The 144179-nt window shown below is 39.4% G+C and overlaps 1 protein-coding gene across 2 annotated transcripts; it reads left to right on the top strand.

Annotated features, from left to right (window-relative positions):
- Nucleotides 1–40130: 40130 nt before the first annotated feature.
- On the top strand, nt 40131–129812 carry TOX3 (TOX high mobility group box family member 3). Of its 2 annotated transcripts, none has more exons than XM_065416861.1 (7): nt 40131–40232; nt 101919–101984; nt 105944–106195; nt 120859–121128; nt 122987–123214; nt 125040–125120; nt 129075–129812. In XM_065416861.1, exons 1-7 carry the CDS (start codon nt 40131–40133, stop codon nt 129810–129812), a joined length of 1737 nt encoding a protein of 578 aa, XP_065272933.1. The 2 variants fall into 2 exon arrangements, with proteins under 2 accessions (XP_065272933.1, XP_065272932.1); XM_065416860.1 differs by having other exon boundaries at nt 105941–106195.
- Nucleotides 129813–144179: the final 14367 nt, after the last annotated feature.

Below are 144179 nucleotides of genomic sequence, written 5' to 3'. Positions count from 1 at the left end.
ATGCTGTCCTTGGTAGAAAATGTCATTTCCTCAGTTTTTCTCTAATCCTACTGTACCTTTCTGGTACAGAGGAAATACTGAAGAGAAATGTTGGTGCGTGTTGATTTTATTGACTCAGGGCTCCTTCCATGTGAGCAGTCCAGCCTCATTTTCTTGACGTACACAGAACCCTGTCTACATGTGGATGAGTGTGACTTCTTTTGGAACACTCAGATGTAAACTGAACTGAGTACCAAAACAAATATGAGAACCATTACCCTGGCTTGGCATTGTTATGGAAATACTGTTAATGGGATGGCCTTATCTAGTCTTTGGGTTCCTAATACAGAGCTCAGTTCTGTGCTCATACTCAGATTGAGTATTTGCTCACATAAATCATCCCATTGAGTAAGTATTAATCAATGTAAGTAATAGTTGCAGAATTAGGCCCAGAGACAGCCCCAAGGAACACTTCAGCACTTGTATAGTGAGAAGATGCAAAAAATGAAAAACTGCACACAACCAGCAGAAAATAGGGTTTGAAAATCTTATGAGAGATTGTTTTTTACTTCAAGATTTCCAATTCTTCCAGTGTTTCAGGAAGTGCAAAAAAACCCATCCCCAAATAAGTAAAGTTTGAACTTCAAAAAAGATTTGTTCTGAAAGGTAGTTTGGGTTGGTTCTTAAGTTATCTAAACTGTGTGGCCTACACAGTGCAATGCAGAAATCCAGTACGGAAAAGAGTTTTCCTTATTCTGAGTGAATTAACAAACCAATACCTGTTTGGACTTCATTAGCTAGCTGTTTAGTCTGTAACAGTTGCAAGTAAATCTTATGCTATTCTGGTGTGTCCATGTGATATATTTCTGCTTGATTGATCTGGCCTTGTCCTTTAAATTGATGTTCTCAGAGCTATGGTACAATTAAAAGGAGTTTATGAATGATGCTAAAACCAGAAGCATCTGAATTGAAAACAGAAATGCTCAATGTTACATAGCAATCAACGGTTCACTTATGGGAATTATGCTTAGCTAACTGCAGTAGGTCAGGTGATGTAATTCACAGATGATCTGGCTGGTGAAGGGAGTCAGTGCAGCTTCCCTTAGGCCGTTATGGAGATGTCTGTGCAGATATCTCTCCCAGAAATACCATACGCTCAAGAGATGCTGTCAAGTCCCAGAGGTACCACCCATTTTAGAGGAGGAAGAAGAGAGCAGATGACCTGCGGCAATGCCATATATTAGAACAATCTGTGTAAACTATACTGCAAAGAAATTAGCAAATTGGAGCAGAATGAAGTGTGAATTGTAGCACAGTGAAACTGACTGAACAAGTACTTAACCTTCCTAGTTCAGTCCCGTCAACACTGCTCCAGTGAGCTACATTTTACTCTGCTTTGCCAGCTCTGTCCTCTTCAGTTTGTCCAAGATTACTTTTCTGTCATTTCAATTTAATCCATCTTCCTTCACTACATTTTTCTCTAGTTCAGTATAATTAATGTTTTCTCACCCTCCATTTTCATGTCATGCCAATAGCTTTCTCTGGAATACTTCTCCTTTCTCCAGTTTGGCTCATATTTCCGCTATGTAACGTTTCAGTTTCAACCCTTTCCTCCCCTTTTTTCTCTGTTTAAACTTATTAAGTAGTATTATTTATTTATTATTTCTACCTTTTTAATGCACTGCACTCATTGGTATAATACAACTTTCAGCCAAGGCTCTCAAAGCACCTTACAAATGTTCATTAATTATGCCTCACAACAAGCCTATAAAAGATATAATTATTATCTCCTTTTTAATAGATTGGTGAACAGAGGTAGAGAGAGAGAGAGAGTTTAGATAAATTGCCCTATATTACATAGCAATCAGTGGCAGGGCTAGACTGGAACCCAGAGTCCTAAGACCCATTTCCACACTGTGACTGCTAAGAAATTCAGCCAAGTTGCATTGCTGAAAGCTTGGAGTATCATCAAGAATATACACCATCTGTTGGGGAATCAGTGCATTAACCCAGAATCCCTCATGTTCTAGTTTGGAGCATAAGATCTATTATTGAGTAGGTTTTCAAACTCAGGTCTTCCCTTTTTTCTTTCCTACGGAAACAAGCCAAGAAATCTGAAGTTCTAAGCTTATGATAGAAATCTTTCTGTTCTTTTAGGGTTATAAGCTCTCCTTGACTAGTGTTATAAGTTTAAAATTGCCCATTGCTATAAATTATATATAAACTACAGCACTGTATCTACAAAGGAAATCCATTATCAAAATGTCATGGTTTGACAGATTGCTCACAGCATCAAAAAATCCAAGTAAGGCTAAATTTGTGACCAGTGTTATGACCCATGATAAGTACTGATTATTTTGCTACCCTTACTCAGGCTGAATAGTACCACACTCACTATACGGTCACATTAAAATCTTTCAGGCCACTTGTGCAATAAAATACTATCCAAGTGAGTGAGGATAGTGGATTGAGGCCTTTTGTTATTACTGACGGAGAGCTAGATTGTGCCATTTGCACACAGTCCAGAGTCAGGGGCAGAGCAGAACTGAATTGCTCCCAGTGGAGCATGCCTTCGTCGGTTGCACTATACTGCCCCCTTGCCAATCCCATGCACTAGTCCCAATCTTTGGGCTGGGTCAAGTCTATGGCTCCATCTACTTTCCACCAATCCCTGACTCCTTTAGGTTAAATTGTGTCCTGGGAGGTGTAGGGAGGAAGAAGCTGACCCTGGACTCTTCTGAGTGCTGAACCAGAAAACATGGCTGGCCCTTACACAGAGTGCCCAAGGTACGGGGAGAAGGTTACTTGTCTCTGCCCCCGCCCCCCCCCCCACCCTCCCCCAGCCCTGTGCACCTTAATGAAGTTCAGGAACAGTCTGGCCCTGAGAAAATCAAAGGCATCTGCCACACTGTGTGTAGTAAATGCAAATCCCATTCTAATGCTCTAGTAGAGAAAACAGTGGAACTATAAGAGAATGCTACATTATTTTGCATCTTATCTCATCCTACTAAATTTTGATGAGAAATGGGCACTCTCTCCGGCACCTGTGAAAATCCCCGCATAGGTGCCTAGTCTTCTGAACTTCTCATCCATCACCCTGTGTTAAACACTCAGTACAAAAGAGGAAGAAAGGGTTCCTTGCTGTTAGGGTGCTCAAAACCTGACCACTAGCAGATAAGTTCAGCTTATTGTTCACTACATAGGGCATAATGAACAATTAAAGGTGAGGAGAGTGTAATTCGAGTAGCACTCAAACAATCATCAACATCTTAAAGAAGTATGGCATAGGAATCTGGTGAGAATAGATGGGTATCCATCTTTTTCATACCAATTATCTCCATAACTTTTAAAAGAAAATATTAATGACACTGATGACAACACTCATGAGGTGTTGATTACAGCAGAGTGGTCAGAGAGACCGACTAAGAGGAAAGCAAAGCTAAAATATCCTACAGGAGTAAAGGTCACAAAGAAAGGCAAGACTTATGGATGAAATGCTCAGCAGAGGTAGTGATTTGGGAATGAAGGAGGGAAATAACACAGTGCACCATTACCAAGTGGTCTGTTAGATGAAGTTTTTCTTCCTCCTGAATCAAAAGGACAGCAGCAGTACAAGCAGCTCCTGGGTGTCACTAAAGGAAGGGACAATAGTCACAAAATTAACTGCACCAAAAAGCCACAGCAATATCAACAATGCAATAGCATGAGCTAGTAGCAGACAGCAGTAGTGCAGTAAGAGGCGAAAGGGAAGAACATCGGTGAGAATAGGGGGAGGCAGAGTCAAGGTTAGGATCTCAATAGATGATCATATACCTTCCATACATTTTGTCATTATTCACTGAATATTCCTCTTTTCAAGCTATAGCAAAACTTCTTGCATCCTGTCTTGTTTCCATAAATTGGTCAGCAAGCAATAAACAAAATATGAATATTAACCAAGAGCATTAATATTACTGCTGTAATACAGTGTTGATCCTAAATAAAAATGAATTAAAGATCCATCCACAAAATAAAGAACTGAGTTGCTCTAATCAAGGAATACTAATCATGGGAGTAGATCCCCTGTTGGGCATCTGATTAAAAAATAGGCTTTTGAAAACAAATGGTCTCTGCAATTAAAAACCCTCCCATAAAATACCTCATTACCTCACCTCACCTCTTCAGTCATTGGCAATAAGGTTAGTCTTTTAAAAGCCTGTGTCTGAAATAGTAGCCTACAGTTTTATGCCTGCAACTTGAAGGGACAAATACTTGAGAGTTCAGTTGATGTATATAATGTATATATCCCAGTAACTGATTTTCTTGTATCTTTTCATACAATGACATCAACAATTCCCCCAAATAATTGTGTGTAAAACTGGGAGGGGAGTCAGTGCACTGACTGAAAGACAATGGAATGCCATATTATGGTTGGTTAGTGCTGACAGCATGCTGGGTAACATATAAGGAATCATGGTCATTTCCCCAAGTTGTCTCCAATCTATTTCAGATATAGCCAGAACAGATCTCACACACAGAAATAAACTTTCAGTTGGTCCTCAACATGCCCTTCATATGTGGCTGCCCAAGTGCACATATGTGCCTCAACTTTGTAGGTGCAAACACCTGCTAAAAATTCACTCACATACCTGTGTTCTAGAACAGTTTAATGCCCTGAGTTAATAAGAGTTAGTATTTGTACCCAGGAACACAGTTTTACAGGTACAAATGGTAACATATGCATGCCCAGGCCATTTAAAGGCTGCAGCTGGTTGTAGCATGTGTATGTATTTCAACTTGGCAAAGTACAGAGACAAGAATGCACATGGAATTTTGTATGCACACAAGTGGAAGCTGAGAACTGAAATTCCTGCCCTTTAAGTATATGAGGTGCTGATATGAGAATGAAGAATTCAGGGGCTCTTCCACAGGGCCTTACAAAAATGATCATGGAAAGACATTTGTTTTTGAGGAAGCTTTAAATGTGTGACTTAAATGGTTTGCTCTCCAAATAAAGAGCATTTATTCCAAGTTCAGGAGGAGGTGGTGGTGTGGTGCAGACAGAGTGAGAGATTGCAAGGAAGGTGACTTTGGAGAATGGCAGGAGCAAGAGGAAAAGAAGAGAAAAATTAGAGCAGAGATGTAGGCAGGAATGGAACTGTGCAGCTCCTTTAAAGTGAGATCAGGAAACTTGAACCTGATAAGAAAGGCAAGGTGAAGAGTTTTGAAGAGAGGAGTGGCAAATGACAAGTCAAAATGAAAAGTGAAACAGAACTTTAGCAGCAGCAGCAGCAGCATTTAGTAACAAACCTACTCGCTAATTACTGGGCATGGGGTTACCCACATCCAACCAGTACAATTTTCCATAATTCCTCCAGCACAGGAAGGGAAGTACAACCTGAGATCAGCGGGATCAGGCTCGGGAAGGATCTAGGGGCTGCAGAAGCTGCAGAGTGGAGACAGGAGCTAGGGAGCTGGGACTGAAAGGCTGAGTGCCAGCAGGTAAGGGGCCAGCAGTAGCCATAGCATGCGGATACTTGGGAGTGGCCTGCAAACAGCAGCAATGTGTGGAGAGGCCCAAATGTGACCCCTGGTGACAAACTAAAGAACAAAATGTTAGCGGATCTGTATGATCCGAGAACGAATGGATATAAACTGGCCGTGGGGAAGTTTAGGCTTGAGATTAGACGAAGGTTTCTAACCGTCAGAGGGGTGAAATTTTGGAACAGCCTTCCGAGGGAAACGGTGGGGGCGAAAGACCTCTCTGGCTTCAAGATTAGGCTTGATAAGTTTATGGAGGGAATGGTTTGATGGGATAACGTGATTTTAGTCAATTAGGCATTAACGTGCCATCGCGGGTAAAATGAGGGTCCGGCTGTAGAATCTTGCCTGTATGCTCGGGGTTCTGCTGATCGCCATATTTGGGGTCGGGAAGGAATTTTCCTCCAGGGTAGATTGGCAAAGGCCCTGGAGGTTTTTCGCCTTCCTCCGCAGCATAGGGCAGGGGTCGCAGGCTGGAAGATTCTGTTGTGGGTGGGTCAGCTTTTGTGGCCTGCATCATGCGGGAGGTCAGACTAGATGACCATATTGGTCCCTTCTGACCTTAAAGTCTATGAGTCTATGAGTCTATGATGGGTAGCCTGGAGAGCTAGCCTCAGGATCCCCACCTGTCATAGCCCTGGAGTGCACTGCCCCTAGGGGTTGGGATGGGAACTGTTGTGTTAATCTTTTAGTTGCAACTGTTAAGGTAACTGTGCCTAGGTAACTGTTAAGCAACTGTGCGTTACTTGAAGTATGGGAAGTTTTTGTGGGAAGTGTTACAGTAGCTCCTGAACAGGCTAATGCTTGGAGCACCTTGGAGCACTCTTGCCTCCGAGCATGTTACTAAATATTTAGTCAGCTGGTGTATTACACCACTCACAGTGACACTTCGGAGTGAGGTCAGTTACAGTCTCTTACATAGACACAGTGGGTTTGCAGGATATCTCAATGGTGAGTTTTAGGCTTTGGCAACTGAATGACAGCGCTGAAATATACAGAGTGTCTATTTTGTGGAGAAAAAACTCATCCATATAAAATTGTGCTCATTACTAAGGCAAATAAATTCCTGTCTGGCAAGCAAAGGGCCATCTTAGCAGCTGCTCAGAATTCTAAATCAATTACTAGAGAAAAACAATGTCTGTATATAGTAATTATTTCTTTAGTGAAGTTATAGGAGGCTTTCAGATATAGGGTCAACTTCTCCACTCACATCAGTTTTACACCAGAATAACTCCATTGTCCTCAGAGGAATTACTCCTTATTTACCCTGCTACAAGTTAGGAGTGAATTAGGCTCTCAGCATGCTATGAAGCACAGCATAATATGTGGCACATTTTTATTTTTAAATATTTATATTCAACATGTTCTTATGTGATCAATGTCCCTTTAAATACTTTTACATTAAATTAGGTATTTTACTGCATTTCTTTGTCTCATGTTTGTCAACTTTACAGTCTCTTTACTACTGTCAAAAACATTTCTATGCTATAAATAAGAGCAGGGATTTTAAAGGCACACTAATTAAAACACATGTTTTTCATCACAAGCTGATCACAATGTCTTCACTTCTTCCCTTCTAAAATGATATGTTTTCTTCTTTATTATTTAGAATCTGGGCCATTCCATTAATGCAGAACATAAGTAGATGCACATCTGAGACACAAAAGGAGAATGAAGAAAAATGATGCAGGCATGTAAATTTATTCTACTCATTGATACAAGTGGCAATTTTAAAGAAAGAGTAGACCTTAAATGTACTGTAGTTACATCCACTATAGAGATTCCATAGAATACAGTGAGACAAAACATGTTGTTAGGCAGATACTGGACAATGAATAAGAAAAATAAACTAGGCCTTTGCTGCTACACTGATATGAGCAGGGATGAATAGAATTGTGGAAGGAATCAGAATTTAGGCTATGGCTACACTACAGAGCTTACAGATGCACGGATGCAACTGTAGCGCTGACGTTCTAAGTCAATGGGAGAGTACTCTCCTGTCAACTTAACTACTCCAGCACCCATGAGCGGCGGTAGCTATGTTGGCGGGAGAAGCTCTCCCGCTGACGTAGCACTGTCCACACTGGTGCTTAGGTTGGTGTAACTTATGTCGCTCAGGCTTATTCATACCCCTGAGCAACATATCCTTAGTCATAAGGATGCCCTGAGTTACATATCCTGTTGTGTACATAACCTTAGTTGTACTCCCTGAGGCCTGAGCGTGTGAGGTGCTGAGAGGCCTATCTCCCACTAAAGCAAAGTATTGAGAATTCCAAAGCCAATGTAGTCGTATCGAATACTATGGCAAGGTAAAGGTAAGTGTTGATGTGCACACACTAGGCCAAATTCAGTGGAGCTGTGCCAATTTACACTAGTGGGGATTTTTGCCCATTGTGTATATGTGCCCCCATATCTGCACATAAAGAAACTATACATTATGAATCTCTGATCTAATACACTGCGAGTGAAGTTGTAATGGCTGTGTCTACACTGAAATTAGACACCTGCAGCTGGCCCGTGCCAAATGACTTGGGCTCGTGGGGCTTGGACTAAGGGGCTCTTTGATTGTAATGTAGATGTTCAGGCTTGGACTGCAGCCTGAGCTCTGGGACCCTCCCACCTCACAGTGTGCTAGAGCCCCAGACTCCAGCTTAAGCCCAAATATCTACACACAATTAAACAGCCCCTTAGCCTGAGCCCTGTGAGCCCAAACCAGCTGCAGGTTTTCAATTGTAGTGTAGACATACCCAATCCGTAAGTTGTGTGTGCAATATGATAAGATGCGTTCACTGCAAGTAAAATGAGTACATTTATAAGGCAAAATTGAAATGAATAGGACCATAAGAGGAGTGTTTTAGGCAAGGATAGCTGAGGCTGATTTACATATATTCAGAGCTTTCAAGTATATTGGATTTTGCAGGATGTTATGCATTTTGACTGAACCAAGTTGCCTTTTCCACTATATCAGGCTAGATAGATAGATAGATTCCAAATGCCACGTAGCCTAGAGGAGGCAGGAGATCATGAGCTCTAGCTTCACCTCTAGTGACTACTGTTTATATTTCATGACTGAGCATACCTCATGTTCTCTCCTAGAAGTCAATAGAGTTTAATTCCCCCATTTTATAAATGTTAATTGAGGGGTAGTAGAAGGTCATTTCCAGTAAAGCTTGGATATTTTGTTTGGTCTAATAAACAATGGTTACAGACTCCCTACATGGGGCCAGAAGTAGAACTCAGGATTCCTGATCTCTAACATTCTCCTGCTGTCTAGCAAATAGTTGCGAAACCTACGGGTGAAGTATGTGTCAGTTTCTCCTCTAGGTGTTGGTTCATGGAGAGGATAAATGTCACTGCTTGAGCTCAAGTGGTACCCAGTAACTAGTTCTAGGCTGGAGATTTGAAAGTCCAGGAGATCTGAAGCTGACAACCCAGGTAGAGTTCTTATGGTGGCATGTGGTGGAGTTTTTTGTTTTTTAAATGGTTTTATTTAATTCACACAGTGAGAATACATCGTTAAAACAGGCTTTATAGTTAAAAAACAGGATAATGTGTCAGTCCTGGCGAAAGGCACAACAAAACACACATGTGCCACTTGTTGTTTGTTTGTCGCACATTCTGATTATTTGTTTCACACAATGGCAGGTTGAGAGATTTGTCAAGGCAAAATGTTATTTATACAGTGTGATACAATAGCTGGGATTTTGTCAGAACAAGGTAATGCTTGGTATGTAGTTGTGTTAGCACAATATTAGTATTGAGATGATATAAAAGCAATAATGGAGGAATAAGTGTGAAATAAAGGATTGAATGCAAGAAATGTGCAAAGACTAGACTGATTCATTAAGAGTAAAGAGTTCCATTTCCTGCTAAAAGAATTCTCAGCAGCAGATTGGGAAACCAGAAATATATTTCTACAAGGCAGAAGTTTACTGTTATGTGTGAAAGGGAAAGAGATAGTGAACGTTTATGATTCTCACCTCCTCTAGGATTTCTAGAGAATCTGTTAATAACTATATCAAAGCTATTATTTCTTCTAGGATCTTATAAATGAACATTAGGGCCCACACAATATTCAAGGAAAACAAACTTAGAGTGGAAAGTCTGACTTCCCTTTCACAAACTATTTTGTAAAGACTTTTTGTTCCAAATTTTCAAAGGAGCCTTAAGACAGCCTCCATTTGTGTACACACTAGCACCTGGGCATGCAAGGAGATCAGTTTTATACATATATGTCTGATCACCTGTACACACAGGTATTTGTGGGTACATAAATGGAGACCAGTTTTTGAAAATATGTTTTGTTTTTCAAACGTTGATAATTGTAAATGTTTTAACTTTCTGTTGTGCTGTAAGGTGGTGGTTGGTTCAACAATTTTGCCGTTGTAGTTAGATAATATTACCACAGTATTCATGGTGCAATATTACCTGGACTTCCCTTTATTTAGTATAGAAAAATCCTATGAATATTAAATAGTATATTATTTTATTACCTTAGGCAACTGAATAGATTTTAAAGAAGTGCTGTATCTCAATTGACCTTCTAAATTCGACATTTCCCCCCCCCCTTTTGCACCTAATAGTAATTTCTCCAGTTTAGGCATAAAGTTGTTGTCTTGCCTTTTTTGTGACATGTTGTTGTTCTTAATGTTGTTGCTTCTTGCCAGGTTGGAAGAAAACCTGTATTTTGCCACCATGTTCTTTTTCTTCTTCTTTTGGTCTGGCTTGTCTGAAAACATGGGATCAACCTTTATTGTCTGCAGTAACCTAAGCATTGGTGTGCGCCATTAAATGTACACACCCGAATGTAAGATATCAATAGAAAACAAAACCAACAATGTGAAGATAGGTAATAACTCATACCATATTGTGGGTGCCATTAAAATAATAGTTTACCATGCTATAGTATTTCATCAATTTTTTTTAAAATTCCTTTTTAAATTTAAGAATGACATTTTTTTTTCATAAGAATAATGAAACAAACAAAACAATGTGCTTAAAAACTTGCAATGAGGATCCTAAAAAGCACACTTGAGAGAGATGCATTTTGTTGTTATACCCATTCAGTTTATGAAGATTAGAAAGAGATAGCTGTGTCAAGTCCTCTTAAAAATAATATGCTTCCATCCTACGTCTTAATATAACACTATCTTACACAGCAGATGTTCTGGGAGTGCTCTTTCCCTTATGCTATGACAGAAGCATACCAATGCTCATAAAGAGGTTTACCTTTTAGAACTGACAAGTGTTAAGAAAAAAAAAGTGATAATAGGTTTCTAATCTACATCATATAGATATGTGGGAAAGGGCTCAAAAAGGGAGGGGAAAAATCAGAGGCACTAAATAAAATCTATATAAATAGTAACAGTGAAGTCATACAATATCTTTTAGCAAAATAAGCCCCACTGAAAAACAGGCCATGAGCAGCAAGAGCCTGCTATTTCTTATGGGATGTGGTGATAAAGAAATTACATACTTATTTGAGAGGAACATAAATAAAGATTAATAGGTTAATGAGTTATTTTCCTTTCATTACTACACTATTGTACTTTATTATAATTGCTTTGCACTCATTTAATTAAATTTGAACTAGGGCCAGCACAAGATAATTTGTTTTCCCTGTACTAAACAATGAGTATGCAGATTGGAAGTACTGAAGCAGTAATCAGCCCTCTGTTTGCAACACTTTTCTACTCTGAGTAGACATTATAATTGATAATTTGATTGTTGCAGCACTCCGTGCAATATATTTTAAAGCAACATTAACATAATGGAAATTATGTTGTGTGCCTAATCTGAGCTTTTCACTGTGCAAGTATATGAATCCCCTCTGCAATGAATTAGGGCGCTATTCACACAACCTTTACGTGCCTCGCTTTGGTGTATAGCTATCTGGGCCTGGGCTTTACGAAACATCTCTGTAATCAAGTAACATGGCCTTAACTGCACACCTCCAGAGGACAAGTCACAAACTTTTTTTAAAAAAAGGGGGGGGGAATGGTTGAGTTTTGAAGATTAATAGACATATTAGTACTTAGACAAATATTAATGGAAGATGTGTCCTAATCCCCTAGACTGCTTTGAAACTCTCAACTTATCTTCTGAGCTTTAGAGAATATTTTGCCCCTACTATAGCCATACAGGAAAAAAGGAACTCTTATCCCAGTCATCACAGCAGGAAATTATTAGGGACTGAGTTATAAGCACTGTTGCTTCAATCTTATTTCTTTAGATTGCTAAATGTAATTGAATGATTCATCAAACAGTCACAGAGCTATTTATGTGTGTTCTGTTGACATGACTAGCAATAATGGCTCCTCCCTTCATCCCCGCTACTTTCTGTTTCGACCGGTACTTGTTGTAGAACTAGGACCCAGAATGTACTGACTGAAGTTAGGTCCTGCGATACTGGGGCCCAATTCTGAGTGCTGGTGCCCAATTTTCAGTAAATTCACCTCCCTCAGTGCCTCTCAGGATTGGGCCCTTGGAATGAAGTGGAACAGCAGTGTGAAATGTGATTGGTTTTAAAACTCAGCAAACATTTAACTTTATTTACCGACAAAGGCTGGGTTGGTTTGCTTGTGCAGGTGTTTGAGTCACCTCACTTAATATTTGCCTTTCTATGTTTATGCCCTGAGGTGTCTTTTGCACAGAAAGAAACTGAGGTAGGTTGTGTGTTTGCAACATAAATCCAATCTGTTTGAGAAGAAAGTTCTAAAGAAAAGTATTCTAATCATTTTAAGGGCTAATCTTGGAATCCTCATGTGTGTAGTCCCACTGTGGACTAATCAGATGAGTAAGAGATTGCAGAATCAGGCCCTTGGTGTTTAGAGGACTGTACCTCTAAATTATTTAGTTTGCTATAGGTAGCCTTGACTATATAGAGAAGCGAAGTGGCTGTCTATTGCAAGAAGCCCCAAAGAAAAATGCATTTTTGTAATAAAATCACAGGAGATTTATATATTAGATTGTACTGCTTTAGGTTTAATATTCAGTGCATATGCAACTAGGCAGACCTCATATGTGAGCTTCTTTTTGTCTTTTGATGTTTTTTTGGTGAGAGATTTACTAACTATGACTGACTGACCTTATATCATGTTTTATTGTCACTCTACCCTCACATCTTTTTTCTTGCTATTAAGACTTTTCACCTTAGTGCACGAGCCAACAGAGAGAGACATGCTGTTAGCTTTGAAATCTTAAGGAAGTGGAACTCTTTGGATATATTGGGAAGCTACAGTTAGTAGTGACTGTATTTTAGGCTGCCACTGAGATACTACTGAGGGAGGCCTGAAAGAGGGTTGGGAAAGGCAGGGAGAGTTGGAGTATGTTACACACCTTTAAAGAGCTGATATAAAGTGTTCTCTCTGGTTCCCCACACCACTGGGGAACTCCTAAAGGCATTGCTCCTTTTGGAGGCAGAATGCATCCCATTTTTTCCACTTGGGCTCCTCACTGCCCTTACTACAGGCTGTGGTAGGGGTGCCAACTTTCTAATAGTACAAAACCGAACACCCCTGCCCTGCCCCTTCTCTGGGGCCCTGCACCCCACTCGCTCGAGCCCCCCTCCCTCCGTCGCTCGCTCTTCCCGACCCTCACTCACCTTCACTGGGCTGGGGCAAGGGGTTGGGGTGTGTGAGGGGGGTGAGGGCTCCGGCTGGGGGTGCGACATCTGGGGTGGTGCCAGGGATGAGGGGTTCAGGGTACAGGAGAGGGTTCCAGTCTGGAGCAAGAGGTTGGGGTGCGGAGGGATGAGGACTGGGGATGAGGAGTTTGGGGTGCAGGAGGAGGTTCTGGGCTGGAGCCGAGGGGTTCGGAGTGCGGGAGGGGGTTCAGTGTGCAGCGTCCCGGCGGCACTTACCATGGCTCTCAAGGAGGCTCTGCACACTGCCCTCGTGCCCAGAAGCGCCGCCCCCGCAGCTCCCATTGGTTGTGGTTCCCGGCCAATGGGAGCTGCGGAGCCGGCGTTGGAGGTGGGGGCAGCCTTAGCCCCGGGCCCCCGCTGTGCCGTTGACCGGAACCCCAAGTGTCCCTTTTCGATCGGGCATTCCAGTTGAAAACCGGACACCTGGCAACCCTAGGCTGTGGCTAAATTGCCTTTTTTGGCCATCCTTTTTGGCCTGCCATAGTTCTCAGTCCACAAATATTTGCTACACGCCTTCTGCTACAAATACCATATAATGAACTTGAATCTCCACTGTCCAGCATGTTGCGTTGTTATTCATGCCAGTGCAAAGTAGGTGTAAAATGCTACTAAATCAGAATGGGAATGATTTACACCCATTTTTGTACTCACTTTGCACTGGGTGAAGGGCAGCAAAAATTCTGGCTCACTATGTTTTCTGATGGTTCAAGTGTGCACATTCCAAATGCAAGGTTACAAGCATATCCATTAGTTTATATTGTAAGGGTTTTGCAGGAATATGCAAATATTCTAAACTAGGTGTGATCGTTGCATTCTCTTTGTGTGATCCTTGCATGCCCTGAGCCATTCATGTGAGACCATTTCATTTTCACAGGTATGGGTCCTCAGGATCCAGTTACAGTACCAGAAATGCAGAAGCAGACTGAATGCCAATAAACATGATGGGGTAGAGGCAGGTGGAGCCATTACATGGTTCACTTTTTAATAATCCCCACATACTCCTAATTCTGGCACTCTTCTGCAAGTTAGGCAGGATGTAGGGAGCTTTTGGAGGAGCCGGGGCATGCTCCATGGACATGGGGGCTCCCTGTGTGCCTCTACCCACTGGAGATTTAGGGCAGAGCAGGCGCAGGTCTGTGGGTCTCTTGCGGTGCAATTTCACCAGCCGTTCCCCACATGGAAGGGTGGGGTGGAGTACATATGGAGAAGAGGCAACTTCAGCCTGGATGCTGGCATATCAGCTTTGAATAGCTCTGCTACAGCTCTTGGGTCTAGAGGAGGAAATGCCTTCTCGCCCAGCCTCTGAGGAGATCCCCAGGACATTACCTGGCTGTTTGGGAGAGGAGTTGGAGCCTAATGGGCAGTAGAATAATCAGAACCCACTACACAGGGAAGTCTTTGTTTTTTTTCTGGTTCATGAGGCCATTTCACGTATGACCTGAGGTTTAGCTCTGACTTAGGGGTTTGCGTGACCCCAAAAGGCTTTCTGCAAAATTGTGCAGACCCTCCTGGGTTTCAATAAAAGCAATGAAACTCACCTATCTCCGCACTCGTGCAGGCTTCAGAACCCCAATTCCTCTTCAATGGAAGTAGAGCTCAAACCCTGCCCCATCCTTGATTTTTAAGGGTCGACAGTGGGCCCACTCCCTCCCTGTAAATGAGATTTTTTTTTAAACTCCATCTACAGTCTTTGGGTCTGGAAAGATAAGCTCCTCACCCACCTCTACAAGATTGTGCTGATTCCATCTGGCACCTGTCCAGGGCCAATTTATCATGATGTGAGTCTCAGATGTCTCAAAATAAATCATACAAGAGCCACTGGGTGCCCCTTCCCCAGATAATAGCACAACGTAAGAAGAACACCAGAGCCTCTGAAGTCGGGAAGACTGTAGGCATGCTAGACCCAGTGAAAATCGCTGTTAGGCCCAACCTACAACTTGCTGAATCTTAGCAAAAGTCACAACTGATCATGGTGAGTTTCACTTTTGTAATAAAACTTGGTAGGTTTCAGCTGCTTTTGAGTTTCATGCAGCGGTACTGTGTGTTGGTGAGGTGCCATGGCATTCATGATAGCCCAGCCAACTCACCCACTGAGTAACTGTGGGTTTTTACTTCCCACTATTTTGAACTTTGCCATGTTATGCTGTACCTTTGGAGGAATGAATTTGTCTGTCTTTAGTAAAAAGTGAATCATAAATGCTCTCTCTTCATACAAAGCCACTGCTATCAGCCCACAAGGCAAACCCAGGCAGTTTTCTGTTTTCCATTTACCATATTTTCAATTGATTGGCTAGTGATGTATATGCTTTTCAGGCTCTTTATTCCCTCTCTTTCAGATTGGGAATCTCACTGCCTGAAATACTGGGGATAACATTATAGATTTTTTTTTTCTTTCACACAGAGATCTTTAAACACAAGGCATACCTGAGTTGCTACTCCATCTAGCTTTAATTCAGTCTGGGTGTATAGCACAAATCACTTACTGAACACTATCATATTGTTTCTTTACACAGTATAAAAGGATGGAACTTAAAAGGGAACAATCCTTGGCCTAGTTCTGAGCCACAAAGATAACAGGAATGGAGATGTAGGCATGGGAGAACATCTTAATATTAGGGGCAATAAAGCAGGTTAATTTTCATCTTATTTGTGTTTTAATTATAAACTAAATTATCAAGCTGTTTGGAAGGGATGGATATCATTGAATGGAAAAGGATGAGAAGGGGAAAAAATGTTTGTAGGTTGACAGTTATGCCTGCCATCCAGCACGGATATTTAATTTGAATAACTAAAAGAAGATTGGAGACAACTGAAGTGAAAATATCAACCAATAGTAAGATAGTGATGGGACAGGAGAGAAGAGGACCAGAAAGATTACAGAACAAAGTGTGTGTGTGTGGTGGGGGGGGAGGGATGTGAAGAGGGAGGATGACAAAATGGGAGGATTGCATAATGGGCTATGATAAATAAGACATTTTCCAAGTAAAAAGGAACAAGAGATCACTGGAAGAGGCAGTGGAGCTTCAGACATAGCAAAGGTAACCTATTGACAGAAGAGGCATGTATTTCTAAACTATTAAACAAACACTTGGACTCAGTTCTCACAAAGAAGGTTGGGGTAATAGAAGACCAAAAGAGACACAGATGGAACATGGAAACAGAATAGGGAATTAGTACATACTCCAGGGAAACTGAAAAAGTTCAAGACTTCAGAAGAGACATCCTGGCATGCTAAGAGAAATGATCAGCTGCAGAAGGAGACAGATTATTAGTGTTGGAAATGCTGGGCATGGCATGGGAAATAGTGACTGGTTATAAATACTTGATGGACTGAAGTGCAGTCAAGAGCTTTTAACTCCAGCCTCTCATTAATCCATGGAAAATACTCCACATTGTGATGGTTCATGGCTGACAGAACAGACCCCAATTTTTGTACCTGGCAGCCTTCAAGGTCCTTCTGCTCCATCTGCTCACTTCTGCTCTATCCCAGAAAGCAAGCTCCCAAAAGGGGGCAGAGGTGGTTGCGGAGGAGGTGAGTCCACAGCCCCACTGCCTGAATACCCCACTGAGCAGGGATGGTACGCAGGGCGGAAATAGAGCACATTACTCCCCCAAGGCAAATTTCAGAAGTTGCGACCTGTGATATTGGCTTCAACATTAGAGAAGCCATTGTGAACCTTAATCAGAAAGAGAATAGAGAAACCTCACGAAAGTCCTGCTTGGAACCAGAAGGAATGTAAGATATACATTTAAAATGCCACAATGGGCAATGGAGGATAGCAGAGGATACAAATGTGCACTTCTTAATGAAATAAATTCAAACAATTCTGAGATGTGAATACAAAGGCATCAAATAGTATGCTATCAGTGAGCGATTACATTATTTTGGCAGTGCATGAGAGACTGGTAACCAAAATTGCAGACTAATTATAAAAAAGATATCCTACAAACAGAGAGAGTGCAACAGAATGCAGCCAGACTGATATGGAGACAGAGGATCTTATTTATTTATGAAGGTTAGAGAAACTAGGTCTGTATTCTTTAGAAAAGAGGAAATTAAGAGGTCATCTCACCAGGTTAGAGATAATTCTGAAGGGACTAGAGAGGATAAATGCTACAAGGATGATTGAGCTACTCTCATATACAAGAACAAAGAATCATGAACGTTGGAGAATTGTCCAACAAAAATATTTAGTCAGAATATCTTTACAGACTGAGGAAACAGGCCAATGTCTGAAATATACTACCAAAGGCATCAATAGGAACAACAAATCTAAACAGTATTTAAAAGATAGTGGATTTAAGATTTTTTTGAAAGTGTGATTGAAGTGGAATATTTGCACATGCAAATAAGTCAATTAAATCCATGCACAAATTAAGCACATCATTGTTCATACAGTCTTGGGTTTTTTCAGTTTTTTGTTTTTGTTTTGCATATCAGGCCTTAACTACTATATCTGAAGGGGAAAATATATTATGGAACAGAAATGCTAACTCAGAGAGTGGACATAGATCTAGACAGGCTTCTTGTAATTCAGCCATCATAAAATTTCTTATATTTTACCCTAACTACCTATATAACATTTTTCCTGAGAGACTCCTTGTACTGTGCAGTCCAAAATAATAATACATTGTACATAGAGAGAGAGAGTGTAAGGAAAATCTTCAGAAAAATGTTTGTGTGTTATTTAACCTGTCTGAATGAGTGCTCATCTTATGTATTGTGTATGCCGCTGATACGAGGGGATTCTGTGATGTCTGGGTCATAAAGGTTTTGGTTTAAAAAAACTGACTGTACAGTCATGCAGATGATAAACACTTGTACAAAATAAAATGTTGTATATTCAAAGGAACATACTTATTTTGACTCAACAGAAAAGACTGAAAGTGTTTTAATGGATGGGTTTCATCAAGGCATGCCTGCCTGAGACCTTCAACAGGAATTGCTCTGAATACTTACCCATCTTTCTCTCCTGTAGAATAGCTCTTAGTGAAAAAGAAGTAGCTAAAATAGTTGGAACAAAAAAGAGAGTGACACATTTCATTCCAGGACAGAAGGCAAATAAACTCCTTGTCCTAGCCACTAGAATTGGAAGGGTTCCCTTTTTAGGTACCATAATCTAAGACTACTCTATTTGAAGCTATAATGTGGGATTATTCAGAAGCTGAGATTAATTAGGAATGTGGCATCCTGCTTGCTAATATCAGCCTTTCCAGTGAGAGCCTATACCACCACTACTTCAGGCCAAGTCCCACTGTGCACTTCCTGGCAGAATTCTCGGCACTACGTGTGACTTTTAAAGCCCTAAATTAGTTGGATCCAGGTTACCTGCAAGACTACTTCTCTCCATGTACCATACTCCTGCAACTAGAATCGATGGAGGTATTCAAGCTGGAGTGCCCTCAATACAGAAAGGAGAGAGCTATCAGCAGAGGCCTTCGTGGTCTGCCAGAACCCAGATCACTTATTTCTCAGGCTTTTGAGGAGGGGACAAGATGGAGGCTGGGTGGGGTTATTTGTTAATGCAGCAAAACCAAGTTATAGAGTGGGAGTGAATTATGAATGTACAAATGATCAGCAGTGGATTAAGCAGTTCAGAGCAAGTACTGATTACTGTGTGTTTGAAATATTGGAAGGGACACCCAAAGCTATGGATAGGTGCTTCTAGTATCTATGATTTATAAACTGAAATAAATTTGTCGCCTTAAAAAACAACAACCCATAGACCTAAAACCATATCAGGAACGTTCCTTGACGAGGATCTGCTTCAATATATTCACTCAAATGACATGGTCTCCTTCCCTCCTGATCCTTCCAAAACAATGAGGATCCCATATTGGTTCAAATCCAGGGACCCAGAGCCCACCTGAATAGCAAGCTGTACACTGGATATCTGTGAAGGAGACGGGGTGAGGATTTCTCCCTCCAATTTGTGGATCAGTGCTACAGACACTCTGCAGAGTCCATTTTAGGCTAATGGCTGAGTTAGTTCTAATGCTATCGCACCACAGAAGAAAAGGAATGGATCTTTTGCCATGGTCCCATCTGTCCCCATGTAGTTGTCTGCACTGCATAGTGATACCCATCCCTGGTGTGAGCCCTCTTTGCTCAACAAATCCACATTGGTTTCTCTGTCAAACGGACCACCACAGCTCCATTGTGTGTAGAATACAAGTGAATTTTCTATAACAATTGCTAATACTCAGAAAGAATAAATAATTGTCATAGAAGCCTTATCTCAGAGCCTGCAGAGAACAAGAGAGCATTACAAGCCAGAGTATAATATAAAGGATTTTTTTTATCTATAAAGTAGAATAGAGCTTGATTTTTGTAAAGCACCTTTCACGCTCAAGGAATGGCAAAACACTTTATGAAGCAGTGAGTTACAGTTGTGGCTGTTCAGTACAGAGCAGTGACTGGTTTAGTGGTTCAATGCAAAGTCATTATGTGCTCAGCAATAGCTCACGCGCAGCCTTGGCCATTAGAAGATGTCTTACTGAGATAGGGAATGTTAGCCAGGACACCAGCATTATCCTCTATTCTTTTCAAAACGTCTCATGGGATTCTTTCTGTTCCCATGGGATAGGAATCGGAGTTGGAAAGAAGGGAACTTTGGTTTCATTTCTCACCAAGGACAGCAATTCGGACAGCACTGTTCCCTTTTAATGGTGCATTGTAAAGTCAATAGTTGATATGGGTGTGGAACTTTTAAGCTCAGAACTGAGAGAGTTACTCAGCCAGAGGGTCACTGTATGCCTGTGAAATATCTGGCTATGTAACAACATGCTTCTTCCTGTTCTAGCATGAGGAACCGGACTTTTTTGAATATTTAAATTAAATACAACCAGACCACTAAATTTTTATCTATGCAGCAAGGCTGGATTTTCACAGGAGCCTAGGGGAGTTAGGCCTCTGACTCCTATTGAATTTGAATTGGACTTGTGTATCTAATTCTCTTAGGCTCCATTAAAAATCCCTACTTCAAATTCACACAGAATGAATTCTGAATTCATAAACTTGACAATTTGTAATAGCACCCAGTTAGCTATACTCACCCAGTAAAGTAACAGAAACTATACCAGGTGACAGTTTGTTTGGACACATCAAACAACCCTGCACAACACAGATTTTGAATTTAACAATGTACAACTTGTGAATAGATCCAAAAATTATTCAAAATAAATTATTTGTTTCAGACTCTGATTCAGCAAAGCAGCTCAAATTCAGCTTAATCTTTTACTGTAAAATGCATCTTCAAGTTTTTCTTTGTTAAAGTATCTGAACGTTTTTAGCCTAGGAACAAGTCATTACTCAGCTCTGTATTCTCAAGGGGCGAAAGTCACTTCTCACATAAAGCCATTTCCCCCCTCTCTTTGTGAGTATGAAGAATGAGTGGGAGGGGTGGATGGGCAGAGAGCCCCCACCCCCACTACTCCAACAGCTGCAGACTCTGCATGCTACTTGTGTGGTTCAGTAAGAGCACTAGATCCATGTTAATAAGGGTCCCCCCTTTTCTATCTCTTGTATGCTGACCTATTTGAGGTTTAGGCAGGGGCTCTCTCACTGGCACTCCTCCTTAGCTTCTCCACCAACACTTCATCCATATTCCACCCACAATACCACTAACCTTAAGTTAGTATGGAGAGACATAGGGTTCCCATATTTCCCAACAGGAAAAATGGGACACAGTGCGAGACTGGCCCAAGCTGCTGGCCCGACCCCCTCCCCCAGAGCTAGCCTGAGTAGCTCGCCCAAGCCCTGGCTGCCCCCTGCGCACGGCTGGGGCTGTCTGAACCCTGCCTGACCACCACACATGGCTTAGGTCACTGCTCACCCGATCTCTGCCTGCCTCCCCCAAGCCCTGTCTCCCCCCTGCGTGGGGCTGGCATCGCTGCTTGCCCCCTCCCCACGTTTCTCCGCACCGCACCCCACTTTTTTGACAAAAGTGGGCATTTGTCCTGTTTTCTCTTGCCAACTGATCAAGTCGGCAAGAACAAATGGGACAAATACACACTTTTGCCAAAAAAGTCGGGATGGCTGGGACAGGGCTTAAAAAAGGGACTGTCCCGGCCAAAATGGGACATATGGTCACCCTAGAGAGACGTAACCCTGATCCTGCAAGTTACTCCACACAGGGCGGACACCTTCTCCCCACTAAAGTCAATGGGGTGCTGTGGACACAGGGGTCTACTCAAGCAAAATAATTTGGAGAACTAAGGCCTTAATACGTGTGGAGGGCCCTGCAATAACCCACATCAGCAGGGTGAAAAAAAAAGTGAAAGTTTTAGAGAACGCTTTGCCAAGCAATACCTTTGGCAGGAGTTACTTGCAGTAAAAGACATCAAAATATTTTAGTCTTTCATTTTCTATAATTATTCTGAATTGCTTCACTAATAACAGCCTTGTTTTGGAGAGTCACAAGTTAAGAACTAGAACGGGCCTTGTAATTACATAATGTTCTTTTTGTGAGAACTGCCATAAAAAAAAGACTGCAATCTCATTACATAAAGAGATTCTAACACCTTGCCCTCCCTTACTACTGGACACCCCGTTCCGGATCATCGTGCACATTGGAAGTCACTTAAATTCATAAAAATAATCCAATAAAATGTAACATTTAAATGTCAGAGAATAGGCCTTGTAAAAAGAAGGAATTTCTAGTTGTCAAATCGATGTACAAGATAACACAAAAAATACTAATGAAAAAGAAAGAAGCCATTGTCACTGTTAGTAGTAGGGGTATATTGCATGTCGTATGATGATTTGATACTTGTGAAGCAAACAACTTACACAAAAATATGTTTTCTTTACCAAGTTGTGTATTTAACAACTTCCTTCTTGACCAGTTCATTGAGTACTGAAGGATATATTCCACAGATCTTAGTACCTGGAATTGCATATTTATTTTTTCAATGGGAAAAACTATAATAGCTTTAGCAGAGAACACATACACATAATTTACCTGTACACTTTAAACAAGAAAATATCACCATTTTCATCACAGCTCACTTGACTTTGTTTGAACATGCTTTTTAATGAAAATGTCCCAATCTACCTTGTGAAACATTTAATATTTAGAATATATTCCTTTAAGATCCATCAGAAGAGGCAAAGCTGCAAAACAATGCCTGGTGCTGGAGCATTGTGAGTCTAGTACAAAGGAATGAGGTGATTCTTTCTTTCAGGTCAGAAGGTCAGGCTTCACTGCATTAATTTTGCTGAGTCCCTTTGTTATAAATAACAAACAAGGTCATTTATTTTCACTTCCTTGTTTCTAATTGCATGCATCTCCTTTGGAGTATGAACTCAGTAAACAGGTGGCTGAAATGCTGGGGGAAAAGCTTGAAGCTGTTCCAGAAAAGAGGGCACGTCCCACACTGGTAAAGTGGTTTGATGAGTTAGAGATTTAGTCATAGCAGGATGTGCACCTGCTTGAAAGCAAACACACTTCTGTTTGGCACAGGCAGGTTCATGTAAATTAAGAGAGATTATTTCATTCTGAATGCTGTGTTGATATTTGATCAAATTTAACATTTCAAATATAATCACAGTGTGTATTAATGAAACAAGTTCTTTTCAGCTGATTCTGATTTCCCCCCTCCCCCCCCCCCTCCCCCGCCCTTCGATGGGTATTACAAATGAATGCTATTTTTCCACTGGCTGGGTCTACAAAAACGAATATTTCTCAAGAGGAGAACTTTATCAGAGAATCATTTTGATGGTAAGTAACTGCATGCACAAAAAAAAATGTAATAACAAAAAGCTTGGACTTGTGACTGAAAGGCATAAACGAGTCTTATTGATATATTTTTACTCTGAAATTAACTGCCAACAAATTGAAGGGCACTTGCTGAAAATGAAAATGTCTGGTTTATCTGTTTTGAGCCAGATGTTCAGCTATCCTATGCTCAGTCTCTAAATGGGCTCATGTGCAACTTTTGCATGTGCAGTTACTGCATTTGCATATGAAAATGCAGTAAATGTTTAAATTAGAAGCTGCTTTTTGCAGATATAGGGTCCTTGCCTATATGTAAGGTACAGAGCATTTCTTGAGACATACTGTGGGCTGTCAACTCCCATTGATTTTAGAGGCAGTTGGTGGCATTCAGAACTGGGTCCCAGATTGTACTCTCAGTGGATGCAAAAAGGGCCCTCTTTCCAAGGATATCCCAGTTTCCACTAGGAATGAGAGCATCACCTCCCTGTCCCTGGGCTCTGTGGTGAAGCCCTCTGCAAGCTTAGGAAACTGTGTGTGGGAAGAGGGCAGGCTGAGGTAGGAAGAGAGGCTGGGGAAAGAGAAAGGAAGATAATATGTTTTACAAATCAACCTAGACAGGATAAACAAACACTTTTTTTGTTTTAGTCACTTCATTTTAAAAGGCAATAAATAATCTTACAGCAGCCTAAATAATTGTTGATTATTTAGGCTGCTATAAGAATCAATGTCACTGCAATCGTCTTTTATTGTAGAGCATTGTATTTAGCAGTGAACTTGGAAGATGTTTCAAAACATACGTAATTGGTATGGTTTTGCCCTTGGCTGTATTGTTCAGTGTTACATATGCATGGTAATGGTAAAAACAGAGTGTGGCACTTGATTGAATGTGAGTTTCCAGGGTCTGAGAGCAGTGGGTGAAACCTGCCTTCAGCACCAGAGTGTGGAAGACCCAGCCTCCTGAAGCAGCAGAAAAAAATCAGTGTCACTCTGTCTGGAGTGGCTCACAACTGTCAAAAGGCAGGGCAGAAACCCCAAACCAGTTGTATGTTGTATAATTAGATTTCACCAACCCAGTAACCAGTGTGAACACCTAAAGCACTGTAACAGTCATACCATGGAGTCACAGACAGTCCCCTTGGACATTCCAGTCTATCTTGCTACCTAGCAAGTTGGACTATGTGATAGATGGTCACTAAACACTAAAAATCACATTCCATAAAGTCTAAATACATTGTTACAGCTCTAATATCTATTTTGATAATGCTAACACACATTAACACAGGTGAGCCAGACTGGTTTCCAGCTATACATTTGTAAGTTACTCCTGGGGGAAGTTAGGACCAAAAAATAAAAAATTCTGTGCACAATATTTTAAAATTCTGCATATTTTGTCAAAATAACACAATATAATCATGCTAGTTACAATTATTTTGGTAATACACCTCTACCCCGATATAACAGTGTCCTCAGGAGCCAAAAAAATCTTATCGCGTTATAGATGAAACCTCGTTATATCGAACTTGCTTTGATCCACCAGAGTGCGCAGCCCCGCTCCCCTCCCCTGGAGCGCTGGTTTACCGCGTTATATCCGAATTTGTGTTATATCGGTTCGCATTATATCGGGGTGGAGGTGTATATACCTGTCAGCAAGTATGTCTGTAACAATACAGACAACAAAAAAGATTCAAGAAATGTCACTAAGCTGGGGCTCCCGCTGTCAGCCCCACCATGTGCGGGGCTAACAGCCCAGACACCCAGAGCCAGCCATGTACAGGGCTGAAATTTGTGATTTCCACCAAAAGGAAACATTTTGGTGGAAATCAAAAATTCTGCGGGAAAAAATAGAATTCTGCAGGGAGCATTAATTCTGTGCAAATTATGCACTGTGCAGTGGTGCAGAATTCCCCCAGGAGTAGTAAGTGTTCAGTGAGCCTGGGGACCTTGGCATGAGCTGGCATCTGTTTCCAGCATCACAGTCAGAATTAGAGTTAATAAATTTACTCTGTAAAAAAACAGGCCTCATCCTTGAAGGTATAACAATGTGTTTAAAAGATGATATTGGAGTGCTGTGTGGGTCCCTAGATTGCGTTTTTAGGAAATGGGGCCCCAAGTCAGAAAAGCACTTAAGCACATGCTTAAATCACTCTCTATTAAAAGACCCCTAAGCTCATGCTTAACTTTAAACATTTTTCAAATTAGGTCTTATTATCTCTTATTTATATTGTGGTAGCATCTAAAGCGCCAGTCATGGACCAGAACCCAATTGTGCTAGGCACTATACAAACACAAAACAAAACGATGGTATATAAAATAAAACAACACATTCTTACAGCATTTCTGTATTACATGAGTCAGTGTGCTATTTTCCATTATATAAAGTTAATCTTTGCTGAAGCACACTTCCTTGTTATATTCCACAAACACAGTTGTAAGTCCTATTTTCTTTTTTTTTTCTTTTTCCAAGGAGGGATGAATAATGTATGTCTTCTGTATTTCTTGCTATCTTAGAGAGTCCTTTTCACTGGAAATTTTCACAAGCAACATCTCATTTAATTCTCAAAAAAAAAAAAAAGTGTTTCAGATTTGCAGATGAATATATCTTATCTGAAAATTCAATAAAAAGAAACCGGATATCTTGCTATTTGCTTTTGCATACCTTGTTGACTTTTTAATTTGATGCACTAATAACTCCATTATGCTATGTCCCAAACTCTATTGTAGCAAGTACTTACAGAATAAAGTGTTTTCTTTGTCTAATTCCCAGCTAATAAGAACCATGCTACTACTAATAAATGAGTTATTAAAGATTTATAATCTCAGAAGGCTACGTCATTAATTAGGAGACCTAAAACGATAACTAATGAGTCCTTAAGAAGATCACTTCCAATTATTGACTAGATTTTATTCCAGTCCTGCCCCAATAAAATTGTGCTTATGGGCAGTCTCACCAGATATGAATAAATCTTATATTTCCACATCTTCTTGACCATTGGTCACTGGTTGTTTTATAATTTTTTAAACCTGTGTTGGAGCAAGGTACCATTAATACAACAGCTTAATAAAACATTATTCCTTTAGAATAGTACTGTGAAGGTGTGCATAGACCCCATATGGACCAGGAAGGTGACAGAGAGGGCTAGTCACATCCCTCCTGGCATGTCAATCTTGTATGAAAGGGAGGAAGCTACAGTAAGCAGGGGAGGGTGTGGAGCAGGATTGCCCTAAACAGTAGACTGCAGCGGTGACTCCTGAAGCTGTGGAGGGAACTCTTAGCCAGGAGACCTTCACCCCAACCCTGATGAGAGTGCAGCAAATTCCCAGGATAAGACAGAAAGGCTGAGCCTGACTCAGAGGCCTAACCAGAGTGATTTTCCCAAGTCCCCCTATGGTGGTGCTTGATTGTTGGCAGCATTGTACACTTGCCACCCCGCTCCTGGGGCCACAGGGTGGGAGTATCCTCGAATACATTAGAATTTGTGACTTTCATTTTGATTCCCCATCCAGAGAGACTTAAAAAGGCTCACAAAGAGCCCCACCCCTTGCAAATAGTAAGAAAGTGGGGCCTGTTTTGAGACCACCCAGTATAGATATTTGGGCATGGTCAGGTCTCCCACCCTCTGAGGGAGGAATCACTGAAGACCCCATTGTAGGTACATATGGCAGATGATCATTCCTTAATGAGTATTTCTCTAAGATTTTTTCCACTATCTCTTCCTCTATCCCCTTTATATCTTTTGCTCAATCGTTTGTCTGTTTGTGAGATGGTACAATTCTAAACCAGTTCCTGTATACCTAGTGATTAGCTAGTGAACTTTCTCTTAAAATTCTGTTTACTAGTTTTATGACAAATATAGTATCAGAGCTATAAATGTTGGTAGAAGGGTAGTCTTGCAGCTCCAAAATGGTATTTAATTTCTTGGAAATTCATTAGAATGTCTCCACGATACAACTGACTTAAAGGTGGGTTTACCAAACTAGTTTCTTAGGATGAGTAAGTGTGGAGCATGATCAAACCATGTGATGTGTCTTTCAATTAATTGCATGAAAATGTATAATGGAAAGTGTAGATGAGTATATTTAGTGCAGGCAGGAGAAAAAAAGGGTAAACTTTGTAATTCAGATGTAAAGTTCACCAGCTGTCTCTAAGACTTTATAAGTGAATTTAAGTAAAATAATTCTTTCAATAATCAACGTTTGGTTCTAGAGTACAATTAAAGTACCTGCCAATGACAAGTGCGCCTTCTTAAACTTGTGTAGAATATTAAAGAAGTTCAAGAAGAATTTGGACTGACCTTGATTAGGAACATATATGTTCCTCTTGATAAACACATTTCTCATTTAATTTCCTTTAAAAAGTAGATATCTTTTAAAATACATCTGTCTCCCTTTTCTTTCAATGATTTATATAGATTATATTCCATACCTGGGCATACATAAATAAATAGCACACCCACGCCCCTTATTTTTAACTGATGCTGAAGAAAAACATGCATGACAAAACCAACTGACTCTAAAAGAAGCATCTTGTCCCACTTTAAAATGTGCCTCTTTCAAGAAGGGGCTACATTTGGGCTACATTTCCTTAATTTCAGTTAAAGCCTTTACAACATTATTGAGACCCTTAACATTAATCCAAGTAACCATAATCAAATTAGCCATTCCAGTAATTTGTTTTCTTGAATAAGTTAATTTTCACATTAGTTTCTAATTTTTGTTGTTGTTTTGTTTTCAGCTCTAAGCTCAGTCCTGTTTCCACTGTGGTCCTTATCCCACAAAAACTATATGCTGGTATGGCAGAGTGCTGTATATAAAACAGTATGTAGACAATAGCAACAGGATATTCACTCTGGCAAAAAGTAATTTTATACTTTATTACATTATAGACAGGTTAATTTTGAAGGTGTATGAAACAGAGTTTTAAAGAATTAGGAACCTTTTTACTATAAGATACCAGTACCAGTACTGTCTGTACTCCAAAGACAGTAAATAACTTGAAATAATAATTTTCTGCCCTAACACGGTTAGAAATGTCAGATGTGAGTTGAGATGATGAAATAATTCAGACAAATAAAAACAAACGTGATCCTTCCACACAAAAATTAAAATAAATATTTTAGAAGTTTGAAAACAATCAATAGTTTCATGTTTTGTTTTTTTTCCAGTTTCACAAACGTCTGCACTTCCTGATTTTTGGCAAGGACCATAAGAAATGGGATTTCCACTAACCCCATACATCACTTTTGCCTCTGAAGCGATTGCAGTATCACAATATTGTGTATTTTAAGTAAAGTGTTATAATAATAACAACACTGGGCTCTTGTATGACCTTTTTCATTCATAGATTTCAACTGGATTGTAAGTATCATTAGTCCCAATTTACAGATGTGGTAAAGTGAGGTTAAGTGACTTGTTCAAGATCAAACTGTAGACTAGCAACAAACCCATGATTAGAACCCACCTGTTCTGGCTCCTTGGCCACTCTGCCTCCATAATAAAATACCATGTTTACTGCAGCAACCCTGGGCGGTGAATGTTGAGTGTTTAATGGTGCCCACTGTACCTGGGACAATTGTGTTGAGCAGAAGCATAGATATCAATGAATATCTGATTTAAATTCATGTTAATGGTAAAAGTGGTCTCTTATCAGACTCATTGTTTAGGAAGGAGGGAGGCTACTTCCTGTCATCAGTTTCATTTAGAAGTGCCAGCTGACCCTAAGATCTGATGAGAAAGTGACGTGGCCATGATTAAGATAAACTGTGATGAATTAAAATGCTGTTAATCATATCAACTCAAAAGTCAGCACTATAACTGTTATTTCATAGGATGAATCAAAATATTATTGATTCTCAGCTGTTGTTCTGGTAAGATTGCCATCTGGCTGGTTTTTAACCGGTCTGGCTGGGGAAGAAGTGCCAGGTTTTTTTTGCCCTTCTCCTGCTCCCCCACCCTGAGAGTGAAAGGGGAATAAATGCTCAGCAGAGACTTCCCATGGGCTTATCCTTTTCAGAGCTGAGTCTCCCTTGGAGGACTGGGCTGCCTTTCCCTCCTTCCCAGCATGCTCCATGATCAGTCAGATTCTGTAGCCTCCGCCTCAGTAAGAGGAATGGGGGTGGGGAGTTGATTGTGGGGCCACCTTCCCTGCTGGCTACTTGTGTATTTGACAGGGGACCAGAGCCACCTTCATCCCTGGTTGGACACGGGCTGGACTCAGAGTGCAGCAAGGCCTTGAACCACCCCAAGCTTCCCCCACCTGCACAGCCATCTGCATGAGGAGGGCAGAAAGGGGTCAGGCTGGTGGTGATAGGACACCTAAGAGTGGAAGAAGAGTGTCAGGCTGGTGGTGGAGGGGAGGCCAGTAGCCAGTTTTTCTGCGTCTTGGAGGTGGCAACCTTATGTTCTTGGTAAGTAGATTATAGGTCTGATCCAAAGCCCATTGCAATCAACAGGAAGGAGTCTTTCCACTGACTTCAGTGGACTTAGGCCCTAAGTAGGTTAGTTAGTAGCTCATCTTGCTGCTGTCCTTCTCTTGCCCTTTTTTACGTCTCATACTCCCTGTTCCTCTCTTGTTGCTCTGTGAATGGTTTGATGGTTGATGGGACTGTGGTACCCTCCCTTGAAGGACAACATCAGAGCTTGATCACTCACCCGAATCGCCATCTTCTTCCAAGAAGGATGGAGAATCAGAGGTAAGTCAGTCTAACAGTAGCGTCTCTAACAGCCCAAAACAATGGATAACACCACCTGTCATGTGATGGGGGATATCAATCTTTTGTAACTCTGTCCCATATCATGAGAGTGAGGCAAAGAAATAATCTCTTAACAACACTCCTGTGTGTCACACCCTTATTACAGTCAAAACATCTCTCTCTGACGTATTTCTTCTTCCCTTCCTCTTCACTTTCCTCATCCTCTTTTCCCCGCCCTAATTTTTCCTCTCTTTTTTCTCTCCCCTCTCCCAGTGTGGTGATTGTAACATCAGACAGAAATCACCAGTAGAATGGTTCACTCAAGTTGCTGTATTTGCACGGTACTGTATTGAAGTTCTGATTACCGAGGTTGTAAACATGTAAATGTTAGACAGATGGCATGGTCTACTCTATTGGATTGTGCATAGGATAGAACTAGGAACTCTTGAGGTATACTATAATCCTGGCTCCACTATTAACTCATTGTGGCCTTGGTTAAGTCACCTTAACCTCTCTGTGTCGCAATTTCTTTGACTGAAAAAGAAGGATAATGCGTGCATCCCACAGTATTGTATCCATTTTACAAAAGGAGAAACTGAGGTGCAGAGTTAAATGACTTGTAGAAAGTCTCACAGAGAATAATAAAAAGTTCTCCGGATACAACCTATGAACAGTCCTGATTTTCTGTGCTCTGCTCTGACACTAGACACTAGACACACTGCTTCCCCACGTCTACTACTTCATGGAAAACATACTTGCCAGGGATGTAACAAAACCAACTGGACTTGGAACATGAGGGTTTACAGATTTAAGTTGAAGATACTGTTTTTTAGGTGGGAGTGAATTTATATATGCATATTTTTGTAATATGTCTATTACTGATTCATTTAAATACATTTTCTGTGCTTGCCATAGACCAGGAGTCTGAGTGTTCTTTGTGGCTAATTGATCTGTGATGAGGATGATTCGGAAAAAAGTTTAGCTGAGGATGGAACAGAGTCATATTTTATGTGATACCTCCAGACTTAGTAATTGTTGGCACTACTAGACGTAGATTAGACTACCAACAAAAGGGTACATTTTAAAAAGTTTCTTCAAATTCAAGGCTGCCTGGTACAAAGAAAATCCTTGGCGAGAGTATTCCATTTATTGCAGAAAGATGCTTGCTTTATTACACCATGAAAAGAATAGAACACACACTTAAAATGACCAATACTTCATAAATACAACGGCTCTGAAAGAAAAAAAATAGTAGAATGCTAAAGCCATGGTTCTGTTAGAGGATATGAAAGTGAATAACCAAAGTGAAATTTACTGGGCCCCCTTAAATATATAAAATGATAGAAACGCTCTGGACCACATTATGTCCTTAGATAAACCAATGAGATCAATATGGCTTGGCTGTGTATGTGGCCATTAAAAGTGTAGCAGGAATTATTTGATTTATCTCATAAAGTGAATGAACTTGAAGAGATGTTGAGAAAATAAACCCCTTACATACCTGTTTTATTTTCAAAATTGTTAAATTCTCTATGGAACAATATCTCTATGGAACAATATCATACAAAACGTAATGCTTGTTCTAAAAGAAAGGTAATAAGCATGCATCCTAGTTTCCATTCCTTTCACCTTAAAATGATCCTTTGCTCTCACTTGATCAATTGCAACTGTCACTAGAAATTCATATCTACATCCTGTGACTAACTAGAGATGGTCGAAAACTGGAATTTTTATTCTGTGCAAAAAGCCATATTTTCTAAATTTCCCGTGAAACAAAACATTGTTTTCTTTCAGGTTAATTGAAATGTTTTATTTCAATAAAATCAAAATATTTTGTTACAATATTTTTAAAAAGTGAAAATTGCATTATAATTTATAAATAAAATTTAGTTGAAACAGACCTGTTCCATTGGAAAACTTTCGGTCAACTCTAGCGAAAAACAATTAGACTCCTGGGGACAAATCATGCTCACCTTAGTTATGCAAGTCCCATTGTATTCAGTGGAAATATGCCTATACATTGACTTAATAAAAACTGTATAAAAACAGAATAAGGCACTCAGGAGTTGCTCTCAGATTTCTGATAGTCTCTCAGAAAAACTGCTTGTCATAAATAATGTGTGGAGTCACAGCTAAGAAGTGCCTTTTCCTACCTTGCATAAATGTCTTCCAGGAGCATAGCCTCCAAGTGAATAGACAGATTTTGGTGCTTGCACTTGTTAAGCCTCATACAAAATTCTTCTCTCCTCTAGAAATTGGGTTGCCATCCCTGTCTACCTATCATTTTTCTGTCAATATTGTTTGTGGATGAGATCTCCAATAAAATTTTACATTCTGAAGGGCTATATGAATTCTGGAATAGACTCTGCACTTCTGCTATTTTTTTCATTTTGCAAATGACTTATTTGTCTCATGAGTGTAAATATTTTTGCTACATGGTAAATATTTTTGCATGAGTGCACTGTATACACACCATACACATTTCAACCATTTTTTGCTTCCAGCATCAAGTATATAAAGCCGTGAGCAAGCGACCAGGGAGCTTTGTGAACAGGGGCCACTAACAGGGAGTTTCGAGAGGGAGTTTGGAAGGGAGGCGTGATATACTTGCCATTCTTTAAAACCTTTAAACTAAACTATAATCACAACTTCTTGATTTAAACAAAAACTCTATCAGTAACCTAGGTAGCTGTAGGAGAGAATGCAGGCAGAAGCCCAGCAGCAGAGTGGGGGCTATCCCGTTTATTGCACTCAGTGTAGCATGTATGATTACCTGCCCTGTAGGTGGGTGGCGTATATGTGTATTCGGTGCAAGGAGCTCCTGGCCCTAGGAGACCGCGTACGGACTTTGGAGGCCAGGGTGGCGGAACTGGAGGAGCTAAGGGAGGCAGAGGTATGTTGATGAGGCTTTCTGAGACACTGTAGATTTGTCCCACCTCCGGTCAGACAGCCCCTGCGCTGTTAAGGAGAATGAAAGGCTCAGGGAAGGAGAGCAGTCAATGGGAGCAGAGGGAAACCTTCCAATAGTTGGGACCCTCCTTCCAGATGATGATGGGGTATCCTCTCGCACTGAGGTTACCTCTCTAGGGGAGGGAACTCCAGTCATTAGGAAAAGGCAGGTGTTAGTAATGGGAGATTCGATCTGTTGAGATAAATTAGAAACCTAGATAGCTGATTTGTGATGACCGGGAGAACCGTACGGTGACTTGCCTGCCTGGTGCGAAGGTTGCGGATCTCTCGAGCCATCTAGATAGACTTATGTGTAGTGCTGGGGAGGAGCCGGTGGTCGTGGTACATGTAGGTACCAATGACATAGGGAAGGGTAGGAGAGACGTCCTGAAGGCCAAATTTAGGCTGCTAGGAAAGAGACTGAAATCCAGGACCTCTATGGTGGCATTCTCTGAAATGCTCCCAGTTCCACGCGCAGGGCCAGGTAGGCAGGCAGAGCTTCAGAGTCTCAATGCGTGGATGAGACGGTGGTGTAGAGAGGAAGGTTTAGATTTATTAGGAACTGGGGAAACTTTTGGGATAGGGGGAACCTGTACAGGAAGGATGGGCTCCACCTAAACCAGAGTGGAACCAGACTGCTGGCACTTAACGTTAAAAAGGTTGCAGAGCAGTTTTTAAACTAAGAGATGGGGGAAAGCCGATCGCTGCAGCGGAGCACGTGGATCGGACAGAGACTTCTCTTAGAGGAGAGTCGATCGATAGAGATTCTCTAGGTTTTAGTCAGGAGCAGAGGATGGAAGAGGATAATGTAAGGGCCAGATCAGATGAGAAACATTCACATAAAAAAGAATCTCATATCAGAAAAGGGCAGACAAATAAACAGTGACAAGTTTTTTAAGTGCTTGTACACAAATGCTAGAAGTCTAAATAATAAGATGGGTGAACTAGAGTGCCTGGTGATAAAGGAGGATATTGATATAATAGGCATCACAGAAACCTGGTGGAGTGGGGACAATCAACGGGACACAATCATTCCAGGGTACAAAATATATTGGAAGGACAGAACAGGTCGTGCGGGGGGGTGGGGGGGGTGCGGAGTGGCACTATATGTGAAAGAAAATGTAGAATCAAAGGAAGTAAAAATCTTAAATGAATCCACATGTTCCATAGGATCTCTATGGATAGTAATTCCATGCTCTAATAAGAATATAACAGTAGGGTTGTATTATCGACCACCTGACCAGGACAATGATAGTGATGATGAAATGCTAAGGGAGATTAGAGGCTATCAAAATAAAGAACTCAATAATAGTGGGGTATTTCAATTATCCCCATATTGACTGGGTAAATGTCACCTCAGGACGAAATGCAGAGACAAAATTTCTCGATACTTTAAATGACTGCTTCTTGGAGCAGCTGGTACAGGAACCCACAAGGGGAGAGGCAATTCTCGATTTAGTCCTGAGTGGACCGCAGGAGCTGGTCCAAGAGGTAATTATAACAGGACCGCTTGGAAATAGCGACCATAATATAACAACATTTAACATTCCTGTGGTGGGAAGAACACCTCAACAGCCCAACACTGTGGCATTTAATTTCAGAAAGGGGAACTATGCAAAAATGAGGAGATTAGTTAAACAGAAATTAAAAGGTACGGTGACTAGAGTGAAATCCCTGCAAGCTACATGGACACTTTTCAAAGACACCATAATAGAGGCCGAACTTAAATGTATACCCCAAATTAAAAAACACAGTAAAAGAACTAAAAAAGAGCCACCGTGGCTTAACCATGTAAAAGAAGCAGTGAGAGATAAAAAGTCAGCTTTTAAAAAGTGGAAGTCAAATCCTAGTGAGGTAAATAGAAAGCATAAACAGTGCCAAATTAAGTGTACAAATGTAATAAGAAAAGCCAAAAAGGAGTTGAAGAACAGCTAGCCAAAAACTCAAAAGGTAATAACAAAATGTTTAAGTACATCAGAAGCAGGAAGCCTGCTAAACAACCAGTGGGGCCCCTGGACGATCGAGATACAAAAGGAGCACTTAAAGATGATAAAGTCATTGCGGAGAAACTAAACGAATTCTTTGCTTCAGTCTTCACGGCTGAGGATGTTAGGGAGATTCCCAAACCTGAGCCGTCCTTTGTAGGTGACAAATATGAGGAATTGTCACACATTGAAGTGTCACTAGAGGAGATTTTGGAATTGATAAACTTAACAGTAACAAGTCACTGGGACCAGATGGTATTCACCCAAGAGTTCTGAAAGAACTCAAATGTGAAATTGCGGAACTGTTAACTATGGTTTGTAACCTGTCCTTTAAATCAGCTTCTGTACCCAATGACTGGAAGATAGCTAATGTAACGCCAATATTTAAAAAGGGCTCTAGAGGTGATCCCGGCAATTACAGACAAGTAAGTCTAACGTCAGTACCGGGCAAATTATAGTAAAGAATAAAATTGTCAGATACGTAGAACATAAATTGTTGGGCAAAAGTCAACATGGTTTCTGTAAAGGGAAATCATGTCTTACTAATCTATTAGAGTTCTTTGAAGGGGTCAACAAACATGTGGATAAGGGGGATCCAGTGGACATAGATTTCCAGAAAGCCTTTGACAAGGTCCCTCACCAAAGGCTCTTACGTAAATTAAGTTGTCATGGGATAAGAGGGAAGATCCTTTCATGGATTGAGAACTGGTTAAAAGACAGGGAACAAAGGGTAGGAATAAATGGTAAATTTTCAGAATGGAGAAGGGTAACTAGTGGTGTTTCCCAAAGGTCAGTCCTAGGACCAATCCTATTAAACTTATTCGTAAATGATCTGGAGAAAGGGGTAAACAGTGAGGTGGCAAAGTTTGCAGATGATACTAAACTGCTCAAGATAGTTAAGACCAAAGCAGACCGTGAAGAACTTCAAAAAGATCTCACAAAACTAAGTGATTGGGCAACAAAATTGCAAATGAAATTTAATGTGGATAAATGTAAAGTAATGCACATTGGAAAAAATAACCCCAACTATACATACAATATGATGGGGGCTAATTTAGCTACAACTAATCAGGAAAGAGATCTTGGAGTCATCGTGGATAGTTCTCTGAAGACGTCCACGCAGTGTGCAGCGGCAGTCAAAAAAGCAAACCGAATGTTAGGAATCATTAAAAAGGGGACAGAGAATAAGACGGAGAATATCTTATTGCCCTTATATAAATCCATGGTACGCTCACATCTTGAATACTGCATACAGATGTGGTCTCCGCATCTCAAAAAAGATATACTGTATTGGCATTAGAAAAGGTTCAGAGAAGGGCAACTAAAATGATTAGGGGATTGGAACGGGTCCCATATGAGGAGAGATTAAAGGGGCTAGGAGTTTTCAACTTGGAAAAGAGGAGAATAAGGGGGGATATGATAGAGGTATATAAAATCATGAGTGGTGTGGAGAAAGTGAATAAGGAAAAGTTATTTACTTGTTCCCATAATATAAGAACTAGGGGCCACCAAATGAAATTAATGGGCAGCAGGTTTAAAACAAATAAAAGGAAGTTCTTCTTCACACAGCACACAGTCAACATGTAGAACTCCTTGCCTGAGGAGGTTGTGAAGGCTAGGACTATAACAGGGTTTAAAAGAGAACTAGATAAATTCACGGAGGTTAAGTCCATTAATGGCTATTAGCCAGGATGGGTAAGGAATGGTGTCCCTAGCCTCTGTTTGTCAGTGGGTGGAGATGGATGGCAGGAGAGAGATCACTTGATCATTACCTATTAGGTTCACTCCCTCTGGGATACTTGGCATTGGTCACTGTCGGTAGACAGGGTACTGGGCTGGATGGACCTTTGGTCTGACCCAGTATGGCCAGTCTTATGTTCTTATGTTACACTGTTAATTTTGATTCTTTGGAGGTTTGAAGTAGGTAGACACTGACTGAACCTGAAGCTGATTACAGTATTTTTTTTTATATTATATATTTTTTGCCTCATGCCATGCCTCTCTGCAATCAGCGTACAATAAGGTGCAGGGATCTCTGCACTGGAGTCTTTCAACTGGGAAGTTGCAGTGGCTCAAGGCAACCATTACCTCCCCTCTCCTGGGATGTGTGCAGTCAACATGTTGATGGCTCTGGCTGAGGAGAGTCTATGGAAAGTTTGTTGGGGTGACGTGCTGATTCCCACGGCATCCCAGATGGAGCTTAAAGGTTTTCCTCTTACGTGGACTCTATGAGAAGGAATCATGGGTGCTGTCATTTGGATTTCCCTGTGCTAGCAGGAGTGAATCGAGCCAGAGGATGTAACAAATATTAAAATGGTAAGAGCACGATTGCGACAATATCCCCTTTTTAAAATCCCGTGTGTCTTTCAGGTGTCTGCAAAAATTAATTTAGGACACATCATGATTGGTGCTGGTCATGTCATTTACAGTTTACAGCCCAATCTGCCTATACAATGCAAAATGGATCATCTTCTTACACACACACACGTGCACACACACATGTACATACATATATATATATAAGACCTGCCGACATTTGGTTATGAAATGATATAATGGGGAGGATTGTCAGTTTGGACTGTGCAAGGGACTTTAATTGGTGGACTAGGGTTCTGGTTGTACGGGTATCTCTTATAATTGTGCCGTTCAGGACTCAGCCACATAGATGTCTCTCCCTCATTTCCTCAGACCCATGAAAGTGCAAGAAAATTGTACATATCTAAATTTTCTTGTAAGTTAGGAGAGTTAGACACTAGCCTGTTGGACCCTAAAGTCTGCAGCTGCCTCTTTCTGTGGAGCCTTTCAAAATGAACATCTTTTAAAAATAATCTAGGCACTTCTTTGTATAACATATATTTTGTGCTGAAATCCTTTGCTTATTTTTTTTAAATGATATTAAAAGCCTTATGAACACAATACCATTTCAAGAACTGCAACGTGTATAGGAATATTCTCTCTTCTCAAGAGGATGAGGACCTTTGGACACAGATCTGGCCAGTTTCTACTGGTGGTGGGTTTTTAAGGATTTGCAGTTGGGTGCTAGGGTGGACCTACGCTCAAAGATAGGCTGCCTTGGCTTCCTAACTGCTGGAAGTTAGGAGAGGAGGGGCAGCCTTCTTTTGGATCCACAGACCCATCTTTTCTCTGTCCTGGCTCCTTCACAGTCTGGGGTCACAAGCACCCTTTATTTTTCTGTCATCTGGTTTTATGAAGGGTAAAATGAGCAGATGTACAAGACATGTCCCCTCCTACAACAACTGTACAGAAATATGAATGCTACCATACAGGGTCTTGTTTAAAAGTTCTGTGGCTAACATTTTTGGGATACAAAAGCCTCCATAGATCTCTATTGTGACATCAGATCCAATAATGTGGTGACTATGGTTGAGTAAACATATTTGGATTACTGTTCTCCCTTTCACATTGGCTTCCAAAGAATTTGAGAGAGAGAGAGAGAGAGAGAGCTAGCTAGCTTTTGTGGGCAGGCTATTATGTTTTAAAGCCTTAGTGTGATATTATGCTAGAAGAATCTTTTTCTTTCTTCTACTTCCAGGTTCAGCTAGCAAGATATCACTATGAATCAATAAAGTACATTACAAAACAAGCTGCAATTTAAAAAAATGCAGTGGTGGAAGTTACTCACCTACAATCTTTCAAGAAAATAGGACAGGAATTGAAAGGTCCGGTTACATCCAGTTATTGGAATACCTTTTGAATACAAAAGAAGACCAAAAATAAATAAGAAGGAAAGAAAGTTTGTCAAATGAAAACAAACTAAAGGAAATAGTATGGAAAATTATTAGAATTTTTTCAAGTGAATAATGGCCTTGTGTCTCTAGATACAAGATATGGAAAGTGTTGAGGAGGAAGGAAAGAAGGAGTAGATCTTGCTAGGGAAACTGCAGTCTGCTCTGGGAGTCCTAGAGTGGTGGATGAGTACAAGGCAACTAAAAACAAGGGGGGAAACGGAGGAGCAGGAAGGACACAAAGAGGTGGGGAAGACATGGGCATGTGGATTAAGGGAAACTGAGGAATATATGTGGGGAAAGGGGAGAATGGATCAGAGCAATGGGGAGGGGTAGGCATGTGTGTGTATATGTACAAACTGTTCACTATGTGTGTGTATGCATGCATTGTACACTTTGCATGAACTTTGCATTATAATGTTTACCTTAAGTAGGTTATGTACACTTGCATGTGTAGCTGTGTGTGCAGTCTGTATGCACTTTGCTTCATGTGTGCATTTATGTGTTCACAGTATGCACATTGGGCACTGTGTGCGCACTGTTAATATTTTAAGCATTTATATAACACTTCAACTGTAGCTTTAAGCCCTGTGCATTGTATTTGTGACTGTGCGTGCACATGGGGTATGTGCTGTACACTGTATATGTGACTGTGTGCAAGCACTGGGCTTTCTCTATTCACTCCACACTTGGTATTGGATGGGGTATGTGCACGCACTGTATTCTGTGTGCAGGGGGTGTGTATATCTGTGCAAACACTGTGTGGCACTGCCTAGGCACTCCGTGGATGGATGTGCAGTGTCCTCTGTGCACTTTTTGGCTGGGTCTGTGCTCTGTATGTAGCTGTGGGTGCGCAGGTGTCTGTGCAGCCTATTGACCCTGTACATGCTCGCCGAGTGTGCACCCAGTGTGCGTGCTCCGCAGGGGTGCGTGCGTGCGCACTGTCCCCCGGTGCGCGCGCAGTGTGCTGTAGTCCGGCTGTGCGTGCGCACGGGGGCATGCCCGGCGAGTGCGCGCCGGGCTCCGTGTGGAGGAGCGCTGGCTGGCTGGCAGGGAGCGCCAGCTGCTCGCCGTGGGAGGGGTGGGAGCGCGGGGAGGGGCCCCAGTCCCTTGTTCCACCCGCTTCACTTATTCATTCCTCCTGGGGAACGGTGCCAGTAGCGGCAGCAGCGGCGGCTCCTCTGCTTCTCCAGCACTTTGAACTCCACTCAGTGTAGCCGAGGGGGGTGGGAGCCCTCCCCCCTCGCCAGCGCCCTCCCCCACCCCACCCCGCCTGGTTTCACCCCCTCCCGGACAGCGGGGCTGGGCAGCTCTTTCTCTCCCGCTTGCCTTGCAGCCAGGCTTGGATTGTCTGCGGGCAGAGGGGTGAGCGGGACCCTGCTTCCTTCCCCTGGCAGCGGGGCAGCCTTTTGTTCCCCCTCTGGCCGGCGAGCCCCGGGCAGAGCTCACAGCCCCTTCCTGGGGCAGGCAGGGCGCCGTGGGGAGAGCCGCTGCTTTATCAGCGCCGGGCGCGTGGCTTCTTTGTGTACAGCTGCTCCCGAAGGCAGAGGCAAACCCTGTGGCTTGGCACTGAGCTTTTTCCAAAAACAACAGCCCCTCCTGCCTCCCCCACCCCGGCAGAGAGAGACACCTACCTGGGCTGCTCCACCTCCTCCCTCTCCCTTGTTTACCTGCACTTTCCCACCGCCTCTTTCTTCTCTCTCGGTCTCTGCCCTCCCTCGGTCCCTTCCCTTGTCTGTCCCCCTTGCCTCAAAGGAAGATTCGGCTCCCTCGCTAGCTCCAGCAACTTGGTCCTTTCCCTGAAGCAGAGATCCAGGGAAGGGAACTGAAGGTGGATCTGTTATAACCTCCCAGCGCTTTTCTCGAAGTGCACTTCTTGGACCAAAACCACCCCCAGCATGGATGTAAGATTTTACCCAGCTGCAGCTGGCAGCTCTCTTCCCGGAGACCCTTCCAATCTGGACTTTGCCCAGTGTTTGGGTTACTACAGCTACAACAAGGTGAACATTTCTGTTCTTCTTCATTATTCTTCTGGTTGCTGTTATATTGCTTATCTCTGTATGTATTAGAGTTTGGTGTATGCCGGGGGGGTCGGGGGGAGGGATATCAGGAGGTGGGGATTTTAAGTACTGATCGGGAAGGTTAAAACTTACTTTTCGAAACTGCGAAATGGGACACAATGTGCTTAAAAAGTTTAAATGCTCACTTTCCCCCCTGGCATGCATTGATGGAGAGAACCGCTGTGATTTTTGCTCTGTGAGAATATTTCCATCTCCCCCCAGTCTGAAAGGCACAGCTTTGTAATGTTGCATTTACATCTGTAAACACAAATGTGTTACACTTTGAACAGCTACATCATGTTACCGCTTGTAGCGTTTCATTGGCCACAAGAGAATTACTAAGGAACCAAGTGTTTTCATCTAGGCAAAGGATCTTGTTTAGTTTTTTTACAATATAACTTTAAGATGCGCTGCTTTTCCCCCGCATGTCGGGAACAATGGACAGCTTCTTTGAGTCCGTAATAGCAGAGTGGGATTTCTATCCAGGGCCAGCACTTCTGAAGTTTTCCAGGGGCTGGACCCACTTCTGCTCCCAGTGTTATGTTATAGCAGAGTTCGGATGGAAATGGTGCTTCAAGATAGTGCATCTCTGTTGTGGGGGAAAGAAAGACATTATTCTAATAACTCGTTCTTTCAGATTATTTCAGATCAGTTTTATCGAGTCTCTAAGTAAAGGATTATTACAAAGTGGAGGATTATCTAGAGGTTTATGTACCTCAGCTGCTAACTTTAAAAGGGAATAAACATTTTGATTTGGATACTGTCAATGAAGTTGCAGTACTGCTTACTGTATTTGTTTTTCACACCTTTCTTGTGGCTTGTATGGATTTCAGAACAGATGTTGCTAGTCAGAAGGAGTAGATGTTCCCCAGTGGGTTCTAGCCCACGAAAGCTTATGCCCAAATAAATTTGTTAGTCTCTAAGGAGCCACAAGGACTCCTCGTTGTTTTTGCTGATACAGACTAACACGGCTACCACTCTGGAACCCAGTGGCTCAATTTATTTACAAAATATGTGTTTAAATAATATCAAGACAGTTTGTTTCACAAATTACCAAAATCTGGAATATGTGAAGTTTAAGAATGACACTGTGACTCATGCTATTTTGAAAAAGACTTAGCTGTTTGCACTGCTGTGTGTCAATAGCACATTGAGCTATTAGCACTGGGCCCTCTCACATGCACATAAAGATCCCTTTCACACTGTGTTTTTCCTGGTGCTGTGTTTGCCCAACCTCTGGGGCCTTTTGTGATGTACTATATGAAATGTTGGGGAAAGAAAGGGTGCTGCACAAAGTGTTAACTTATGTTAACTCTGATTCTAGAATCCTTTGCGAATGCCTCCTTAAAGTTTGAGGAAACACAGAGATCACTTTAACGGAGAAATAATTTGGGATCAAAATAAATGGATGGAACAATATCTGAGTATGGAGAAACTTTCTCATGAAAAAATAACATACAAGTGGATATCACAAGTATACTTTTCTATTCCTCTTCAAATAATAATTCTAACTTCAATTGCTGCAATGTTGAAGCTTGTGAGTGCTTTTTTGGGGGGCTGCCTTGCTATTCAAAACATAGATATACTTTCACTGGGAGATGTAGAACAGACTTCCCGGGAAATGTACATGACTCACACATTGCGCATGCTCTCAGCGAATCCAACACGGAGGCTATTGGCATGCTGCTTTGTTAATAGTTAATATTAAAAGAAAACGTGAATGAAGATAACATGAGTGTTAAGCTTTGAATGCTGTTAAAGGCTTCAGAATGCTAAAATGCCTAGTAAATATGCACTGTTGTTTGGTACACCAACTAATTTTGAAAACCTGAGTCATTTACTTGACATAAATTTATTTATTCATTAACATTTTTATTTATTATACACCTCATGTACTTATTTCAGGAGCCACTACAGATACTGTGTAAATTCTTCTTGATTCAGTGATTGTTACATCCAAAATCTTGAATAGCTCCAAAACCAGAAGTTTGTTGTGTAAACTCAGTTGGTGCACATGCACATAAAGTTCACATCTAAAATCACCATACCGAATACATTTTTATTGTGGCCAGGAAAGGAAATAGTACACATATACAGCAAACATTAGAAGTAACCAACTTCTTGACCTGTAAGATTTTTGGAAAACCTAATGCAAGTTCCATTTTTCTGTACTTGTACACAGTTTTGGTAAAGACTAGTAGGCCAAGCTTCAGCCTATAGCAGAAGACGTTTTTATGACCAGAGGAGAACTTGTAATAGATCTACATTGTGTGAGTTGTTACAGATAAAGCTTTGCATGTTAAGGGCCTGATCTTGAGCGGATGTGTGCACCCACAGTTCCTAGAGATGTTATTGGGATTGGTGGGTATCATTTCCCGTTAGGATCAGTCTGGAAAGCAATAGCATACTGTGCAGGTGTTTCAAGAACAGAAGTGCAATCTCTGATTGAGTTCCTAGAAGGGAGGCTCCTGTTCTATAATAAGTTAGATTCGACTTCTACCTATACTAAATAGCTCACCTAGTAGTTACTCTCTTGCATGGAAAATATACTCCCCACCCCTTAAAAACAGAGTTCACAAAGGAAGGTTAGACTAGACAATCACAATGAGCCCTTCTGGCCTTAAAATATATGCATCTTTTCAAGTTTTCTTATTAAGTTTAGTTTTGAAGGATTCCCCCCCTCCCCCCGCCTCCCCAGATATGCTTAGGCAAAATAAACTATTTTAGTCACTGGGCTCAATTGAAAGCATAGAACTCAAGGGTGAAATCCTGGCACCATTGAAGTCAATGGTACATCTCCTATTGACTTCAATGTGGCCATGATTACATCCCAGGTCTTTGAGGCTTTGTCTTCACTACCCGCCGATCCGGCGGGTAGCAATCGGTTTTTCGGGGATCGACTTACCGCGTCTAGTGAAGACGCGGTAAAATCGATCCCTGATCGCTCTGCCGTCGACTCCGGAAATCCACCTCGGCAGGAGGCGGCAGCGCGGCAGCGGTCGACTTTCCCGCGTCCTCACCGCTAGGTAAGCCGACCTAAAATACGCAACTTCAGCTACGGTATTCACGTAGCTGAAGTTGCGTATCTTAGGTCGGACCCCCGCTGCAGTGTAGACCTAGCCTAAGACTCCCAGCTGAGTTCCCTGTCCACTGGACCACTCTGCCTCATTGTTACAATCTGTATCATATTCTTCTTGTAATGTGCCAGTGACATTACCTGTGACAACTGAGTTGCTGTGGAAAAAATGGTATGATTACAAGTAAAATGGTTTCATGTTGGAACATATCACTGCATAAACAACACAGTTTCTATGAAAATATTGCCAGTATGATTAAAAAGTGTAGTTGACAATTCATGAGTCAGCCACTGCAAATTAATTGTTGAGTTATGAGGTCTAAAAATTTCAACACAAGCACTGATGTTGGGTAAATACACTATAAAGATAATCATTGGAGCAGAATTCTCACTCTAACATAACGCTCTCACCCTCCGCCTAAGGGACAATCTCTCTGTCACTCCTCTGGAGGCCATGTGACTCTGCCTACCCCTAAACAGAGCTCTGGCATAAACATCACAACCTAACCCTGAATCTGCAGGTATGCAGTACACAAGAAGTCTAACTTGATTTCTTCCACCAGAACAGTCTCTAAAAGTTGCTACTCTCAAGCTTAATGTCACCCTGTTGGTTACTCAGTGTTGTGGTAATTATTTCCAAGGGGTAGCACCTTGATTTCGAAGACTATTAGTTTTGGAAATCAGATAGGCCCCTCCTGCAGTGTATTTAAGCACAAGTTTAACTTCAAGTACTAGAATAGTCCAAGTATTATTGTTTGTATTATAGTAGCTTCTAGATATTTCTAAATTAGGATTCTATTTTGCGAGGCACTGTACAAGCACATAGTATGCTCCAAAGGGCTTACAAAATAAATAGCTAAAGAGCAATAGGCGAAACAGAGGCACAGAAAGGTGAAGTGATTTGTCCAAGGTCACCAGCATAGCCAGGAATAGAACCAAGAATTTAGACCAGTGCCTTATCTGGTCCATACTGGATCTCATTTACTTCAATATGATTAGTTACATATTTAAAGTGAGGTATGTGCTTAAATGCTTTTCAGGATTGGGCCAGTAGTTCATAAATTTTCCATACAGTTGTGACGGTAGTTGGGTAATCAAAGTACATAACCTGCCCCTCTGTGTGTTAGGACTGCTGGTGGTTCTCAAGGAGGAGACCCATCTCTGATTGGTAGAATTGTATGAGGGATGGCAGTATGCCTCATTCTAGTTCAGGTCTGTTATATTTATATGCACTAAAAAAATCACCATAAAAGAGTTGTAAAAAAATTATTAAAAGTTGAGACACCAGCTGTTACACATTCTGCTTCTGTCTTGCTCCCTTTTATGCTGATAGAAAGTAATTTTGGATGTAGGCTATAGTATAATGTGTTTTTTTTCCTAAATAAACTTTTTCCAGTTACTGAATAGATTACATGCCTTGAACTGAAAATGTTTATGGAACTTTTTGTCATAGAGAATAAGGAAGTCTGTATAGCAGCCACAATTCTCATGGTGCTTTTAAAATAAACAAACCAAAAAAAAAAAAAAAAAAAGCACCACATCCTGGTGCTTAAGTGAGTTATCATATTAGAACTGAACAAAATTTGCTGTATTATTTAACAGTTTACATTTTTATTGAAATACAGTGTATTTATTCCATACAGATGCTCTTGAAGGTCAAAAATTTCAAATTTGGGTGCCTAAATTTAGGCACCAAAATCCATATTTCGATGCCAGAGTTTGACGTTTTTGGCTGAAATATCTTGTATCTTATGGGTTTAATAGAGGTAGAGAAGAGACAGCAGTAGCCTGGGTCATGGGGAGCCTTTAGTCTGGCTGTACAGTAGTGAATGAAAGGAAAACTCTGTTTCCTTTTGGTGGCTGAGGACCCCGGGCACATAAGCTGAATGCCTTAAGACCTATGCAGCAGTGTGCGTTTTCAGAGAGAAATATGAGTTTTAAGTTGTCTGTAACACTCTATTGCTGCTCAGTCATGTTTACGCTGATCATATAAACATAGGTTTCACCACATGTCCCAGACAACTTATCTAAAGACAATGGTTATGAGATGGGAGACAATTCAAATAAGGGTCTGTGATCTCTCCCCTTATCACCTCTTTTTGGATTACCATTTTATCACTAGTATAGTTCCGTGATCCTCCTGGACAGCTGACAGATTTACTGAACTGTCACTTGCCCAAAATGGTAAACAGATCTGTCAACATTTCAGCACTGTACAGGCAACTTCTGTGGGGAACCACAGAATAGTGCAAAATGTCCCCCCGATCTCTGGGGACCAAGAATATTCCATCTGAGATTCCTTTTGCTCCAAAGAGGCATGAATTCTGATATCACTGAAACCTTTGTCAAGCCAGTGTGCTTTACTAATACAGGCTTCATGAGGAACAGTGAAAATCCAAAAGTAGAATAAAAATTACAGTTTGTGCCATCACTAGCTCTTGCAGTACGTTGTCTTTCTGAAGAATGATCTACAGCTTTTCATGACTTGAGTCTTCTTGAACAGCTAGCTTAGAAAACAAGCCCCCTAAATGTCAAGTGCAGCAACTTTACAAAGGACTATGTTGTTTTGAAGGAGCTTGTGCATAGTGGTGACACTAATTGGATTGTGCAATGTATAATTTTTTTGTTCAAATAATGCAACTTCTGTATTGAATAAACCATTTGTATGTATGACACAGGGAGAAATTGGTTTTAAAAACAGTTAACATAGCAGAAGCTGTTTTCTCTTGATGATTTGTCAGCAAGTTTCATTACAACTAATTACAATTTAATCAGCAAGGACTTTTAATGAAGTACCATCGTGTAAGAAAAGTAAAGTGCGATAGTTTATTGTTAAAGGTTTTCTGAAGTATGTTTAGTATGGCATATGAAAAGCCCAAACAGGTATCATTAAAAAATATGAAGAGATAGTTTGTAACAAATTAATTCTCATAAAAATATTTCCAAGAACGAGGAAAATTATTTTTAAATATCCTTTTGAGACCTGTTCTCATAAGATTGTTTACTTTAAATATTATTCTTTGATATAAAATGATCGTGTTCAGTGCTACCGAGGAAGTGAGGTGAAATTTTGGTAGCAATATTACAGGTAATCATTTATATTTCACCACAATGGCTGGGACTGCCAATTACAGTAGAATCTCAGAGTTACGAACTAACCAGTCAACCAGACACCTCATTTGGAACCGGAAATATGCAATCAGGCAGTAGCAGAGGACCCCCCCCCCCAAACCCCAAATACAGTATAGTACTGTGTTAAATGTAAACTACTAAAAAAAAAATAGGGTAAGTAGCATTTTTCTTCTGCATAGTAAAGTTTCAAAGCTGTATTAAGTCAATGTTCAGTTGTAAATTTTTGAAAGAACAACCATAATGTTTTATTCAGAGTTACCAACGTTTCAGAGTTATGAACAGCCTTCATTCCTGAGGTGTTCGTAACTGAGTTTCTACTGTATTATATTTTTTGCACAGTGCCTAGCACAATAGGCCAAACTGGTTGTAGCCTTTAGGTGGTACTTATTGCAATGTAAATATTATAATTATTATTGATTTGTTGTGTTGTAGCCTTGTTGGTCCAGGATATGAGACAGACAAGGTGGGGTGAGGTAATATCTTTAAGTGGACCAATTTCTCTTGGTGGAAGGGACAAGTTTTTGAGCTTTATTATTATTATTATTATTTTATTAGTGTTACTAATAATGGATTTGAGTAGTTTCATTGAATTCAGTGACACTATAAAAACACCCAAGTTATGTAGACATAAAATAGATAATTCAGTGGGATTATTCAAATGCCTAAGTGTTTTTGTAGAATCAAGATCTTAAATGCACAATATGCCTTTTTAATCTGTAGACTCCCATTGCTGTTTACAGCATGATGTAAAATTGGGTACTGCACTGACAATATGCAGCCAAATACCTAATGGCAAGGCTGAGTACTCAGATGCTTAAAACTCTTATCTGATAGCAGTTGTCCATACTGTTACCTCTCTATCTTATGTATTTATAGAGTGCCAGTCACCCTAGTATCTTGGAGATGATTTCTACCAAAATTGAGAACTCCAGGGAGAAAAACTAATCAGGAATTTAGATAACAAAGTCACACAAGAACCTTCTGGTCTCTACGATTGTTAAATTAAGATGAAGCCTTTGATGAGATCATGTTTGCCCATTATTAAATGTTTATTTTTATAATAAGGTTACCATTTCATATCTGTTTCCTTGTGTCCTAGCGCCTGTCAGCCCAAATCCAAATGCTATTTTTTGTGTGTTCTGTCTACTTGCAATGAAAACAACATATTGAAAAATACAGAAATTTAATACAAATATTGAACTTGTAATAACAGAGGGGAAAATCCTTTATTCTAGAATTACTCCTCAGATTTGCAATTTTCATATCAAAATAGATGGTTTATTTGACAACACTTGGTGTATATATAAAGTCATTTTCACAGTTTCCCCTGCATAGTCAGTTAGCTGGTCCGTTTCTCATTTGTGAGCGACCCCTTATAAACATCAGCATGGGAGCAGAAAAACCCTTATAAAGTTTAATAATTTCCTCTCCTCCTCTTCCCCCCCCCCCAAAAAAAAATTAAGACTTATTATTAGGCGGTTCTCCGTCAAACAGGAATTTTTGAAATTGGTCAATTTAAAAAAAAAATTCAAGTTGACGGTGTCCCTTTAAGCTGATATAAGATTTCTTGGATAGAAATACAGTGTGTTTCCTTTCATGAGCATTTTTGGGTTTTAACTTTGTTTATACTCATTTAGGTCTGATCCAATGTGGGAATTGTTTCATTGACATATATGGGCACTAGATCAGGCCAATTCTTGGTGTTTCACGGGAAAAATAATTTGCAACTCAGTATTTTGTTTTTGCTACCGCAAAGTAGAATCCTTCTCAATGTGTGGTTCATCTTGACCCTGCATTATTCCTCTTGGACACAAGTTTGCACAGGGATATCCAAGAGCTAACTCTGGTGGAGGAGAGGTGGATGTGGCATACACAGAAGGTAAAGGTATGTTAGTGTGCGACTGGGCAACTGCTAGAAGCAGGGATCTGTTTGAGTTCTCTTCCTGGATACTGCAACTGTTTTGGTTTGGATCTCATCAGCTGCTGGTCCTGGAAGTTGCTGTGGAGAGGCAATGGTACATCTCTCCTTCTCTTTCTCCCCATTAATGTATAAAATGAATGATTTGGGCCTCAATACCTTTACATCTGCATTTTCTTATCTTCAGTTAACTCTCGCCACTAAGACATCTTAATGGAACTACCACATAAGTAAAGATACATGTGTAAATGAGATTCAGAAGCTCATAGCTACCTGTATTACAAAGTCAATTGTCCTTTCCTATTTTACTGAAAAATGCACCCAGTTTTTGGAGTGAGTGCCTTCTTATGGGTTGAGCTTTTGTGGATGTCTCTTATCCACTAAAGTAAAACAATAGTAAAGTTTACATGTAATTTTCAGTTTGAAAGCTACTTTCCCTTTCAAACAGTAATTGCAAATCCTTTTTTTGTTGTTGTTGTAAAACTGCTTTTACTATGAAACAAACTCTTCACACCTGGTGTAAAAACCAGCCGTCCTCATTTGCACTTCTACTGGTGATCCTGAAACTTGGGGGTTCTATTTAACACTGAAGAATGGGCACACCATTTGCATTGAAATCAAGTAGTTTAAAAAGAAAAGAAGAGAGAGTAATACAAGAAAATTAGCAAACATTTCAAAACTGGGTACCTGAAGTTAGGCACCTGAATCCATATTTAATCCCCGCAAACACTTACACATGTGAACAATTTTATGTGCATGAGTAATCCCATTAAGCTCAATGGGATAACTTGCATGTGTAAAGTCAGTCACATATGTAAGTGTTTGTAGGATTGGGTCATATTTAAATACCTTAAACATTGATTTAGATGCCTAATTTTAATGTGAAATATTTTATGATAATTGTGCAAAAATTGACTGAGAGGCAGAGAAGAGCTGCTTATTTTCAAAGCAGAAGATATTTATCTCATGACTGAGCTCTTTTAGAGTTTCTCTATTTATAGTTCTCATCCTGCTTTTATAAATAGCTGCGTTTCAGATGGTTTAGGAAATTGGCATACTCTGTCTTATTCATAAAAGCATATTTGTTAAATTAAATTATACTTTTATTCATAAGCTAGTTTCTGATTGGCAGAGGTTTGTCTTTTTTTTAGCAGTTTCAAGTTGGTAGAATAAACAGTATTGAATTTAATTAAGTTAAGTGTTACTTAGGTATTGGAAAATTGATATTCAGTATGCTTTAGAAAATAGAATTTTTAAAAGCATAACTTTGTTAGGTTTTTAACCTGTAAGCATAAAGATACAATACTACTACTAATAGACAAGCAACTATGTACTAACTACAAAGATATAATTTCACTGATAGGCAGTAGTAACACACTCTGTGGTTGTGGTTTCTCACCGTAACCCAAGATGGAGTTTCTTTCTATTGCATTGTTTAAGATGGTTAAAAACACTTTAACCTTACACTTAAACAGTTACAAGTCAACTTCTGCCCTAGATATGGGCACTTAAGTCCTAGTTACTTCAGTATAAATTACAAACATATATGAGAGCACAACTTGGGCCTACAACATGAAACATTTATGTTGCATATAGTCATGGATCTCAGTGGAAACAAATACTTGTACGTGTGTAACTGTGAAGTCTGTGACTCTCTAAGAATTTGCAAAACTATATACAATATGATGAATTGGCATAGTTGACTTTTTGCAGAAGAACAATGTATGCTTTGTGGTGTAAGCTTTTTTTAAAATAAAGTCAAGCAACATGTGCTCCTGTTTTCCTTTCTTTCCAATATTTCTTTTAGATATACACTTTAAGGCATCTTTCCTCTGCCACAGTGATGTAATGGGGCTTTAGTGTGATTGAGAGTTAGGCCCAAGAAGCATGTGTATCAAGCGTATGAGTGTATATAGATGAATTACACATTACTTCCGATGGTGCAGTCTGACATCCTAAGCTAAACAGAGGTTTGCATGGTTGCTTTTTTGACAGAGATCTACCTGTTGTTTGTGGCATAATATATACAACAGATAATTTACGCCCTCTGTTTTATTCTGGTATCTTTGTCTTTAGATTTCAGCATTTGAAAAGCACATTTCAGAGTAGCTGGGCTGTATTACTCATGGAAGATGTTTACAAAAAAACCATCTGTAGCTTGAATATAAATATAGAATTGTTACTCCAAGGACTCAGCTGATACTCCCCTACAGAATTATGCATTCTTCATGTGGGATTTGGAAGGTTCTAATATAATAGTCTTTTCTAAATTGTATATGAGCAGATGGCTTGATTCACTGTGGCTGGCTCTGGGGGAGTCTAACAGCACCCCTAGATTATTAGGAGCTGCTTCAAGAGAATGAGGATTTTTGTCTGGCGAGGGCAGGTGGTGATTTGCTAGCAGAGGGCAGTTTTATGTTGTATCTTTGGCTCCCAGTAGCAGATGCTGCCTGGGGAATGTTCTGAATCAACCTACTCTTTGGGTTCTGTTGTCATGCCTCACCTCTGATAGTGCTTCCCACTTTTGACCTGGGTTGGCTGGTTCTAGGTCATACCAGCCACTTTAATTACTTTTAACTCCCCCAAACCCAGGCAGACTTTCACCATACAGGCCTGAGGTATGTCGGTAAAAACCAGCATAATCCAGGGCTAAATATAGCTCACAGGGTTTAGCAACAAGTTGTGCAAAAGGAAATCATATTTGTTATGCTAAATAGAAGGATATGGCGAGGTAGACAAACGACTAGGTAACATAGATTTACTTTGGCACTGTACATATGCAAAGCCATTTGTGGGATAGTTCAAATTTGCAAGCTTGAGATGAGTCTTGAACTTTCTACTTGAAATTTAGCTCTGCTCTGAAAAGTCACTGTAAAAATGGCATTATGTGGTTCCATGGTTATTGTGTCACAGTGATTTGCAGATCTAATTTGCTCATTAAGTAACAAGATGTTTTTACTAAATGCAAATAAAACAGGGCTCTTTCTGTCTTCCATGTTATGAAGTATATGGGAGTTCTGCTTGAGTGAGGACTGCAGTATTTCGCTCTAATTCCAGTTGCAGAACTGGATTACTGGTGACACAACATAGTCTAGAAAGCCTTTTGCCTATATTACTATACCCATATCTTTAGTCAGTAGGAGTTTTGCTTGAGTAAAGGTCACAGAATTTGGTGCTTTAACAACTCTGATGATGATGTGTGAACCAGAAAAGAATCCAGCTCCCTCACTTATAGATGTGTTGACTCTGTAGGACTAACAGGAATAAAATAAACGTATTCTTCAGAAAAGTTTGCAGCCATGACTTGTTATGCACACAGAGATGAAAACTGTTGAGTCAGAAAATGACACTTTTATATAGTCTCTTTTTTAAAATGTTATTCGAATTTAAGGTTCTGACTCAGTTGAAATGAGCTTTCATAGCGCCACAAAAGTGGTAAGAGGCTACTTTTTATTGTGAAGGGTTAGGACTCTTTCTTTGCCTTTTCTAGAGTCATTGAATTTTTTATGGCATGCTTATGGTCCTAGTCTCCCATATACCTACTGTATATGACTTTCTGGCCCATTCAATGCTTGCCATCTCTGCATCACATTTCATACTGCTTGGCAATATGCATATGCACATGCACAATTATTTCTAAATAGATGCTTTTAAAAGTTAACTCATCATGAGAAATGAGCAGTATGGTGTGATGATAAAGAGCTTGATTCATGTGATGATATGTGTGAGCTTTATGCTATTTTAGACTTTATACACCTGCAGAGTTTCTATGACTCAAACAACTCATAATAGGCTAAATTAAAAAAATAAGGACATCAGAAGAGTTGGATAGGGTCTAGAAATCACAAAAATGTAACAGGAATCTATACGGCCTCAAACTATATAAAGTACTTGAGTTTCATTTATTTTCTGCATGGATGAGAACTGACATCAGACATATTCCTTGCTGTCTCCTGCAACTACATTTCTTCCTCACAAAATGTAAACTTTTTCATTTAAAATAAATATGAGAATAGAAAGGAGTGTACAATTTCTGTAGAGTAAAATCAGTTCTGGACCTTCATATTCACTAGTCCAGATTGATGGGTTGCAGCTGCTCTTGATGAGAGACAGGTAGTTCCGTTGTTGACATCTGGCCCAGAATTTTGACAGCAAGCATCTCCATCTCATCCCTCTCACCATTATTTTTATGCTTTTCCCCTACTTCTTTCTGCTGCATTCCTCACCTTCATTCCCTACTTTCACATTTATTTGTGAAGAGGCAGTCATACCAGTCTACATAAAATTCTGAAAAGGCCACATATTTTTTAAGAAAGGAAGATAGCTGTGGCGAACCTGCAAGAAGGGTGAAAATAAAAGAGTGAAGGGTTGGGGAGCATTCTTACAGTTAATAATTTTGGGGTTGATTTGTCTTTGGTATTCCTGGGCTCTGAAACCTGCAGTTTCTGGGACTGAGGATGCCTGCCGTCTTCCCAGAGAAAGAGAACTCCTCATTCAAAAAACAGAATATTGATGGTAACCAGACAGAAAAGGAAAAAATTGATTCATCTTTTTCTTCTTTCATTCTGATAGCTTCTGGTACTGAGCAAGGGAGCTCACATTTGTAGCACTCCTCCCTTACCTTAGTAGTTCAGGTTATCAAAGTTGTTAGCACGGATGCTGCATTAACGTCCTTGAATATAGAAACATGAAGAAGATTTCAGACAATGCATCTCTGTGTGGGTGGTAGCGAGTGAAGGGGAAGAGGCAGTTATTCTGTTCCAACCGCAGAAGTTTTTCTCTTGCAGAAAAGCTCTTCTCTTAGAAGTTCTTATTCTGAAAAGAAGGATCATGACTCTTCCAGACATTTAACCTAGAGAAAGCGCTGAACTTTGTGCTAAAATTTGTCAAAAACATGTGTGACTCCCTCTTCTCCAGCTCTGGTTTCCAAAGTAATCTAAGAGCAGGAGAAACTGGATAACATCATGCTCTCGTACATAGTTGTAAGTTCTCTGATGGAGAATCTGTGGCAGGTTGAAGATAGAAATAGTTCTCATACTTTCACATTTGATCGAAGCTTCATAAATAACTTGCTGAAAAATTAAACTGGGGGGTACTGTAGGAATATCAGCCATCCCAGGCTCCGCAGACCTGTGTTCTAGTCCCCCAGTTCTTAGGCATCCATGATCTGAGAAGTTAAGGCCACTCCCTGATGCTGTTTGGAAAATAAATGGAATCCGTGACAATAATCTGTGCTACAAGAGCATCGCACAATGTTAGTAACCATCCATCTGGCTGTTAAAGCACTAACTTGCATACAACAACCACTACATGCAATGTCTCAGCCTCACCACCAGCAGCAACGTATCTGCCTGGTAACGAAAATGGGCTATACAGCTATAAACTAAGTCATAAGACCTGCGTTCTTACTTTATGAAGCGACAACCATTGTTATGTTCTTCTACAGCAATAAAACGTACAGAATTTTGCCTCATGTGCCGTGTCCCTGCATTCTAGGATGTTCTGAGTTCCAGCAGAAGGATTGGCTAATCTGGTGGGAGCAAGAGAGGTTATCTGCTTTGACAAAGCAAACCATAGATGGGACAATAATCCAGAACCTGCAACAGAAGGATTTTAGAAATATCCATCAACCGTCAGTGCAGAATTTCAAGGAAATTAATTTTTTAGAGGGCAATCAGGTCAACCCGTATTGTTTTGTGAGTCCACATTGTCAGACTGGAGGGAGGCTAAACTGGCTAGTGAAAGCATGAACCGATATTTCTGCAGACTGCTGTGTGAAGTCAGCAGTTAACAGAGGGTTTTTGTGTAATTGATCGTGATTCCATCACCTGCTTGGTTCATTCCCTCTCCTGTGTTATGAATTACAGACCGAGACAGATGACGTCAAGCCTGGTAGATAATCTCCTTGGTATCCCGGAAGAGAAACCAGTTTCTCCTTTGGAGGCATGCTCGATCATTTACTTAATTTATTTTGCCATCTCTAAAAGATAATAGGAGGTAGATGGCCAATCCTAGATCAAATAGGTGACTCGTTTTGTTGTGAAGAAATGATTATGAATGGAAACTGCAAGGGCTCTGCTGTGGGTGATTATCAGGCATCCCTGGACTTGGAAGGATCACATTCTTGTTTAATTAGAAACATCTTGAGTTTTGCTCTGAGGGATGATTATCTACAATACTATTCTCTCCACACTGAATTTATCTCAGGTCCAGAGTACTGTATAGTGTCCTGCTGGGGGGAGTATCCAGGAGCCTAGAAGGAAACTATCTAAAGAGATTAAAGGAATTTTCCTTCTTACATTAGATTGTTACTGATGACACTTCTTATGGGTATGGGGCAGATCTTCAGCTGGTGCAAATTGTCAGAGGTCAAAATTGAACTTCAATGGTTTACATCATCTTAGGGTATGGTCCATGGAACTTGAAGTGGTTGTTGGCTCAGGAGAGATGGTTCCTTTAGCGGTGTTTATAAATCAGTAGCCTGAGTTTCAAGGCTTGGGAAGTGTTCATGACTTTTTAAGGCTATGCACTTAAGAAATGAAGCCCTAATTAATTTGGGCAGTGGAAAAGAATAGATACCTCTTCACAGAGGTATGTGAAGTGAGTGTGAGTTCAGCTGTCCTTGGACCTGTTTGTGTACAAGGTCAATGTCAGACTGTCTTAGTTCTGTGGAAAGTAATTAGAGCCGGAAATTAGCACAGTGTGTGTGTCTTTCCCTTTTCTTAGTCCACAGGGATAGACACACCTTAGCTCTGATCCCACTAATGTAAAAAGTGGTTTGCAAGATGCAGAAGGGTTTGGCCATAAGCATTCTAGGAATTCTACCCTAGGTACTGCAGTCTGAGTTTGATCCTGTACAATTTTCAATAAAGGAATAGTGTTCTTTCCCCGTGTTTGGATTGAAAGCTGGATACTTAAATCCATCCTGACCATTGACATGGGTAGTTTGCATGTGTCAGAAACAGGAAAAACTCTGTTTGCCTAGCAAATTATTCAGCATTTTCTAGTTACAATCTAGTCACTGATATTTTTATTGAAGGCAAACAGAACTGTTGATGGTAAAATATCTATATCTATATAGATAACATAACATCCATTGTTCATCATCGTATTATGAATTCAGAGGGTATTCTCCAACAGGTAAAATGGAAAAGTTCTAATTTAAGCACTAATTTAAATTTAAGCATTAATTGGTATTAGTATTTATTAAGGAAGGCTTGGACAAAGGCTAGTACTTTCAGAATCCACACCTCCTCTTTAGTGCAGTTCAGGGGAAAATTATCTGGTCATTAGATGGAATTCCATCTTCTTGTGGTCTCTTTCTTAAGAATGTGGCTCAGTTTGTTGTTGGAGTAAAGGCTTGATTCTAAGGCTTTGACGGCATCCAAATGGTGATAAACGGGATATATGGGGTTTATTCTAGGTTTCACTTGAACCAAGAGATATCTCTCCCAACTTTTTACTTGCACACTGCTTATAATACGATTGTATTTGCTACTCCTTATATGTCAGAGGGCTGAGTTGTATTTGGGGATGGGGGCCGTGGGGAGAATAAGAATTAAGAATATCAAATCATCTGTTTATCCTGTGAAGAGATCCTAAAAAAGGAGCCATGATGTACAACTTTATGATTCCCAGATGGATTAATGGAGGAATTTTGGAGGCATGCTTGCAGAAGGGATCTCTGGCCTGATGACCAAAGTACATTCCACAAAGAAAGTGGCCTCTTCGGGGTTGGAGAGATGAGGGGAAGGAAATCTGCAAATGCCCATTTAGTCCTCTTCATTTTGTTTTACCACCATACTATAAGTTTTCTCTTTCTCCCCCCACATCCTCCCCCAGAGTGAGAGGGGATTGCATTTTGTCATCTGGTGGCTGGTCCACAAAAAGGAAAAGGAACTTACTATGACTTACATGCCAGGGAGATTTTCCTTTACCTCAAATGGTACATGGCTGTGTTTTCAAGCTGAAGCACTGGGATTCCAATCCCAGCTCTGCAGGTGTGTGTGTTTGTGTGATTTACCTAGTAATTGTGACTGTTGTCTGCAACATATGGATTTGTTACACCAAGCTGGACACTTTTGACTCTGCAGTTGTGTGTTCAGCCATGACATCCTGAAAGCAATGATTTCTGTTTAGCTCCACTTAATCTTGCTGTAAGAAACTGCTATTTAGAGCCCATCAGCCTGGGTTGGTAGATCTAACGGTGTAGAAAATAACAGTGTGTAAAGGCTGTTTATCTCAGATACACTTGTCTGGAATATCCCACACGGATATCTGTGCACTATTTTATACATCTGAGTGTTAGGGCTGCTGTTTTCATAAATGGTTTTTATAATTCCTTGTTTCCCTTTAATGATTACGATACAGTAACATAGTTTTGATCCTCTTTAGTCAGTTTTTATTACCTCTGAGCGCTGTAGTAATCTCATCTGGGGAAAAGCTAGTTGAGAACTCAGGTACCAAACTTGTAGGCTAGTTCTTATAGATCCTGCTACTTTTAACTCACAGAGAAAGAAATTACAGTCTGTCAGTACAGACTTGGAGAGGCGGAAAGTGTCTTTATAAAAAAGAGTGCTACTTTCCAAAGATAAAGGTAATGGAAAATAGGTCTCTCAATAGAAAAATGTTACTTTTATAGTAGGTACAAATTAATGCATTCTTCCTGTCCTCCTTCTCCTGTGTAGTGCTGTCCCCATTTTGGATTGCATACTGATGGGGTGCTGTAACAGATTGTGGGGACTCATGTACAAAGAAAGCTTAGAATCCAGTTAATTTTGAAAGGGGACACAAAGATTGGGTGATATCTTTTCATACACTAGTTCCCGATAAGGTCTTTGTGAAATTTAATTGCAGGGCCTAAACTGCAGAAAGCGAGGGCCTACATTTTTCTAAAGTGACTAATGTTTTGGGGTGCCTCCTTTTTGGGTGCCGAATTTGAAGCACTTTAAAAGTGACCTGATTTTCAGAGGAGGTCCACTGTATGGTCTGAAAATCAGCCCCTTGAGGTGTCTCAAGTTGGTTCCCAAAAATTGAGAAACTCAAAATCACTAAACACTTCAGAAAATGTAGGCCCTGCAGTATTTTAATGAACTGGATGTATGACTACTCAAGTCATAGGAATCTCAGATCAATTGTTAGCATGAGAACCATCGTGATAATGGTACAGATCTGTGTTACCAAGAGAAGATCATAATCACGATTCCTGTTTTAAAAAAATAATTGGAAAGAACTTGTCGCTTACAAAACTGTTTTACTGTTACTTGTATTTTATTCTAGTCATGTATGGGAATGGTAAATTTAGCAGAAAGTATTCAGCACTTTTATGTCTGTCTTAGTAAATTTCATAGCTGCTTCTTAATTCTTATTAAAAGACTTTGTAATCACAGACATTTATTAATCAGAAATAATTAGCTTTTCCAGCTTTACACATGTAAATCACAGAAGTCCTAGAGAGTAAGAACCAGGACTCTTACATCTGACAAATACATGGGGCTTCATTTCCAGAAATAGAGCTTGAACTATGTTCTTTCTTCTCAGATAACTCCTCCTTCTTGAAAAAGATGCTCATCAAAGAATGTTTTATGAAACAGAAATACACCACTCACAAGCCCCGTTGGATTCCACGAGTTATTACATTTCACATCCAATATGGTTTATTTTTCCAGATGCACACTTCAGAATAATGTATTTTTAATACTACATACAGAATTCAACAGATTCATAATAACACATGACATCTTAATATCCTTTGTGACATCCTATTGGTCATATCCAACTGGGCTAAACAGTTGTGTATGCTATAAAAATGACATCTATTATAAAAATAAGGATAATGCAAAAAGATACAAACAATCCCTTAAATTTGTGAAGACTGTTACAAATCTTGAATGTTAATTTTGAAGGAGAAAATACATGCTAATGCTAAGTTTATGCCTTCAGTTAATAGCCCTTTATTCCTCCAGGAAAAAAAATCAAGCAGCTATGCTTTAAATGAATTTAATGAACTGCAAAGACTGACATTTTCACTATAAAAGTCACACTTCATTTAATGAAGTAGTTAAATATTGATGCTATATTAAAATACAGGCTGAATAAAAATGGCAATATGGTTTTCAAAATAGGAATTCAAGGGTTTTTTTGTTATATTGAAAATTTCACGAACTGAGAAAAGGGAAGTACAGTACAGCAAAATATCTTCATGATAAACACAAAATATAATGTTGAAATAACATGAAGGTTGAAAGACATAAACCCATAAAAGCAAGGAAATTGAGTTAAGCCTTTCACTGCACTCTTAACTCAGCCCCTTTGTACTTAAGCATTGCAATGTTATATGAATGGATCCCTCGTTATTCTCCAGTGTCTGCGTCTTCTGCGGGTCTAGAACAAATGCCAACAGATTGTAACCCTGCAGTACAAGTGGTACCCAAAAGAATTAGCCACATATTTAATCCATGTAGTTAAAATAAATATTTCCCCATATGTTCTATATGTCTCCCGGTTTGGTGTTAGTTCAAAATTGTTGTTTTTTAATGTTCAACTTTTGTGACAATAGTATGTTTCCATGTTGACTATATTATGGTTTCTATTAATGTGGCCTTTTTCATTTATCTTCATCTTTGTATGTAGACTTTCATCATCATGATCTTGAGAATTTTGTCATGAAGCAAATAAGGAAAAAAAACCTGGATGAAGAAATATCATTGGCAAATGTGACTATGATGTTGGCTCCAAAGAGCTTGACAAAGAGGGGAAAAAATGGGAATCTTGCCACTGACTTCAATGGGAACATGATTGGTCCGATAATTTAGGACTAAATTTTGTTGTTATACCATGTAAAGTCATAACTCCACTGACTTCAGTTTTCCAGTGCTGTAAAACACACAGGGTGAAATCTTAGCCCCATTGAAGCCATTGGCAAAACTCCTGATGATTTCAATGGACCCAGGATTTCGCCCTCAGAAGTTAACTTGTAAACCAATGGCAAAGAGTTCTAGCATATTATTTTCTTGTGTCAGATCTTCAGTTGGTGTAAAATGATTTCTGTACTTTGAATTTAGTAGAGCTGATTTACCTTACGCTGTAAAATAAGAGTTTCTAATTTTAGGAATAACCATGGTCTCATTTTGTTCCCTGACCAACTATCTCAGAACCAGAAGGTAGTGATGGGTACTGAGAAAATGGGGTTGTTTAAAAAAAAAAAAAGTGTTAGGTATACATCTAGTGATACTACCCAATAATAAAGGATAAAGACTGGTTAGGGAACATTAATTAATTATTTCCATTTCTAACAGCTGCCATGAGTGGTCGACTGGTTATTTTTTCTGATACATAAAACACAAGTTTAACAATTTGTTTTTAAGTGCAAGGTTGGAATATGCAGACCCTGTTATATAGGTATGTATGTGATAGAATCTGGGTTAGAGTTAGTGGCCATCATAGTTTCCACTAGTGTGACTGTGTCATAACGTTACTGCTAATGGTGTTTTGACATGGCAGTGGCTGAGAAGGGAAGCAATTTCAGTCAGATCAGTGGAAGTGGTCCTTTTGCAAAGCAGTATTGACTATTACTAAATTAATCCAGAATATTATCAGAACATTGAAGAATAAATTCTCAAACTAGAAATTGTTCCAGAGAAAGGGAAGGAAATGCAAGGATATAATGACTGTCACATGTTCATGCTATCCATTGTTCTCAGAAAGTAAACCATTGTTCAGTGTTTGGTGCTGCAAATGGATTTGTTTTAGTAATGCTAGCTGGTGCCTGATCCTCTTGCCATTGAAGACAGTGGCAAATTTCCCATTGAATTCAAAGGGAGCCGGAAGTGACCCTAAATACATTTTTTGGGATGTGTTTATCAATGTATGTCCTTCTGAATGAAAACACTTTAAAAATGGTAATTGAGTACTTGAGAAATGTGGCATCTATAAGACATTATTGTAATTATTCAGCAGTTGTATATTAGAATACTTTTATTAAAACAGCAACAGTGCTGATATCCTTAACAGTAATACAGGGAAGAAAATGTTTTATTAAATGCTAATTTCACTTGTTATTTAAGAAGTAGCTAGCTTTGAACACATTAATCTCTTTTTCTTTTTAATTCAAGGTTGATGGTCTAGGTCTTACACATTGTATCTATGAATAGGGCACTCAATAACTATGCAAAATATCTATTTCTCCCATGGGTATTTGGGCTTTGATATATTCTGATCCTTATTAAATTTAAACAGGATCAAATTTATACAGCTCTGGCAGAGATTTATTAAAATACACTGAGTGGACAGCTTGTGGGAGTGCAGTGTACAGTTATAACATATGCCTTTTACCAGAGAATAGTAATTATTGAGAATCAAATAAATCTGTAGGAGGTTAAGTATATATGGAGTAGATCTCAATTGTAGTTTTCTAAAACTAGACAGAAATACTATCTGAAGATGTTACTGTATGAAGTAATGAACTTCATCCTTTAAAAGCCCTGAACCTTCAGTAGTATTTGGATATGTCATATTCCTTACTAACAGATCTACTATTAAGAAAATCTTCAAAAAAGAGTAAAGTTAACACTTGTTCAGTGACATTACATACATTAACATTTAGCAATATCCATCTGCATAAGCACCTGTTTCCTCACTTATCTCATACTTTTATTAAATATAAATTAAAACCACATGCTCTGGAAAGTTTTTTGCTAATTCTTTTTCTTGAACAGAATCTTATTCCCTTTGGAAATGAAAATCCAAAATAAATGATTGCACATTAATGAAAGAGAAAATATCTTTTTTTTAAATGGATCATATAATGTAAACATTTCATTCATAGTTCAGCAAAGTTCTACCTAAAATTAGTTCAGGTATTTTTATTATTTAGATTAATGTCTGTAATAACTCCATTGACGTAAAAGTATGGACCAACTATGGTAGTGGCAGTGCAAATAATAAATATTAAGTATTGACATGGGTATAAATATAATACTTCTAGCTATTGTGGTAACCAAGGTTACTTTCTTATGTAGCTAATGTCTTGGGATTCTGGAGACTTTAATGACAATGGAAGTTCAATCCAAAAAATAAGGAAAATCTTTTTCAATTAACATTTCTTACATTTTGGAATTTTAATATTACAGTGAAACCCACTTAAGTACCAAACTGTTTCATATGCCTTTCCAAGCTTCTGCAGTGGTTGAAAGAATTGCGGTGAATAGAAAGCATAAAGTAAACAAAGACCAAACCATTAATGATAAATTTCCATTGGCTTCAATGGGCTTTGGATCTGGCTCATACCCTGGTCTCCAGAGGGGCCCCAGGCAGTGGAGTCAGTGTTGTTCAACTGGGGAGGTAAGATTTGAGCATCCTTAGCCAGGGAGAGAGGAGAAGGGGTAACTCTTGTGCACCATGGCACACTCTGTTGGGAGAATGGTGCCAGATTAAGGTGGGCAGTTCCATGTTAGTCACTGGTTGTATCTTTTGCCCTTCACTATGCTGAGGGGTCTCTCTTGGAGATGAGATTACTTCAGCCATCAGCCTAGAGTAATCTTGTGCTGGAATTGTGCTGCTCTCGCCCTATGGCCTTGAGGACCCCAGTCTTTCTCGCCAGTATGTCGGCCGGCACCCTATGGACATATTACTGGCTGGAGCCTGGAGAATGGATTTCTCCCAAAAACATTAATTGAAGCCTCAGTAATTTTGACATAATCAATTTGTGATAGGTCATTGTCAAGGTCTTTAAAGGTGAGAGAAATTATTTTCCGAGCTACCCAAAGGTAGTTAGCACTGGAACTCATTTGTAGTGAGGGCCTGCAGGGTATATGCAAAGTGTGTCCCAGGAATCCTGCCACACTGGGCTGATCTACACTGAAAACTTACAGTGGCATGGTTATGTCTCTCGGGGTGTGAAAAATCCAGAACCCTAAGAGATGTAGTTAAGCCGCCCTAACCCCCAGTGTAGATGGCTCTACTGCCTCTTGGGGAAGTGGATTACCTACAGCGATGGGAGAAATTGCTAGAAAAAATGGTTAAATAAATTGTTGTATTCAGAAAGTTCCAGATGTTTTTCCTGATCTCAGAAAAAGAATGTTATAATTCTGCACAGAAAATAAATTACACATACCGTTTAGTATTTTAAGATATTTTCTTTTATAAGAAAGTAAGTATAGAGGAAGGCTGTATTAGATTTAAAATTAGATCCTTAGCATACCAGATTGTTGTTTTTCATTATACACATCCAGTGTAAGCACTTTGGCTTTCTTGCAACAAATGAAAAATATGTCATAATGTGGATAAAACATATATTTCTGCCTGTCTAAGCGTATCCTTTTTTGATTGATCAAGCAGTGATTCTCTAAATGATACCACCTAGAGATTGTTCTTTGCATTGATAAGTCTCAGGTTACAAATTCAAGACATACATCATCTCAGTATTTTCCTTGATAAACTCATGAAGCCTGATCAGTTCCCATTTAAGTAAAAGGTTTTGTTTCTTTCCTTTTACTATAATAGAATGATTAGAAGTACTTGGTGCTTAGAAGGAACATATGGTGTACTGGTTGAAGTAAAGAACTAGGAGTGAGGATATTTGGGTTCTATTCCCATTTCTATCCTTAGATTGCTGTGTGACCTTGGGCAAGTCATTTACCCTTCCTGTGCCTCAGTGTCTGTATCTGTGAAAAGAGAGATGTTAATACTTCTGGTCCTTATGCTAGCGTTGTGAGGCTCAATTTGTTAATGTATGTAAAGTGCTTTGTGAGTCCCACTTAGAAGACACTGTACAAGTGCATAGTAATTATTATTCTACTAAATGTACTTGGGTATCCAATATAACCTCAATTTGTTTTAACAAAGGAATGTTTCAATACTGTTGTAATTTTTGTTCCCATCTAGTATTTCAATAGAACAGTTTAAAGATGTATCAGGTTGAAATAACACTGATTAACCGTATCTCCTCCTTGAAGACCACAATTTTTTGCAGATGATGTCTAGTCTTATATGCTATCTATTTTGATAGGCACATTATTACAATATTTACATGGGATTTTAATAATTTCAAATGAATTAAAAATAAAGTGTAGTTCCTAGAATGATAGCCTATAGCCATCTTTATTGTATGTTAGGTAACTGCAGAGTTGTTCTAGATTTTTCAAGTTTAAACTATATAGAATTAAGCAATGATGGAATAAAAACTGAGAATTTGGTGTTCTGCAGTTCTACGAAAATCTCTTAGTGCTCTTCTGTTAAATATTTCTAAATCACTCTTTTTCTTTCCTAATGCAGTATTTTAAAAGAACACTGTTTTGCAGCTGACTTTTGCTGTGTTTTCCTGGGAATGTACTGATGCTTTTGGTATAACATGGATTAGGAAGTCCTTGCTCTGCCTGTGGCCAAACATAGAACAGCGTCTGGTTTACGCATGGTAATAGGAATATATTTGTAAAAAATTGGACGTTATCCTTTGATAGACCCTAGCCATATGGCTTTGTGTTTTATGTTTACCTCTCATTAGATATCACATGTAATAAAAACTCAGATTTCTTCCTGTGTTTAGTTTCTTAGGAGGAAAAGTATCTTTTACAAATCATTTCATATTTTAACTTCTTAAATTACTGTTGTTAAAGGTTTTGCTACAAGCTGTTAGGCTATGACTTTATTTATTCATCACAGTAAATCAGTTTGGCAAAATGGTTTACCAATACAGACCATGATCTCTCATCTCTTCAGGATCAAATCATTAAATCTTTGCACAGTTGGAGTTGGTACCAGCTCTTATGTGGTTTGGTACTAATTCTTGCTTAGTATAAATCTAATAGCAAGGAATATTCTTGATTCTGGTCGAGGGAAATATTAATTTAAGGAAATAAAGTAGAATCAGTCTTGTTGCTGTAGGAAAATTATTCCTACATTGCAACAGTTGTGCAATGCAGAGCATTGTATATTCTAATCTGTGTTTTTGTGTACAAATATATACCATTTGATATAAGAACATATACAATAGAGAGGATATAGTTATATGGAGGAAGAGTGGGCTGAAGGCTCATACCTGTGTAATATTGTTTAACAGTTATCTAAATGTTAGGTCTAAAATTTTGATAGCTATGATGACATAAAAATACTGGTTATTTCTCTTGAATTATGTCTTAGAACATTGATTAATTAATATGGTTTAGATAGTAAAAGTTTTAATTTGAAGGTAACATATTGAAGTACAAGATATTAATTGCACCAAAGATAACATGCTAATTAAAAGGTTCATGCACAGTTGTCTAAGGTTAACAGTGTGCGTTGAAATACTTGGAATGGAAACCTAATTATATTCTAGTCTCAGAATGCTGTATTTTGTAAGGGAATGAAAGACATGTCTTTTGTGCTGTCCAATTTTCCTTTTCCTGGGAAGAAATCTTTTTGCATGTTGTTCCTTTGTAGTGAAGCTGCACAGATAAGAAAGAACAAACATTACAAACCATTGATTTGGGCAATAGAAATAGATTCACATTCAGAATTAGTTCCAAATGCAATTGCAAGGATCATGTCAAAACAAACTTGATTTTTATTTACAGTTTAAAAGAATAAGGAAAATACAGGCCTCTTAAATTTACCCATGTACTTACTGCAAGAAATCACAACATCCTTAAGAATGTCTAAAAGAAGTATTTGTGTTTCTACCCATTAGACATATCAGTTTGGACAGTGGAAGCATGCACACTGTAATCCAAGAAACCAATCATCATTTTAGAATGCTGGTGCCTTAACAGGTCAAGTGGTACACCCCGTCTGTGTTCTGGGCCAACTTCAGGTCTGTAATTTTAACAAGAAAGGAAGAAAATGCAAATCCTGTGACTGTGCTATGATTTATTTCATTACAAGACAATTCTCAGCCACACCAGTTTCCTCAGGTTTTTCCTTTAGGCTCAAAAACCCTTCAGGATCTTAGTGTCATCTCAGAGGAGGGAAATAAGAGCTTCTGGCACTATAAAGCCACAGACTTCCTCTAAAGGAAAACTGCACCCATTATTGGCTTCAGATTTCAATGACGCCTATTTGCAGATCAAGCCAACCAAAATGAAAGTAAATAGGAGATATACATGCATATGTCAGGTTAAAGACAAAAAGGTTTGTTGAATTATCTCCTCTTGGACATTTCCTTCTATCCATTCCCCACAAAGGCAAAATTCTGGAATAGAAATAAAGCTTCAGTTTACTTTGTTAGGAGTTCTCAGTAGAGGAAGGTAAGACCAACAACCTTCACTGGCATAAAACTGGATTAAACAGTAGTGAATCACCTATGAATCTAGGTAAGGATTCAGGGCCTAAATCCTTCAGGACTGATTTTGATCTCCGACCAGTATTACATCAGTGTAACTCCACTAACTTTGATAGAGTCCCTCCCAATCATGAGGCAAGAATCAGGATGTAAAACTCTCTAGCTCATTGTTAAGATGTAACACCTCTAAAATTGTAATTCTGTAAGGAGAATCATGAAAAGAAATTACGTATTTGTGAGATGATTCAAAAATACATAAAGAAAGGTTGAGGCTCACCTGGCCGTAAATGTCCTATGATGAGGGAGGAACAAAAGCTTTACATATTATGTGACTCAGGCCAATGAAGTTCAGTACCAAAAACCCCCCCAAAAAACCAATCAATGACTTCTTGTATCCAGGCTATTCTGTTCTGCTCATTGGGGTTCTGTAATATTGAATGAACTGATTCACTGAAAAATGGCTCTAGCCCTTAGAAGAGGTTATGACACACTTGCTAAACCTTTGAGTGTGAATGTATTATGTAGCTGTTAATTTTCTGATTGGTTTAACAAACTAATTAAGGAGCCTAGCACAAAGAAGTGTAGAAAAGATTAAAAAATCAGTAAAAAGCAACAGAGGGTCCTGTGGCACCTCTGATAAAAAATCAGATAACTACTGATAAAAAATCAGTATTAGTGATTTTAGCTGTCAATTTCCTGTATATTCATGCTTCCATGGATATTGTCACCTTTCCATTCCCAAATTTGGCATATAATTTGGTAGCCCTCTTTGTATTAGACCATGGCCCGGTGATTTAATTTCCATGGTTGGCTTGGTCCTGTTGTTTTTACTTTTTGGGGGGCTGGTCTTGGTTAAACGGTTAAACGACTTAACACATCAAAAATCCTTCTTCCAGCAATCCTTAGACTTTTCCTCACAAACATTACAAATTCAATCTCGCAGATTTACCTTCTGTGGGATAGTGAAGTATTATTATCCCCAATTCCTAGACAGGTAACTGAGGAGGGAGAGAGTAACTTGCCCAGTGTCTCACAGGTATTCTGTTACAGAACTAGGAACAGAACCCAGATGACCAGATCTCTTGAATCCACTCTAGTGGTTTAATCACAATATCATCCTTCCTCTCCTACTAAAGCATCTCTGGAAGATAGGTTAATAAATTTCCCACCAAATTAACTAAATATAACTTTAACAATATCCATGGAATATTACGTATAATTCTGGAAACCCACCCTCCACTTCCCTTCCTCAGATTTCCTTGCACGTAACCAGTTAAATGATCAAATTGAGAAGTCTTTACAGTGGAGAAGAATCTCATTGGTCTCTCTAGGAATTTTGTCTGAGTAACAAGTAAAAATAAGGGCCCAGTTCTGAAAACACTTATTGCTGGGAATAGTGATTACTACCATAAAGCAATCCCATAGATCACTCTACAGCAAATCGTCTCAAACAGATGTGAGTAATGGCAACTTGAACCAGACAAATAAAAATTCACAGGAGGACATTCCCTTTGTTTTGATCTTCTGAGAAGCAGAATAGACACCTAGGGGCCTGACCTAGACCTAAAATAACTCAACAACTACACACTGTTCAAAAAGTTATAAATGCAAATTCTCCAGACACTGATTTCACCCCAAAAAACAGGACTTTTTTAGCATCAGTAAACTTGCAAGGAACAAGAGGTATCTGTTTTTTTCATAACATTCTTTTACTTTGTTTTCTTTACCCTTTAGACTTGCCACAGCTCTTTGAGATTTTTTTAATTTTTTTTTATTTTTTTTACCTCAAGAGAAGAATTTGCAATCAGTCAAGAGCATCAAAACCTATTCCTTCCGCTTCAAAAAATAAAAAGGTGCCTGAACTACAAAGCATGTGCTGACTCTGAAAAGACACATTCAGTAATACACACAAATGGCTTTACACTTACACAAATTCAGTAATAAAACAAAGACTTCACCTTAGTATATAAACCGATGCATGTGCATGTACACTTTGTCTATGTAACTCTAACTCAGGAACCAACCCATGCAACAAACCTCGATGCCAACTCTGCCCACATATCTACACCAGCAGCATTATCACAGGACCTAACCAGATCAGCTACAACATCACCGGCTCATTCACCTGCACGTCCACCAATGTTATATATGCCATCATGTGCCAGCAATGCCCCTCTGCTATGTACATTGGCCAAACTGGACAGTCACTACGCAAGAGGATAAATGGACACAAGTCAGATATCAGGAATGGCAATATACAAAAACCTGTAGGAGAACACTTTAACCTCCCTGGCCACACAATAGCAGATGTTAAGGTAGCCATCTTACAGCAAAAAAACTTCAGGACCAGACTCCAAAGAGAAACTGCTGAGCTCCAGTTCATTTGCAAATTTGACACCATCAGATCAGGATTAAACAAAGACTGTGAATGGCTATCCAACTACAGAAGCAGTTTCTCCTCCCTTGGTGTTCACACCTCTACTGCTAGCAGAGCACCTCACCCTCCCTGATTGAACTAACCTCGTTATCTCCACACTGATTTATACCTGCCTCTGGAGATTTCCATTACTTGCATCTGAAGAAGTGAGGTTCTTACCCACGAAAGCTTATGCTCCCAATACTTCTGTTAGTCTTAAAGGTGCCACAGGACCCTCTGTTGCTTTTTACAGATTCAGACTAACACGGCTACCCCTCTGATACTTTGTCTATATAGGCTTGAAAATCCAGGCCTGTGTTTATAATTTTTTCCGTTTGTTTGTTTAAAGGGTACACTCAGCACTACAGACAACTAGTAATTTTTAGCAAAATGTATACATTTTTCTTTGAGAAATACAGAAATGGATTCCATATCCCATTAAATTAGTCACTTTATCTAGTATTCCAAATACAACCATTTCAAATGAGACTGTGGTAGCACCTCAGGTTTTTTCCATGAAAAATCCTTGTTTGAGTAGCAGTAATTTTAAGATAACGAAGGATTCATCTTATACTTTGTCCAAATGATTGGTTAATAAAAGCTTGGTCATTTTGAGCAGTTGCCAAAGTTCTGGATAATTTACAAAGTCTCAAGTTTCTGGTAAGTACCAAGAGGAATGCCTTTGTTTTTATGCAAGCTCTGTTCATTATGGAAATGAGCACAGTGTTCCCCCAAACAAAGAGGATACAAAAATACTAGTTTGAGTGAAGCAGATTCAATAATTCTGCGGCCCTAAAGCAACAGATATTTTAGTTCTTGTGTTTGAACATTGCCCAGTGGACATGATTACTTCCAGCCAGGGGTACAACAGCAGCTAAAATAGGTTATCTAAGGGCTTGTCTTCTGGTACAGCGCTACAGTGCTTTAGTGAAGATGCTACTATGCTGATGGGGGAGCTTCTTTTGTCAGACTAGTTAATTCACCTCCCCAAGAGCCGTTAACTATGTCAACGAGAGAAACTCTCCCATTGACAATAGCACTGTCTACATGCAGAGGTAAGTCGGTATAACTACGTCACTCAAGGGTGTGGATTTTTTTTCACAGTAATATCAATATGTCTGTAGTGTAGACCTGCCTAAGATGGTAATGATAGCTTAATACCTCAAGGCTTTTCTATTGCTGTTGACTATACCAGAAAATCTGCAAATAGGAGTTCCATTATAAGAATTGTCTTGGCAAGTTTAACTTACTTTCAGTTCCAAGTTGGGGAGCGCACTGTCAAGAGAGATCAGTCGGGTACCATACAAGGAGAATGGTCAAAGGAAGAGAGGACAATGACAGACATTTTCTAGTTACTTGCTGTGTCTTTTGATCTTCCAGCTCCAAAGAGCTGTCTTTGCTACAGATGTTAATAAGAATGATTTATCAGTGGCAGTGTATTTGAATGAAGCAGAAAAGGTCAGCAGCAATTCTTACCAAACAAGAGTCCTTCCAGATTCTGTTCTGGACAGCGAAATACGTATTGTCCATAAAAGCTGTATATTTGGAATGTACATTAAACAAGAATGTGGATTAGCTGTGTCACTATTTGTTCATTTGGGGCTGCTCAGGGAGTATTCAAAATGAGTAAGGGAGCTAGAATGGGGCCCCATATTGCAGACAGCACATGTCACACATGAAATGCACAGGGGGCTCCAGAGGATACATTTGTCTAAAAATATTAGGTATTTTTTTTTGTTTCAATTTATTGTAAAGGGCCTGTGACAGAATTTACTGGCACGGTTGACTATTGGTGGACTTCCTAGACAAAAATGAGTTTGCAAAGTCACGATTGACTTTTCTGTATCTCAGAATACCCTCCTTTTATGGTTAAATGGTTCTTTAGAAGTTGAGCTTTTCTCCCTTTAAATTTTTAGCCCTTGTTGGCCTTAAGGAATGCAGCTGGGGGTGGGGGATCCTTTTACCCTGACAATCCCCACTTACTGAAATGGACCCTGGGGGTTGTTCTGGCAACTGGCGCAACTTAGGGCAGGTCTACACTGGGAACTTACATAGGCATAGCTATGGGGAAAAACCCAGACCCCAAGAGATGCAGCTATGCTGACCTAACCCTCACTGTAGACCATGCTAAGTAGATGGAAGACATGGCTGCTGTAGCATTTTAAATGAACAGTTACCATTACGTTACTCTGGGTTGGCAGGCCAGATTGACACAGATTGGCCCACGAAGATGGTTTAAAGATGCCTTTGTGCCCCACCTTCCTGAGCTGTGCTGGGTGTTCCTCAGTCCCAGCTTGGAGTCTGAACTGTAAAGAAGGAATTTCTTGGCCACTAAAGGTTAATCAGCTCATTTTCAGAGATGCTATTGGCTATCCACCTATCTGGATTGCTACAATGGACATGTAGTTAAGGAGTGTAGCTAAGGAGCAGAAATTCAATTTATAGGCAAACGTTAGGTTTCCATTCCATTCCATTCCATTAAAAATTGTGTCAAAAATATGACTCCGCTTTTAAAAATAACAACAATATGGTTCATACTCCAGTTCTGATTTGTTGAGGGTTTGCTATTCTATACACAGAATCTGCCTACACTTCAAAATTCTGTTACCAGATTTCACTGAAAAAGCTTTCATTCTTCCCATGTTTATCAATCCTTTAAAGAAGAAAGAAGGAAATTTTGTTCTTTTCTATGCAATGGCAACGTATAAGTTCAGCTCCAGTTTTTACCAAAGACAGTGACTTTGGTGGGGTTGCTAGTGTGCAGTATTTGTCCCAGATTCTAGATTAGTTTGGAATAAGTTATGGAACCAATTAATTATAGTGCAACCTTGCATACTTTTTTTTGAACTAAATTTACTAGTTTCTAAATGGATTCAGTATCACATTAGAATCTTCCAGCTTAATTTGTTAAGTGCAAGAACCACTGCACTGTAATGTCAAACTTTAAAGGCCCAATTTTGAACAATATGGGAGCGTAAATGTGCATGCAAGTACAAGCCAATTTGCAGATGCAGCTTACCCTGGTTGCACATACAAATTGAATATTTGCCCATGCAAATGCAGAGTTACAGATCTGTCAAGCTGTAAAAGATTAGTTGGCCTTTTGCTCTAAATGTTTCACCTATTCTCATTAGTGTTCTAATTAACTTATTAACTTATTTTTTCCACCTAGTTTCTCCATGTTTCTGCTTCTGTAACAACCAAGTGTAAATCCCGCTGTAAAATTTATAGACACTTTTTTTCTTGACACCACACTCTGTTTCATATTTAAAAATAGAATAAGAAAAACTGAGGAAGGCAAAAAATATTTACTTTTTTAATGTAATAATTAGTGAAAAGTGCTGTTAAAATGTTACAGCAGAGGATAAAGAACATCTTAACAAAACTTCTTTATATTGTTTTTACACATTAGAATTTCTAAATGTTAATTCTGATGTCTGCTTCATCAGTAAGAAAGTACATGTTCAAAATTTTATGAAAAGACAATAATAACATCACACCTTCCTGTAAAATATCAGATGATTTTTTCCATTGTTTATAACATCTGCTGAAAAGAATGCCTAAAGTGCCATGAATATTTTAAACATTTTCACAAATGTATATTCATAGTTCTCTTGAAATGTTGCACATCATTATTATTTTCCAAATTAAGTCATTAGCATAGATGCGGAAAATGTTATTTTATTAATTTTCAGTTTGATATTTTTTTCATAACAAGTTTAACCACTGTTTCCACATGTACAACATTGACACAGTCTAATGAACACACTTGAATTTAGTGTGTTGGGTATATAGGACTCTGTTTTGATGGTTGATAACAATCACGCTGCAAGATATGTTTTTCACTGTATAATGCAGAATACAGGTCACTGTAGGTAAACCTATTTTAATCATAGTTTCTGTGAACATAAATCCATTAACCTGCAGCGATAACCTCACTTTGAAGATTTGACATAAACAATACTGCATTATAAATTGTATAGTTTCATGACTGAACTGCATTTGGAAGGGCATTCTGAATAAAGTTAACAAAGTTATAAAGAAGAAGTTCACTGGAGTTTAACCTCAATTGTCTGCTGTTTAGATACAGCTGAATTCTCAAGTTCTGTATAGTGAAACGCTCCTTCCATATATGCAGAATCTTGCATTGATGGGTACATAAGCATCATTTGTCCAATATGGCACAATTATAATGTGCTTTTTTTTCTTAAGGTGTTTGGCAAATCTTTTTTCAAGTTGCTTCAACAGTGCTCAGTCTAAGAGGCTCTCAAGTTACTCAAATCATCAAAGGCCATAACATTTTTCCTGACCGATAATGGGGATGTAATGGTCGTAGTGTTATGACGACACAACATTGCTGCTTCTTCAAATGATAGTCCCTATTGTATGCCATTCTATGTGTGCATGTGCTCTATGCACATGAGACTAGAAGATTTTTGCTTGCTTGCAGTATCCGTTGGTCCGCTCCTGCTCCTCTCTTTCTTGTGCGCTGAACTGGGGCGTAAGGCATGGTTCAGACTGACTGCGTCTCGAATTTCTTTCTGCCGCCCATGGACTGAGACCGAACCTCTTCAGTGTCCGCATCTTTAGCTAGCTTACCTATGCTTAAACTCAAGTTGTTTAAAAACTATATTTACAATAGTTATTTACCATCTTTAGCTAGATTATAGTTGCTCAGGACCCTGCCCTCTTTTTTTTAGGGATACCTATTATGCCCAAAGTCCTGAGTTTCAAGAATTGTGTAGCTTGCCCGCAGCTTTTCCAGTCAGTGACTACTGTGACACATGTCTCTACTATCTCAAGAAAGCCCACATCCTCTCTATGTGCAGCATCTGCCAATCCTTTCCAAGCGGAACCTGTCCAGCCTGTGAGTACAGACTTTGAAGATTCCAAATGGATCATGCTCTGAGACCCCAGTCCAATCATGGCTCATCAGACCCCACTGTACCTTGGGCATAGGCACTGAAAAATAACCCTCCAAGCATGGCAATCTCTGGCTCCAGAGCTGATAGGAGTAGAACAAAGGACTCTTCCAAATGGGTATGAGGAGGCTAAGAAACACTCTCACAAGAAACTAGAGAAATCCGCCTGTAGGTGCTCATCCAAAAAAAAAAAAAAAAAAGAAAAGACTTCCTCCCCAACACTCTGCAAGTCGAGTGAGATTCTCCACCCCAGTATGGGAGTGTCAGGAGCTCATAGGGAGTGTATCACTGTATTCACAGCACCAAAATACAAGAGCACCCCAAAACTGGTGCTAAATGAAGGAGAGGGACCATCCCTGGGACCAGTGAGGAAAAAATGACCGTGTATGCTTCCCACACTGGCTCTACCAACATGGCATGAAAAGGAGTCATATATAGAGAAGACCACAGCAACACTGGCTCCATAGAAAGAAAGACACCTGACTCCATAAAGTACCACTGGGGTCAAGACAATCCTTTCCATGCAGGGAAGAACCTCAGCCGCCTCAAGAACTAATTGAGGAAGAGGAGGATCTGAATCAGGAAGAATCAGGTTGCCTGGCCTCACCATCTCCACTGCATGACTACAGACAACTTCAAGGACTACTAAGGAGAATCCTACTCACATTCCAGATCCCTCATTAACTACTATAATCCTCCAGAGTGCTGGTCCTGTAGGGTGGCATTCCCAATTAATGAAGCCATCTTAGAACCAACTGCGATGGTCTGGCACAGTCCCGCCACTTGTGCTCCCAGTCTGAAAAGAATGGAGAAGTGCTTTGTGCCATTTAAGGGAGCAGAATACGCACTATGATCTGAACAGGCTAGTGGTGCAAGCCATTGCTGAAAAGAGCAGATAACCCCACCCTAGAACAATGTTCAGCTTTGTACACTCTTTCTATCACCAAAGGGTGTACAAGCCACCCAGGAAGTGCCAGAGAGTGCAGCACAGCAGACATAATCTCCCACTTCATTCTCCTTCTAACTCCAACCTCCCTCTAAGAAATACTCTAAAATATTTTTACGGGACTTCTGAGAGCTTCAAATCAGTCCCTATACCACATCTATGTGTTCAGGGCTCTGTTCCCCAGTTTGGTGGCTGCCTAGTCATTTTTTCTCAGGGTTTGCACCTGATAGGTGATTTCTGCGGATAATCACCACTGGTTACATCCTTCTCCGTTTATTTTCAGGGACCTTTTTCATGGGAGGATGCTCAGGGAGCCATAGATTCCTACTCAGCACAGAGGGAAAGGATTTTATTTAAGATACCGGGTATTTCCTTCTTCCTAGGAGGAAGGGAGGATGGAGGCTATAATAGATCTCAGATTGCTGAACATCTTAATCCATTGCTTGAGGCTCAGTATGATCACCCCAGCATCTATAATTCCCTCACTGAACAAGGGTGATTGGGTCACAGCTCTTGATTGAAAGGATGTTTACTTTCACATAGACATCCATCCTGCACACAGGAGACTCCTGAGATTCACTATGGGCCAGTACTACTACCAATACAGAGTGCCAAGGGTATTCACAAAGGTGTTATTGATAATGGCTGCCCACCTCCACTAGCAGGCGTTCACTGTGTTCTCCTACTTTGATGGCTGGTTACTCAGAGGGAAATCTCATCAGGAGCTATGGATGATTACCCTGTCTCCTACACTCCTTTGGACCCCAAGTAAACATAGAAAAGTCCACTTTAGTTCCCACAGAGAGAACAGATATATTTGGGGTAAACTTAGACACAATCTGTGTCAAGGTATATTCGCCTCAGAGCAGATTCCTGGTTATGAGGAATCTCATTACTCACCTCTGGCTGAGCTCCCAGGTGGCCCAGACAATACTGGTTCCTGAGTATTCTCCAGATGTCCATTTGCCTTATCTCCATTTACAGCTTTCCTCCAGACCTGTTGACTCAAGGCAGAGGCAACATCAAACATTTCAATCAAGCACTCTTTCACCTAATGACGTGATATTTGGATGGAAAATGAACCTACAGAAGTCATGTTTGGTGGTGGTACAATCCATACTTAGCAATAGTAGGATGAATGCTATGAGAAAATACTACACCTCGAAGTGGAAAAGATTTTCCATCTGGTGCCAACATCATTGGAAAACCCCAGAGGATGCCAACATCTTGCCATTTTTGACTACCTTCTCTCCTTAAAAACTCCAGGTCTATCCCTTAGATCTCTGCAGTTTCGCTTCACAACTGTCAGTGTCTTTTACTTTCCGGTGGACAACCATTCAATCTTTGCCTGTCCTATTATAGTATGCTTTCTAAAAGGCCTGGTTAGAAACTTTCTTCCAATAATAAAACCTACCCCAACGTGCTCAATCTAATCATATTGGCATTGTCAAGGGAGGAGAAGCGATCTCTTCTCAGAGACTTTCCATATGGATTCCAGGCTGCATTCTGCTTTGCTATGACTTAACACCAATCCATCCCCCACAAAATATGAGGGCCCACTCAACTAGAGCCTCAGCTGCATTGGTAGCATCGCTTTCTGATGTCTCTGTTAGAAACCTGTAGAGGGGCAACGTGGGGCTCCATTCACAGCTTTGTGAGTATTATGTCCTAGTGCAAATTTCTACTGCTGATGCATCCTTTTGCAGAGCAGTCCTGCAGTCACTGTTACAACAGGTGTCCTCAAACCCACCTCCTCAGCATAGACTGCTTCTGAGTCATCTAAAATGGAATACACATAGAGACCATCACTTGAAGAAGAAAGAAAGGTTAGTTACTTTGTCCTGTAACTGGAGTACTTTGAGATGTGTGGTCCCTGTCTGTATTCCACTACCTACTCACCTTCCCTTCTGCTGCATAATTAAACTGGGGGTGTAAGTAAACCCAGTTCTGTTGAAGATGCTCATCTCAGAGGAACAGAAATGAAAGTTAACAAACACATATGGAGGATTCAGTGTTTCTCAGAATCCACAAGCCAGTTTCTCTTGAGTCTCTTGGTGTTGAGGGTCACCTGTGTGAAGCTGCATTAGGCCAATCTACCCCTGTAATAATCATCATAACTAGGGCCTTACCAAATTCATGGTCCGTTTTGGTCAATTTCACAGTCAGAGGATTTTAAAAATCGCACATTTCATGATTTCAGCTATTTAAATCTGAAATTTCATGGTGGTGTAATTGTAGGGGCCCTGACTCAAAAAGGAGTTGTGTGTGTGGGGGGGTCACAAGGTTATTGTAGGGGGGGTTGCAGTACTGCTACCCTTACTTCTGCGCTGCTGCTGGTGGCAGCGGTGCCTTCAGAGCTGGGCAGCTGGAGAGCAGCAATGGCTGGCCGGGAGCCCAGCTCTGAAGACAGAGCTGCTGCCAGCAGCAGCATAGAAGGAAGGATGGCAGTACTGTGACCCCCCCCTAAAATAAACTTGTGACCCCTCCTGCAACTCCCTTTTCGGTCAGGACACCTAATTTGAGAAACACTGGTCTCCCCTGTGAAATCTGTATAGTATAGGGTAAAAGCACACAAAAGACCAGATTTCATGAGGGGAAACCAGATTTCGTGGGCCATGACATGTTTTTCATGGCCGTGAATTTGGTAGGGCCCTAATCATAACCATTGTCAGAGGGAGGGATGAGGTGCCCACTCAAGCACAAGAAGAGGCCAAGGCATATAGCCTCACAAGTTGAGACGACACAGCAAACACTTAGAAACTTCGAGACATCCAAGAAGGCCAGAAGGCCTTAAGTATCCAGACACATTCTAATAATAGGAAACAAATCCTTTGCCATGGCACACTTGAACAAGCAGGGCGAACTGATTTCCTCATTTTTCAAAGAGAGGCTCAGTTTCTATTGATATGGGCATGTATAATGCATATCAAAGGGGAAAACTATCTAATAGCCGATAAACTCAGATGGAATGGAGCTTGATCAATCAGTTTCTTATGAATTCTACATTTTCTTCTAAAAGTCTGGGGAAAATGTTGACAGGAGTTGCTGCTGTTTGATCACTTAAGATATTGTACTGTCAGCAAAGCAGTATTTGGATAGAGGCTAAAATGGAGTCCTCGCTCATGCATACTACAATATATGCTATAATTATGTATTATTTTTATGGTAGTGCTCAGTATGTGCTAGGTGCTTTTCAGACTGACACGAAGAAAAGGTCCCTGTCCTGAGACGCTCACAAGATAAGAACATAGAGAAATAGCGGTTGACCTTGTATTCCTTACTCGCACAAATATTCCTTTTTACTTGGGTAGCTCCACTGGCTACAAAGGGACTATTTGTGTGAGTATAATAGACCTGGAGAGGCTTCTGTTTGGTTAATTTTTCCTTCATCATCTGGTACTGAACTAGATTTAAAGAAAAAAGGAGCTGCTTTTTGTGCGGTAGATTTAGTTAGCCTGTTGAAGTGTCTGCCATGAAAGGAATCTATTTCATATGCCTAAAAAATTACATCTTTGTCCTTTTCCATTGAATGTGATGAATGTAATGGGGGGAGGGATAGCTCAGTGGTTCGAGCATTGGCCTGCTAAACTCAAGGTTGTGAGTTCAATCCTTGAGGGGCCACTTACGGATCTGGGGCAAACATCAGTACTTGGTCCTGCTAGTGAAGGCAGGGGGCTGGACTCAATGACCTTTCAAGGTCCCTTCCAGTTCTATGAGATAGGTATATCTCCATATATTATTATAAATACATTTTACTAATGTGTACTTTATTTATGCAATCTTAACTCATGACGAGTAGCACTGCACTTTCACATGTACGTAGTTCCAGGGAGGTAGTAGTTCTTTGGAACTACTCATGTAATTGTTACTCAACATGAGTGAATTGGATCCCTAGTAGGAAATATATCTGGATACATTTTAACTGATACAGTACTTTGACTGTTTTACGCCAAGTATACAATGTAGATACATTTAGAGGATCCTTTTAAGAGAAATGATCAAGTGGTTTGTATAGTAAAGAGAAGGAGAATCTGAAAAATACTGTACATCCAGCCTGACTTAATTGCTGCAATTGTATGAATATCCAAGGTACTTTTGATGTCAAAGGTTTCACTTCCTTTCAGTACCTTTTGCCTTTTTGATTTCCCCTTGTGATCATAAAGCTATAAACATTCTTTCCAGGGGGTCCCTGAGAATCCTATTAGTAGCTTTTTATTATAGTGGCAAATTCATATTGAATTGGTATCCATTTTCACTAACGCAGAATAATCAAATCAGTGTCATTATTATTGTACTGTTCAAAAAGAAAATAATGGGGGTGTAATGTAAAACTGGTAATGTGGTGAAACTCTCTATTGTGTTAGGTTAAGAATGCTGTTCCAGCTCACTTGAAGCAGTGATTGAGTAAGGAAATGGAAGGCACTTCATTTGTGATAAGGTGCCATGTACATCCTTATTTGAATGTGTAATTGTCATTTTGTGGCCAAAAGGGTGATTGCTCCTGCACATATGTGCTTTCTGTGTCAGCCATCATGTTGGTTTTAGACTTGTGAGCATGATACTGTATATCTTATTTTATGTACAGTGCTGTGATTTCCTTTTTTAAATCATGAGTAGCATTTGATGGTTCTGTCTCCAGAAGAAATACTTTATATATTCTTTTATGTGCATCTGAGCTTTTTTTAAAAAAAGGGGAATAGGGCCTTTAGAGTACATTGTTAGAAAGTACAACAAGCCCCTGAAGGTTCAAATTTGACAGGGATGTTAGGAGGCAGGTCAAGTGACTGCCTAATGAAGATGAATGGAGAAAATTGCTGGTACAAGAATCATGTGGTGGGTACTCAGCCCAGGTTGTTGGAAAAGTGTGATGGAATCTCACAGCTTCATTTATCATTGTCATATTTGGGCTAAAAGTGAGCAGTATTGTTCTCATTTCTCCCAGATGGATAGGTCAACTTTAATATTTATTGCTCTTGTAGAACATTTGTTTGATGTATTTCCATTAGCTAAGCAATAATAGAAAAGCAGTGGAGAGAAACATAAAACAGCTTCCTTCCTCTTCAGTTGAAATACAGCATACACTAATATGTAAGTATTGCTAGGAGTGACATTGATTTTTTTTATGTTTGATGACATGATATATATATATGTCATCAAACATTATATATATATATATATATATATATATATATATATATATATATATATATATATATATATTAAAGATTCTTGTAAAAATAATGGAGAAAGCAACATCAAGGAAATATAAATTATACATCTGTTGTATAATTTTTCATCACATAATATTTTCCAGGATTCTATAGTACATCTCATGCATGTCTGTGCTGAAAAGATAATAACTTCTTTGTTGTATGCTGTTCTCACAAAACAAGGCAAAACCATTGCACTACGGACTGTTACAAGAGCAGAAGCTAATTTTGGTAAAATGCTCACACCAGTTTGGATTTGTCAAATGGAACAGAGAAACGTTTAGTTTCCCCCCCCCTCCTTTGTGTCCTGATAATGTTCAAATTATCTTCTTTAATAGAAGACCAACTAACCATAACCCAGATTGTCTCCCAATATTTTAAGTAAAGAAGGAATTTACTTTTTCCAAAATGGTGGCACTGCATAAAGATCTACTTACCAATGTATTAACTTTTTATATATTTTTATAGTAGTCTGAGCACCAGGCCTAAGGTGTTTGACACATAATTTATATTGTAGAAGAAGCCTAGCTGTTTGTGAAACAGGTGTTGTATTAAGTGCAATGCAAACATCCTAGCCATATGTTTCTATAATTTAAATTAATTTGGTACAGTCATACTGTTAATCTTTAGTGACTTGTTGATTGGCATTTTGCAGACATATTTCTGGAAGGCACCCAATACCATTTTCTGCAGTCTTTCTGGCAGTAGCAGAGAGCAACATTTCCACAAATTGGAATCTTGTACCGCACTGGGAAGTGAGCCAAGATTTAAATTAGACAATAACCTCTGCTCTGTATATAGCTTCTATTCTTCAGCTGTAGGGAGAGTGATTTGTTTAATACAGTCAGCTCTGTAGCATATAATAGACTGATATATGAGTCACTCCTTGGCAATGTGTGTTTCTTAAATTTATATAGATTGAACAACTGGTTGGTAATGTACTTAGTTACAGTTGTGCAAACAATAACTATTAGCAGGGCAAAGCAGGCCTGGAAAAACTGCATGTGGAGAGTGTTTATTATTAAGGATTCTACAGAACTGTTGAATTTCAGAACAATCCTTCTTTTCAGGTGCAGAGGAAGCTATTTCATAAACATGAGTATTGTATGTTACTTTAGAAAAGCAGCAAGAAAAGTTTTTATCATAATTTGGTGTTTCTTATGCTTTGTGCATATAAATATTGACATTGGAACATAATGTTCCTCAAAAATTAAATTTAGCATCAATCTGTATTTGTAGCTACATAATTAGGTTGCAGTACTTTTCGGTTTGCCCTTTTCGGTCCCCCCCCCCCCCCCTCTTTGCATGTTAAAATGTATTACTGACAATTGATATCCATGGATGCAAAGAATTCTTTTCTTTCCAAACAGCAAGAGTCTTTTTTTTTTTAAAGGGGAGCTCTTTACATCAAGTCAGTTCATGTTTATTTAAAAGCTTAAAATCATTAGACCAAATCTCACTTTTTGTCCAAAACAAAATTGATTTTGCTAACAAAAATGTGTGGGTCTGAGAGAGAATATTCAGAAATATGCAAATATAGCAGAGAGAGAAATCTGTTTGAGCGGCTGAACAAAGCAATCACATTTTTACCATTGAAAGTTTATTTAGTCTTAGTGTGAACATTTCTGAACAAAATTGTCAGCTGCTTTTAGTAAAATACTTCTTTTTGTAGGAAAAGGGGTAGTCTTTTTAAAGCTGAACTGTTTTTAATACCCTACATTTTCTGCCAGCTCTGCCATTTACAAAATAAAAGCACACTGTAAATATTGAACAATACAGAGATATCTTTCATAACAGTTTATGGTACACTGCACATTCTGGATGGATGCCAAGCAGTAGTTAGTAAAAATTACATGCCAGTCAAAATTATTATAGCAAGTATAACCTGTTATAATGCAGTATCTTATCTGAAAGTGTCAACTTGATATAAGCCAGATCTTTTTCTTTAAACTTAAACTCTTACATGTATAATTCTGCTTGTACTAATCCTAATTCCCTCCCATAGGCTCATTGGAAGTGCAGTATAGTGAAGCATAAACTATCTGGCAGTTGTATATATTTTAATCAGTGCTGATGATAATGTTCCATGTATGGTACATGCAGTTTATTCCTTAGTCAGGGAAGAGTGCTATGCAAACTAGTGGCAAGATATCAAAAGAGCTCATCTGCCATTTAAAGAAATGATGGTCAGATTTTCAGAAGCGTTCAGCATCTGACTTCTTGAAAATCTGGCCGATTATGTTGGTCCCTAACTGGACGCTAAGGTTTTTTTTGAAAATATGGTTCTGAGGGGACATCCTGACCCATTGAAGTCAATGGGAGTTTTGCTATTGACTGTCAGTGAGGCCAGGATTTCAACTCAGCTATCCACTACCATGTGACACAAATGTACTACTGTATGACCTTTTCTTGCATGCATTAAAAAATCTCTTCCTCATTGCTGGTGCTTGTTTAACATTCTGAATGTTGACAACAATATTTAGATGACCAAATAAGCTATGTGAAGAAACAGTATCGTAAATCCTTTATGCTTTAGAGCAGCACTGTACAAACGTACTGGGTTTGACCTCCCTTGTAGTTTTGGAAGAATACATGTGTTTCTGATCTCTTGTGAAATTTCATCATTGAGATCCTCATAATAAAAATCGACTAAAGAGGCTGAACTACTGTGGGCCTAACAAGCTGAGCTCAGAAAATGTCCACGCTGTAGCGCTGAAGAAGACAGAGATTGGTGCAGAGCAGCAACCCACCTAGAGCCAGTGATGTGACTGAGACTTCAGAGGTAATGGAGAAGGGCAACAAAGCGCCCATCTTACCTGAAGCTAACCTTTTGTAGAAGACAAGTCTGAAGAGGGGAAACATGATAGCTCACACTCAAGGATGCTGAAAGCCTTCCACAGGAAAATAAGACTTTGCCACTCCAGAAAAAATCTGTTGTTCAGCTAATCTGTTTCTGAAGCATCCTGTTTAGGCTACCGCTATTTGAAAGGAGTGTAATTGCCATTCACACGTGTGCGCGTGTATACACCCCCCCCCCACCCCCCGATTTGGTTAAATCATATAATGGGATAGGAATTTCTTCCTGTGATCAAAAGATGATCTGTTTGTACGCTAAGCATGAAAAGTGGTAGCTCTTTTACTTTTTTTGATATCAAATAGTATAGCTACAGATGATATTCCCATAATACAATACTGCTACAAACATGTGAATCAAAGATTATTGCTTAATCCATGTGGGCAAATTGCCTCTTTCCTCCTTCCTCACCACTAGCACTACTTGCAGGTGTTTTATTCAGGCTTTTCTTTATTACTCCTTATTTTCCTGCCCGACCCTTGCACAAAAGGTTGCTTGCAGTTTGATTTTCTATGAGTTTCTATTTTCTTCTGAGTCGTTTTGAAACCAACCCTGTAATATTACCATTATCAGATTCCCTTGATGATTCATTTGTCCTAGCAGCCCTTATGAAATTGAGAACTTGTTTCTTCCTCCTCTTTCTCTTAATACTCGCTGTTACAGTCACTCTGTACTTAATGTAGAAGAGGGAGGAAAAGATCTCTTATAAAAGCATTTTCATGGAAGGCCAATTTTGATGTTTTAAGAGTGTTGTCTGAAACTTGTTTCACTTTCTGAAATCTCTGCGGGTCTGAGGCAGTGATGCAGGCTTTAGGTTGATGATGCAGGATAAAGAAACAGGAGGAAATAATATGAGGTCACGTCTATGTGTTTTAACTTTTTTAACTTCAGACCAGCTCAAAGCCTCGAGTAGAGATTTGGGTGAGTGGAGAGGCTCTGCCCTTGGGAATACTCACTATTATCCAAATCTTGGGCCAAAAATCCCAATAAAAACACTTAATCTTTATGCACATCTATAAGGAAGTGCCCTTTCCCTTAGGATGAAATAGTCACAGATATATACTTTGGCCATTGTTTACTAGGGCTTATATTGCTACCTCAATGTAACGCGACCCGATATAACACGAATTCGGATATAACGCAGTAAAGCAGTGCTCCAGGGGGGCGGGGCTGCGCACTCCAGTGGATCAAAGCAAGTTCAATATAACGCGGTTTCACCTATAACGTGGTAAGACTTTTTGGCTCCCGAAGACAGCATTCTATCGAGGTAGAGATGTATTAGAAACCAAGTGTAGCAAAAAAGATAATTATATGGGTTACCTTTTAAAACTTTAATATTTGAAAACCTCTTCACTGAGGCAAGGTTCTCAGCCTGGACTTTACATCTGTCAGCTTCTTGTACAACTACCTCTGTGACTTCTTCCATGTGACCCTCTGTGCATGGTATGACCTCCCTGATCTCATCTGCAAAGCTATGACACTGTCCACATTTAAGACCCTCTTGGAGGCCCACTTCTGCCTTGTTGCCTGTAGCAAATCAGATAGACTTACATATAAATGGATTGCTGATGCTCCCCTTCCAACACCCTCTGTCTGCTTGTGTGTCTTTTATTAAGCTTATGAGCTCCTTGGAGCATCATTCTTGAATATTTGCAAAGCACCTAGCACGCAGTGGGTGCTATTGTAAACAAATAATGTATAATAGTATTGAGAGGGAAAGGTTCCCCAAACCCATGGAGGGATATTATGAGGGGGTAGAAGAGCCAGGTGAAAAGGTCCCCCATTTCCCTGGAATGATTTTGGGTGGAGGGTTCTAACTTTGGTCGTGTTCTGCTCGTCTATCTTTAGTGTGTTCATTGTAGGGCCAAAATCATAGTGCTGAGAGCTACCGTCATCATGTTATTAGATGCAGGCTTGTATACAATGAAGTAGAATTAATATGATTTAAAAAGTAAAATAAAATGTGCTGATTTTTCATTTGATACTGAGCAGTGTTTAATTAAAATGGAGACTATGCCATCACAGAAAAAATGAAAGGAACTGTAGTGTCAACGTGATTAAGAAATGAGATATTTAAGATTGCATTCATGTACTGTATTTAGCCTAAAAAGTGGCTTGACTAATCTTCCATTATGATCATTATAAAATGTCTATATGTGCTTCACTCTTTCTCTATCAATTTTACATTTAAAACTTGATATAATTTGTTACTGTGTAGTACAGTTGAATCATAGTCCAGAATGGAATTTACAATTTTTGCTGAAGTGAGTGAAATTCGATATAAGATTCTAAGAAAAGCTACTTATAGACCAATTGCAGAATAATCACATCACTTTAAATTCATGTGAGAAAATGTTATGGTAATCTTGAATGTAGTGGGATAAAACTATTTCTTGGGATTCTAAGAATAAAATGCTGTCATTATGTTAAGAAATACTTATATTCAATACTTAGCTTATATAAAATGCTAAAATAAATGAGACACCTGATTAATGCCTTGATTGTATTAACTTAGTGCCTTGAAGATGAAGGCCAAACCCCAAATTCATATGATGATGATCGATTCCATATTTTATGGTATTGCTTTTGTTTAGGAACTGTCTCTGAGTTACAGCCAGACCAATTAAAAATAAACAGTTGAAACAAAGTGTATTTAAAGGAAGTGAAGAATAAAGGGTCAATTGATCTACTCTGCTTGTGCTGGCCAATAAAAAGGAGGACTGTAGAAAGGGGAGCAGGACCAAGCAGACTTCGAAGCAGAAATCTGGCGACACCACTGTATGATTTCTGTCCTCTTTGGAGAAGACATAGCCTCAGTTGGAGTAGCCTTACAGCCATGAGGTCAAATCCAACTCCCGTTAAACTCTTGTAAAAGGCTGCCATCAACTTCACAGTGATTTGCATTGGGCCTGGCGGCCTCACAAAGGGAAGGGGTAGGCGATCCCAGAGTTAGATCCACAGAGTTGTGCTTGGCCTTCGCTGCAGGTCCTTTTGTTCCACAGAATTTGAAAGCCACATTCATTCTGTGGGGCTGCAAGTCCTTCTCCATTGAGAAACCTTGCAGAGGTTGGAGTAATTAATTTCCATTCTCCCATAGGTGGTTCTGTGGGGAGGGAACAATATGGCTCTATCCTTGCTTATGCTCTTTAGAGAAGTTACAAGGAAGAATGTAATTTAACCTCCTCCTGCCCCTGGACCTCATCAGGAATGAAATTTTATGTCTCATTTGAGCTATTTCTTGGTAAAAGATTTTAGATAAATAAACCAATATTACTGTTAAATACAGAGAACAAATGAAACCTATTATCTGCTTGGTAAAAACTTTTCCCTGGGGAATCCAGGCAATCCTAAAGACAGAGAAAAATGTATGTAATCAAGATGTTTTGCCATGTGAGCAAAGACCTTCTGTTATTTTGCTGTATGTTCCCTTCCTTTACATACAATCAGACTGATTCCAACAGGCAGACATGTGCTCATGAGATTCATCATTAAAACAGTTTCCCAACTTACCAGTGAAAAATCTCTGAAAAGTAAAATTAGGCTAAAATTAACAAAGCAGTGAAAACATTAAAAACACAATTCTCAAGTTTAAATATATTTTTTAAAAATGTATTGTCTCAGTAACAGTGGGTCTGTGTGTGTTTATCTCAGCATTTGTTCTTGAAAGTGTTTTAAGCCTCAGGTGGCAACAGGGTGTGATGACAGTGACTGTAGAACTCCTTGAAATAACATCTGTAGATCTTGTTGAGATAATTTTTACATGAAACATAGAGTACCTAATTTAGCTAAGTTTAATATTTGTATTAAGCTCTGAAAGAAAAAAAATATAATGTGATATTAAGTGTGGTGTGGGTGTATATGGAGGTGCAGATATACTCTCACAAAAACATAGTGCCTGATTCTTTATTCCATTACACCAGCTTTACATCTATATAGCTCTTCAGAAGTCAGTGGAGAAAACTGGTGCTAAAAAGTAGAGTCAGGCACAGAATACAAACATATTAGATGGTAAATTGGAGCTCTCTGAACACTTGACAACAAATGGAAAACAAAGATTTTATCTACGAGATAATCTTCATGTCACCTTTGGAATGAAGTAAATTAATTTAATGACAGTTAAGAAATAAAATTTGATTATAGAAACTAACTAATTAGATTTAATAATTTTATTCACACAGCTGTGTGTGATGAACAGTGCTGCACAAATCAGCATAAGAGGCCCATAATAGCACATACTGTATTACTTCCAGTGCAAGCCAAACAAAACTATCATACTACCGTATATATCTTTATACAAAGTAACTTATTTCTAGAGATAGTAATTTTTATAGACTGTACACTTCTTAAAGGAACTGAAAATGGCTATAATTTGAGACCATTAAATATTCCTCATTTTACTGTTCCAAGAGTAGAACAGTCCCATACTTGGCAAAATATCATTAAGTTACTGCTGCTGGCCATGGAATTCGCTGAAGAAGGATTTCATATTAAATGGTTTGGCTGGAATTAGAGAGATTGTCAAGGTGTTTTTTTTATTATTGTTGAAGATTTTACTTGCTGGCTAAAGGCATTTAAAAGTAATTTTAAATATGTTCACTTTAATTGCTTGTTGAAAACTTTTAAATCTTTAGATTTGCAAACAGTATGTTTGATAGAGACTGGGAATGTATGAATACAATTTAGTTTACCACTGTCGTCTTCAGGACATTGCAAAAAAGTATTTTGTCTCAATGAGATTTTCTTCCTTTGTTATTTTAAAAAAATCCAATGTATAAAATCTAGGTTGCAGTACTGCAAACACATATGCACATGCTCTACTTTAAAATTTGAGTAGTCCCACTGAAGTCAAGTCAAGCAATTTTTAAAACTATGGTTCTGCATAAGATCTTGATCCTTCAAACACTTATGCATTTGCTTAACATTAATGAACGATTAATGGGACTATTTGCGTGCTTAAAGCTGAGCATGTGCAAATGTGATTGCAGAATTGGGGGCAGGGGGTTAGGTAATGCTGTAATTTATTTTAAAAGATTCTACTTGCCTGAACACTGGCATAGTTTCAGTCAAAGTAAGGTATCTGGGTGTAATGGAGTTTTCCCGTTGACTTCAGCATTTCACTCCTGATTTTTGAGCAATGGAGGAGTAATCGAGTTGCAAATACACCTCTATCCCGATATAAAGCGACCCCGATATAACACAAATTCGGATATAACATGGTAAAGCAGCGCTCCGGGGGCGGGGGGGGGGACTGCACACTCTGGCGGATCAAAGCAAGTTCAATATAACGCGGTTTCACCTATAACGCAGTAAGATTTTTTTTGGCTCCCGAGGACAGCATTATATTGGGGTAGAGGTGTATATTACCTGAGGGAGCTCTGTATGTGGATGGCTGGTAGTATAAGGATTGGATATTAACATCTTTTGGCCAAAAAATCTTTAGAGTAGCTTCTGATATGAACTGTCGTCTTTTTACAAGGTTCTCTAAAGTCTTCCTGTGGGAAATTTGTGGGCATATGCAAATAGGAAATGAATGTGCTTGCGGAAGAAAATGTATTATTCTGTATTTTAACATGTATTTTTTAATGATAATATATCTCACAAAGTTAGAATTAAACTATTTTTATTATACTGTGCCTTAGTGGATTCCTGAAGGTAAATTGCATTGTATGAGCTTTCAAAATATATGTAGAAATGCAGGAAGGATGAACTCACTAAGTATACCATAACCTGCTTGTTGACCAATGACCTAGTACTTCATGCAAATACACACAAATGCTCACTTTTGATGACGTGATTTTTACTAAACCAGAGGGCTGTTAACCATTGCATAATAATTCCAACATCCCTTCCTCACCATACCTCATTGTATGCCCTGCCTGACTTCTTCAGACCCCAACTGAACACCAGTTGGTTATTTCTCATCTAACTCTCTTACATCCTGAACGTCCAAGTTTCTCCATGTTGAGCTGCAGTGGCTTGTCTACTGTTATACCCATCACCCATAGCCTTTGTTGTAATTTACAATTTACTTATTTCAGAAGTTTTGCTATCTTGCAAGACAAAGTACTGAGATTTGCAAGGTCTGCAAGCAGCTACAATATCCAGAGTGCCATTTTGGATTCACTCTGAGATGGAATTGACATCCCCTTTGATTTTTCTTGATTATTTTTAAAAGATTTGGGCCAGATTTTGAACTCAGTTATAACAGTGTAAATCCCAAGTAACTCCACTGAAGACAAAGGATTTACTTTAGATTTACATCAGTGAACCTGAGAGCCAAATATGCCTCTTCACTTTTAATTGTAAAAATAAAATGAAATAATTTGCAGTATAACCTAAAGCTTCTGAAGCATTTAAATGGTTGTGGAGACTTGCTCTTTCAGGGAAATACATCTAAAGAGCACTATGTTCCTTGATTCATGGGTCCAGGAGCTATATGTCAACTATGCTTAAAGTGAAGGCACTACTTAAAAATAATTAGATGGATAGGTGGTAACTGTTGGTGAATTATTTTGCATTGCAGTTGTGTGAACTGAAGAAGTAAATTGTTTTTCATGATGGGAACAAATAATATTTGGTTTATAATTTTCTGTAGCATTGAATGCAGTTGATTACGATATTGGTGTTTGTAGATATTAGTTGATCAAAACCTCCTCCCATTCTTCACACTTTGTTGTCAGAATGATTTTAATGTATATTGTGGTGTTTGGAGTAATCAGGCTGAAGTAGCATTAGTCCAGCTTCTCATCTTTTAATTACAGACAGTTTATTGTCTATGCTGTCCCACTTTCTGCATGGCTCCCCACCAGCTAGCTAGATTTAGCAATCTCCATTAATTTAATTTGGCATTTTATTCAATCAGACAGGCTGTGAACATGATGATTTTTTTAAAAAAAATAACACAATGCTCATTCTTAATTGATGTCCTTATCAGACATTGTATTTACCAGAGCTGTAATTATTGGTCAGGCAGCAAAATCAAATCTACCCAAATGCAGAGAAGATGTTCTCTAGTGGAATTACTAAGATACAGTACTTAGACCTGCAAAGTAATTTAGTTCTGGTCTGTAATTACATCTTTTGGGATCATTATCTTTCTTTTTATTCATAAAGATAGTATAGCCTCGCAGGAATTAATTTGCCAAAAATGAAGATAGAGCTGAGATCTTTGCCATAATAATAATTATATATAATATCTACTTCCACAAACATACATATATTTGTGCAAGTAGATTTTTTTCTACATGAAATGAATATATATAATAATGTAATGGCCATATTTAGTAGATATAATTATATCTACTTGCACAAATATACATATTCTTGTGCAAGTAGATACTTTTGCATATGAAATGACTATATATAATTTAATTAATGGCCACATTTAAAAAATATGGCTTCTAACTTTATTCTAGAGATTGCCATTTTATAGGAGCAAGGAAATGAGAGCACAAATGATAGAATGTGGATGTCTGTCTACCTAAAATGCAGATACAAAGAATATTTGCACACACAAATTAGGTAGTTGTCTGACTTCTACTATTCACACCTTTAGTTTGTTGAGAGTGCTTTGTTAGGGCCCAGTCCTGCACCCACCCATATAATGCTTAGAAACCTACCCATTGAAGTCAATTAGGCGTAAGAGTTTGCAGAATACGGTGTTTAAACACCACACAGAACTCATTAAATATTTAGCCCTAAATATTTATTTTGGATATTTATTTACTAATAATTATGAAGGCACTGGTTGTTGCATTAGTTAAATATGAGTTCCATTTTCACCTAAATAAGGGATTCAACATATCTGTTCTGTAAGAGAAGTATGGCATATCCTCCTCAGACTTACAGTACTTACCCTTTGAGTACAGAATTACAAACTTTTCTTCTCAAGTGGCATAAAGTTTTGTTCCAACTCACAATATGTTCTGTTAGTATGGTACCAGTGGGCCCATTCATTGTCTTGACATATTGTGGTGTGATTTTTTTTTTTTTTTTTACTGTGGTATGATTTCAGTACATCTTTGCTACCTATTCTTATTGCAAGATTTTGTTTTTGTTCTTGGTTGGAACAAAAGCTTCTCCTTTTGTTCTTTGTGTTTGCATGGTTAGTCTATACTAACAAGAGGAGTTTGATTGGGAATATATAATAGGTTTGCTTGGTGAGTCATGTTTCACAGTTGAAGGTAAAAGTATTATGATGATAAAAATCTTTGTTTCTGTTCGATAGGCGGCATTTTTAAAGGCACCTAAGTGGTCTAGTGGCCTAAATCCATTGAAAGTCCATTGGACTTAGGCTCTTAAGTCACCTGAAGCAGACATAGTGGCAAAATGAGGACAGACACATGCGTGGAATTAAGTGGCAGGTTGCAACTTTTATTAAACTTTAACACAGGGAAGGGGCACTACCTGCCCATCACTCACACTCCCCTCTACCAAGCATTTAGTTTGTTCCCATGCCGGGATTACAGGGATCATTACCAGATAACCCATAACTTAGGATAGACTCTCCTCAGTCTATGCTCCAGGACTCATCTGTCTCTGAGTCCTAATACCCTCCCCCCCGCTCCCCAGGAGAACAGGGGGTGCAGAAGGATAGGGACCTCAGCAAGTCTAATCTCAGCCTGCGAAGGCCACAAGATCTCACCCTATCCCATGAGCCCAAGGCCTATCACCAAAATCCCAAGTCTTTTATCTTGGAGAACTGTTCATTTTATCCTTTTAACTGCCCTGGAAACTGGCTGCAAATTGCAACGAATAAACAACTCAACCCGAGTACCTGTGTTAGGCACTAAACGTGTTCCTACTTAACCTGCTGTGGCTTGAAGATGCTGTGAGGAAGGCAAAAAACTCCTTGTCCTCTGCAAATTGGCCCCTGGGAGAACAAATTCCGTCGTGACCCCCCCAAAGGGTTGAATGTCTATACCTGCAGCATCTGTCAGACTGGATTCCAATTCCTAGTTCGGGGTGACTAGTTTGAGGCCACTGGAACGGAGCTGAAAGAGGCTCCACATGGCCTCCGCTCCATGTTAAATCATGGGAGCTGTGATATGCTGGCCAATCAGCACTCTCCCTCCCTACTGGCCAATGGGTGCAAGAGACTTCCAGAGTGGAGAAGCGAGTGTCTTCCTCCCTTGCTGCTGTTCCCTTTCACTGCCATTCTCATTGAGACAAGTGGATGGTATTTTTAAAATTTTACCCATTTGTCTATCTTCAAGTTACTTACTGTATTTCTCTATCTGCTTCTTTCTAGTGTGAATACCAGGGATGAGTTCTCTCAAGACTAAATGTTCATTTTTATTCACTAATTTTCAAAACAGATTTATACTAGGGTTTTGGTAGTTAAAAGGATGGTAATGTGTACAGTTATTATTTAAATTATTATTATTTAAGAATTGCTAAGTATTATGGGTAAAATCCTGGCCCCATTGAAGTCAGTGGCCATACTATCTTAGTGGGACCAAGGTTTCATCCTACGTATCTAAACTCTCCCCATCTCACTCATAGTTAATGTTCTGAAAATCATGGGATATTTTAGAGCGAATTATTCCCCACCATATTTTTCATACTTTCAGATTTGAGGCTTATTGGTACAGCTGTGAAAATATGGTCATGTTTTTAGAACAGGGTATAATATAAAGTTGATTATGTACTGTAGCTTATATTTTACTTTCTGGAAATGTGTTATGCCTCATCACTGCTACAGAAGAATAACACACTCTATAGCCCATATTTAATTTTTTGAGATTTTGAGGAGGCTATGTTGGAGAGGAAGCCAGACTCTATGAACCTCTCACCTGTAATGTGTTCCTGACAGTATTGCCTCAGCTCCTAGTTTCATATGGATTCATGAGAATTTCAACTTTCATTTAAAAAAAAAAAAAAAAGTTTCTAGCCCTCCTGGCTGCAGGGAACAGATTGAAAACCCTAAAGGCAAGTACACCATAAAGGTTCAAAAACCAGAACGCAAATAATCAGAATCTAAATTATTGTTGTTATAAAATCTTGTGATTTTTAAGCTAACATCATGGTGTTTTAGGAGCTGATTCATGATTTGTGAGTGTCTGACGTTGGCAATACTGCAAGTGAAAGGTATAAGAGTTCAAAAGAAGGGGAGGGGTTGCACAATATTTAAAGCCTAACCGTGCTCCTTGGGTTGGTTTGACATTGTCCATTAGGACAAGCATGTAGGGTGGGAAAGAAACTTTAACCTAGTGATACTCAGACCTTAATGGCTCAGGAGCCAAATTAGCAATCAACATTACTCAAAAGAGCCACAGTAGTGTGAATTAATTATTTCACTTACTATATCTTTTTCTTTCTTTCTTTCTTATTCTCACCAAGTATTATTATTTTATCAACTACAGTAACATAGTAAAAGCATCCTTAATAACTTAGGGTATGTCTACACCCAGCCGCTAGTTCGGCGGCTGGCAATCGAAGTTCTGGGTTCGACTTATCGCGTCTTGTCTGGACGCGATAAGTCGAACCAGGAAGTGCTCGCCGTCGACTGCGGTACTCCAGCTAGACGAGAGGAGTACCGTGGAGTCGACGGGGGAGCCTGCCTGCCGCGTGTGGACCGAGGTAAGATCGAACTAAGGTACTTCGAACTTCAGCTACGTTATTCACGTAGCTGAAGTTGCGTACCTTAGTTCGATTTGGGGGGTGAGTGTAGACAAGCCTTAGATTGCCTAATAATTAAATCACAGTGTTTTAATATCATGTGCTGTAAAGAGCTGCAGGAGGTGCATTACAGAGCCACTTGCGCTCCTGAGCCTCAGTCTGAGTATCACTGCTTTAACCCAATATAGGAAAAATGTTTTTAAAAACTGCAATGTGTAGTGAGATTAGACATTTCAGTTCAAGCTTTGTAATCGAAAGTATGTAATTGAGAAGACCAGCAATGGTGGTCTACTGGAATACAGAATGGCAATTACTTGACTGCTTTGGATTGGCACTAATAATAAGCTACAAGAGATTTCTTACCATTCCCCAAAGTGAAAACAAACACCCTCCCCACCTACCTAACCTTATGATGGAGTAAAAAGGATGAAATCCTGGCCCCACTGAAGTCCATGGCTATTTCACCCCAAGGACTGTTGTAATTTTAAAGACATAGGACCAAATAATGTCATTAGTTTTAATGCAAAGCTCCCACTCATTTGGATGGGTATTGCTAGGGCCCTACCAAATTCACGGCCATGAAAAATGCATCACAGACCGTGAAATCTGGTCTTGTGTGCTTTTACCCTATACTATACAGATTTCCCAGGAGAGATAAGTGTTTCTCAAATTGGGGGTCCTGATCCAAAAGGGAGTTGCATGGGGGAGGTCGCAAGGTTATTTTAGGGGCGTTGCGGTATTGCCACCCTTACTTCTGTGCGGCCTTCAGAGCTGGATGGCCAAAGAGTGGCGGCAGCTGACTGAGGGCCCAGCTCTGCAGGCAGCAGCGCAGAAGTAAGGGTGGTAATACCATACCATGCCATCCTTACTTCTGCGCTGCTGCTGGTGGTGGCTCTGCCTCCCGGCCAGCAGCTGCCACTCTCCAGCTGCCCAGCTCTCAAGGCAGCGCTGCCGCCAGCAGCAACACAGAAGTAAGGGTAGCAGTATTGCACCTCTCCCCTTCCTCCCCCCCCCCCAAACACAATAACCTTGCCACCTCCCCACAACTCCTTTTGGGGTCAGGACTCCTACAATTACAACACTGTGAAATTTCAAATTTAAATAGCTGAAATCATGAAAATAACAGGAGTACTTGTGGCACCTTAGAGACTAACAAATTTATTAGAGCATAAGCTTTCGTGGGCTACAACCCACTTCTTCGGATGCATATAGAGTGAACCATATATTGAGGAGATATATATACACCCACATACAGAGAGCATGAACAGGTGGGAGTTGTCTTACCAACTCTGAGAGGCCAATTAAGTAAGAGAAAAAAAACTTTTGAAGTGATAATCAAGATGGTTCAGTACAGACAGTTTGATAAGAAGCAAGTGTGAAAATACTTACAAGGGGAGATAGATTCAATGTTTGTAATGGCTCAGCCATTCCCAATCCCTATTTAGCCCTGAGTTGATTGTGTCTAGTTTGCATATCAATTCCAGCTCAGCAGTCTCTCGTTGGCGTCTGTTTTTGAAGTTTTTCTGTTTTAAGATAGCCACCCGCAGGTCTGTCAAAGAATGGCCAGACAGGTTAAAGTGTTCTCCCACTGGTTTTTGAGTATTATGATTCCTGATGTCAGATTTGTGTCCATTAATTCTTTTGCGTAGAGACTGTCCGGTTTGGCCAATGTACATGGCAGAGGGGCATTGCTGGCACATGATGGCATATATCACATTGGTAGATGTGCAGGTGAACGAGCCACTGATGGTATAGCTGATGTGATTAGGCCCTATGATGGTGTCACTTGAATAGATATGTGGACAGAGTTGGCATCGGGCTTTGTTACAAGGATAGGTTCCTGGGTCAGTGTTTTTGTTCAGTGATGTGTGGTTGCTGGTGAGTATTTGCTTTAGGTTGGGGGGTTGTCTGTAAGCGAGGACAGGTCTGTCTCCCAAGATCTGTGAGAGTAAAGGATCATCTTTCAGGATAGGTTGTAGATCTCTGATGATGCGCTGGAGAGGTTTTAGTTGGGGGCTGAAGGTGACAGCTAGTGGTGTTCTGTTATTTTCTTTGTTGGCCCTGTCTTGTAGGAGGTGACTTCTGGGTACTCGTCTGGCTCTGTCAATCTGTTTTTTCACTTCAGCAGGTGGGTATTGTAGTTTTAAGAATGCTTGATAGAGATCTTGTAGGTGCTTGTCTCTATCTGAGGGATTGGAGCAAATGCGGTTATATCTTAGAGCTTGGCTGTAGACAATGGATCGTGTGGTGTGTCCTGGATGGAAGCTGGAGGCATGTAGGTAAGTGTAGCGGTCAGTAGGTTTCCGGTACAGGGTGGTATTTATGTGACCATCGCTTATTAGCACAGTAGTGTCCAGGAAATGGACCGCTTGTGTGGATTGATCTAGGCTGAGGTTGATGGTGGGATGGAAATTATTGAAATCATGGTGGAATTCCTCAAGGGCTTCTTTTCCATGGGTCCAGATGATGAAGATGTCATCAATGTAGCGCAAGTAGAGTAGGGGCGTTAGGGGACGAGAGCTAAGGAAGCGTTGTTCTAAGTCAGCCATAAAAATGTTGGCATACTGCGGGGCCATGCGGGTACCCATAGCAGTGCCGCTGACTTGAAGGTATATATTGTCCCCAAATGTGAAATAGTTGTGGGTGAGGACAAAGTCACAGAGTTCAGCCACTAGGTTAGCTGTGACATTATCGGGGATACTGTTCCTGATAGCTTGTAGTCCATCTGTGTGTGGAATATTGGTGTAGAGGGCTTCTACGTCCATAGTGGCCAGGATGGTGTTTTCTGGAAGATCACCGATGGATTCTAGTTTCCTCAGGAAGTCAGTAGTATCTCGAAGATAGCTAGGAGTGCTGGTAGCGTAGGGTCTGAGGAGAGAGTCCACATAACCAGACAAGCCTGATGTTAGGGTGCCAATGCCTGAGATGATGGGGCGTCCAGGATTTCCAGGTTTATGGATCTTGGGTAGCAAATAGAATGTCCCTGGTCGGGGTTCTAGGCATGTGTCTGTACAGATTTGTTCCTGTGCTTTGTCAGGGAGTTTTTTTAGCAGATGGTGTAATTTCTTTAGGTAATCCTCAGTGGGATCAGAGGATAATGGCCTGTAGAATGTGGTGTTAGAGAGCTGTCTAGCAGCCTCTTGGTCATATTCCAATTTATTCATGATGACGACAGCACCTCCTTTGTCAGCCTTTTTGATAATGATGTCAGGGTTGTTTCTGAGGCTGTAGATGGCGTTGTGTTCAGCATGGCTGAGGTTATGGGGCAAGTGATGTTGCTTATCCACAATTTCAGCCTTTGCACGTTGACGGAAGCAATCTATGTAGAAATCCAGTCTGTTGTTTCGACCGTCCGGAGGAGTCCACGCAGAATCCTTTTGTTTGTAGTGCTGGTAGGGGGGATTCTGTGGGTTAGTATGCTGTTCAGAGGTATGTTGGAAATATTCTTTGAGTCGGAGACGTCGAAAGTAGGATTCTAGGTCACCGCAGAACTGTATCATGTTCGTGGGTCTGGAGGGACAAAAGGAGAGGCCCCGAGATAGGACAGACTCTTCTGCTGGGCTAAGAGTATAGCTGGAAAGGTTAACAATATTGCTGGGTGGGTTAAGGGAACTACTGTTGTGGCTCCTTGTGGCATGTAGCAGTTTAGATAGTTTAGTGTCCTTTTTCCTTTGTAGAGAGGCAAAGTTTGTCTTGTAAATGGCTTGTCTAGTTTTTGTAAAGTCTATCCATGAGGAAGTTTGTGTGGAAGGTTGGTTTCTTATGAGAGTATCCAGTTTTGAGAGCTCATTCTTAATCTTTCCCTGTTTGTTGTATAGGATGCTGATCAGGTGGTTTCGCAGTTTCTTTGAGAGTGTGTGACACAGTCTCTCAGCATAGTCTGTGTGATATGTAGATTGTAATGGATTTTTTACCTTTAGTCCTTTTGGTATGATGTCCATCTGCTTGCATTTGGAAAGGAAGATGATGTCTGTCTGTATCTGTACGAGTTTTTTCATGAAGTTGATGGATTTCCACTCCATACGGCTAAATGCAGTGCCTTGCATAATGACAGGTTTCAGAGTAGCAGCCGTGTTAGTCTGTATCCGCAAAAATAACAGGAGTACTTGTGGCACCTTAGAGACTAACAAATTTATTAGAGCATAAGCTTTCGTGGGCTACAACCCACTTCTTCGGATGCATATAGAGTGAACCATATATTGAGGAGATATATATACACCCACATACAGAGAGCATGAACAGGTGGGAGTTGTCTTACCAACTCTGAGAGGCCAATTAAGTAAGAGAAAAAAAACTTTTGAAGTGATAATCAAGATGGTTCAGTACAGACAGTTTGATAAGAAGCAAGTGTGAAAATACTTACAAGGGGAGATAGATTCAATGTTTGTAATGGCTCAGCCATTCCCAATCCCTATTTAGCCCTGAGTTGATTGTGTCTAGTTTGCATATCAATTCCAGCTCAGCAGTCTCTCGTTGGCGTCTGTTTTTGAAGTTTTTCTGTTTTAAGATAGCCACCCGCAGGTCTGTCAAAGAATGGCCAGACAGGTTAAAGTGTTCTCCCACTGGTTTTTGAGTATTATGATTCCTGATGTCAGATTTGTGTCCATTAATTCTTTTGCGTAGAGACTGTCCGGTTTGGCCAATGTACATGGCAGAGGGGCATTGCTGGCACATGATGGCATATATCACATTGGTAGATGTGCAGGTGAACGAGCCACTGATGGTATAGCTGATGTGATTAGGCCCTATGATGGTGTCACTTGAATAGATATGTGGACAGAGTTGGCATCGGGCTTTGTTACAAGGATAGGTTCCTGGGTCAGTGTTTTTGTTCAGTGATGTGTGGTTGCTGGTGAGTATTTGCTTTAGGTTGGGGGGTTGTCTGTAAGCGAGGACAGGTCTGTCTCCCAAGATCTGTGAGAGTAAAGGATCATCTTTCAGGATAGGTTGTAGATCTCTGATGATGCGCTGGAGAGGATGATTTTTTAAATCCTATGACCGTGAAATTGACCTAAATGGCCTGTGAATTTGGGAGGGCCCTAGGCATTGTACATGCAGAATGAATGAAAGAGATGATTTGTTTGTTCAAAACAGTTTTATCTTGCCTGCTTTTCTTTTTTCAACGCATTGCAGAAAATGAGGGTGCATATACAGTTTCTTTTGCTCCATCAAAATACAGTGTGCATATGTAAAAGTGAGACTGCGTGCAAGTCTTAGTCAGTATTGGAACTGGATTTTGTGCAATTCTTGAAATCAAACAAGCATGAGCTAATGGCTAAACACAGGACTGGCAGCCAGTAAAACTTGTTGTTTTCAGTTGGGCCGCAGACTTGCTTTGTGACCTGGGAAAGTCACTTATGGTTCCTCTGTTTCTGTATAACTGGGATAACACTGCATGCTGCTTCAGAGACTTTTATTTATTAATAGTTGTAGAGTGCTTTGAGATTTTCAGGTGAAAGACACCGTACAGTACAAAGTATTACTGACTATTATTATTAAGTAATTTTTAAAACAAAACATAGGCCAACTCAAACAGTAAGGTATCAGGGCTAGATCCAGCAGCTAGATCCACCTTAATGCCCCAGTCAGTGAAATCAGTGAAGCGTCACAAGGGTTGCGTTCATGTGAATTACATTGCAGGATCTAGTCCTCATTTTGCACCCCTATTCTCAAGTATGTAGACTACTGGTATATGTTAGTCTGGGCAAGTGAGTTCCCAGAAAATAAATGGAGATAAGTGTTGACTCATTTCACACAACACATTTGATTTGTCTGCCTATTCTAAATTAAATATTTTACTAAAATAGAATAGAACTCCTTGTTCTATTTAGAATGATTTATAACTGTTCCCAGATGATCATAAAGTGTTTCTAAATTAAAAGCCATTAATTATAGCTTTATATAGATACAAAAGATATGCAAGAAGTGCTTTGTAATTCCAGCTCTGCACTTCAGGTGAGAGCTTTTAAAATTACTTGGACCATTGGAGCCACCTGCTTGACTAACTGCTGAGGGCCCTGTGTTTCAGTACTCATCAGTGCATTGCGGTGTTAACATTGTTACTGATTTTTCTCATTTCTCCAGGGCAAATACTAATTAATGGATACAATTCACAGCTGATTAGCTGTAGTTTCTTCAGTAATTACATTCGCATACTAACTGTTCAGAAGAGGATTTCTAACCCAGTTCTTATTTCACTCTAAGCTTAATTTGTTTTTTGAATTGTTTAGGTCCTTAAGATAATAACCATTTTATTTTCCTGTGTCATTTGTGGTTACTATTAGATAATAAGTAAGTTTAATCTTTAAAATGTTCACTGATAAAACATAGTTTGTCTTAAATGGATTTCTAATTCACAGACAAAAATCTACAATTAAATAATGTAGAAGTTGTGATACACACTGACAAAAGCACAGGTACTGCATGGTCTGAGGTTAGTTCCTGAAGTTATATAAAATAGGAGCTGCAATTCTCAATCACAATAGCAAATTAAAAATGTAGTTGCAACCTTCACTTTGACTTTCCTTGTTTTCTCATTTTGTTCCACATTCTTAATGACACACAGACATAATTTTCAATCTGTGAATTGCTTTTTTTTTTCACTTTAAGAGCATAAAGTTGAGGGGGAAAAAACAGTTATGGCATTCAGATCTGCTGCAACCTATATTGTACTTAAGTATATGAAGACGAAGAAAGTACATCATTCTAACCCTTTTTAAAGGTATATAGCCAAAACCTGGCTTGTTGTGAGCAGGTCCAATCTCAGGAAAGATATGCTCGTTTTACAGTAGGGTTAAATTTGGCTCTACCCAGTAGATTGTGATAAAATCACTCTCTTGTACATGACTGTATTTAGATATTATTTTAACAAGTGGTTTTTTTTTTTTTGTTACTGGAGCCATTATAGTTTTTCATGTAAATCCTTCTTAGTTCTCGGCTCACTGACATGAGAAATCTATCATGTCAGTCTCACTGCTGTGCATGAGTACTAAGTCTGTATGCTAAAAATCCACACAAAATCTTGTCCGGAAAAAAATCCTGTGAATATGCAATGGCTGACTCTAAAAACTAATCCTCTGAATTTTATATCTACATCATCTTTAGATATATAGTTAGTTGTAGTTATGACACAGTATAAGTATGCCATAAACACCAGTTTTACTTAGACCATGTACTAGATACAGTTTGTGTATCGCTTCGTATTTTGGGGTGGAGATTTTACTCTCTAATTTTGTAAGTTGCAGTTGATCTCTTACCTTCCCTTCTCCCCATAGTTCCTCCCATTCTGTCTTCTACCCTGTTTCTAAACTCTGCTATCCACAAGGGCATGATCCACAGGCCAGTGAAGTCAATGGAAAGACATTCATTTTACTACAGTGGGCTTTGGATCAGACCCCTGTTCCCTTTACCCATCTTCCTTTTCTTCTCTCCTCCCAATGCTGCTGCAGTTGTCCCATATTTGAGTTTGGGGAAAGGTTCTTGTGAAAGTCTTTCAGGGAAATTAGCCCTTTCAAGAAAAGACCGAGTTTTCTCCCCCCAGTCCCATTCTCTGATGCTGCAGGTATGAGGGGCAAGGTCTGAAACCTCTTCATCACCAAGACCTCCAGGCAGTAAGTTGGACAAAGTACTGAGTGAAGGTGGAGGACATACCTTTTCATTATGGATTCATCATGCTCTGGCAGCATTATAGGATTCTATCATTTGGAGCAGACAATTGTGGGGGTGGCTGTGAAAGTGAATATTTCTCCATCCTCAGACACTCATTGTAGAGCCCTGTAGTATCAAAAATGTCTATTTTAAAAAAAATCATTTCAAATAAAATGCACGCAAGACTTTGTAAGACAAGGAAAAGACCCAAGGAAAGATTTATATTTGAGTTATAAAACTTAGAAAATAGGAGGTCAGGATAGAAATGCTGATGCAACCTTAACTCTCATGGTGTGAGAAGGCCATTTTATTGACAGTGTATAAAAAATTAACGTGTTCAGAGATTTCAGCAATCCCTTTTTTTCACTCTTGCCCACAATGCTGTGTTAGGTATTAAATATTAGTTTGCAACAACACTAATGAACATAGATAACATACATAAATGTGGCGTAGGGACTCTTTCCTTTTTTGCTACCCTTTATTATATTTTTTCACTATGCCTCATAGTAAATAGAACCTTAGAAACACAAAGGAGGTTTGAAACTCCATAGCTTAGTGTTTCAGCTGACAACACAAACACACCAATGGTATTTGTTCTTGAAAAGCAAAGCTTATGAAATGCTCTTGTGTGTGTGTGTGTGTGTGTGTGTTGAGAATACATATAAAGATAGTTACCAGTCTACCTATTTTCCTACAAACATCTGACTGCTGCCATTGAAGAGAGCAGTGCATGTAAATCACCAGTTAGCCAAATACTGGTAATATCCTCTTTTCCATACTAGTCTCTAAAAAGAATAAATATTTCTCAAATACAGTCAACTGATATTCATGATTCAGAGTTTGAAGGAAGGAAACTTGGGGGAGAAAATCTCCATGAGGATACCCGTTGATTGTTCACATGTGTGGGAGGAAGTGGCCCTCAGTGGAATGGGGCACTGACCGACCACAAACCTGGCAGTTCCCCCGCACAATTCCCCTATCCCGGCCCTCCATTGGCTCCCTGGCAGTGTGACTCCATTGGAATGAGAACTGAGCAAAAGATTTCAAATTTTTGAATGGGTGGGAGGAGACGAGGGAGAAGTGTTTAAAAAAAAAAAAAAATCTTGCAGACTTCCTTCATCCTCCCTCCCCCTCTTTCCTTTTTAAAATCAGCTCTAATTGAAACCCTGCTACTGGGGACTCCCCAGGCATTGGTTCCCCTCAGGACCTCCTGGGTGATGGGTGGGCCTTTGCAGAAACATAATAGAGCCTGGGGATGAAGTATCTATTTCTGAGAATGGACCTGTGAAGTGCTTGGTTGATAGAGGTGATTGTGCTGCAGAGTCAGCTGACCCCGCCTTCTGCATGAGAAGGGACAGATTCCATGCACAGAGTGGACCCTTCCTATGCACAACTGGGGGACACAAATGATCCATACTAATTCAATCAGCAATATAATAATCAGAATCATCCAGCTTGGTTGTGACTATAGCAGCTCCAAAAGAGCTTGTGCAGATTTACATCTTCTCTTTTTTTCAGAAGCAGTTCTTTTCTGGGTAGTTGATGGGATAAAGAATATATTTTGACTGTATAGTCATAAAGGTTTATCATGGCATATATTAAAAGCCAAATATCTATTTTTCTTTCAGTTTGGAAACAATAACAACTACATGAACATGACGGAGGCAAATAATGCATTTCTTACTGCAAATGAGGTAGATGTTTTTCTTTTTATCTGTGTTCATATTCTGCTGTTTGCTTTGATAATTTAACAGACTTTCAACAGATGAAGAGTGAAGTGCTGAATTTGTATGTGTTTTATGGAGCACAAAATAAAGACTTTAATGAGAAAGAAAATAACCTGACAGCTCTCCATTACTACTCAATTTAGCTGTCCATAAGGCTGTTACTTACATAGCATGTCAATAGAAACAAATCTGCTTTATGTATGAAAAAAATTATAAACAGAAGGAAACAAATAAAAGGCACAGTAGGTGTAGATTTTGAAAGCAAGCCTAGTAGAAGTCATTAGTAGCAAATATGCTAATTTCACTCATAGATACAAACATTTTAATTTGGGTTCTTAACATTCACATAAGTTAGAAAACGAAACAACTTAGTTGGCTGCAATGTTTGTGTTGCGGGAAGGAGGAACAGACTTTCAGCCAAGTTTTACACATGGGCTTGGGAACAAGCCTTGGGTCTCAACTGATGTAGGCTGACAGGTCATTGAGGTGATACATTTGGCTGCTAGCTTTTAGGAGTGGGGCTAGTAAAGGGCGGTGTGCACCAACCACAGTGTTCCCGTAGTTGTTTTTAGACCACGATCTACTGCCAGCCAGTTGTTTAGACTGTCATTGCAGTAGTATTGACATCAGCTCCAGATGGAGCTGCCTTTTGGGCATACCTGGAAAATAACCGCTATTCTTCCAATGAGGGTGGAACGATAAAAAGGGCAAGATGTATTGCCTAAAAAGTATGTGCATGCGTGTGTAATATATGAATATGGAGAGAGAGGCAGAAACTGGTAGTAAGTAATATTTAATATGTACATAAGGTGTATATCATAAATCTCCCAAGGGTGAGGAAAGGTTAGAAAAATGAGCAGCCTTGACCTTATTCATTGAAAGTGACAATTCTGTCATGACTGTGCTCGTTATAGTAAAACAGAAAGTGGTATGGAATTAAGTGGCAAAGAAGGTGTTACAATAAAGATGAAGGTTCAAATTAAGAGTATTATTTTATGAATCATTTTTACAATGGCCACCATCTCTTTTTATACAACAAGACTGCTTAGATAAGGGAATATTGTTTGGCACTGGCTCCAGTGTTGTTTGTGATAATGAACACAAACCCCATCTGTAATGACAACATGATGTTTCATTCTGTAGAATTTCTTTCCTACATTTGAATCAAACATTGATGAAAGCTCTGCTGCCAGCAGCTGTTCAGAGACAATTTAATTCCAGCTGTGATAATTCACCGTGTCAGACATTGGCTGTTATATGTTGATACAACAGTTCTCCAGATTTGCATTTTTATCAAAAGGAACAAATGTTTTGAACATTTCAGTACAGATGGCATTTAACCATGCACACACTTTTAAAAAAAAATGTAAGAAATAAATATTTGAAAAGTTAATAACTTAAAAAATACAATTGGTAAGATAACCCCCAGAAATGTTATACTATCTTGGTTATAACAGCACCTTTCTGCAATATCAAATCACATACCTCTTTTTACAATCTGAATAGCCCAATGATTTGGATTAAGACTACATCACTAGAATACTTTTTTTTTCTTTTAGATTACATCTCTTTTATCCTCATTCTTGGATCATGTAGAGATATTTTTGAATGTATACTTATTTCAAGCAATTATATTGTGAGAATTAGTTTTATGTTAAGTACTCATCAGTTTACTCATGATTGTCTCTCTACTTGTCGTAAATTTTAAAAATGTTGCATTATTATATGGCTGCATTATATGTTTATACAGTTGTAATGGATTTATCCCTTTAGATGAGGAAACAAAATCCCATTCTCATAATTACTACGACCTCATAAATATGACACTTAAAACAGAGTTTCAGAGCTAGTCTAATAATACTGATTTCACTGCTTGGAGAAAGAATAAGAATATGATTAAGTGATAATATTTGCATTATAGTGTGAGCCTAACTTGGCAATTACTGCATTCGGTGTGTGTTTTGTTATTCAGTTTTTACATTTAAACGAGCGCAGCTTATTCATTAGGATTTTGCATATGGACACCGCCGTGCTAGAAAACCATTTTATTCCCGTAAATAATGCCCTACAGAGAGAACAGTGTAAGCACTAGAACACTTTCACATTTAGAATCCACACATTTGCTTTGTTTTCCGTCTCTGTGTCATGATGATTACCATGACCCATTTTTAAAGCACCTTAAATATTTATTGAAATAATATTTCAAGTGTTAATTACAGTGGTAATGAAAACAGCCAAATGCCACATATCAAGAATGAGTGTTTATCCGTATTGTTAATGTGATATGTTAGATTTCATTAAGCAGTAATGGGGTAGCAAATGAGTCACAAATTACAGTTGCATCTGTTACTAGACCACATTAGTGCCAAAATAACTGCAAATGCAGCCATAGGGTTATGTTCATTAGCCAACCACTTCTCATGGCCAATCCATCCTTTGTGTTTGTGAACTCAGAGCCCCACAGTAAGAAAATGTGCGCCTTTTGTAACATGGCAATGAAAGTCAAATGTCTCCCTAATGCAGGACCAGCTTTCAAATCTGGAATTAAGCTGCGATATTCTGCATCAAACGAGACTGCTAGAGTCTCAGCAGACTCTCTCACTATGCTCCTGCAGACTGTAGCAGTCTGGGACCTCATCATTTCTGGTGAGAGACCAATAATGACAGCTGACAGGTTCTGTATGCAAGCAAAGGTTTTACTTGTGTTTCAGTTTCCATCTTCTCTCAAGCGGTTATTAATTTATATCATCATTAACAGTTTGAAGGATGACAATTTACAGCAGTTAATGAGATCTTTCACTGAACATATCATTTTAAAATTAACTGGAATTAAGACACTCTTTCAAACAATGTAAATAATACATGAAACAATGTTTGCCCCTCTCAACTAGAATTTTGAACTAATACAAACAAATAAATCCCAGAGCAGTGTTGCGTGTTCAAAACAAGACAAAGTGCCTATTTTAGGATTGCCAGCTGCCCAGTTTGATTGAGATAGTCCTGATTTGGGTACATGTGAAATGGCCTAATTTCAAGTATTAGATTTCTATTATTAAGCAGCAGTGGACCTGAAGTAATATACAGAAATTCATTTAGCTCACAAGAAAGAAATCTGAATAAGCATAGTTTTTTTCCCCCCTCAAATAAAAGTCAGCAATGTAGAGGCCAGATCCAGACTGTAGTTGAGTAAAGATTATCTTAGACACACACACAAACATACACATACAAACCCTGAAGATAACTAGCAGTAAATGTTCTGCTCCAGGCATCTTAACAGGTGTTTACTTAATAAAAAAATCCACTGTTCAAACATGCTGGCTTGCTTCAAAAAACACTGGAAGCTACTATAATCACCATTGCTATTGTATAAATGTCTGTACTCCAAATAATAACCCTTCTGTAAAGGGGTCCATTATACTTCATGGGTGGAGTAGAAAAGAAATTGAAAACTGAATTATAATATTTCATGTTTGTTAGTTGTAAAAGGAAACAAAAGATGTGCCGTGTTCAGTACTGGATTAATGGAGTGTATGTGCTACAAAATTGTCAGTATTTTATGAAGCATAAGAATAATGTAAGCCATTGATGCTATTTCAAAAACATATAAATAAAGTGGCAATTTGTTATACGGCCAAATCCAGTGTGGCTGATGTTCAGTCTAACAACAAAGACAGATGTTGCTAATTAAGTATGCATTAAAAAACTGTTAATACCGATACTCCATTAAAACCATATGATAATGAGACTTAAATCTTTAATCAGAATTATCCACAAAGCCCTATGTATATGAAACTTATAAAATTTGTTATTTTCAGAGTTTTCATTTGAGAGCTAAATAATCCAGAATTCCTTTGGTTTGCAAATCCAAAAATGGATATTTAGAATGGTGCACTCTAATATGGTTGCTTTTTCTTTTCTTTTAGCAGACATTCCATACTCCAAGCCTTGGAGATGAAGAGTTTGAGATCCCACCAATTACGCCCCCTCCTGAGTCAGACCCCACGCTGGGAATGGCAGATATACTGTTGCCCTTTCAGGGTCTAGGCGACCAGCTGCCTGGACAAGGAAATGAATTTACACCCCAGTTTCCTCCACAGAGCTTGGATCTTCCTTCTATTACAATATCACGAAATCTTGTGGAGCAAGATGGTGTAATCCACAGTAATGGATTGCATATGGTAGGCATGGTCCTTTGTATCTTTCAGTGAATTAATAGCACCTGTCAAAACATAGAAATGCAGATTTTTGTAACATGTAAAAATACCTATTTTCATTGACTTCTCAAAATATCAGTCTGAGGTAGTAGAACAGTAGTCACCCTTAAACACTTGCCAGTATTAAATAGATAATATTACCTGCGTATCTGCAGCACTTTACATATGATAGGAAATACTACAACTAATGGAATAGCATTATTTGCTTCACTATGGCAACTAGAAAATGTTTAAGGATAACTATTCAGGAATGTGGGCTTTGTTATTAATAAACCATGTATTGTTGAGCTGCGTATGAATGGATTTCTCTATCTTACAATAAAGGAACCAGCCTGGTAATAGTGTTAACATAAGAATTTGCAATCTGGGACTGGATTTAGAAACCCATGTCCATAGGCCAGACTCGACCACTGAATGCACTCAGGTCTGCTGAGGAAGTTCATGAGAACTATATCTGCACTTTTGAGGGCAGAATTTGTCCTATAGAATTGATGGAACTGGCTCTTCCCCTGTAAAAATTCCTCCTGTGTTAGGCCAGTAAGTTCTAAGGGAATTATTTGGCTATGTTTTGGGTGGAAGGTAAGGAACTGCCTTGACAGTACCAGGGGATGGTTTGCTAGCATAATACAGAGAATGTTTCTTCATTTCCTTTCCCTTTTGAACCAACCTATCGACAGTAAAGGAAATATTTGACTATACTATGTATGTATATTCCATGGAGTTATTCTAAGGACCCTGCATTTAATCTTTTTAAATTAATAACCTGAGTTTATTTTCAGTATTTTGATTAGGCTTGGAAATACAGACTAAGATTGTCCTTTGAGGCTCCGCAAACACAGGGACGCTCTGCTTGTGCATGCCCCTGGGAGTGGTGATAGGCTGAGGCCAGGCATCATCTACCCCTGGGCCTCTGGAAAGCCTGGGGTGGGGTGGGGATGGGGTGCAAGGTAGAGATCTGACTGTGGGGAAAGGTTCGGCCAGCGCGATAGGTACACCATTAACCCCAACAATCAGAATCCACTAAAAAATTAGTAAAGCCTTAAGGTATATTAACTTTTCTACAGAGCCTTTTCATGCTGTAAAACTCCCACTTTAGTGGGAAGTCTCTTGGGACAGCAGTGGGTTGAGGAGTCTCTGGCCAGGATGACTCTGACCATATGGCTGGGAAAGTTGTAGGGGGAACTTTCAGAAGACACAGTTCCTCAAACAGACTGCCATGGTGTCTAGTAGATCTGCATGTAGCTTGCAGGGTCCATGTATTTTATTGCCCACACTGTTTGCTCATTCCAGTGTACAGGGATTCAAATCTCACTTCTTGATCTGGCGGGGAACTCTATAAAAGGGAACCTTGTAGTTTTTTCTCCTACAGGTCCCATTTTTTGAGTGGTTTTGGGGTTAGGCTATCAGATCCACAATTATTTCCAATCTCAGTGGTAAATTTACTGTACTTAGCAATTTAAACTCCATGGCTACAGTTTGAATTAGTTTCTGTATTTCATAATAAAGAATGGCTATATATACAGCTTGACAGATATGTTATACAACTAATAGTTATTTAGTCAGATTAGCAGTTTTCTAGGAGCTTCTGCTTAGTGTGGTGAAATTAAAATACAAGTTTACTGGTGGTCTAGAAGAAAGCAACTCATATTGTCAGTTTACAGTTTTATATAAATTGTCTTATTTTTTTTAAATTAAACACTCCAGATAAGGTAAAAGCATGGAAAGATTGGATTTCCAGAGATTCAATAATTTTTAAAAAATTACAAATACATGTGCAGCAAATGTTTCTTTGGATTTCTCCATTCTAGCTGAAAGCCCATTACAGCTTGCTGGCTTCATTGCAAACTTGAACGTTCCCATTAAGGTCATGATAAATAGCTAATGCTAAAAATAAATAAATAAAAGCATCTCACTGCTGAGCAGGCAGAAAGTCCAAATAATTCCATGGCCAGGAGTCATAACTTTCAGACTACGATCCCTCTCCTCTGATCTCACCCTGCCTGTGTATGTCTTGAGCACAAGGAGTGATTAAACCAGAGAAAAAAAGTTTAATAAAGTCTCAGGCTTTGGAGTAGAAGTAGGGAATTATGTGCCCAAGAAGTAGGGAATCCTGAACTGTTGTGATTTTTATGGGTATATAGTTAACACACCGCAACCGATTCAGGCACAAATAATAGAAAGTTTTTGACCACATCCTGCATACTTCCCCTTGGTGTTACCAGTTGGATTGTGTGAACAAAGTGACCAGGATTTGTTTTTTAATTTTGCATTTTTCATATTTTGTGATTCCCCACAAATAATGGTGTTGGGTGATCCCCTTCAGATCTGCTTATGGAAGAGACCCTCTGATTGGATCGCTTCTTCTCCACTGAACCCTTCACCCCTCCCCCCCACACTAGGTTAGCTACGCTTCTGCAGAATCACGTCCTTCCTTTTCCAGGGCCCACTCTGGGGGAAGGAGTAGACACTGGGGGCTTGATTGTGTACCCATTGAATTTGATACCATAGCTCCCATTGATTCATTGGTGCAGGATTGGTTCCTGGTGGGCTAGGAGGAGACCTCGGCAAGCACACACCTCATCCTCCCACTAGCCCCTCTGAGATTTTCTGAGGAGACTGTCAACCCAAAGCCCCCCCCTGCAATTCAGGTGGTGCTGAGGAAGCTGTACTCTAATGGAGCTGCCTTACTAGGTAGCTGATGATGAATTGTGGGGTAGGTCCCATGGCCTGACCAGGGAGGAACTTTGCAGGGGGATTCGTGTGATGATTTCCTCCCCAGGACTGTCCCTTGTGGGTTTTACTGTGGGAGAGCCAGCCCATGTTTTTAAGCGATTACATTTTTTCTCCCCTTTCTTCTTAAACCAAACTCTTCCCCTCTCCAGAAACACTGGGTAGCTTAAGGATCTATACAAAATAAAGGGTATGTCTACACTACAGGATTAATCCGAATTTATATAATTCGAATTTAGGAAACCGATTTTATAAATTCGAATGTATTCGGCCACACTAGGCACCATTAATTCGGTGGTGTGTGTCCAAGCTACCGTAGTAGCATCGATTTCCAGAGCGTTGCATTGTGGGTAGCCAATAACATCTAATTGCCAATAACATCGAATTGCGGCCACACTAACCTTAATTCGGATTAACAATACCGATTTTGACGCTACTCCTCTCGTCGAGGAGGAGTACAGAAATCGAATTAAAGGGCTCTTTAATTTGAATTAAATGGCTTCGTTGTGTGGACGGGTCAAGCGTTAATTCGAATTAAAGCAGCTAAATCCGAATTAAAGTCGTAGTGTAGACCAGGCCAAAGAATGGTCATCATGCAGGTTTCCCAAAACTCCTTTATCTCTATCTGCTATTCAGATACATTCCTAATGGTTCATCTTTATTCTGAAAATAGATAATGAAAACAGTATATCATATTTTATATTGAAAATGGGCACTTTATTAAACTGGTAAATATTTATTAATAATATTAGAATTCATCTTTAAATTAGACATTTCATGAATTACCTTGCCTGGGAGCTATAAAAACTTTATTACAGCAATAAAAAAATGTAAAGGAGGCATTTTGACTATGAAATTTCATTTCGTGGTCAATTGAATTTACTATATCTGACAGAACTAAAGATGGGGCCATAAAATAATTATGATCATATACACTTACAGAACAATGCTTTTATGCAGTGATTTTGGGTAGTCTTACTTTAATGCTTCATTGATAGTGTATGGCTAATTACAAAAGGAATTTCTAGATACTGAAAAACAAGCAGTAGTTTCCTTTGCTGAATACAAACAGTTAAAATAATTTGAGATGAACCACATCAAGTTCATTGGTCGTTTTCTGAATTATTAGAGAGCTTACTGTAAGTGATAGTTATTTTAGCTTGATATAGACTTACCTTGTTGAAAAGTCCAGTAGAATTTCACCTTGAAGAAATGTCATGAGATTTTAAATCACAAATGTTGAAAAAATAAAATGTGCTTGGACAGAATTATGATTAATACAGTGTGTCTTTGGCTTTGTTCTATGTACTACCTGACATGTTCACCTATAAACTTGAATGCGGAATCGCCAGAGGCATGGTTAAAAATAGGTTATGTCAAGGTTCTCCTATGTCTCCCTTAGGGTACAGAGTTGGCTAGCTACATCATAATACTTTTACAGGCTCCTCAGATACTCCCCATAGGAGGACCAGAAAAATAATAAATAATACTTTACATTATATTCTTGATTTATTATTACTTATATTCTTCAGTTCATGCAAAGTGCAAGCAAGATGTTTATTACCAGAATAAATGTGGTCTAGCAGTTATTAAAAGATTGTATTGATGGATTAACAATTGTTCATGCTATTAAGAACAAGATAGGTTATGATGTATTGGGACTGATTTCCTACCCTGTCACATTGGTTTTGCTTTAGAAAAGAGTGACAATTTGTCACATTGCTGATTAGCTTCATTATTATTGGCAACAACCACAATACATTTATCTTACTTAAATGCATGCTATTACATTTAAAAACAGACAACAGCAACAAAAAAGGGGAGATAAAAGGAGCGCAGTATGATTAACAGTCACATTTTAATAATATGCAAATAAAATCCTAGTATTCAAAAATGTATTAATGAAAAATGGAATGTTGATGCTTTTTTGACTTCAAAGAAACCCTTGATTTACATGATGCAGATACTAAACTTATAAATATCTGACTCAAAACAAGTAGAAATCAGTAGCAATATTCTGGCAAAAACATTTTACACTGAGGCTCCGTTGTCTGTTTAGATGATCATCTGAAAAATTATTTTAATCTACAAAAGATGGCAATTCTATAAAACTACAACTTGTGCTCCTGAGGGTTCCTTTTTTTTAACACCTCTCTATAATCTGCCCAGCCTGCTGAGTAGCATTGACATCAGTAGTACATCAATTTCAGAAAGTGGATTATTTTTACTAGACAGCTATTGTGACATATTGGGTCAGTCATAAATGAAAGATATTCATGCAAGCATGCAATACTTGTAATGAAGTCTCACTCTGACCTTCTGTATGATTGATTCTGTAATTTAGTTTTCTCAGGCAGTGCCTGAAATGAAATGAAATCATGTTGAACAAGTTTTGAATACCCACAGTGCACCAGGAGAAGAAAAATCTGCAGCCCCAGAGGCTTGAGAGAGAGCAGCTGAACGATTTATCTCCATGCTATTATAGCCTTTGCCAGCGTTCAACATTTCTTTCTTTCTTTCTTTTTTTTTTCTTATTTGGCTTAAGTACTTAATTCTGCAGGTAGCTGTAAATGGGAAAATAAAATGCTGTTCAGATTTAAAATGACAGGACAGGAGTATGTGCAGGGGACTGATAAAATATCTTGAATAGAACTGACCTTTCATGTAGCTGAAAGTTACTGGGGGATTCATCCTCATAATTACCATATAGATTATTTTTATTTCTTTCCTGCAATGAAACATTTCAGAGAGCAGTAGTGCTGATTGAATGAAAATTGAACTTGTTAACATTCTTTTCAGCTTAGCCTGTTGTACATAACAGAAGGTTAGCTTTGATGAATTTCGAAATTCTCTTTCTGATATCCAAGAAACAGACAGTAAAGTAATTTTCTCTTTTCAATCTGATTTTTTTTATCCAGAAAAGTATAGATTTTACAAAAACAAACTGATTAATTTACATATATTGCTCCATATATTTTACTGACTGTTGGAGAAATTGTGTTTTCTGTTTGGTGAGGATTTGATCCTATTTGAGCTTTATGATTGTGACAATACCCTGATTACATTTAGGATCCTGCCCAGATACACTTAATTCATTTTGGAATAAACTCATCTTTAATTATGTTACAAGTTAAATGTGGGACTGAGGTCAAAAATCAAAAAATGATGGTGGCTCTAACTGAGATAATAAGAAGAGACTTTTAAATAAACAGTGAACCGATGTCATGGCCTTAAAGAATTTAGTTGCAATTTTTATCCTGTTAGAGAGCAGTAAATACGTCAACTGAAGAAGGAAATGTTATAAACATCTCAAAATAGTGGTGCTTTTTACTTAAAGATCTGAATCTTACTGTATTTAATCCCAAATTGGTAATTTAGTTTTTCAGTGACTAGATTAACTCAAAATTGCCAAAATTAAAGCTTAAAAAAAAAACTAGTTTAAATGGCAAAAAAAGTCTTCATTTCAGGCAATTACTTCACCACACATGACTGCATACCTCTAATTTATATCTTTAATTTTCATTTACAGAGAAACTTCCATGTAATCTTTTTTAATATTCAGTTTATAATTTTATATTTTGAGAGAAAGAAGTAGGTTTTCAATTAATACAGAGTTATAGCTATGTTGTTTAATGTGTTACAGATAAAACAGTTATTTCATGGGTCATTAATGTGTTTAATGCCTGGAACGTTCTATTAAAACAAGCCCTTGTTATTGTTATGAACATGTTTATTGCCATCCTTAATAGGAAAAAATACAACTAATTCTGGAAGGTGATAATTATTCATTTATAGGAACAGTGGCTATTTCTCACCAGAAGAGATCTTTTACTTTCAGTGATTTGATTTTTTTCTCAAGAAACTGTGGGCCACTAAATTTCAGATTAAGATAAACAGTATTAATCTGTTTTATTCTTGAGTTGTACTTTAGGAATAGTAGTTTTTATAGTCACCCCTTTCAAGAAATACAATACCCACAGACATTATCTCAAAATAAATAATTGCTGTTGACTAAGTGTAACTAAAACTAAGGGGTACTCTTAGGGACCAATCCTGCAAGAAGCTGCATGCCTTTGGCTCTCATTGAAGTCAGTGAGAGTTGTGTGTATTCAGCGCCTTTCAAAAGATGCTTAGCACCATGGACAACTCAGTTCTGCTCAGTTGAACAACTTTTGGGATTTCTAGAGGTGGAAATAAACAGTATATATAGCCCACTCAATTTACAGTAACAATCCCAGCTACAGCAGACAACCACTGCAGTTTGACACAATACTAAAGCAAATACAATCCTTCCCTATCTTGGTGATGGACTAAAACATCTAACTGGTCTTTTCAGACTCTAGTTTATTATGCCCTCAATGCCATTTTAATTTTGTATGTTTCAATGTAGACAAAAGTCTCTTTGCTATAAGACGTGTTTCCTCCTTCCTCTCCTCTTGATACAAATTTAACAAATCCAGGTGCTAGTGAACTTGTTACAGTACAAACAAACAAAAACACCAAATGCATCATACAAAATGATGCAACTCAGAGCAAAATGGAAACTGAGTATATTGAAATGAGAATACCCATTTAGGATCCATTAGTCAACATGGACTCCTACCATATCATAGAAACCTTAGAATGAGTTAAGTAGCAGCAATATGATACAGATTGGCAGTATTTGCCTGAGACACCCATCCAGTGAGCTGGTGATGTTGCTTCTAGTAAATATTAAGGGGTTTTGATGAGTCACTGGTGCAGGTGACTTATTACCCTTCCAGATATGTGAGGGGCTTTCTAGAAAGAGAGAGGAAGGATCTAAGTTGTGGTTGAGTACTGAAGAAGATAAATTAATTATTTAATATGAATATAGCAGGACTGCCTTTAGGCCAACCAGGCTGAGACAATATTGTGATAGGCACAATAGGAATATATAGAAAAGTCTGCAGTCTAGGAGTAGCCAAGCCTCGGATGAGTTCTGTGGAGTGAAGGAGTGAGCGGAATTTGTTATCTTGTTAATTTCTGTGTTAATATACCAAGCTTCAAGACAGAAGTGGGATCTACACCATGTATGGATTGCTTTTGAAATGTAGTTGGAAAAGGCAACTATCACATGTGGTTTAAGGTGTGATTTTTTTTTTTTAAATCTTTTTGCAAAAGTGGTATAAAAGAGGAAAATTGGAGGAAGTCTTGACTTAGGGCAGGTCTTCACTATCCGCCGGATCGGCGGGTAGTGATCGATCTATTGGAGGTCGATTTATCGCGTCTAGTGTACACATGATAAAATCGATCCCCGATCGCACTCCCCGTCGACTCCGGAACTCCAGCTCTCAAGAGGCGGAAGCGGAGTCGACGGGGGAGCAGCAGCGGTCGACTCGCTGCTGTCCTCTCGGCCAGGTAAGTCGACCTAAAATACACGGACTTCAAGTTGCGTATCTTAGGTCGACCCGCCCCCCCCCCCACTAGTGTAGACTTGGGCTTAGATGATAAGCCGCAGCAGACCAACAAGAACAACCAAGATAGTTCTAAGAATAGTAGCAAGCCCAGTCTGCAGCCCAATTCCAACAGCAGCAATTCCAGGACCAAATGTTCCAGACACACCATTCAGGCTACCAATAGCCATCATCCTTTCTCTGTTCAAGATGGGACTGAATGATGACCGTGCCTGGTCACCTTTGAGCAGATGGACACTGCTGTTGCCTGGGAGTAGTCCTGGGCTGTCCATTTTAGTCCTTTCCAAGTTCTTTGCTGGCCTTTGGTAAGAACGCTGCCACTGACTACCTTCATTTTCCCTGGCTGCCATCCTAGACTGGGTTAGGAACTTTGAGGAGAAGTACCAGCAGCATTTCTGGGGGAAGTTCTTTTCCTCAGAGTTGTGGCTGCACTCCTTCACCTAGCAACTAACCTACGAGGTGACTTGGTGTCTCAAGCTTGAATATTAGTCAGTGGAAGAAATTATAGATTGGTTTTAGGCCGTATGCTTAAGAGTTGCAGACTTGGGTGGACCCACATTGACTGTCTATGCTGGCAGAGGTTGTGCAGCACACACAAGACTACATGGAGAAGCTGAGCTACCAGAGGGACCACCACAGCCATGCTGTAGCCCAAGCCTGAAAGACAGTTCATGAGCCAGACTCAAAAAAAACATCAGAGAAAACTGAATGGATCATAGGATTAGAAGTAGGGAGTTAAAACACATTCCCTCCCAGACTGTAGGGAGAGCTGGCCACACCTCCTAACCCATGTTTTGTTTGTGAAGGGAGGCATATAAAAAAATTCTGTGCCATAAGGAGGTGTGACATGGAGATCTGTGAGATCAGGCCGACAGAAAGGGACACTCACCTAGATTTAGGGGTGATTCAGCAGTTGCTCCTTTGTCTGCTCTTTGTGTTAGAAAGGAACTGAGATATATCCAAAACTTTCTCCCTTGCAGGCGTGTAATGATGGGGAGATATGTGATCTTACTGAGATCTCCAGGGGATGAACTGTGCCTGTATGAGTGGAAGGGAGAGTGGCTTTTTGACCTGAGAGACTTGTAGTGCACTTAGACCAGAAGATTTAAAACAGCCTAAGTGTTTTCAGGTAGAGGAACCTGTGTATGTCTTATCTGTCCAGAGGAACTTCTAGATGTATCTTGCAGGCTTAATTCCCTGTGAATGGAGATGGTCATTTATCCTTTCCCGTTGTTGTGGGACAAGGCTAAACTTTCCTCTCTCCAGGGACATGCGACTGTGGCTCATGGCTGTGGAACAGGAGATGCTGGCAACCACAGTTGGGCTGGTATTTTACTAATCTGTATATTTGAAAACATGAATACTTCTTGAATGGTGGCAATACTGAGCAAAACTTTGTGTTGTATTTCATAAAACAAGGATTGAATCTATGACAGATAAAAGCATCCTGTTAGTATGATTTTTTTTTTTTGATGGACGGACAAATTCAAATCTTATAAAAATTTGATTAATGGATTATTTTATCTATACTGCAGTTGTGGAGAGAGAGCATGGACGATTTTCTTTAGAGAGATGCTGACTTACAAAATCTGAGTAATGTACAGACAGGAACAACCGACGGTTTTGCTGTTTATATTGAAGTAAATTTATCAGTTGGATTACATCGGCTTATGTTATCTTGACAGTGACAAATCTGAAGGGCAATAGAATGCGTAATGTTTTTAGTCAACTTTCAAGGGGGTAGTTGGTATACCCACAAAGTAATTTGCACACATAAGTGTAGGATTTGGAATACATACTTTTCTGGGGACATTTACCATATCCTTCCTTTAAAAAATGGCCCACAAAGTTCAGAGTTTGTTCTTGGTCCTGTATCTTTATATAGACAAAATGTCTATTGGACTCAGTCCTTCCTGACAGTGCATCTGAAAAAGTGAGGTTTTTACCCACGAAAGCTTATGCCCAAATAAATCGGTTAGTCTTTAAGGTGCCACCAGACTCCTTGTTATTTTTGTAGATACAGACTAACATGGCTACCCCCTGATACCTGAATTCTTATGATATTCAAACCTGATTTAGCCCTGGTGCTACTGGACTCTTGTGTTTTGTCTCATTTTTGGGTTAGAACCATGGAGTATTGCCCAATTTCAACTCAAAACCATAAATCAGACCAGGTTCACTCAAAACTTGATTCAGTTCATCTTAAAAGGTTCATGAATGTTTTGGCAAACCTGATCTAAGTTTTGAGTTACATTGTGAAAGTTAAGTATCAGAGGGGTAGCTGTGTTAGTCTAGATCTGTAAAAAGCAACAAAGGGTCCTGTGGCACCTTATAGACTAACACATGTATTGGAGCATAAGCTTTCGTGGGTGAATACCCACTTCATCAGATGCATTATGAAATTTGTGCACAGTTCAAATAAAAAACCACACCGAACCCCATGTACATTCATAATACGAAATTGGTAGAGCCCTGCAAATCTGTGGATATCCGCATCGGCGGATCATTTTTGCAGATTGTGGTTCGGCTGCAGATACAAATTTTGTATCTGTGCAAGGCTCTAGAAATGGGCACATAGTATTATCTGTTATTTTGACTATTCCAGAAAGATGTATTCTGAATATGTGAGCTTTGCTGTTTCACTTGTCAGTGTTTCAAGTACTAATGGAATTAAAATATCACATACACACCGTAATCCAAACACTGATTATGTTCTTTCCATGAATACTCCTGATATGTGAAAGTTTCTCATAATTCTCTAGATAGTGAAGGAAATGTTACTGATTCTGTTGACTCTATATGGCTACCACTCTGAAATCTATCAGAAGTGTTACTGATAAGGAAACCACCATGTTTAAAATATTTGAGAAAAAAATAAATAATTAAGGTATCTTGGTGGAAGTTTACATGATAATGGTGTCCTCAAGTTGATTTACAAGCTCAGAAGGGATTCACCAAGGCTGTAAACCAAAACAATTAGGACTGTGTATATCCCATATCTTAATACCATCACATCAGACCATTATAAAAATACAAAAAGCTCTTCCACTTCCTTTTCTGAAATCTCCTCTGCATGCACAGTTATGTACAGTATTCTACTGAAATTCACAATGACATATATCCACAAAATAATAATTGCATTCACACTCCATTCATCATGCTATTTAAATACATATATTAGGAATATAACTTTGAATATAAATGCAGAAAATGTATTCCTGATGGTGTCACATTACAATAGAAACTATTTTTTACCAAATCAGAATATAAGAACCAGAAATTAACATTTAAAATATTTTCTTTTTCATATCAGACTTTCTATTTGATGCCAGTTAGCCATTTCCAGTTATGAAATGTTACTTACTTTCCAGTTTGTGTTTTTACTTAAATTTTTATTGAGGCAAAACAGGGAAGAGAATAATAAAAAAATACAAAGAGGAAAAAAGAGAACTCCCCCTCTCCCACACAAACATCTCAAAAGAAGGAACAGTTAACAATTCACGGGCTTGTATATAAAATTAAATTCTGAGTCAATGCAAAGTGAAGAGAATTTAGTTTCAATAAAATCAGAGAGACAACCAAAATGACAAAACTTAGAGTAAATCATTTGTAACCCAGGGCTTCGTATTCTGCTGCTTTGGTATAAAGACTGTGAAAGATGGTTTTGTGTAACAGCAAGGAAGCGAGGGAAAACTAGTCTTTTAGAGGTAGAATACTTCCTAGAAACCGCTTTGTGCATGACCCACAAAGAAAGCGAATTCTGATTATCTCCACCTTTGTTTTAACAGCAATTTTTTTTTCTTAATGCAGTAAACCAGTGTCTGTAAAGCAAAAGGACTGAATTAATATACAGAAAGTGATATCCCTTAAAAAAGACTTGGAATGACTTCCAGATGCCACTGTCAATATAATTCTAAATCAGAGTGACCCTATAGTTAGCGGTAGTAAATTTCACAGAAAGGTGCCCTGAAGCAAATAGGCATTTCAACTAATCAGTCTGATGGTTTAAACATTTCAATATCAAGTGCTTCATTTTTTGGCACACACAGTCATCTCTAAGGAACTAGGCTCCTTTTCTTGGAGGTGGGAGATAATAAAAGCATTTGAGAAATAAGAAGAGAAATGAAGCCCAGCAGGGATGAGCAGCCCAGCTGGCAGCAGCTCGTAGACCACGGGAAATTTGGGGGCGCTCTTGGCGGGTTCTGAGATCCCAGCATGTAGGATCTGTACCTTGAATTTGGAGGCTAGAATTAGTGCATCTGTGTTGGACCCCAGTGAAGTACTTCTACTAGGTATGGTTGGGTGTTTTGTGTGACAGATAGCCTTGCTCTCCCACAACTTGGTGTGCTCTGGCACTGGAAACATCCATGATCCCATAGCTGTGTGCTGGACCATTCTGCAAATTGAAGGAGGCTTCCACAGTGGGTATCAGCACAAAAACAAGAGAACCCTAGATTCAGTGTTAATGTAGAAGAGGCACTTATTTGGTGCTCTAAGGGAAGTGAGAGAGGCTGGGCAATCTTGTGTTGTGGAAAATTGACCACAATTGGCCCAAGCCAAAATACAGGCCTACCTGATCCAACCAAAGTTTAGGCCCAGCAATTTTTCTACAACAATTGTTTCCAACAGATGAGGGGATGGAAAGTTGAATGAACATCACCTTCCACTACCAACCCCTGCAGCACTTAGGGCCAGATTTTCACACCTTGGAGCTTTCAGGAAATGGTTTCCCCATAATATGAATATTTTTGAGACATTGAAATTTTTTCCTGACTTGAAATGGAACAAAATATCAAAATCTAAAAATAAAAATAAAAAAATTGTGCACCAAAAATATTTTTGGTTCAGGTCCATTGAAATGTTTCATTTTGATAACTTTTAAATATTTTGTTTTGATTGTGAACTTTTCTAAGTCTATCTTAAATTTCTAAATGAAAGTTGTTTCAAATTGAAAAAAAATTGAATTTTTAATTTAAAAGAAGTTGACATAAAATGTTTTGACCATTTCTGAAACTTTTTGGCACATTTTTTTTTTTTTTTTTTGAGTCAGGAGGTTTGTTGAATATAAACCTGTTTCATAAACACTACTGGTTTTGGTGAATTGACTTTAAAAAAAGAAAAGAAAAAATGCTTTGTTGAAAATTCCTGACCAGCTCTAGTCAGACTCTGTGGGGACAATTCTGAAAGAGTTCAGCCTTATTTAGGCACTTAAATAAGCTCCAGATTGTCAAATAAGTTCAGCACTTATCAGGTCCTACTGAGATGCTTCTGGCCAGTTTTTCAAGTAAGCTCAGCACCCAGCAGGGAAGTTGGAGATGGACTGTAAATTGAGCACTTCACGAATCTGCAGTTTGCTGAGCTTCTACTGTATTTCTTTAAGTATTCCTTCATGTGCAGCTAATTATGATGTAGATTATTAGCACTGAAAGAATGTTCAGAATCTAATTTACTTCTTGCATTTCCCTCTGTTTGAACAATATAGATTAGGCAGATTTCTGAATCAATTTGTGAGATTTTTATTCTCTCCATTTACTAAGTGTGGTCTAGAAATGACCATTTTTTTCTTTCATTTTTAAATGTTCTTTTATGGAATATTGATCTTTATATACTTACAAATAATAAAACCTACTTCTGCATAGACAGATTCAAGTCCATTTTACATTCTGGATCTCTGTTATTATTTATAAACAGGCTAGGTACTGTACAGATTTATAAGAAAGCAGTCCTGGCCCTCAAGAGTTTATGATCTGTAAAGACCAAAAAAACCACAAACTGCGGGAGTCAGAGACACAATATGCAAGAAAAATAAGACTGATGATTAGGACGTAGTTTGTTAGTTCCATGCGTACTTAGTTATTTGGTTTTTATTTTTATTTGTGTATATTTACTTTTTTGTAGGCTACCTGCAGAATGTGTTTTTTTTTAGCAGTGATTTGAATTATTTGAACTCTGCACTAGCATGCTGCAATGTCTGAGTTCCAGACTCTGCAGGTTCTTTGCTTAAAATAACTTAGATTCCACTTCAGTCTGAATTATTTCTTTATCTATGCTGGTTACAAATAAGAGCTATGTAATAATTGAGTTGCCATTCAGTAGAGGAAAATGTTTATTTTTTTCCCCATTTTGTTTACTTGGTGCCTGGATAGCAGCAATTTGTGTCTAGTCAGTTTCAATGTTTCCCCTGCACAGTCAGTCAGTCTTTTCCCCTTGTTGTTTGTGTTGGCAATCTGCACAGCAACAACAGGTGGAAAACATTTTAAAGAATAGGGAAATATGATTGTAATGCCACAAAAATGGGGAGGGGGACTCTGGGGAAGGTGTTACACCTGAAGCTGCTTTTAGCTCATTTTTTAAACTGACTAGATTTCAAGTTGACCGTGTCAACTAAATAAGACTGTTAAAATGATCCATAACATTATTTTATGGTCGCTGCTAAATATTTGCTTTTTCCATGCTTTTTAGGATCCTAGCCACTCACAAGTTTCACGGTATCGCCAGGATCATTCTTTGATTATGAGATCGATTGTTCATATGACGGATGCTGCTCGTTCAGGAATTATGCCTCCTAGTCAGTTAACCACCATTAACCAGTCTCAGCTAAGTGCACAGTTGGGACTAAATTTAGGAGGCACTAGCTTGCCACATACTTCTCCTTCACCTCCTGCAAGTAAATCAGCAACTCCTTCCCCTTCCAGCTCTATAAATGAAGAGGATGCAGATGAATCAAACAGAGTAAGTTATAGTATGTGTTTTATATATATATATATATATATATATATAGACTAGATATAATATAGTTTTGAATACGTAGCAGTAGAACTGCTGACGTCACTGCAATGTGGCCAGGTAAAATATACAAATATTTCAGTAGTGGACTATATGATTGTGGCAATATTCATAAGATCTGGGTGACCTCTTTACTTAGCAAAATTATATTTGCTTATGAAGTGTACATAATACACCTCTACCCCGATATAACGCAACCCGATATAACAGGAATTCGGATATAACACGGTAAAGCAGCGCTCCGGGGGGGCGGGGCTGCGCACTCCGGCGGATCAAAGCAAGTTCAATATAATGCGGTAAGATTTTTTGGCTCCCGAGGACAGCGTTATATCGGGGTAGAGGTGTATAACTCTTTAGTGATTTTAGGAGGATATCTTAGGCATGTATGTATGTATGTATATATGTATGTATAGGCCTATTTCTTTATGACAAATTTCAGATTTTATAGACGTGATCAGTCAGTTTACGCTATCTTATAACTGTTTTGACATTTTAACATTCTTTAGTGTCGTATATTAAAATATACATGCATTTTGCTAGAAATAAAGGTTGACCTTTCCCTTTTTATGAAAGTTTTAGTATGCCTGGAGTTCATTTCCACTGAGATTTAAATAGACCTGTTAGCAAAGGAATTATTCTGGTCAGATCAACTGAAATTAATACAAATATTTGAGCAATGAGAATTTATTTAAGGGTTAGGGTTGCATGTACTACCCATGCAGATCTCCTGATGAAACCAATGGGAACTGTGCATGTGAAAGCTCTGCAGGATAGGGTTGTCATATACCAAAGCAATATTATGGAGAAAAGTATCAGAGGGGTAGCCATGTTAGTCTGGATCTGTAAAGAGCGACAAAGAATCCTGTGGCACCTTCTAGACTAACAGATGTATTGGAGCATAAGCTTTCGTGGGTGAATACCCACTGCGTCTGACGAAGTGGGTATTCACCCACGAAAGCTTATGTTCCAATACGTCTGTTAGTCTATAAGGTGCCACAGGACTATTATGGAGAAAGTCCTTTCTTCACCATATCCCTCTGCTGCCACAGAGTATCCCTAGAACAACAGAATGGGGTAGAATGCAAGGAGCACATATATGTTGTAAGAAGCCCCCTCTGTGACTCTTGGAGGGGTCCTCGGGAGGGTCTCCTGTGTGCCAGCCTCAGGGAGGATCCTTGGCAGGGAAATGATGACTACATGGATCCATCAGTTCACTGCTTCTCCACCCATCAACCCACAGGAAGTGGTGGAGTTGGAGAGTGATAGCAGTGTGTGTTCACTCTAGCTCTGTAGCAACTGAAGAATGACTCCACTATTGCTCTGTAGCCAGAGGAAAGTATTCGTAACCCCTGGCCCAAGTGGGAGTTAACAGGCTTAGCCAAGGGACTAGGAGGTGCCCCTAAGCTTCTTATTTTTGAGTTTCTGTTGCTGAAATCTATTCTTTCATGGAGAATGCACAAAATATGTAATGTATCCTGTATTAATTTTTATAGAAATTATATCCAGGACATGCTCTTCCCATCCAAAACTTAAGGGATTGAGTCTGCAACCCTTAGTCATGTTGAATAGTTATTACACACACATTTAGTTCCATTAAGGCCAATGGGATTAAACGCCTGAGTTAATTCTACTTAGCAGGAGTAAGGGTTGCACAACAGGATTCTAAAACATTACCTGTCCATTAATCTTATTCATTTGTTGTTTAATAGAACTTCTGAGGATTTTTCATACACACATATATTTTCCTAACTATATTTCAAGTGAATATACCGGGTAGGCAATGATTTTTGTTGTTGTTTCTTAGGCTACTGGAGAAAAAAGAGCTGCTCCAGATTCTGGCAAGAAGCCCAAGACTCCAAAGAAGAAGAAAAAGAAAGATCCCAATGAACCACAAAAGCCAGTGTCAGCATATGCTCTATTCTTCAGGGACACACAGGCTGCAATTAAAGGGCAGAACCCCAATGCTACATTTGGAGAGGTTTCAAAAATAGTAGCATCTATGTGGGACAGTTTAGGAGAAGAACAAAAACAGGTAATAAAGAATAGACTGCAGTTATGCAATAGTATATTAGGAGAAGTAAAATGACAATCCTGCTAAGTAAATAGCAGGAGCTGGATTGTCAGCTAGTGTATATCAATGTTGCTCCACTGAGCTATGCTGATTTACATTTCCTGAGGAGCTGACCGCAAAACAGCATGTTATAGGAGTCTGATGGTGGTATCGAACTTTGGTGTCCTATCAATTCATGTAGATAACCGTTGCCATCAAGTCTAGTCTTTACAGGTCAGTTTGGAGAAAGTTTGGGTGATGGCATCTCAGTACCCTGTTATATATAATTTAAATAATATATTGTCAAGCTTTTTTTCTTTTTACTTTACTCAAAATTTAGACTAGAAGGAGGGAAGGTGCAACACATTTGCCATTTCCTTTGGTCTTCTTTACGAACCTTTGTTACAAAGATTGTTGGTTTCAAACCTTTGAAGCCAACCCTGTGTGCCTCATTATATCAGCCTAGTGTTTGAAATGTTATTCATAGCTCATTTTAAAACTTAGTACAGTAGAATGAGTTTTCAGAGATTAGCGCTTCTTTCTTAGGGGTTGTGTTCCTCTCCATATCCACATAACTCCTACGCATGAACTGAGAAAATAATAGGTCTGTTCTCCTGTTGATACTTCTGCGCAACCCCCATTATTGTTAATGGAAGTTATGTTTGCATGTTGATAGAAGAATAGACCCCTTAGTGATAAGCAGAACAATGTGAAGAAGGGAGAGGCATACTTATTGGCCTCTTGTTACAAAGCACCTGCTACCATGTAAAGTGGCTGATTCACTTGGTTTTGGTTTAATGGTGACTGCTCTAGTTTTCAATGGTTAGTGAAGTTAAAATCCCCAATCCTAAAGTATATTTTGTCTCTCAATTCTGAGATCTCCAATCACCCCTTAAGCTCCCTAATTTGGAAAACAGTTTTGTGGCAAGCTATGAACGGTTCTTGTTTTGGACATACAGTGTATGATTTCTTTGGAAGATTTTCAGCCCGCTAAATGTTAGCAGTTTAAAGGTGAATTTTTTCCATATATTGAAAATGAGATACACAAAAATACAGATGGCTCAGCTTTGGCTTAACTCTGTTTCCATTAAAGTCAGTGGGAATTGAGTTAGGTCAACTTTGCACACTTTTCAAAATCCGACCCTTAATAGAGTGTGATGTTTTTCTACATCTTCATCCATCCTGCCTAAAAAAAAATCTTCACTCCCTGGAGATTTTCACTAGTTTTGTAGACTTAATTTCATCTTCTTCTCTTCTACCAGCACTTGAAATTGCACTCCTGCCATATCTCCCTGATAACTGGTCTTAGTACAGCATTAGCTCCTATAGAGGTGAGACAAGCCTGGAAATCACGTCATGGAGAAGTAAACATCTTGCTGAAAGAAATGTCATACTTAATAGTACTGACCACTAGCTAAGACCATTCACTATAGCAATTTGTAGCAGCCATAGAACAATAATATGATTAGTGATAACAAGGATTACCAAAGGAAAACATTAGGGTACCATGGTTAAAATCCAAACATAGGTAGGCAGTAAGCTGAAAACTGATGTTCATCTACAGGAGTAGATAGTGTACAGTGTAAGGTAATATGATTTTCAGTGTAAGGCTAGTTGTCAACATTTTAAGAGAAGAAAAATCACATAACTGCGTGTGTGTGTGTGTGGGGGGGGTATAGACTGAAAAGCAGGACTATATCTTTAATTTCCTTGCATGTATACAAGCATGACCCCATTCGGGCAAGTGGTGTTTTATGGTGAAAAATGTATAAGCTGAAGTTGGTGTTAATTGTGGTGTCTTTAACAGGTATATAAAAGGAAAACGGAAGCCGCCAAAAAAGAATACCTAAAGGCACTTGCTGCCTATAGAGCTAGTCTTGTTTCTAAGGTAAGCCTGATGGTGACTTCAATCAAACATAAGGTAGAGTTTGGCAATGGTTATTTAAATGTGAATTTTGTCATGTGATTAAAAATAAATCTAGAATCCCAGAGTTCCTTTAATATAGCCCTGAAACATTTTGTATAACAGCTCAAATGACATTCTGTGCTTAATTTTTGCACAAACATTTTTCATAGTCCTAAAATCACAGTAATAAATATCGGACAATAACTATGCAAACACACCTTGTCTCTGGGTTATTTTTAGAAGTAAAATAATACATGTCGCTATGGTGAGCAACAGTTTGTAAATGTAGAATTTGGTCATTAGAAATGTATTGACTTTTAAATACTCAGATTTACAAGCTATTTGCAGAATTTTCCAAGTACCCACTTTTTAAGAAGACACAGAATATATTGGATATGGGGCAAGGTGGAAGATGAGCTGTGATGAAGCCTGTGTATTTCTTGCTGTTGAAGGACAGAAATACACTGTGGCTATGAATTTAGAAAGTACCTGCAAATGGACAACCAGGATCCATACTGAGTACTTTAGAAGAAATACAATTATAAAACCCAACTTGCAATACAACTCTACCCTGATATAATGCGACCCGATATAACACGAATTCTGATATAACGCGGTAAAGCAGTGCTCGGGGGGGGGAGGGGGCTGCGCACTCCGGCGGATCAAAGCAAGTTCAATATAACGCAGTTTCACCTGTAACGCGGTAAGATTTTTTGGCTCCCGAGGACAGCATTATATCGAGGTAGAGGTGTATGAGGAAAGTCAGCCTATAGCATTCTTATGTAAGAAGTAGCCAGAATCCCTAACTCCAACAATAAAACATAAGGAAACAGTACAAGAAAATGATGAAAACCAGCTTTCAAGATCACTTATATGAATAGCAGAAGAGAAAGTGTTGAGCATTTCATATAATTCAGATTACAAATATCAAAACAACACCAGTAGTGGAAAACTTTGAGCTATATCTGAAGTTATATTGAAAATAGCTAATGTGGTTCCTATTTTCAAGAAGGGGATAAAAAGTGACCTGGGTAACTACAGGCCTGTTAGTTTAACTTCTGTAGTATGCAAGGTCTTGGAAAAAATTTTGAAGGAAAAAGTAGTTAAGGACCTTGAGGTGAATGGCAATTGGGACAAATTACAACATGGGTTTACGAAAGGAAGATCGTGCCAAACCAACTTGATCTCCTTTTTTGAGAAAGTAACAGACCTTCTAGATAAAGGAAATGCGGTGGATCTAATTTACCTAGATTTTAGTAAAGCGTTTGATACTGTGCCGCACGAGGAATTACTGGTTAAATTAGAAAAGATGGGGATCGATATGAAAATCCAGAGGTGGATAAAGAACTGGTTAAAGGGGAGACTGCAGCGGGTAGTACTGAAAGGGGAACTGTCGGGTTGGAGAGAGGTCACCAGTGGGGTTCCTCAAGGTTCGGTTTTAGGTCCGATTTTATTTAATCTATTCGTTACTGACCTCGGAACCGAATGTAGGAGTGGGCTGATAAAGTTTGCGGATGACACAAAGTTGGGAGGTATTGCCAATTCGGAGAAGGATCGGGATATTTTGCAGGGAGACTTGGATGACCTTGTAAATTGGAGTAACAATAATAGGATGAGATTTAATAATGGGAAGTGTAAGGTGATGCATTTAGGGATGACTAACAAGAATTTTAGTTATAAGTTAGGGACGCATAGGTTGGAAGTGACGGAAGAGGAGAAGGACCTCGGAGTCCTGGTTGATCGCAGGATGACTATGAGTCGGCAATGTGACGTGGCTGTGAAAAAAGCTAATGCGATCTTGGGATGCGTTAGGCGAGGTATTTCTAGTAGGGACAGGGAGGTGCTGCTTCCGTTATACAAGGCGCTGGTGAGACCTCATTTGGAGTACTGTGTGCAGTTCTGGTCTCCTATGTTTAAAAAGGATGAACTCAAACTGGAACGGGTACAGAGAAGGGCCACTAGGATGATCCGAGGAATGGAAAACCTTTCCTATGAAAGGAGACTCGAGGAGCTCGGTTTGTTTAGCCTAACCAAAAGAAGGCTGAGGGGGGATATGATTGCTCTCTTTAAATATATCAAAGGGATTAATACCAAGGAGGGAGAGGAATTATTTCAGCTTAGTAGTAATGTGGATACGAGAACGAATGGATATAAACTGGCCGTGGGGAAGTTTAGGCTTGAAATTAGACGAAGGTTTCTGACCGTCAGAGGGGTAAAATTTTGGAACAGCCTTCCGAGGGAAACGGTGGGGGCGAAGGACCTCTCTGGCTTCAAGATTAGGCTTGATAAGTTTATGGAGGGAATGGTTTGATGGGATAATGTGATTTTAGTCAAACAGGCATTAACGGGCCATCGCGGGTAAAATGAGGGTCCGGCTGTAGAATCTTGCCTGTATGCTCGGGGTTCTGCTGATCGCCATATTTGGGGTCGGGAAGGAATTTTCCTCCAGGGTAGATTGGCAGAGGCCCTGGAGGTTTTTCGCCTTCCTCCGCAGCATAGGGCAGGGGTCGCAGGCTGGAAGATTCTGTTGTGGGTGAGTCAGCTTTTGTGGCCTGCATCATGCGGGAGGTCAGACTAGATGACCATATTGGTCCCTTCTGACCTTAAAGTCTATGAGTCTATGAGTCTATGAGTCTGCAGGATATGGCTCTTTATTATCTCAAGGGTTTGTAAAATGAGGCCACTAAGTCACTTGGACACTTTTGAAAATGTTACCCTAATCCTCTTTTCAAAAGCACCAAAATTATTATTTATTATTTATTTGTATTACTGTAGTGGCTAGGAGCCCTAGTCATGCACCAGAATACCATTGTACTAGGTACTTTACAAACACAGAACAAAAAGATGGTCCCTATCCTAAGGGGCTTATAATCTACATACAAGACAAGAGAACAGATGGATATAGACAGACAGGGGAGTACACAGAAACAATGAGACAATATTGGTCAGCATAACAGGCCTGGATTGTTAAATATATTTAGGTGCCTAAAGATGCAGATAGGCACTTACTGGGATTTTCAAAAATGCTTAGGTGCCTAACTCTCATTGAAATCCCTTTAGACTTTAATCATCTGTAAAGAACTCCAACTTGGTACACTAATGACAATAAATTGTTGAGAGCCATACTCTACAAGTCAGTTAACGAGGTTTTGCCTTCAGTGCTGTCTCATCATGTAATTCCATTCACATCTGTCACAGGAAAGTTTTGTAGAAAACAAATATGCAAGTATGCAACGTATTGTGCCATGATGTCCCTGTGGGTATTTATCTTAAAGCCGCTGGGCTAAATTCAGGTCTTCCCCCATGCAATCCCATTGACTTTAGCAGGATTGCAAGGGTTCAGGGAGAGCAGAATTTAGCTTCCTGTCAGAATCAGAACTTTAGTTGCTTGTGGTACCAGCTAGAGCGGTGTATTAATGCAGAATGGAATGAATCAATGAATCTGAGCCCTAATGGTCTCTTCTCCCTGCTAATTGATATTTTCCAGAAAAAAAAACCCTCTCTTTCCTTGGCAGCTTCTGGATTTTCTCTCCACATCAACAGCACCCCTTTTTGTCCCTGTAAAAATGTGAGGTCCCTTAAATTGATCTGGGTAACTCTTAGCCAGGATTCCTGCCGGCCTCTCTATCTTGTACAGATTTAATTTAAAAAGGAAGAAATAAGAAATGAGACAATAGATCTATTGAAACTGCTGTTCAATAAAGGAAATTGGCTGTATTGTGCAAACTCTAAGAAGTGTTGTGACTCATATCTGCTACATGAACCACTATAACAACTGTCAGACTGCTTAGGATGAATTATCTTTTCTACTTCATGTTAAGCTGTTTCCATTAACAGTATATGAGGGCAGAAAGGGACTTCATATAATTTGTGAGCCTGATAATAATGCCCTTCTCTGTACCAATATCAGCTCTTGAATTTCTCTTTTAAACACAGGCGGCTGCAGAATCAGCTGAAGCCCAGACAATACGGTCTGTTCAGCAAACGTTGGCGTCCACTAATTTGTCATCCTCCCTTCTGCTGAATACTCCTCTTTCTCAACATGCAACAGTGTCTGCATCTCCTCAGACTCTCCAACAGTCCCTTCCCAGGGCAATCGCTCCAAAACCTTTAACCATGAGACTGCCAATGAATCAGATTGTAGCTTCTGTTACCATTGCACCAAACATGCCAGCAAACATTGCAGCCCCATTGATAAGCTCTATGGGAACAAATATGGTCGCAACACCATCTTCGTCGCAAGTAAGCCCTTCAATGCAAACCCAGCAGCATCAGATGCAACAACTACAGCAGCAACAGATGCAGCAAATGCAGCAGCAGCAACTACATCAGCATCAAATGCATCAGCAAATCCAACAACAAATGCAACAGCAGCATTTTCAGCACCACATGCAGCAACATTTGCAGCAGCAGCAGCATCTTCACCAGCAAATTAATCAGCAGCAAATGCAACAGCAGCTGCAACAGATACAGCTTCAGCAAATGCAGCAGCAGCAAATGCAACACATGCAACACCAGTCCCAGCCTTCTCCTCAGCAGCATTCCCCTGTAGCCTCACAGATGACCTCACCCATCCCTGCCATTGGGAGCCCTCAGCCAGCATCTCAGCAGCACCAGTCACAAATACAGTCCCAAACACAGACTCAAGTATTATCGCAGGTTAGTATTTTCTGAAGATAAATGTTCTTGCAACATTGTTTTGCATTTATCAAGGGGGTGGGGTAAACCATATTTGGCTGAAAACTGTAAATTGTTGATGGTAGTTATGCAGAGATGCATAACAGATCAAACGATCCTCTAAAGTGTCTATTAGATAGGCAATAAAGAACTACAATGTAGCTGTGTATCATCTTTTAGCTGACTATAAATCATTTCGTTAAAAAAAAAAAAAATTAAAAAAAAAAAAAAAAAAGCTGTGCTCCTTTTCATGTGATGGCCTTTTTAATTTATTTAAGCTTTACCTACAATATGTGAATCAAATGGCCTAATAAATACTTGGATGTTATGACTGCAAAATGGCCTTTCGGAGTTTATATAATGTAACCTTTCTTTCTCTAAAAGTGAGTAATGCACTTCAAGGCAGTTTAAACTCATGAAACCCTTAAAAGCACAGTTGTAACTACCTGTAAAATGATGATTGGATTTCATACAATCATACTTGTATGACATGAGTAGTTGATGGCATTTTTTGTCATGAAAATAATGTAAATCAGATTTTTGCCAAAGCTCTTATTTTTTTCTTTCCTACACGTCTTCAGAAAAACAAATGCAAGCGACTAAACTTAAATGGTTGACCCGTCCTTTCACTTTGATTTCTCCAAATAAACGTACCATACTTTGTAACAAAATATATATCGACACTGTTACCCTATTATGTTAATTCCAGTTACAAAACAAATGTGAATATTATATTCTGTGTTTAAGTGATGAGTTTCAGATTTAATACACTGTATTTTTAAAAGGGAAATGCACTTAAATAAAACTGTTATTACAAAAACTGAGATTAAAAAATGCAAGAGGATTTAATATGCTGTAATACCAGTAGAATATTTAAAAGAAGCTCCACATCTGAATAATCAATGTAAATATTTTCTTTAAAAGTTGTAAGTTTTTCATATCATGTGTTGTAAAGTTTTCATAAATGAGGCTTTAATGTAAACACTGGTAACATGAACTATTAATTGCTACATTGCTTATTGTGTTTTTAAGCTGTTTTATACTTTTTTATGAGTTATGATAGCAGCAATTAAGTTGTTTGTATTTTGCTTATCTAAAATAAATGCTTTTATCTTGCTATAGAATAAACACATTTCAGTAAAACCAGTGGACTGGAAGTGTTTGATGCAACAACCAGAAGAAAGTGTTCACTTTTAATAGTACCGTCTTTAAAAACTTACTTATTCTCCCTTCAGATTTTTATTTTCTCAAGCACCCTGTGTAACTAGGTACTGTGCAGTTTGCCGGTACTGTATACGATCAGTTCTGGTATATGTACAAGTGCCCTCGTTAAAACATGTGAAGAACAGCATATGACTTGTTTACAGTTTCTGAGACTAACTGCACAGGCAGGGTATAGAGGGTGGGATTATACAACATTCACAATACACAGATGTTGCATAATATCAAAGGCACTACTAGAGGAGACGAGGTAGCAGAATCTGGCAGACTAGTAGTATTTCAAAATGGTCTCAGTCAAAATTCTGGATTTAAAAAAACCCTGAACTTCGTTGCCACAGACCCATAGTTCTGTAACAGGCTGATTCAAAACCCTGGATATAAAACCCCTGAACTTTGTGATTCAGGCTCATCTCTATTTGTCTTATTTGCATATTTTAGCATATGAGCACTGAGTGATATATAGGGGTAAAAAATATAAGCATGTCACATGGCAGGTTTGGAATCTTCTTCTACAGTAGTGTCAAGATGCTGGTGCTTTTTATACATTCTTATTCTGGAGAAGGAAAAGAACTTTTTTTTTTTCTTTCTCTGATTTCTTTCCCCGTAATAGCTGCACTACGAGTGCACTGTGACCACTATCCCCAGTTGTCTTGCATGATTAATTACAGCATCTGTCCTGTCAGAAACTATAATGAAGAGGTCTTGATAAAAATTGCAAATTACCACTGGCAACAATCTAAAACTGCTTATGATAAAATGAAAATTAAAAACAGCAAGTGTCAAGCCTGAGCAGAATTCTAATCTGAAAAGAGTGAGCATGTTAGAGGAGTCCATGGCTACTGCGCTCAGGACAGAACCCAGCAAAATGGAATATAGATTCCTAAAAAGTTGCAGTTATAGTTGTGAGAAGATTTACTATATGGTGTGAGTTATTAATAATGAATTCAGCTTTCAATATTTCATAATCTGGCACTTTGTTTATTATGTACAAATATTGAACAGCAAGAGATTCTAATTATAAATTTATAGATTTCTTGGAGCAGAAAAATTCATGTATAAATTGAAGTATTTCATAATAGGTGTTAGTTGACAGGTACCAGTGTTCGAAATAGTCTTACTATGATATCTAATTACGTCTGGGAGGGAGAAGGTTTATTCCACACATGAGGAAGTCTGCATGCATTAGAAATGTCACAGCAGAGGTTGACAGTGAGAGATTTTTCTGTGTCAATTTTAACCAACGTTACATAACAATGGGAACCATTTTATAGTCTATTTTAAAACCTTTAGACAACTGTCTTCAAAAATAATTGCTAAACTCCATGTGACAGTAATTGTGTATTAGTTTTATAATTGTCATTTTGAAGACCTATGAAGTATTGTTGGAAAAATGTCACTAGTAATAAGAGTTAATTACAACTGAAGTCTGTTTTCAACTATTTGCAGTTAGAATCAGGTGTTATTACGCTCATTAAATGATTTCATAAATCCTGGGTGGTATCCCATTTGATTCAGTGCTGCTGAACTATTGATAGTCAATTCCAGGAAAAATAGCTTTAATTACTGCAGTTAAAAACATTAATCATTAAGCAGAACTGTACATACTAAATGTCAAGATTTGAATCATGGAAAACTACTTTTCCCCCTACTTGTTACAAAATTATATTTCACATGGTCCACAACAGCATATTGCAGAACACCTTGTGTTTCAAATTGTACAAGTTAGCATTCATATGCTCCAGGTTTGAGTACATAATTTTGCTGTTACAGGTCAGAAATACAACTGTTAATATACAATTCATACAGGAAATATGCCTAATGATTTTGGTGTCATACACCTATTAAATAAAGTTTTTACTCCTATCATTAACAAGTACTTAACTACTCCCTTCATTTCCCAAGGTTTTAGATACTTTATCACCCCAGTTAACTACATTCTACTTTCACATTAACCTAGGCTGACACATGATGAAAGAACATAAGGAGGTTTAATTTTTAGCTGACACGGGGTCATTAGTTTCCAACTCAGAGAACAAAGGCTTTAAATACCTTTATGCAGCATAATTTCAACTATATATTATCACCTGACCATTGTGGTTTGAAGATTTTTCTAGCCAGATGGATTAAATATCTCAAGTTTAACCAGAAGTCTGGCGCTGACTCCTTTCAATGGGGTTTGGACATTTGAATGGCTCCTTTTCCATTTCTCACTTCATGGAGTATTTTTCAGCACTGGACTTCATTCTAACCTTTCCCTCTCCCCTTTGTTTGGCTTTTGTTTTGCAACAGCTGTTATTATCGTTTTTGGTCAGCTGTGATTGCTGGAGGCAAAATAGGACCAGATGGTGTTTTGCTATGCATGAATGGAGAGTTAGAGGAGTTCGGATTGAATAGGCCAAGTTTGAATGGTGTCTATGCACCACCTGCCCCCTTCAGCAGCAGCATACACATCATAGTAGCATGATCTGTCTCAGACCTACTAGAATTGGATGGGAATGGAGAAAGCCTTGTTGGATTGTCTCCATATTTATTGATCTTCCATGCACTAACAGCATAATGCAGTGCACAGTCAATTTGAGTGAATTGGATATGACACAGCATGTACATGTAATTTATCACTGTAGTCTCTTGGTACACTTTAAGTTTTGCTGCTACAGGAAAATGCACCCTCAGTAGTCGCCTGCATTAATAGACTAAGTAGATGGATAATTGTACTGTTTGTGAACAAACTATTCTCAAAATACACAGTTTAAACCGTCAGAAGAAGAAAATAATTCACAAATCTAATTGGTAAAGAACAGATTCAGCATTTTGGCACAAATAAAATGCCCTTGTTTTTTATTTTTTGTTTGGTTGGTTTGGATTTTGGTTTGCCTGTGAAATTTAAATAAAGAATTTGTTCTACCTGGTAATAGGATCACTAGAGCAGAGCCAGCAAAATTCAGAAAATCTTTAGGTACATGTATGTGCACAGGTGTCTTCCTGCTTAGTAACAGGGAGGATATTTTATTAACTGTACATCACTTACCAGCCATTAACACATGGTCATTCAAATTAGCCATGCAAACTGGTTTTGGAGGAGCATAGCTTGAGCAAAGGACTTCTGGATTCAATCAGTGCTGGCAGCAGTGATGGGGTCGGATTTTCAAAGAAATTAACGTCTTGATGCACCTTTTAATAAATAGAAAAAAATGGAAAAACTCATAGCAGCTACACTAAGGCTGGATCTGGCCCTAGGTGTGAACAAAATGTATATGCAATTGCATGCCTAAATTGCCTATTCTGTTGTGCTTGCACTTTCAAAGCCCCAGTTCGATGTGTAACTGGCCATTTGATGTGCGGCGCACAAGTTAGCGATGCAGTTGCGACCCTCGAAAATCAATCACTGGCTTTGTCTGTGCCACCGGACAGAAAAAACAAACAGTTCTTAAAAGTCAGCTGCTTGCTTATGAAAAAGCTTGAAAAATAAAAATCCCTTCAACTGAAAAATGCTTAAGAGTTTTCAACCGCCAATGAATTCCTGGTTTTGAAGGTTGAGGAGGGTTGGGTTTCATGATAGCTAGGTGCATCTGAGGGACAGAAAAAAGAGACCTTTTTTTTTTTTTAAATACTAAAATCTAACAAGTATGTACTGCTTTGGATGAGCTTTTCTGACAGTTACTAAACAGCTGTGATGAAGACTCTATTTATCTCTACTACAGAGTAGAGAGGAAATATTTTCAATAATGTTTTCTGTCCAAGCACACAGGGTATTAACTTTTTCAACTTCTATACCACCGGCTCAGTCTACACACAGTTTTTGTACTGATTTAATTGCATTGACCAGAGATGTGATTTTTTTTTTTTTACTGAAAAAATTAAATTGGTAGAAGGCTTAGGAATAAACTATACTCATATAAACACCTTTGTATCAGTATAACTGCATCCACACTAGTGTAATTGGACTTCTATTACTATACTGGTATAGTTAAAGTTGTACAACTTTTGTGTGTAGACAAGCCCAAGGCCCTGATCCAGTAAAGCACATGTGTAACTTTAAGCATGTGAGTAGTAATTTCATTGACGTGACTGCTCACATGCTTAAAGTTACACATTTGCATAAATGCTTTGCTGGATTAAAACCTAATTGAAAAATGTATCTTTTTACAGAAATAGTCCTTCAATAACAATAATAATAACATCCTGAAGATAACAGAGAGCAAGAAATGAAAGAACAAGACTTTTCCATGTTGATGTTTTTCCTTTTTTTAGTTTCTATTCCAAACCACTCCGGGGCCTCATTTGCAAATGCGCAGGCAAATATATACACCTACGTTTTATGCTCGTACAGTGATTGTACACGTCACAACCGTGAAGTGAAATAACCATCTAACTTGTTATTTGCATGCTTAGTCATGCTCAGTGTTAGTTTTGCATTTCTGTGGCAAAGGTCTGAAAAGTCTGTCCCCGTACTGGTATTAGTCTCAGTTCTCAGAGACATTGTCTTGACCAAATATTTAAATTCTGAATAAAGAGACTTTACAAAAATGAAGATGAGGAGAATATATATTCCAAACACTGCAGCATTATAGTCTCTGGTGATATTTGAAAAGTTCAAAGTGTATTGTTGCTTCAAAGTCGGAGCTCTTTTTTTAATAACCCAGCCCCAGGTGCACAGAGAGCAAACAAGTACTTGTCATTACCATAAAGCAATGAAAAAATAAATTCTGTATACTAAAGTATAGCCACCTTTCATAATTGCCTGTTTGAAGTGTCTCAGTTTGAAGTTTCTTCTGGCTTTCAGTGAACCTCACAAAATGTACCTACTTGGTATGATACAGCCTTTTTTTTAAAATAGCCTGTGATTTTGGTTACTCAACTTAAGGCACCTTGCACCTAACTCCAGTTGAACTGGAGCTGTGGGTGTCCAGCACATCTGAAAATCAGCAACTTTTGAAAATTTTGGCTTACATCAATAAATTATATCTGTGATATCTAGGCCTTCTGAACACTGATATAATTTTATTAAAAACAGCAAGCGGCCTGGCACATCCAAAATAAATTTACAGTCAGGTATCACCACCCTCATCTATGTGTATGCAGGTGCGTGCTCTCTGTGTCACTCTCAGAAGTGCCAAAGTAAATACATAAGTTACAGCCTGGGTCCTACCCTTGTAAACTTGCAGTGTGTTCCATTTTAGCTACCTACACTGACTTAGAGGTGCATGGCACGGCAATGCCTCTGCAGCTGTTACTGCTGGCTGGTGTTACTGAGTACTGAGATACTGTCATGAAAAAGAACCTCTATAGGGTCCAAACCTGCATCACCACGATTAATGAGAGCTTTGCCATTGACTTTAGTGGATGCAGGATTAAAGCTCTATAAAGAGCAGCATCGTGACACATCCAAGTGGCAGAGTGAGAAAAAGTCATACTATACTACAGAGCCTAGTAGTAGTGCTACCAACTACATCAAATTGAAACTTTACATATTAACCTTCAAGGTCCTCTCCAGTGCTGCTGCTCCCTACTTTTGTTCTTTTTCTTATCCCAGCTCTCCCCACCATCCTCTCTGTTTTGTCAGTGATGACCACCTTCTCCACCCACTTTTCCCACAACTGTCCGGGCACCTGTTTCCAAACTACATGGAAGGCCCACCTGAAACTGATCCATGAAGCTTCCCTCCCTCCAAATCCCTCTTCAAGACCCATTTCTGTCTTGATGCCTACAAGAAAATGGCCAAAAAGGGAGAGGCAGCTAGCTATAGCTGATGTGTATTTATTAATGAGACTAATGTATATAACATATATAAAAATGTATATATATTTCATTGTGTCCCTTCTGACCTTTTATACTTTGTCATTTTAGATTATAGCCTCTTCAGGGCAGGGACTGTCTCTTTAGTGTGTGAGCAGTGTTTAGCCCATTATGGACACAACCAGAATACAGATAATAATGGTGATGATGATGATGTATAGACTTTCTCCCTATATCTTATTGTAACAGATAGGTTTAAGGCTGTTTTGTGCATTTGCAATGAAAAAGTGAGGCCTGGAACTCATGGTGACACAGTTTCAGAATACTGTTGTTACTACACCTCTACTCCGATATAACGCGACCGGATATAACGCGGTAAAGCAGCGCTCTGGGGGGGCGGGGCTCCGCACTCTGGCAGATCAAAGCAAGTTCGATATAACACGTTTTCACCTATAACGCGGTAAGATTTTTTGGCTCCCAAGGACAGCGTTATATCGGTGTAGAGGTGTATAAGTGATTGGACAACCTTGTTCCCTCTCTCTCTCTCTCTCACACACAATACATGAAATAATTTCCCCTCACCTAGGAAAATCTGGCCAGAGATTGCTAGCTGGCATGTAAAAATTAAACAACTTTGAATAAGAATAACAATAAAAATTTAATAATACTTACGGTCAGTTCTGAGCAAATCAGTGGAGTGGTACCAAGGCTGAATTTGTCCCAATTAGTTCTTTTCATTTTCAAAGCAGTTGACCAATGTGAATTAATTAACAAATGTATGTGTAGCTCCACTGCTCCATCTGTGTTGCTTGCAAGATAGTCATGGGGGAATCCACTTCAGAATTAGAATCCATAGCGCAGTTAAGGAACACATCAGAGAATACTAGCTTAGTAGGAGGGTGACATTGGCTGCCTAGATGGGGTACTCTGACCTCAGGCCTGATCATGTTCCCACTGAAATCAATGGAAGATTTAACCGTTAACTTCAGTGGGTGCTGGATCAGCCCATGGTATAATCAGTTTTAACTTCATTAGTCAGTGGGTGAAATCCTGGCACTACTGAAATCAATGGTAAAACTCCCATTGCTTCTGTGGATCCAAGATTTCACCCAGTAAGTCACTGGGCCAAATTTTCTGCTGGTGTAATACCATTGAAACACTGAAATCCGTGGAGTTATGATAGCAGAAAATCTGGCTCATCAAAAGCAGTTTTCTAATGTACTTGGGGCTTGTTTCAAAGCTCAGAGAACTCAGTGAAAGACTCCCATTGATTCCAGTGGACTTAGGATCAGGCCTGTGTAGGGTGACCAGACAGCAAGTGCGAAAAATCGGGACGGGGGTGAGGGGTAATAGGAGCCCATATGAAAAAAAGCCCCAAATATCGGGACTGTCCCTATAAAATCGGAACATCTGGTCGCCCTAGGCCTGTGGTGAAAGCTGGCACAAAAGTGCAGCATTTTAAAGCACACTTATATTTCAAATTATGCAGGAATAATTCTTTTATAAAGAGAGAGAGAGAATTCCAAGGGGAAAAAAGTAATTTCCTGCTGAACTGAGAAAATGAAATGAGCCTGTGTTGTTATCACAGCAAAGTGTTTGTATCAACCCGCTATGCTTTCACATATAAACAACTTTCAAGTGAAATCTGTAGAGTGACTGTGCAGAGCATCTGGGAAAAATTCATGATTTAAATACATTAAGTAAAATGATAATGTTACTTGGCTTTGGTTACTCAGTAACAAAGGAGAAATGTAATGCTTTAGTTTGATTAACCTTCTGCTGTGCACTACAAAGTCAAATGAAATCAGAAATATTTTCTCTTTTTAAATTTGCACAAATTGGGTTTCGCAGACTGAGGCTTCATCTCTGGGAGTTTTTTTTCCCCTCCTGTCATTTATCTGTGTGTTTTATCTGAAGTTTGTTTGTTGCGTTAGAACAACGTATTTGTCTACTCTAGACAAAACAAGCTCTTTGTTCAATTCCTCACTTGAGGTCAAATTCTCTTGAGGAGAACAAGTGTGGGTTGTGTAGCTGTCAAAGAAGGTTTTAGTGCTTGACCCTAAAAAGCATTCAGAGCCCAGAGTCTTTTTTTTTTTTTTTATTGCTTTTCATTTTCATTGTTTGTACTTTATACTTAGGAAGGGGCCTCTGCAGAGGGAAAAGACCCTGCTTTGGTATTCACAACTAGCAGCCTGCTACTAAAACACCTCAAAAGCTATTCACTGCAAGAAATTTGGGAACCACTACTCTGTGTCAACCTCTAGTGCTTAATCATAATTGCACATAGAGAGGGCGTGGGCCAGAATGCAGGAGTGCAAATTAAGGATGTTTAATACTGGGGAAAAGCTTGGTGGAGGTGGAGTTAGAGATTCAGGGCTTGTGTATATAGATTTCTCCAGTAAACAGAAAATGGTGGAAGTAACTAAGCCTGGATTCAATGAAGCAGGAAAGTGAATCTAAAGGGGTAAATTGTTGACTTAATGTAGATTACAGGAAGTTACAGAAAATAACTGTTTAACTTTATGCTCACATTTTTGCTCCCATTGATACATTTTTATATATCTGTATTCAGATAGTAGTTGAATGTCTTGTTTTCTACAGATGGTGTTTATATAGTGTACACAAGCTCACTGTTAGAAATAGCCATAAAAAAGACTGAGATTTTGTATAATCATTCGCAATTACTATTGTTTAATTGGATTATGCTACTGTTATATTACATTTTTATGGAACTACACTGCAATTATACTTCAACAATAGTTATTAACAATAAGAGGTGCCTGCTTAAAATATACAGCATATTTTATGGTGTTTACTAATTGAACAAGGGATTTGGCTAACCTGGGAATGAGGATACTCAATCCTTTATATGCCAATAGGCAAAAGTGCTGGCCTAAGCTTTCTCAACTCAGATAGTAACTTAAAGGGTTGGTGTGGGGGAGAAAGGGCTGGTGCCAACCACATCCCCTGTGCATCTCTCAGGTGAATAGCCTCATAGAGTTTAAGGCCAGAAAGACCAACAGCTCATCTAGTCTGATCTGTATATCACAGGCCACCAAGCACCTGCACCCTAAACCCAACACCTGAGATTAGACCAAAGAATTACAGCACACACGAGACTAGACTGTTATGTGCTACAGGCAGAGAATAGGAGGGACCAAGACACACCAGTGCCTGAAGCTCCAGCAATGGCAGGGAAAAGATTGTGAGATATACCCAGATAACCCTGTCACTACCAGCCTGCCCTGGGGAAAATCTGCCAGCCAGGCACCTGAGACACATAAGCCAGAAGTGAGCCCCAGGGCTGCCGAGCGCTACTCCCCACCATCACAAGCAACCCCCTCATACAAGTGCACTCATACATTTGTCCCGCTTGCTCTTAAATCTCATTAAGTTGTTTGGCCCCACAGCTCCTAGGGGGAGACTGTTCCGGAACACACACCCCGCATCAGCTGGCTAGAAACCTTCTAATTTCCAGCCTGAATCTGTTCATGGCCAGTGTATATGCATTTGTTATGGAAGTGAATACCTCTTATACAGTGGGTGTGACAGGGTGTACTCTCCACACTGGCCCTGAGAGGGTAAATTAGGCCCAATTAGCTTCCCAGGCTGCACCTGGAGGAGGAGCCAGGGAGAAGGGGCTGATTAAATGAGGCTCAGCTGGGCAGGAACAGGAGTGGTCTGTATAAAGCCCAGGAGACCTAAGAAAAGGGGAGCTAGTTTGTAGAGACTTTCTGGGAGAAGGGTGGTGTTTTGGTGCTACAGGTCAGTAGCCAGCCTGCCTATAGCTCTTCCCTAAGAGGTGGGAATTTAGGACTGACAAGCCCAGAGGAATGGGGAGAGTCAGATAGTAGGAGAAGACTCAGGGGAAAAGCAGTAAGCCATAGGTAGTGTGGGCTGTGGCTGCTGACCAGGGAGTCCCTGAGCTAGCATCTGGAGTTGAGGGCAGGTCTGGACTCCTGTACTGGCTGCTGATGAAATGGCACCAGCAGGGCAGTGAGCAGGCCGACTGCCTGAGTCCATTTGTTGTGGGACTTTAATATTCTGTGAGGTGGGGGGGACACATGATGATCTAGCCAGAGGACTAAGTTGTGAAGAGGAGACTGCAGTTTCTGGAGTGAGAAGGGCCTGCAAGGCGAGAAGATGATTAGAGAGACACCACTGGAGGAGGGTCCAATGCCTGGCAGGAGCTAATCCCTAGGATGTCCAGGAGGTGGTGCTACTAACAGTGAGTGAACCCCATGGCAGTAGGAAGAGAAGAAATGGGTCTATGTCCCATCCTTATCTCCATTCCCTTTGGGGTGGTTTGCACTCCCAAGTGCACTAGGCGGGAGGGGTCACTGTGGTGCTTTGAGCATAGTGGCCGCAAATGTGCGCAGCCTTTGTATGGGGAAGCCCAGTTTTAATTGTACAGCCCTCCATGTGCTCTGTAACCAAAGGTGTGTGTGATCCCAAGGAGGTGCAAAGATCTGTGAACACTGCATATCCCCCATCTTCAGTCTGACAAACCCCAAACATTCCTTATAGTACTGTTTGAATTAAACACCTACTCAAATAAAAGTTACGTAAAAAACCATCTAGAACAGATATGTCTGGAGAGAGCCTCATTCTACAAATTGCTTTCAGTTTTTTGTAATGACATCTATGAAGCAGAGAAATGAAAGAGCTGACATGTCCTCCTGCTTGCTGCAGAACATAATCTTCTTTTCTTCCAAAAATGATATTTGTTGTTCCTTGTAAAACTTACAACAATCAATTGGGGGGACCTGGCAGACGCAGTGTTCCTGAGACACCTTGGGCCCAGGTGGGTTCGCTCTTCCTTGCTTTCACAGAGCAAAATAGTTGGAAAGGTGCCTAAAAATAATAGCTGACCAGTTCCCTGACCGTGATTCCTGGGGTGGTGTAAAGCCAGGCTAGTTCTAGCCAACCTAGGCCTCCCACATAGAGGGGTCATATCGGGGACAAGGAGCGGCATGGGATCCGTGAGAGGAGAAGTGCGTGACCCTTTGTCTGATGCTTGGTCTGCATAGTAGATCCTTGGCTGGCTCTACATTATGCTAGAATTGGAAAGGGGGCTGTGACCCTCCCTTGCTCGGGCAGTTCCTCACTGGTAGGTATGTGAACAGTTCCTTAGTCCCACTCACTTCTCTTGCATTAGTTGCAGAATAAGGCACTGCTATAGGAGGTACCTGTGAAGAGCTTTCACTGAGAGAGAAAAGAGCACAAGTTGAAAGGATACATTTGTTGCCATGGAGCTGTACATGGGCTTTGGCTGCCTTGTGGGTGCTGCTATGCTTTTCACTCTACTGAGTGCTGAATATGCTCCAGTATCTGCTGCATTGTGGCAGGAGCTATAATGCGCACACAGACATCACAGTATCCCAGACTGAAAATCGTTTTGCAATTAACAAACAGGGAAAGGTTTCATAAGAACTATGTAGTGGCTATACAAGCTGAAGGGCAAGATCGGCAAAGGAACAACTGATACTTGAGCACTTAACTTATATCTGTGCCTTTGAAAATTGACCCCAAAGGTCATAGGTCTACAATGAAGAATTTATGAAGGACCAATTTATCGCCGAGCATACCAAATGTAATGGGGCACCTGTAAGATTAAGGTTCGAACACGGTAATAGGACAGGGGCCTGGAAGGAGCCTACTGGGTAATGGAGTCTGGTTTCCCTGCTATGGCAGGCAACCATGGGGGAGGGGGGGGAGGGAATTGTGGCCTGACAAGTTCTGTATTTCTAAACAGTTGGTTTCTTAGGTGTTGGTTTATCTTTCCCCTGACTTTTGATTATAAACTCCTTGGAGGCGGGGATCATCTTCTGTTCTTTGTTTGGACAATGGGTCTCTGATCATGGCTGGACCATAGGTGCTACTAAATAGTGATATTAGATAATTAAAATAGGAATTACTAGGATGAAGGAAAAATGGGGCTCCTCTGACATGTTTGGTTGGGAATACCTAGAAAAACAAAACCGTTACAAATAACACATCTGCAGTGAGAATTGTTTTGAATAGTTTCCAAAAAGTAACATATTTTGGTAAATATTCAACTTGGTAATTTTGTGATGGATGATAGTGACACTAAAGCATATATGGTGGCATGCCTTATCTAGGGGACCTGATTCAGGAGAGCACTAAACCATGTGCTGGAGTCCGTCCCTATTCAGGACAGTAATTTAGCATGTGCTTAGCTTAAGTACATTCTTATTTTCTTTGACAGTAAGAAACAAATACCCTGTCCCCCAGTCCACTTAGATCTAAAACACACACCAATGGCCTATAATGTGTAACGAACCCAAGGACGAGTGTGAAGGTCATGCACTTCAGGCCCCCATCTCTGGGTGCCAGAGTCCCAATCCCATCCTCTTCCTCCTGGCTTCAATGAAACTTAAGCACATGCTTAAAATTAAGTCCAAGCTGAAGTGGGTCCCTCAGTAGGGATGTGATTTAAGATTTAACAGGAGAGGTTGAGGAGGACTGCAACTGTCCTTTCTTCAGAAGCCAAAAATAGGGATAATAGATCATGTGGCAAATCTCATGTTATGCCTCTTTTGTGACTGTTGAAGATTATTCTATCCAAAACTGAAATGAAAATAAGTTTATTAAGATGGGTTTTTGTTAAAGCAAAAGAGGCAGCTTAAATATGTGATTTCTTGAAAAGCTGAACTGAGGGGTTATTAGTACTGCTGATTAATTAAAGTCTGGAATGTTAAAGTGCTGATAACTGTGTGTTTCCCTTGTAATAGTCTCCTGGGTCGCAGATGCGGAAAAGCAAACGATGAGCGGCTAATCGTCTGCAGCTCAGGAGTGAAGTATTGTTGTGATTGACATTTGTTGGTCACTGAAAGAAACTTAGGCCTTGAGACACAATTGTTCAGCCAGCTGGTAATAGAAGGGTTGGTGATTCCTGTGTGGACTAACAAATAGTTGATTTAAAAAAATTCATTAATCTACTAGAGTATGTCATGTTCTATTTTCCTCCTATGATTTACTTTCAGTGATTTTTACCTACTTATGGGGGGTCTGATCCATGACTTACCAAAGTCAGTGGAAAGATTCTCATTGACTTCACTGGAGCTCAGTCTGACCCTGAGAGAGCGTTCTGCTCTCATCATTTTACTAAATAAAAGAACTGGCACAACTCAGAACAGTGCTTACGCTGCTGCTCTGTTAGGTGAGGGCCATGTTGGTCTCTAACCAGGCCAGGGTTAGAACCAGCTTTGACCCTGTCCCTCAGTTGCACCAGCTGCAGCTCAGGACTAAAAACTCCAGCTCTACGCTGGCAATGTGTCATGTAATTTTATGGCACTGTATAAATGATTAACTGACCTCTGAAGCATTTTGGGATACAGCTGGCATGAAAGAATTAATACTGTGCTGATATTGTTTCATTGTGAA

The sequence above is a fragment of the Emys orbicularis genome, chromosome 14 (assembly GCF_028017835.1).
Source record: "Emys orbicularis isolate rEmyOrb1 chromosome 14, rEmyOrb1.hap1, whole genome shotgun sequence".
Taxonomy (NCBI): Eukaryota; Metazoa; Chordata; order Testudines; family Emydidae; genus Emys; species Emys orbicularis.
This window is presented reverse-complemented; position numbering and strand designations above follow the sequence as displayed.

Bases quoted from the DNA above. Each gene is read 5' to 3' on its own strand.
- TOX3 (XM_065416860.1), top strand. From the start codon at position 40,131: ATGGATGTAAGATTTTACCCAGCTGCAGCTGGCAGCTCTCTTCCCGGA. The intron at 101,985-105,940 runs GTAGATGTTTTT...CTTTTCTTTTAG, and splicing joins CATTTCTTACTGCAAATGAG to CAGACATTCCATACTCCAAG. The intron at 121,129-122,986 runs GTAAGTTATAGT...GTTGTTTCTTAG, and splicing joins ATGCAGATGAATCAAACAGA to GCTACTGGAGAAAAAAGAGC.